This window comes from Silurus aristotelis (assembly GCF_946808225.1).
Source record: "Silurus aristotelis genome assembly, chromosome: 26".
In the NCBI taxonomy this organism is placed as follows: domain Eukaryota; kingdom Metazoa; phylum Chordata; class Actinopteri; order Siluriformes; family Siluridae; genus Silurus; species Silurus aristotelis.
The window spans coordinates 7,927,075-8,071,253 of NC_139599.1; the positions used below are offsets into that span (position 1 = coordinate 7,927,075).

The 144,179-nt window shown below is 39.7% G+C and overlaps 4 protein-coding genes and 1 pseudogene across 7 annotated transcripts in view; 2 read left to right on the forward strand and 3 right to left on the reverse strand.

Annotated features, from left to right (window-relative positions):
• The window catches only part of ftr83 (finTRIM family, member 83), a 5,470-nt gene extending 3,357 nt beyond the window's left edge, over positions 1–2,113 (reverse strand). Inside the window, exons 1-4 of the mRNA XM_083531215.1 lie at positions 1,434–2,113; positions 829–924; positions 181–414; positions 1–13 (exon numbers count right to left, since the gene is read on the reverse strand). The exon at positions 1–13 is cut by the window's left edge and continues 147 nt beyond it. Of these exons, the coding sequence (XP_083387341.1) occupies positions 1–13; positions 181–414; positions 829–924; positions 1,434–2,003 (913 nt within the window). The 5' untranslated portion in view covers positions 2,004–2,113. The remainder of the gene's footprint in view (positions 14–180; positions 415–828; positions 925–1,433) is intronic.
• A 9,538-nt stretch (positions 2,114–11,651) lies between these two features.
• On the forward strand, positions 11,652–17,360 carry ftr82 (finTRIM family, member 82). The gene is made up of 7 exons (XM_083531902.1): positions 11,652–12,600; positions 14,387–14,482; positions 14,884–15,117; positions 15,457–15,616; positions 16,035–16,094; positions 16,199–16,267; positions 16,457–17,360. The coding sequence occupies exons 1-7, from the start codon at positions 11,995–11,997 to the stop codon at positions 16,975–16,977; spliced, it is 1,746 nt and encodes a 581-aa protein (XP_083388028.1). The 5' UTR covers positions 11,652–11,994; the 3' UTR covers positions 16,978–17,360.
• A 3,027-nt stretch (positions 17,361–20,387) lies between these two features.
• Positions 20,388–25,818, forward strand: ift22 (intraflagellar transport 22 homolog (Chlamydomonas)). The gene is made up of 4 exons (XM_083531439.1): positions 20,388–20,704; positions 20,801–20,876; positions 24,576–24,782; positions 24,880–25,818. The coding sequence occupies exons 1-4, from the start codon at positions 20,651–20,653 to the stop codon at positions 25,026–25,028; spliced, it is 486 nt and encodes a 161-aa protein (XP_083387565.1). The 5' UTR covers positions 20,388–20,650; the 3' UTR covers positions 25,029–25,818.
• Positions 25,819–25,946: 128 nt separating this feature from the next.
• Positions 25,947–39,180, reverse strand: LOC310720663 (putative PDZ domain-containing protein PDZK1P1; annotated as a pseudogene). The gene is made up of 7 exons (XR_014538292.1): positions 39,152–39,180; positions 38,932–39,069; positions 38,141–38,357; positions 37,604–37,816; positions 32,256–32,380; positions 31,614–31,811; positions 25,947–25,995 (listed from the first exon to the last, which is right to left on the reverse strand). The product of XR_014538292.1 is annotated as a putative PDZ domain-containing protein PDZK1P1 (transcript).
• Positions 39,181–55,321: 16,141 nt separating this feature from the next.
• LOC310720793 (ATP-binding cassette sub-family G member 4-like) lies at positions 55,322–97,990 on the reverse strand. 3 transcript variants are annotated; one of them, XM_083531863.1, is made up of 16 exons: positions 97,916–97,990; positions 94,521–94,725; positions 86,827–86,944; positions 86,147–86,279; positions 85,985–86,035; positions 85,677–85,822; positions 85,033–85,156; positions 84,590–84,704; positions 83,134–83,279; positions 82,942–83,040; positions 82,682–82,850; positions 82,436–82,536; positions 71,282–71,440; positions 71,052–71,170; positions 70,074–70,288; positions 55,322–55,597 (listed from the first exon to the last, which is right to left on the reverse strand). In XM_083531863.1, exons 1-16 carry the CDS (start codon positions 97,973–97,975, stop codon positions 55,587–55,589), a joined length of 1,971 nt encoding a protein of 656 aa, XP_083387989.1. In that variant the 5' UTR covers positions 97,976–97,990; the 3' UTR covers positions 55,322–55,586. The 3 variants fall into 3 exon arrangements, with proteins under 3 accessions (XP_083387989.1, XP_083387987.1, XP_083387988.1); XM_083531861.1 differs by lacking the exons at positions 70,074–70,288; positions 71,052–71,170; positions 71,282–71,440; ... (2 more) ...; positions 82,942–83,040; positions 83,134–83,279 and adding exons at positions 56,609–56,727; positions 56,839–56,997; positions 57,848–57,948; ... (1 more) ...; positions 58,376–58,474; positions 58,568–58,713 and having other exon boundaries at positions 55,322–55,796; XM_083531862.1 differs by lacking the exon at positions 55,322–55,597 and having other exon boundaries at positions 69,953–70,288.
• Between the last annotated feature and the right edge of the window lie 46,189 nt (positions 97,991–144,179).

Genomic DNA, 144,179 nt, shown 5'->3' on the forward strand with positions numbered 1-144,179 from the left:
GCATGTGGTAACTCTTAAAAAAAAAGCCACAAATAAAACTGTAAGTATAAAACATCTGTCTTGCTATGATATTTATTTCATAAAGAAGCCAGAAATGATTCGCTTGCTGGAATGAACCTGAGATCTTTTAAAGCTGAAACATCTAATCACATTAACGTTTCTCAAGGAATTTTCTTGTACCTGGATGAAGTGGATGTGGTCCTCAGTGCGCGACAGCTGCGAAAGCTCGTTGTCTCTCCTCTTCAGGTCAGCAATTTCCTGCCCCAAACGATCCATGTGGCCCTCTGCTGTGTTGAGCGCCGCTTTTTTATTAGATGAAATCAGCTTGATCATTTCCTGTTGCATCCTTTCGATGGTTCGAAGCATGTCTCCAAATAGCTTCTCACTCTCCTGCAATGCCCGCTGAGCCGAGCTCTGTGGGAAAAAAAAACGATTTTGTTTTCATTTGTTCTTTTTGACGTGTACATATTTATAAGCACTGAAAGTCTATTAAAATGAACACTCAGTAAAGAGTGTTAACAGAAAGGCAGATCTACTTTTTGGAGCTGTTGGAGCTATTGTTTGTAGCCAAATATCAGTTAATACAATAATATTCATGATATGTGGTTCACTTCCCTGAAATACTAGCAACTGACCTATATAAAGGTGACATGAACACTTTTGGCTAAGATGTCATTATATACTCGGACTAAATTCAGTTTCCGAGGTCTTTTTTTAAAGGATTTCTACTAAACAAACAAAAAAAAACTTTTGGCAGGAAACACTTGTTTGTAGCATTCTTTAAAAGGCCCCTCAGAAGTGGATTGAAAACATTTTATCAGTACACACCTTTAGTGCATCCACAGCTTGTTTCAACTCTTCCATCTGCTTCACTCGGTCATGGATCTTCTCTTGGATCTCAGCTTGTGTTGCACCCAGACGTTGCTACAGTAACACATGGACAAACATTACAAATATGATGATAAAATTACAGTGTTCAGCTTGCATTATAACATTCTTTCTTTCACTGAACATTACATGTACATTGTTTAATAACATTAAATACTAAAGCAAAGACATGTTGGTCTGTTATGTTGGTAACTATAGTAAGCAGTTCCCTATTTTGATTAGGGAACAATAGAGGAATTTTGCCATTGCACACAGCAGTATCATTCCCACACCAGCAATACTAGACAGACGGCTTCTTTATTCTAATCCGGGTGGAGATCTCTCCAAGCTTTATATGTTTGTATTAGTTGTTTGGCAAGGAGCAGTTGACACTGTCCATTCACATCCTTTTTGATAACAAGTTGAATGTAGGTCAGATTGACTTCAATTCAAAAACGTTACTTCCTTGAATCAACCCGAATGTGCAGTAGTGGGACAAGCAGGAGTAATCATTTGTAATGTGAATGATACAACACTTTCTTCATATCCTAAATAGTTGGACTGACCTGCATTTCACTTCGCTCCTGTTCGGCTGCTACCATGTCATGGCCCTTGTGTTCCTTCACTGTGCACAGCACACAGATACACATCTGGTCAGTGCGGCAGTAAAGCTCCAGGCCTTTCTGGTGTTGTGGGCAGATCTGCCTATCCAGGTGCCCAATCTCATCCACTAACTTGTGCCTCTTGAACGTTGCCGACTCATAGTGAGGTTTCAGGTGCTTCTCGCAGTATGATGCCAGGCACATCAGGCATGACTTAACAGCTTTGAGCTTCTTTCCGATGCAAATGTCGCATGCCACATCCCTTGGGCCTGCGTAGTTGTAATCTGGAGCTGGAGGAGCTGGAGGGGAGGACTCTGAAAGCCTCTGACCTGAAGAGTTTTTAGAGGACGTCACGCGACGTGGAGCTGGCCTCTTGCTGTAGTTGACTCGACATTGCGGACACAAGTACTGGCCTGTGTGTTCAGCATGATCCCAGTAGGTCTTGAGGCAGATGGAACAGAAGAGATGACCACAAGGAATGGACACAGGGTCCCTCAGTTCCTCTTTGCAGAGGTAGCAGATGTCCTGCGACATGGATTCAGTAAAAGGAGCAGACTGTGACCTGAATATGGGAGTGTGTCTAAGTGAAGGCAAAGGCAAAATGAGAATGTGGCACCACAACACTGTTATATACAGTCAACATTCAGGCAGCGAGGGAGGACAAACTGGTTGAGCAGAAACTAGTTAAATGTGTAGGGGAGTGGCTGAGACACAGGTGAGGAACAGGAACACGAGAGAGAAAGAGACCAGTAATCAATCAAAATACTATGAAGGGAATGTGAGGAGAATGAATGAAATCTTAAAACACACTTTTGTTCTCTCAACTTAAGTTGAACACGATATGTATGTGTTTCTATTTGCAGTGCATTTTTCAAATAATCTCTAGGCACTGGGTTTGCATAATGCATGCAAGAGCTTTATAAACAAGCTATGCTAAGAGCAATGAACATTAGCTAAAACACAAACATCATGTGACACTGGTGCAGCTAAAAATACATCAGCATGTTAATACATAAGAATAGGATCTTTACTATAATTTATTTAACCCCTTAAAATCTGAAGTTAGTATTCAATCATTTATTTTAAAGCCAGCTAATCAGTAACTACTATGAGTTATTCAGCAACTACGGGCAAACGAACAGGAAAAAGGCAGCTTTATGAGAGCGAGGAATGTAAGTCCGTGTCTGTCAACGGTCCTAGAATTGTGAGGGGTGAAGTTATGCAACACTACTTTATTCAGGCCTTCTTTTGCACAGTCTAAATTATTAAACTAAGGTGTGCTTGCCAGTTTCCAGTCTTCATTTGAACCTTGCATCCTAAAACCTCCATAAACATATTTATACTCATGAAAAATATATAGTGGAAGATGTCATATTCCTTCATAAGTTTACACCCTGTGATAATAAACATGGCATGTTAGCAGTACTTTAATTGTCATTATGGCAGCCATAACAAAATTTATTCCCCAGCTGTCATAAAACACTTGTTTATCATTGGTTGAAGATTAATACCATTAAAATAAAAAATAAAAGTTAGGGCAATACAGCTTCAGTTCCTTTTTTTATCCCGTTTTGATTTACTGTTTGTGGAGTTTAGCACATACCTCTTGTGTGACCTTTATTTTTACTTTTTATTTATTTATTTAGTTAATTTAACCCAGCCATTAGGGGGGCACAAGCCAGTGTACTCTTAGTGCCGGTCCCAAGCCCGGGTAAATGGGGAGGGTTGCGTTAGGAAGGGGATCCAGCGTAAAACATGTGCCAAATCAAATATGCGGATCACAAATGAGAATTTCATACCGGATCGGTCGAGGCCCGGGTTAACAACGACCGCCACAGGTATCGTTAGCCGACAGGGTACCGGTGGAAATTGGGCTACTGTTGGCCGAAGGAGGAGAAGGAGAGGAGGAAGGCGTCTACAGAGACGGCAGGAAAAGGAGCAGTGTAGGAGAGTAGAGGTTCGGGTTGGTACTTTAAATGTTGGTACTATGACGGGTAAAGGGAGAGAGATAGCTGATATGATGGAGAGGAGAAAGGTAGATGTGTTGTGTGTTCAGGAGACCAAGTGGAAAGGGAGTAAGGCCAGGAACATTGGAGGTGGGTTTAAACTGTTTTATCATGGTGTGGATGGGAAGAGAAATGGTGTAGGGGTGATTCTGAAGGAAGCGTACAGTAAGAGTGTAGTGGAGGTGAAGAGAGTTTCTGATAGGGTGATGATCGTGAAGGTGGAAGTTGAAGGGATGATGATAAATGTCATCAGTGCCTATGCTCCACAAGTTGGCTGTGAGATGGAGGAGAAAGAAAGATTCTGGAGTGAATTAGATGAAGTGGTAGATGGTGTACCTAGGAAAGAACGATTGGTGATTGGGGCAGACTTTAATGGGCATGTAGGTGAAGGGAACAGAGGTGATGAGGAGGTGATGGGTAGGTATGGTTTTAAGGAGAGGAATGTGGAAGGGCAGATGGTGGTAGATTTTGCTAAAAGGATGGAAATGGCAGTGGTGAACACGTATTTTAAGAAGAAGGAGGATCATAGGGTGACGTATAAGAGTGGAGGAAGGTGCACACAGGTGGATTATCTTCTGTGTAGGAGATGCAACCTGAAGGAGATTGGAGACTGTAAGGTATTGGCGGGGGACAGTGTAGCTAGACAGCATCGGATGGTGGTCTGTAGGATGGTTTTGGAGGCGAAGAAGAAGAGGAGGAAAGTAAGGTTTGAAAGAAGAATAAGATGGTGGAAACTGAAGGAGGAAGAGTGTAGTGTGAGGTTCAGGGAAGAGGTCAGACAGGGGCTTGGTGGTGGTGAAGAGGTGCCGGATGATTGGGCAACTACTGCAGGAGTGATGAGGGAGGCAGCTAGAAAAGTACTTGGTGTGACATCTGGAAATAGAAAGCAAGACAAGGAGACGTGGTGGTGGAATGAGGAAGTGCAGGAGAGCATTAGGGGAAAGAGGTTGGCAAAACAGAAGTGGGATCGACAGAGTGATGAGAAAAGTAGGCAGGAGTACAAGGAGATGCGGCAGCAGGTTAAAAGGGATGTGGCGAAAGCCAAGGAAAAGGCATATGAGGAACTGTATAAGAGGTTGGACACTAAGGAAGGAGAAAAGGATTTATACCGATTGGCCAAGCAGAGGGACCGAGCTGGGAAGGATGTACTGCAAGTTAGAGCAATAAAGGATGGAGAGGGAAATGTGTTGACTAGTGAGGAGAGTGTGTTGAGAAGATGGAGGGAGTATTTTGAGCAGCTGATGAATGAGGAAAATCAGAGAGAGAGAAGGTTGGAGGATGTGGAGTTGGTGAAGCAGGATGTAGATAGGATTAGTAAGGAGGAAGTGAGAGCAGCGATTAAGAGGATGAAGAATGGAAAGTCGGTTGGACCAGATGACATACCGGTAGAAGCGTGGAGATGTTTAGGAGAGATGGCAGTGGAGTTTTTAACCAGATTGTTTAACAGGATTCTGGAAGGGGAGAGGATGCCTGAGGAATGAAGAAGAAGTGTGCTGGTACCGATCTTTAAGCATAAGGGAGATGTGCAGACCTGCAGTAACTACAGGGGAATTAAGTTGATCAGTCACACCATGAAGTTATGGGAAAGAGTAGTGGAAGCCAGGTTGAGAGAAGAGGTGACCATCTGTGAGCAACAGTATGGTTTCATGCCGAGGAAGAGCACCACAGATGCCTTATTTGCTTTAAGGATGTTGATGGAGAAGTATAGAGAAGGACAGAAGGAGCTGCATTGTGTATTTGTGGATTTAGAGAAAGCGTACGACAGGGTGCCGAGAGAGGAGTTGTGGTATTGTATGAGGAAGTCAGGTGTGTCAGAGAAGTATGTGAGGGTGGTGCAGGACATGTATGAGGACAGTGTGACGGCAGTAAAGTGTGCAGTAGGTACGACAGACTGGTTCAGGGTGAAGGTTGGACTGCATCAAGGATCGGCCCTGAGCCCTTTTCTGTTTGCAGTGGTGATGGACAGGTTGACGGACGAGGTCAGACAGGAGTCTCCCTGGACTATGATGTTTGCAGATGATATTGTGATTTGTGGTGAGAGTAGAGAGCAGGTTGAGAAGAGCCTGGAGAGGTGGAGATATGCGCTGGAGAGAAGGGGAATGAAAGTCAGTAGGAGTAAGACAGAGTACATGTGTGTGAATGAGAGGGAGGGCAGTGGAGTGATGCGGTTGCAGGGAGAAGAGGTGGAGAAGGTGGAGGAGTTCAGGTACCTGGGGTCAACAGTGCAAAGTAATGGAGAGTGTGTTAGGGAAGTAAAGAAAAGAGTGCAGGCAGGGTGGAGTGGGTGGAGAAGAGTGACAGGAGTGATTTGTGATAGAAGAGTATCTGCAAGAATGAAAGGGAAAGTGTATAGGACTGTGGTGAGACCTGCGATGTTGTATGGATTAGAGACAGTGGCATTGAGTAAAAGACAGGAGGTGGAGCTGGAGGTAGCAGAGCTGAAGATGTTGAGGTTTTCGTTGGGAGTGACGAGGATGGACAAGATTAGAAATGAGTTTATTAGAGGGACAGCACATGTAGGATGTTTTGGTGACAAGGTGAGGGAGGCGAGATTGAGATGGTTTGGACATGTGCAGAGAAGGGACATGAATTATATTGGTAGAAAAATGCTGAAGATGGAGCCACCAGGTAGGAGGAAAAGAGGAAGGCCAAGGAGGAGGTTCATGGATGTGGTGAGGGAAGACATGCAGGTAGTTGGTGTAAAAGAGGCAGATATAGAGGACAGGGTGGTATGGAGACGGATGATCCGCTGTGGCGACCCCTAATGGGAGCAGCCGAAAGAAGAAGAAGAAGATTTATTTAGTTAATTTATTGTATTTTTTTTTGGGGGGGGGGGGGGCAGGCATGGCAATAAGTGTGGGCAATTTCAGTGGTCCCTAGGTGTGAACTTAATGTCTTAATCCATGGTATTACAGAGTACATCAATGGTTACCATCTGACAATTTAAGACATGTTATCAAAGCCTGAGAGTAACCTGCATGAAAAAAATAATCTGGAGTCAAACTGCATAAGTTCAAACAACAAAAGACCAAAGATATTATGTTCTAGTAGAGCTTAAATAGTGTGAATAACATGCAGTAATAGCTTGAACCTTTAACATTTAGTGTTAATTGTTAACTCTCCTGAATGGATTTTCATATTATGAGATAACCTTTCCAAATACGACTAATGGAAATTACAATCTTTTTTGTCTCTCTCTCAAATGTCAGTCTACTGTTGACAGCAAAGTTTTGAGGCTGTTATGTATCAGAAAGTACCTCAAAGTTATCTTTCAACCAGAAGCCAAGATGGCCATCTGCACTTGAGTTTCAGTGCAGGTTGCAAAGAAGTGTCAGAAAGAATGTGTCCCAGCCTGATAAGACAGATAGGGTCAGTGAAGAGAGGTAAAAGTTGGAAAGTCAGATGACTTTTTTAAGCTATTTGTAGCTTGGGAAAGTATAAAGCACACCCAAACCTGCAGGTCATCTACATGGTATGTCATTCACTCCACTTCCACTAATAGAGTGGAAATTATACTAGCGTGTCTTAAAGGCAGAGATTCCAGTTGAGTTATTTCTACACTGCAGAACTCCATGATCTATAAAAAGCTGAAATGTGAAAGAGATGTAGAATTAATTTTACAACTCAGTAACAGTTTTATGGCCTGTGTTGTAACATGGACAGTAGAGATTTTAATAGCCCTTGTCAAATATTTATCCCTGCATGCATAGGCTGTCTGATTTATTGTTGCCTACACCTTCATCTCAAACACTAACTGATAAAAAAAAAAAGCAGTCCTGCTGAGATAACGCATTCACGTTTACTTAAAGACAAGTAACAAGATACATATTCAGTAATTCCATTACTGCAAATAAAATGTCAACAAAAATTATTTTACTCTTCACTGTAGGTGTATCATTGGTCTATTTTCAGCATGAACAGTAAATGAAGTGTGTGAGTTAATAAAAAATGACCCCCTATTGTCTCCCCTGATTGCACTGTAACTGGAGCTGCTTCTCGTTCAACTGTGACACCTTCAGACAACAGTAAAGGTGACTGCACCGAGAGAACAGACGGATGGACCCTACCATTTATCTTTATCTCACATCTCTACTAAGCCTATAAAGGCCATTGGACTGTATAGCACACAGTATATTTTTATAGGCATACAGTGTCACTTGAAACAGTTTACAAGTTACTAGAAAGGTAGTAAGAAATGAATAATTAATAATATATATATTTTTTATAGCAGGGATTCCATTTGTAAGTGCGATTTTATAATGTCTGCAATTGTCTGCAAATCCATTTGAAAAGGGTGTAAACACAAATTTACCCATCAGGAAAAAAACAGATTTATTTTCTTTAAAAATCTCTGGATTTTGCTTTTAACTTTTAATCAGAAAAAGAAAAATTTACTCTCTATTTTACAACCAAAAAAATCCAAAATGTTAAAAATAAAATGGTGCATATGTTTACCTGACAAAAATATTATACAATAAGACAATGATTTCAAATATAAGAAAAAAATAATTAAAACTCAACTAAAAGAAGTCAATCGTAATATATATAAAAAGGAATTGAGAATCCAAGTTATTGGTTTAAATATTGCAGTCTAAATGGTCACAATATATGAGACTAATTTCGCTATTTAAATGCTTACACATTAAATATAACATTGCTATTGATGTCTTCTTCTTGTTATTTTAAGAGCTCGGCTGTGTCTGTAAGACATGGAAAGGAAAATGCACAAACCACATTTTTATTCTATTATGTATTTAGCAATACATTCTTTTTTTTTCTTTTTTTTTATAGTCATGTACAATATGCAATTTTGAAAATTGCCCTATTTTATCTCCTCGGTTTATCTTTTATCTTATTAAACATTTCTTACTTGTAGATTTTTCATGAACAACATGACAATGTATACATGGCATACATTGCATCATTATTAGTTAAACTGCACAGTTTTAAAATAGTTTACATAGTTACTTACATAATTCATGATTGGCACATTAGTAAGTCTAATTTCACAGGCACGGTTATATTTGGTGTTGGAGCTAGCATCTGTCTGAATGGTTTAAAGATTCAAGTGTGTACAGAATTACAGCAGAGTGTAAAGCTGCAAAAATCAAAACATTTATTGTTTAATTAAAGAATTCACTGCTGCTGTTATTTTTTTTGTACATTAAGTTGCCATTCAATTAAATACACATGCAACGTCATGCAACTTTTTAAAATAAATTTGAACCATCTTTAGTGAACAGGTGATGTTTTTATTTGTTTTTTGGTTTTTTTATCTGCTTCAGATGCATCTGTCTTTCCATGACCTCAAGACACATAAAAAGGGCTCCATAAAATAAGCAGATATATGTGTGTGTCTTATAGGCTCTTTCTCCCCATTTTTTTCCCTGCTGGATGTCTCCACAACCTGTTAACTTGGCCTTTTTCCAAACATCTAGCAACACACACCCTACATCTTGGGTTAAACCGACAAAGGTAACCATTGTTCAAGGGAAGCACTTGTAAATACCTCGTCTCCATGCACTGACGAAACGAATGGACAGAGGCAAACCCTTAATTTCTACGTTATTAACAAGCATGATATACAAGTACATCCTCTTTGTAAACTTGGTCAGTTTATGTTATACACACACACACACACACGGATGCACAAACATGCAGACACACATTTACCCACACTTTCCCACAACCACTTCCACACCAACTCCTATACACCACTAAACCAACTGAAACATGATTGCTGAGTTGTAATGCACACAAGGAAATACAAAGCTTCCTGACTGAAACGTGCCTTAGAGGGGCAAAGCCGAGGCTCCTAAAGTATTGCAAACTCTCTGAGGTTGCACAGGTGTTATAAACGTGCAAACTAATGTGATCTTAATTGCAACAGTACAGCTTTATTTAATCAATTACATCCAAACTTTGCAGAAGACTGTCGCTGTGAACATGTATATATATATATATATATATATATATATATATATATATATATATATATATATATATATATATATATATATATATATATATATATATATATAGTTATAAAAAACCACCTGGTAAAAGATTTCTTAAATTATTAAAGATATTAGTTTGCAAGTTTCAGAGCTGAAGAGAACAGCCTCCACCCTTTGAAGGTTTAGGACCAAGATCCGTGTTGGTTATTTCGTGGTCACACAGAGACAATCGCAGGAAAAGCTCTGTACAACAGCCTTTCCTGGAATCTGATCAACTCTGGAAAAAAGAGGAAGGAAAGAGAAACTGGCTTATCAGAAAGCACACCAAATAAGGAGTGAGGTGAAACCATCTGCAGAATGATGTCAGCTAGGCATCGGAGGTGGGGCTGATGAATCTGGTCCTGTGCAACCAGTCAACGTTTAACAAGTGTCACTATCTGTGTCACTACGTGCGCACCTGGAACTAGTTTTAAGAATGCAACAGTACATTTTGACACAACTTTTTGAATCTAGTGCATGAACCTTTGCATTAACATGCACTAAGGAAAGCAAAAGTTTAGATACAGTACTCAAAAGAGTGTATTTTAAAATGCAGGTTTAAACACACAGCAAAGTGCACCCAATAGTGCCCCAACGCTCTGCAACGACAACACAGTTGTTATGTCTATGCAAATGTGAGGTGAAACACTAAAACCAATGTGCTCAGCCGTTGTTCTACAGCAGAGAAGGAGTACTCAAACACTGAAAAGTGGTATCAATTGTCCTCTAAAAAGGAAGTGTTGGGTGGAGTTTAGAGGCTCGTACTGCAAGGCGAGGGCGACATCTATGAGTTGGCAACTATCAAGCCCGAAACTCAAAAAAAAAAAAAGAAAAGAACTGGTCCATCAAAACTGCATACACATTTACACATTCAAACGATTTCACAACGACAGCGTTATCTTGATGTTCACGTGCAGTTTGTGGTCATGCAACGCAAACAGGGACTGCCGAACGTGACAGGAATTTGTGCCCATGACATGCAAGGAATGTTCTGTGTGATGCTGCAATGTGATTTAAGATTGATGGCGTGGTTACAAACATTTGAATATCTCTCTTTACCAACATGGCTTGTTCTTTTTCTGATAATACAAAACATATTTATTATATGGTCCTAGACCCAAAATATGTTTTTACACCAAACACTCTTAAACCCTTAATCTATTTTGTTTTTTTTCCCCTCAAAACTAACAGAACAAAATGTATTACATATATTTAATAGTAAAAGTATGGGGCTATAACAGAATGCCATTTTATAGTTTATATCACATATTTTCCACAATATATCAATATTACTTTTCAAACTAAAATATTTGAAGAAACAACAGGTATAAGTTCAGCAGACTAGTCCGGTTTCTAATTCTTATCAAAATGATGACATTTAAATCCTAATAGATCACACAATATATTATAAAAAATATTATATATTATACAGAATACTAAAAATAAGAGGAAAAGAATGTCGAGTGGTGTTTAGTCACAGAAGGTTCCGACCATTTGGAATAATCATCACCAAACCTGGAACTTGGGGAGCAGAGGCAGACATAATCAGTGGAGACAAAAAAAGGTTTGGCAAACAGACGGAAACTATTTAATGACACACACACACGTATAGAAAGTAAACAATAAGACTAGTTTGACCAGATTTACTTTAACCTATGACTCAAATCCTCAAATGCTGAATACTCTTTATGTACAGTCACACCTACTCCACCTGTATCGATCAAATTAATTTATTTATTTAATTTGATAATGATTATGTTCTAATGTAGCTATGTGCTATGAATGTTTTATACCAATTGGCTATGAAGCTTAAGGTGTAGGCAATATTTATGTCATGAAGTCAATAAGGATTTAAAATTGATGTATTTATTCATGTTTTTTTAGTAGCTGCATTACAGAATTATGAAATAATGTATTACAGTGAATCTAAGTGGAATGATATGTGGTTGTAAGAGTAAGGGGATAAACAGCAATATAAACATTTAACCAAGTGCAATTACTTTGTAAATATTGTTTTGGCTCCCAATTTAATATTAAGTGCATAGAGAACAATCAAATCTTGGGTGTTTCTGTCTTTACTAAACAACTCTCAGTTCCATCTTGGGACACTCCAGACTACAATTCAGTCATTCTTAATAGCCCTGCCCTATTTTTTGTTGACTCCACCCTCTACGCTCGCAGGCTCTCTCTCTCTCTTAAGGCTCTGACACTCCTTACTTGACGTGCTTGTCTAAGGTAGGCTGTGCTCTATCTATCACTTTCTATTACTTGCTCTCTTTCCCACTGTGTCTCTTTCTGTAAGGAGGGGAGGGCTTTACCTGCTTTCAATCAATAACTTGTGGAATTCAACAATACAAGTGGGTTGTGTATGCAGCTGCTGGTTTCACAGCCACACCGATTGCAAGGCTCCAGACTTCTGACTTCGTCTCCTCTGCGTGCATACTCGCCCTCTATTGTGTTAACGGACACTCCCTGTTTACTTTACCAGGTGCTTGGACGTAGCTTGTGTGTAAGCGTCTGTACATGTGTGAGGTGAACATGGCTGAGCCTGTGTCCCCAGATTATTTCACCTGCCACCTGTGTGCTAGTCTCCTGAGGGACCCTGTGGCCATCCCATGTGGCCACAGCTTCTGTATGGACTGCATTAGTGGTTACTGGAATGAGGCTGACTACACCGGGATTTACATATGTCCTCAGTGCAAGATCACGTTTACCCAGAGACCCGTGCTCAGACCCAATGCAACCCTCTCCAAAGTGGCCGAGAAGATCAAGAAGACCGGCTTGAACCTCAACCTTGTGCCTCCAACCAATGGAAGCTTTGCCGGACCGGCCGACGTTCCTTGTGACTTCTGCTCGGGAAAGAAGTTTAAAGCTGTCAAGTCCTGCCTAAACTGCCTGGCCTCTTATTGCGAGAAACATCTGAAGCCCCATTATGAGTCCGCTACCTTCAAGAGGCACAAACTGGTGGACGTGCTTGGGAACCTAGACAGAAAGATCTGCCCACAGCACCAGAAAAGCCTGGAGCTATTTTGCCGTACTGACCAGATGTGTATCTGTGCTATCTGCACCGTCAGCGAGCACAAGGGTCATGATATTGTCTCAGCAGAGGCAGAGAGAAGTGAGAAGCAGGTAAGGAGTAATTTTACTTGAAATAAAACTTTGTGCTTCTAATAAAAGCAAAGAATGAGATGTTCAGTGGTATATGACTAAGACTCTCAGTTAGCTGTGCAGACTGTTAATCTATCCTTTCATCACTGAGTAGTAATTATGCTTACCTAAGTTTATCTCACTTTTACTATTATCTTATATCTATTAGTCAAATTAGTTTTGTGTCTAAATCAATCTATAAGCTATTACTGACAGTTCAAGAAAATGTTGAGAGAGCATAAATTGGCTAAACATTAAACCAGATGTGTGTAAGGGACACAGAACTAGTAGAACAAAAGTCAAAGACAAATAAAGTTATCACTTCCAGGCGGTCAAGCTGAAACCACACAGGGAGTGTTTCTAGAGTAGATTAGCCAAAGGTGAGTAAAAAAATGTTCTGAGTGGGCTTTATTCTGGAAACAGTGTGCATTTTCTTCCAAAGCAAAAATTTATTTATATCCTTGGGGCTCTGAGAGAAAAGGTGGGAAAGGGTTGGGTCAAGCAAAATCCCACAGATAAAGGTATGTGAGTGTAAGATCAGGCCATAAAGCTTATGACCCAACCATCCCCCAACCTCTTACATTATCAGTAAAAGAAATTGAAAGAGACCTCCTGCTAAAACACTAAAGACATCACCCAGCCAGAAAATAGACACATGTGATTGAGAGAATGTGCAGATGTCTACCTTCCTCTAACCCCCATTTGGAATTTCATCTCTATGAAATTTTTAAACCTTCCAACTGCCTTACAGCATTATCTCTCCTTTGGCTGTATGAATGTTTAAAACAGGCAGTACCTGTGGGAAAGTGGAAAGACGAGATTAAAAACTATAAATAGCTATCCTTCAAATGTTTCCCCTTTCTCTTGAACAACTGACAACAGGGAATGTTCAAATAAAAGCAGCATTTGTTAAATTTTTGTTTATCTCCTTAATAACATTATCAAAACTTGGCAATAAGTTCAGTGATGGTGTTGTTAAACTGTGTGATCTGCTGCCAGAGCGGGAACCAGCAGGTACTAACTGAGAACGATTTGTTTACTCTGCTGAAACCAGAAGGACCTTATCACAGATTGAAGCCCCCCTTATTTTTCATCAGCCTCTCAGTCTCTCACACAAACAGAGACACACACCACACACTCCCTTTATTCACCCCCTTCCCAGATTCCCCACATTCCATCAAGCTTATCTTGAAGAATGATCTTGTGGGCTCACTGAAATGCTGCACCAAAAGCCCCCTTTTCTCCAAAGGGCCAGGACATGAGCACCTTGAAATGCTTTTACACAAGGTGGGAGCGGCTAGTTTTACATTCCTGGCGTGGCTGGCATTCCCGAACTCCCTTTTATTTCCCCTGTCTCCTAAAACAGAGCACACATTAAGCATATATCTCCATGTAAAGCCACTTAATAATGAGCTACAATGGCCTTTCACCTCGCCAAATATACAAAAGAAACTTTCACGGATGTCACAAATGATATAAACAGTGGATACTCAGTCCTAATTATATTAGGTACCTATTAGTAGATTGTTATACTTTAAAAACTGGGAGTTTACATGCACTTAAGTACTCTTTTAACGTTTCTCAGGTAACGTTTTTAGAGATTTCCTACTTAAGGTTCTAAGTAGGACCATACAGGATATTTTTCTATAAGAAAATACCTCAAGCAGAATCCTAGAAGGAAGATTTTTGTATTTATTTTGATCCTTTGTGGTTGTCAGTGTGTGTAGTCTTTTAGCTTTGATCTTTTTATGTGTTCCTTTTCTTACAGAAACTTCTTGGAGTATCCCAAGCTGATATCAAACAAAAATGCCAGCAGAGGACCAAAGAACTGGAGGAATTAAAAACGGCTGTTGATTCACTGAAGGTGGGTAACAGTTTCAGTGCATTCCCCTTCCAAATGGGCCATTTTTACAATCAAAAGCAACATGTAACACAATCAGTGCAGCCTACAAAGAAGAAGGCCATATTATGTGGCTGCGAGTGACACTGACCCCGGGGTAGAACCCTTATCTTATTAGTAACTCTATAACAACCTCATGCAGTGGAACACAAATAAACCTTGAGGCCTGGGTGTATTTGCCCTTTTTTTCTGATAAAGTGGAAACCAGCTGTTGACACAGTTTGTCTTTTGTTCTGGTGTGTTAGGCCATGAAGGTCAAAACAAGGAAAGCTTCAACGAAGTTGTCGTGAAGACTGAAATGAAGTGATTAGCAAAGTGATTCGGTGGCTGAATGTGTTTGCTAAACTGTTTTAATTATGCCACAGAGCTCGGCTCAAAGGGCTATGACCGAGAGCAAGAAAATGTTTGATGAGATGATCACTGCCATCGAGAGGATGAGGTCGGAGGTCACCAAGCTGATCAACATTAATGAGAAAGCTGCCTTCAGCCAGGCAGAAGGACTGATGGAGCGTTTGGAGCAGGAGATTGATGAACTTAAGAAAAAGGAGACTGGCTTGAAGCAACTCTATAGTACTGAGGACCACATCCACTTTTTACAGGTACAGAATTCAGTCGTGGTATTCTATTAAATGTCTAGTTGGTGATTTCAAAAGTTAAACCTAGTTAAAGCTAAAACTAAATACTTTGAAACTCAACATTGAAACAAATACCACCCCGTCCAAAAGTAGAGTTTTTTAATTGAACAGTAGTATGGCTACCCTTGAAATAACCTTACCTCCTGTACTTTTGTGCCAAATCTACACAATAATTTCATTATGCAGCCATTAATTTTGTGCCAGTGTACCCCTGAGAGCAGTTTCTCTGCTAAACAGATTTATTTATTGAAACTTTTGAGAGCTTTTTATTTAAACAGCAGTGTTTTCCTCTTTTCCTTACAGAATTTCAACTATCTTTGCACACCAACTGACGATGGCTTTATTCCCAAAGTATCTCTGAACCCAGATTTCTCATTCAGTGCTGTAAGGAAAGCTGTTGCAGAAATCAAAGAAAAACTTGAAGAACTGGGCAGAGAGGAACTGCTGAAGATCTCAAAATCAGGTATGAATCCTCTTTTAAATACAACCATTTAAAGACATTTTCACTGTTGGATATATTGTACATAAGTATTTCCTGCTTTATAGCACTGAATTGTTTACTTTTTCTACTGAAATAAACACTTAGCATGGGGAGGAATTAATCCAGTCAGATGGGGCACATGATCATGAACTGACACAAACTGCATAAAGCAGAATCATGTGACTGGGTTGAAAAAGTAAATAGTACTTTGAATCATGACTAGTGTGGTACACAAAAGGAACAGCCCTGATTGGGTGATTAACGTCCTTTTGTGTTTTCAGGATGTGTTATGTAATGACACAAGGCTCCTGATTACAAGGCTTTGTGGGCATAACTTTGTAATGATGTTTTACAAACAAATGGATTGTTTTTTAAGTGCACTTTTTCTGATGCCTTGCAGTAAATGAAGTACCTGTTTACACACTGGAGAACCGTAGTGTTCGAGAGAAAAGCAGCCGAGGTAAGGCATTAGAAGACTATTTGAAGACGTAATGTTCAAGAGCGACATGAGAAATGTGCTGAATGAAACATACTGTATGCTTTCTTTTTTCTTTCTTTATCTAGTCAAAGATGTCCAAACTGTGGACAGTGCACCTCCTTCACAGCCGAGGAGCAGGTCTGAGTTCTTAAAATGTAAGTAGCATATCTAATATTTCAGCGGTCACTTGTTCCTTGATTTTGTAACTTTTTACATAACACATTCTTTGAGACCTCTTGCTTAGTTTCTTCTGAGAATAATACTTTTTTAAGGCTTTCGTGGTATAGACATTGATGTTCTCTGAGCTACTAGAGGTAAATAAATGCCCTTCTCCTTGCCTTTAGACTTCTGTCAGCTCCGCCTGGACCCTGCTACTGCCTATAAAGAGCTCTACCTGTCAGAAGGGAACAAGAAGGTGACTCGAACCCGCAACTTGCAGCCCTACTCTGATAATCCGGAGAGGTTTGACACCTTCGCCCAGGTGCTATGCCGTGAGGCTCTGACTGGTGGCCGCTACTACTGGGAGATTGAATGGAATGGTGAATTCTCAGTTGGAGTGGCCTACCGGGGCATCAGCCGCAAAGGCAAGGGTCCACTCTGCTTGCTGGGTTACAACGATAAATCCTGGAGTCTCCTCTGCTCTGACACGGGCTATTCTGCCTGGCATAACCGGGTGGACAAAGTCATCAATGCGCCACATTCTCCAAGAATAGGGGTCTACCTAGACTACAACGCAGGAGTGCTGGCTTTTTACAGCATCGGCGAGACCATGACGTGTCTCCATCGCTTTGAGACCACCTTCACTGAACCCCTCCATCCTGGATTTGGGGTTGGAACATCGGTTAAAATTTGCCAGCTAAAATGAAGACTTTGACAATGAATTTTTATTTTTATAGAGAGTACTTTTTTTTTTACATCATGTGTTTTATGTCAGTTCCAGTTAACACTAACACTTGCAATTTATTTTACACTACAAAAAAAGGCAAATTGAACAACGAAAAAGACACACCCTGAATTTGATTTGCAAATTGCAGCATTTCATTTAGACCTTTCCCCCAAATAACAAAATATTATTCCATCATGCCATTTGTTTTTCTTTTTTCAAATTAATAACATTTTTGAATACTAAACCTTATATTTATCCAAGTACCAAGTGCCATTCTTCATATTGTGATAAAAAAAGAGCTTGATTATTTCCTCAAAAATGATCTCTTTATATTCCAAATAAAGTTTTTATTAACAGACAAATGTGTGTTTGGACAAATTTGATGGACAGTAAAAATCTCAGGGCTTTTTTTCTCTCAGAATTTTTATTCCAGTATTCCATTAGCTAAGAAAAAACAACAGCTGTATATCTCACACTCTAAAAAAAATACAAATAATAATAAATGAAAGATTTGTAGGACAGAATCATGCTCAGTTGTTTGATGTGCTATACGTTAAAAAAAATAAGTAAATAAGAAAAATATATAAAACTCCTCTAAATCTGGCTCTTTGCCATTGGCTGTTCATGCATTTGCAGCTGCAGGGGCAAACTTAAGGAAGGAAACACACTCCCAACCCCTTCCTTTAGTGTTTCAGAAAATCAGTACCAGTTTGACGAACCTTTCAAGCTAAATGATGTTTGCTGGACAATTCCTGCAGCTGAAGCTTTTCTCAGTGACTCAGTCTATGGGTTTGCACCACTTGTGCACACTTGCATAATTTTAAACAATTTATGAATTAATTATTAATTATTAATAATTTGCCAATCAGTAGGGTCAAGTAAAGAAAACATAAAAGTTTATGCAAAAGAACAGCTCAGGTATGTCACAATATTTACAATCTGGTTTTTGGAGAGCTTGTTCAGACTGGCTGTTCTGATTCTAACCTGGATTTAATTTTCTGTCTGTTCTGAAATGTTTGAGCAAAGAAATTGTTGGAACTAAATATGAGAAACAGCAGTCATAAAACTGTAAGCCTGGAAACTCCTGTATTTGGGTGGGAATGCAAAAATAGTTCACAGTAATCATGGACACTCTAAAAAGTTTGCTGTTGCGCCCTCTGTTGGTGAACAACAACAGTTTACAGCAGGAGTATACACCGATCAGGCATACATTTATGACCACATGCCTAATATTGTGTTGGTTCTTCTTTTGCTGTCAACAGTCCTGACCTGTGGAGCATTAACACCAGTAACTTTAGCAATTTGAGCTACAGTAGCTCGTCTGTTGGATTGGACACACGTATCAGCCTTTGCTCTCCACGTGCACCAATGACCCATGGACGTCCATTACTTTGTCGCAGGCTCACCAATGTTCCTTCCTTGGACCACTTTTGATAGATACTAACCACTGCAGACTGGAAAAAAACCAAGACCTGCAGTTTTGGAGATGCAATAACTCAGTCGTCTAGCCATCACAATTTGGCCCTTGTGAAACTCACTCAAATCCTTACGCTCGCCCATTTTTCCTGCTTCTAACACAAATTTTGTGGGCAAAATGACACTTGCTGCCTAATAGATCCCACCCACTGACAGATGCCATGATGTAGAGAAAATCAGTGTTATTCACTCACCAATTACAATTTTAGAATGTCAAAATGCTATGCCTGGTCGGTTTAGATTCACAGCTCCTACTACTGGGGAGGGCCTCCCTTTGCTTTAAAAAAAGACTAATTTTTCTGTGGCATACATTTCAAAAGATTTCGGGACTATTTCTGGTATGTGCTGACATGACATACAATTTCTTCACATTCTTCAGATGCGCTTTCATAGAAATCTCCCATTCTACCACAGGTATTTTTCTGGATTTAGATAATTCAGTGATTGAAAAAAATCACTTAAGAACATCCTCATTGCCATGTTTATTAAGCCAGTTAGAAATGACTGTTGTATTATCATACTAGAAGATAGTCAATTGTAGTTATGAAGGATTTAACATGGCCATTAACAATAATTACTGATTGGTATAAGGTTAATTAGGTCCATGGATTCATGCTCTTGGTTCCAAATTCTGACCTGACCATCTGTGTGCCTCAGCAGAAATCAAGATTTGTCAGACCAGGCTTTGAGCTTGTGCCCACTGTAGACTCAACTTTCTGTTCTTGGCTGACAGAAGTGCAATCTGAACATTGTATTCTGAAGTCATAACCCATCCATCTCAGGGTTTGGTGTTTCTGCAAGGTTTTCTGCTCATCACATTCTACAAAGAGGTTTTTTGAGTTACCAAAGCTTTCCTGTCAGCTCAAACTCAGTCTAGCCCCTCATTGGTGACCTCTCAAATCAACAAGGCATTTCCATCTGCTGAACTGTCACTCACTGAATGTGCGTGAAAATCTTGAGAGATCATCATAAATTCTTAAACCAGTTTAGGCACCAACACCCATGCTACTATCAATCTCACTGACATTGCATGCTTTTCTTTATTTTGATGTGTCAATATAAACATTAGCAAAAGGTTCTGTATTTGCATGAGATTATGAATTGCACTGCAGCCACACAATTGGCTGATAAAATAATAGAACAACTGGTACAATTATTGGTAGGCATGGTAGATGTAAAAGTGTTCTTAACAAAGTGCTTATTGAGTGTAAAACCATGCTGCCTAAGATCTTCTAGCACTGCTCGACTAGTCCCACCATCTCTCAGGGGAAGAGGTAAGTATACTTCAAGGCTCTTCTCTGTTCTGGCACTGAGGTGGTGGAATGAACTTCCCCTAGATGTCCGAACAGCTGAGTCACTGCTCTTAGTAGCTCTTCATGAAACATTTCAAGAGTTTTATGATGAACTTAAGTTTGTAATGTAGAGAACCAGTTTTGATTTATTCATTGATAGAGATTCAAAGCACTTTTGTATGTCGCTCTGGATAAGTGTGTCTGCTGAATGCCGTAAATGTAAATGTTAAATCTGTATATTTTACACACGTTTTACCACTAATATACAGTTGTTTAATCCAAAGATATTTTTATTCTTAGCTCTGTATATAGTTAGAACTTCATCAAGTCATGCTGTTTGGATAATGCACATATGCTAAAAACTATATATAGTATAAATGTTGTACATTGTAGGTAAAAACCATGACCACGGTATAAATAAATACAGCATTATTTTTGAAAGTCTGTGGTGTGAATGCCACATTACTAATTTACATAAAGAAGGAAAAAATATTATGAAAATAGGCTTTGAATATTAGGCTACAATATTGATGAAAATGTGTATTAAACATTTTAATACTGTTCTCCTGTGACACCAAAATAACAAACCCAGGTGTAAGACCTGTATACTCGCGAATCGGCGAATGCGAACAGTAAGATTCACTTCCTGCAACACCATGACAACAAGATGTTTATGCCAGATCCCTTCTGCGTTTCTCTCTCTGATGCCAGTTATGTGGTTTTATATATCAATATATTGAATTATATAGGATAAAATAAGAACTTAATTATAACACTAAGTCAATGAAGTGTTGTTTATTTCAGTTAAAGAAGTTAGCTAGGATTTTAGCCGGTTGCCTCTCGTACTGTAGCTCTGCCTAGTTGTGATCCTAAAGTCTTGGAAAATGCTGAAAGTTAAAAATACAGAGGTGAAAATCCTTGTAATTGGACCAAGTGAGGTGAGATCTTACCATCTCTAGTTTTTTGGATGTTACAAACCTCTTTCAAAACCTGATAATATTATTGTAATATTATTGCATGTGTATTATTGGCAGTGTGGGAAGACAATATTGGCGAATTTTCTCTCGGACACAGTGGAGACAATCGGATCAGAATACAGCCAGACACAGGGTATATGGAGATTTAAAGTGAGTGTCCCTTAATACTACCTACTTCTACCTGGAAGTATTTCGAAGGTTGAAAAAAACCTTCTTGCTTTATTTTCTGTCGCAAGTCAAATTTCAGGACTGCAGATTTGTTCTTGCTGTCACATATGCTTTGGATGAATGTGCTTTCGAAATCCAGTGAGGTTTTATTAAATTTTAGACACACAGACACACCTATAACTGTCTATTTTTAATATTATACCAAAGTGACAGCTCTGTGAATCAGACTGATGTTCACTACAGGTTTGATACTGACCTCCTCTTTGTAAGCATGTGTATTTATTTTTTAAATATATGGCTGAACCTTTGTGCACACCCTACCATCACACATAAAGGGGAACATATATTCCTATAGGCTGCTGTTGAGCGATTACAATATAGCGATGTGTGTTTATTTTGCCACAAGAGCATTAGTGTATGGAAAAACCTGGGGTGCAGTCGGGTGTCAGTGGGGTTGAGGTCAAAGCTGAGGAGTTATTCCACAATAGTCTTGCTCAGACATGCCTTTATGGAGCTCATTTTGTGTATAAAGACATTGCCATGTGCTTGAAAGTTTGTGGCAATAGCTTGGCATGGATATTCTGACCAGTTGTCCATATATTTTTGGCCAGGTAGTGTACTGTCTTGAATTAAAAGTGACTATGATGTTCAACATCTGACTCGGGCAGTTTAAAAATCCAAATATACAGTATGATCACATTTGCTTTTTTTGTGCAAAAAAATGATTTTTTAGAGATCATTGGTACTGTTTCATTATGAGACATCACACTTCAAATACGTAGTTGTCTTTTATCATTAGAACACACAGCAGTCATTCACATTTATTTATCTTTCATACACTATGTGGACAAAAGTATAGGTGGTATCAAAAAGATTCGAGACTAGTTTTTTAACACGCCAACAGATGGCAGCACATGGCACAGTCACAGAGAGCACTGACCTTCAGAAGTCAGCGTGCCAAAATACATCGTCCTGTGTATTTCGGGAATTGTGCAACTGGTGCTATTCTGACCACGTGCGTTACCACATCTGCTATTCTGACCAGCTCTCCTCACACGTGAGATTTTCACCAGAAACAACATGATCTCACTTGTGGCCCAACCCACTTTCCAGATTTGGTTCCTGCAAACTTTGCTGTTTTACTGAAGATGAAGATCCACTCAAAAGTTGTCTTTTTTGGCACTAAAGTGCAAATAGCAGCATTTGTATTACTGTGCAAGGGAACTATTCTGAAGGTTAATGTGGGTAAAAGTTGATAAATAATGTATTATATTGTAAACAGAGCTAAAACTTTTTGATACCACCTTGTATAGGGACACGTGACTCTTCCAGCGATATGAGGTTCTTTCACAAACTGTTACCACAATGTTGGAGGTGCACAATTATATAAGATGTCTTGGGATGCAGTAGCATTCAATTTTCCCTTCACATGAACTAGGAGACCCAAACCTGTTCTAGCATGATAATGCTCCTGAGAACTCAACGAACATATGGCTTGCATGGGTTGGAGTATGAAATCTTGAGTGGCCTATTATATAGATCTAAACTCAACCTTATTGATTACATTCAGGATTGCACTCACATTGGTGTGTGCAGGTGCATCATGCACTGTGCAAAATACAGTCAGAAGTCATGTATGGAGCTGCCTATGTGGTTAAACACCATGGCTATGCGGAGAAAACAGAGAGACTGCATAATGTCTTGACGCATCTTGCATAATAGGGTGCATAAAATTCACCCATGTAATTTGGCTTAGGTCAGCTTCAGCTATTAGTAGTGAATCTAGTATTATATAATATAATTTACCAATATGCTTCAGATAACATATAACATCGCTTATATTAGTTTAAATCTAAGCTTAATACATATAACAATTATTCAGCATTAATATAGTATAATACTCAGCTTTGCTAAGAACTCGGTGTATAAAAAGAGTTAACGTAATTCAATAATCATGCTTTAGAGTAAAGTTTATCATACATAAAGTTAGCATACATTATATAATCAAAATGCTTGTAAATGTAATACACGTTATAAAGGCAAGTGAGCAGATACGGCTGATGGATTAGGTTAGGGATTCGAAAAACCGGCAGTTTTAGAAAAATAAGGGGAAAAATGTAGAGACGCCATGAGTATGAACCGGAAGAGATATTCGAGGTGGAAAATAGAGACGCATATGAGGACCAATAGTCACTCCAGAAAACAGATATATGCCATGGCCAGTAGAAAGTGGAAATCACGCACACAGGCAAAGGCCGTCGGCCCGGAAGGAAAAGATAGGAAAATATAACGTAAAATAAGCAAACTATACTCAAACAGCATATGCACATATATTCAAAGCACAAGTAGTACAAATTAAGTGGAAAAATCATAAAAAATATATATATAAAAATAAAAAGAGTAATAGGCACAACACATTGTCAGATAATAAAGAACGTCGGAGAATAGTTGCAAGAAATTTTATAAGAGATCCAATGTCCAAAACACACAGGAAGTAAGATGTTTCGTTTAGAGCATGAGCTTAAGATGCAGGCAGGATGAGACTAAGACAGGAAATTTTATATAAAGAATTATTATGGCATAAGAAATATATTTTAAGAAGAAGTTAAAGACGAGAGCTATGAAAAACAGGAAAAGCATTTGGAGAAAAATGCTGGTGTGTTAAAGCCCTGGTTTGTAAAACTTTAAAAAAAAAACTAATACATTTCTATACAAAGTAAACAAAACAAAGGATGATTTGCAGACATAGGAAAAAACCCAAAAGAGATTATAAGAAAAAGTGTGAATATCGCAGTGGATGATCTGTTGCATTATGTGCAAAAGTGCACGATCAGGGGATTTTTTTTAAGAAAAGGTCACCATCAAGAGATCTTTTTTGTACATGTAAATTAGAATTGTATGGAGGTGAATGAGTCATCCAGGAAATGGGTGGAATTTTTACTAAGAATAGGTATAAACTTACCAGAAAACACGTAAGCAAAAGGTGGGATATGCAAAGCCTCATAAAATTCTGTAATGTATGTGTATGTAAATTGTTAGGGATAAGATATTAAACAATATCTGTAAATTTAACTAGGTGTGAGATATAAAAAGTAAGGATTGTCTATATTAATTTTGCACTCGCATGTGAAAGCTGACGGGTGCCATTGCTGTTAAGATGGTTCTCTCCAGAGAGCTCCATGGGACGGCCTGAATTGACTGCAATAAAGCTGATTTGCTCCTTCTAATTCGTGACTGGAAGATGTCTTTATTTGGTTTGTTTATGTATTATTTGAAGTTTTGAAACTTATTGGTAATTGATTAGTGAATAGCTAAAACCAATTTGAGTATTGCGCCACTTAACTGCTATGTCTACTCGGACATGGGGCCTAAGTTACGACACTCCTCACCCGACATCACTACCCGACTTTATTAACACCCTGGTTGCTGAAAAAGCACAAATCTCCACAAGCACCCTCCAAAATCTAGTGGAACTTCTACAAAGAGTGGAGGTTATTATAATAGAAAATGTGAACTAAATGTGGAATAGGATGTTCAAAAGCACAAAATCTTATGGTCTGGTGTCCCCAAATATTTGTCTATATAGTGTAATCTTAGCTTGCAAGTAGTATTTAGTTAATAAGTTTGGTTTGGATCTGTCTCTGATCTTATTTCTCTCCTCATTATAGGTTTGAAGCATGCTGGCTAGCTTTAATGAAAGACTCTAATGGAGTAGTCATTGTTTTTAACCCTGACATTCCAAGTCACCTTAAGGAAGTCGAGACCTGGCACTTGACATTTATCTCGTCTCAAAGCCTACAGGCAGGACAGTGTCTGCTCATAGCACACCACAAGCCTGGTAGTGGAGCGGATATGTCACGCGCTCAATTAGGTAACATAGAAAAGTAATCAGATCACATATTTATCTATTATTGCAATGGCATCAATGTGAGAAATCTGTAATTTTTTTTTCTCCCTCCTCTGTGCAGCTCCTCAATTGAACAAGCTGCCTCTTATTCATTCCAACCTAGAGGAAGATCCTGAAGGGGTGCGTCAGGAGTTCTGTACATATCTAGGCAACGTTGTGCAGAGCTTGTCAGAAAGTTGGGAGCGTGTGGAAATGTCCATTATAGCGTAAACATCACTTTTAGTAACATGAACTAGAATTTATCAAATAAATTGGATTTTTTTTTTAATCCTGATCTGTCTGCTGCAGAAAACTTATTGGCATGTGATCAAATTCTTTAAGGGTAGCTGTTTGAATACACAGATAAAGATTGAATTTGTGACTATATGGCATTAATTCATAAATACAGCCATTAAGAAAGCCCATAAGGTGAGAAATGTGCAAAAGATTAAGGTGTTTTTTAAGTGGTATTTTATCCAACCTTCCAACCCTGGAGCAGTACTGTAGAAAATCTATCCAGTTACTCAAACTTTCCACTTTTAGTATTTTCTTTTTTTTTTTCCGAAAATTAACACTAAATTAAAATTCAAAGACTTGTTAGGAAGTTTTAATGGGCAAAAGTGTCTACTGCATTTTTTTTTCCCCAGTACAGGTAATGAATCTGAAATTCTATTCAGTAGTAATGACACTATAGATACAGCAGACAGAGATTAGGTTGACCTACATTTTGAAAGTATGTCTGTCTGTCTGTCTGTCCGTCCAATAGCCATTTATTCTACAGCTCTCATGGTACAGTTACATTTGCTTCTACACTATATAAGGAAGCTTTGTGTTGATACCAAAAGGAGAACGTCATGTACACCTTTCAGCATAATCAGCTTTAAAGTACTTTTCAAATTCATTGCAACAAACAAGGTAGTTTTATAAAAAAAAAAAAAAAGTATGGTTATATGTTATTATATGTTAAATGTACAAGTTATTTTTTATTGGACTAAATAAAAGTATATATTATGCAAACCCACCATCCATCACTGTACTGAGCATATACGCTTCTTTGAACAATACATATTTATTTACTTCCTGGATTCCAAGAAGTTCAAAGCGGAAACAAAGAGCTTGGACAAGAAGGAAGCAAGCAACAGTCCACATTTACACATTATATCCCACAATGCCTCCTTTTCCGATGATCTCAGAGCGCCTGTGGAAACAAATGTGAGAGTTAAAAACCTTTTGACTGGCAAATTATTATTTATTTCCACAGTAACATGCACATGACTTTCTCAGAGTCTTTATTCCAAGAGAAACATTAGTCAAGCAGAATACAGTTTAACCATAGATTACTAATGAAATAATTAAACAAAAAATTCTAAATACAATCTGATCCTGTTGAATTTATTCAAAACAGATTACATTATAGCTCACTACATTGTGATGCTCGGATGTATTAGATAATTTTGTCACTCTTGCTATATAAGGAATGGAAAGCAAATTCCGATTGAATAATAAACAGGATGGGGTAAAAATATTCATATTGCAATTTGCCAACAACTGGATAAGGGCTTCTCTCACTCTTACTACTCTTATTATAGGGGTTGTCATATTTTCATGTACAACAATCACAAACCGATACATATATTTACGTATGGTACAAAAATGATGCAACCTGTACTCTGATTGGACATCTTTTTACCGTACCTAATTTTACCTATTTACCGTGGGTAAATACTTATGGTAACTATAATTTATATTACCGGTATTATATTATATTATATTATATTGCTATAATTATTATTATAGTATATTCATATAAATATTTATTTATTAATATAATATATTAATATCGATATTAATATTTTATAATTCAATACATCAACATTGTGTGTTGCAACAGAACGATGGAACTACCGTAAATTCTGGCTGAGGATTTTAACTAGGGCTTATTTTTGTGGAAACACAGTAGGTAATAGTCTATTGTAAAAAAAAAAAAAAAAATTTATAAAATATTACAATAAAAAAAAAAACAGGTATTTTCTGGTTTAGGGAATATAATGCGTGGTTTTGTGTACATCTGATTTTCACTGGACTACACTTGTACTAATTACACTGGTACATCCTTGAGTACACATTTGTACAAATACGCCTACTGAAAAATTTGATGAGAGAGAAAAAAAAAAAAATTCTGACAAAAATTGTTAAGGCCAGAAAGCACAGACAATGTTTGATGCAGTGCTTCTTGTTTTGGAATTAATAACTTCAGTGACTGCTAGTTCGATACATAAATTTTCTAGGTAAAGTCTGAAAACTTGCTAGCTAAAACAATTTTATTTACATGTTTGAACAGTTTCTTGTATAAGTGTTTCTTCTCAAAATGATCAAGAATACATTTTAAACTGGTTTGACAAAGTTGCTTCTTAACTTGAGTAATTTGGACTGCTTGACCTCCATATGTGTGTCCTGAACATAATCTCAGGAAATGTTTGTCAAAAATCATTGAGTCATACAGTGATATTTTTTTGTTTGTTTTTTGCTTAACACACAATTAAACAGGCCTATGTCAGCAATTCAGTATGTATGTTATTCAGAGTGCAAAAGAATGCCTCAAAACCCTGATTTGCATAAAAATATTCTGTTTAGTGTAGCACCAGGGTTCCGGAGGAACGTTGTCTCGTTTTTACTGTGTACTGTGTACCACTGTGTATAGTAGAAATGGCAATAAAAGCCTCTTGACTTGAAACCACTAGGTTCTGTATTCAGGCTTGAACCAGAAACAAGTACAACCTAAAACAACGGTGTTACTTTAAAAAAATTAATGCCATTAAATACAAAAGCTACTATCACTATGTCAGCTCAGAAAGAAGTGCACTTGGCAAAATCATACTAAGTCCTACAGTACAGCTGTGCAATGCTGGGAAGCAGTGCTGCTGCTGGTCCAAACAAAGTCCTTTAACAAAAGAAGATTAAAGAGATGACTACAAAGGTGCCTGATCTAAATCCTCAAAGTGCATACAAAATAATTATAACTGTTAGGAATATTATTTACTTTTTGCATTAAATAAAACAATACATATTTAAACTGATTTAAACAACAGAATAAATTGTGGATTACATTTTTTATTTTAAATCCACAATTTATTCTGTTGTTTAAATCAGTTTAAATATGTATTGTTTTATTTTGTTTAAAGCTTTGATGTGTTAATGTAGATATTCTATTACAATGTGAACACAAGGGATATATTCAAAGGCATCCTTTATTTTATTTCTTTTTTAAGTATGGATAATTTGTATTTCTTTCTTTCTTTCTTTTATTACATAATTGATAATATTGATAGTATTGCCGAAGGAGAGGAGGAAGACGTCTACAGAGATGGCAGGGAAAGGAGCGATGTAGGAGAGTAGACACTATGGCACTATGACTGGTAAAGGGAGAGAAATAGCTGATATGATGGAGAGGAAAAAAGTAGAAATGTTGTGTGTTCAGGAGACTAAGTGAAAAGGAAGTAAGGCCAGGAACATTGGAGGTGGGTTTGAACTGTTCTATCATGGTGTGGATGGAAAGAGAAATGTTGTAGGGGTGATTCTGAAAGAAGAGAACAGTAAGAGTGAAGTGGAGGTGAAGAGAGTTTCTAATAGGGTGATGATCATAAAGGTGAAAGTTGAAGGGATGATGATAAATGTCATCAGTGCCTATGCTCCACAAGTCGGCTGTGAGATGGAGGAGAAGGAAAGATTCTGGTGTAAATTAGATGAAGTGGTACATGGTGTACCTAGAAATGAACGATTGGGGATTGGGGCAGACTTTAATGGACATGTAGGTGAAGGGAACAGAGGTGATGAGGAGGTTATGGGTAAGTATGGCCTAAAGGAGAGGAATGTGGAAGGGCACATGGTGGTAGATTTTGCTAAAAGGATGGAAATGGCAGTGGTGAATACGTATTTTAAGAAGAAGGAGGATCATAGGGTGATGTATAAGAGTGGAGGAAGGTGCACACAGGTGGATTATGTTCTATGTTGGAGATGCAACCTGAAGGAGATTGGAGACTGTAAGATGTTGGCAGGGGACAGTGTAGATAGACAACATCAGATGGTGGTCTGTAGGATGGTTTTGGAGGCGAAGAAGAGGAGAAGGAGAGTAAGGACTGAATAAAGAATAAGATGGTGGAAACTGGAGGAGGAAGACTGTAGTGTGAGATTCAGGGAAGAGGTCAGACAGAGGCTCTGTGGTGGTGAAGAGGTGCCGGATGATTAGGCAAATACTGCAGAAATGATGAGGGAGGCAGCTAGAAAGGTACTTGGTGTGACATCTGGAAATAGAAAGAAAGAGAAAGAGACGTGGTGGTGGAATGAGGAAGTGCAGGAGAGAATAAGGGAAAAGAGGTTAACAAAACAGAAGTGGGATCGACAGAGTGATGAGAAAAGTAGGCAGGAGTACAAGGAGATGCGGCAGCAGGTAAAAAAGGGTTTTGTGGCGAAAGCCAAGGAAAAGGCATATGAAGAGCTGTATGAGAAGTTGAACACTAGAGAAGAAGAAAAGGATTTGTACCGATTGGCCAGGCAGAGAGATCGAGCTGGGACGGATGTGTTGCAAGTAAGAGCAATAAAGGATGGAGATGGAAATGTGTTGACTAGAGAGGAGAGTGTGTTGAGAAGGTGGAGGGAGTATTTTGAGCAGCTGATGAACGAGGAAAATGAGAGAGAGAGAAGGTTGGATGATGTGGAGTTGGTGAAGCAGAAAGTGGATAGGATTAGTAAGGAGGAAGTGAGAGCAGCGATTAAGAGGATGAAGAGTGGAAAGTCGGTTGGACCAGATGACATGGATGCATGGAGATGTTTAGGAGAGATGGCAGTGGAGTTTTTAACCAGATTGTTTAACAAGATTCTGGAAGGTGAGAGGATGCCTGAGGAATGGAGAAGGAGTGTGCTGGTAACGATCTTTAAGCATAAGGGTGATGTGCAGACTTGCAGTAACTACAGGGGGATTAAGTTGATCATTCACACCATGAAGTTATGGGAAAGAGTAGTGGAAGCCAGGCTGAGAGAAGAGGTGACCATCTGTGAGCAGCAGTATGGTTTCGTGCCGAGGAAGAGCACCACAGATGCATTATTTGCTTTGAGAATGTTGATGGAGAAGTATAGAGAAGGACAGAAGGAATTGCATTGTGTGTTTGTGGATTTAGAGAAAGTGTACGACAGGGTGCCAAGAGAGGAGTTGTGGTATTGTATGAGGAAGTCAGGTGTGTCAGAGAAGTATGTGAGGGTGGTGCAGGACATGTATGAGGTGACAGCAGTGAAGTGTGCAGTAGGAACGACAGACTGGTTCAAGGTGAAGGTTGGACTGCATCAAGGATCGGCCCTGAGCCCTTTCCTGTTTGCAGTGGTGATGGACAGGTTGACGGAAGAGGTCAGACAGGAGTCTCCCTGGACTATGATGTTTGCGGATGATATTGTGATTTGTGGTGAGAGTAGTGAGCAGGTTGAGAAGAGCCTGGAGAGGTGGAGGTACGGGCTGGAGAGAAGGGGAATGAAAGTCAGTAGGAGTAAGACAGAGTACATGTGCATAAATGAGAGGGAGGGCAGTGGAATGGTGCGGTTGCAGGGAGAAAAGGTGGATAAGGTGTTGGAATTCAGGTACATGGGGGCAGGGTGGAGTGGGTGGAGAAGAGTGACAGGAGTGATTTGTGATAGTAGGGTATCTGCAAGAATGAAAGGTAAAGTTTATAGGTCTGTGGTGAGACCTGCAATGTTGTATGGATTAGAGACAGTGGCATTGAGTAAAAGGCAGGAGGCGGAGCTGGAGGTAGCAGAGCTGAAGATGTTGAGGTTTTCGTTAGGAGTGACGAGGATGGACAAGATTAGAAATGAGTTCATCAGAGGGACAGTGCATGTTGAATGTTTTCATGACAAGGTGAGGGAGGCGAGATTGAGATGGTTTGGACATGTGCAGAGGAGGGACATGAGTTATATTGGTAGGAGAATGCTGAGGATGGAGCCACCAGGAAGGAGGAAAAGAGGAAGACCAAGGAGGAGGTTCATGGATGTGATGAGGAAAAACATGCAGGTAGTTGGTGTGAAAGAGGCAGATGTAGAGGACAGGGTGGTATGGAGACGGATGATCCGCTGTGGCTACCCCTAATGGGAGCAGCCGAAAGAAAAAGAAGTATTGTAGTTGAAAAACAGATTCATACTCAGTAACACACAAGGAACATAGAACATTATTTTACAAAAATGACTCAAAAAACATGGAAGATGTGCACTAAAGATTTTTTAAACTGGATTTTATCCCAGGATCTTGATGAGAAAGCAGTCCATCCCAAAGTGCTATGCACTCACACATTTACATTTAGTCACACTTTAGCATAGCCAACCCACTGATTTATTTTAGTTGGTGGTATGAAAGAATGCATTAGTTGGATATGTCTTGTGTATTTTGACAGATAGTTTTAAGAGTTATAATGTGGTTTCCATTAACAATTGTTGCATTGTACATGCATTATTTAAATAGCAGCAGCAAAAGAACAGCTTATAGGCACTGCTCTAACAAAAAGATCCATGATTTATTTATTAACAGTCTTCTTAAATTCCAATCCAGTGATGTTATATGTTTCCCATCATTGTTGTTCTGTAGATCCAAATACGTTTCACAATTCCTCAGGAAGGAACTTGCATTACTCGTCAGGATCTGACAGCTGTGTGGGAGATGAGCTCTCATGGTTATGTACCTGCAAAACTTAAGTTGATTCCTGTATAATATCTGAGTATGGCTTTTTTTTTTCCTCTTAAAAACATTATTAATCTTATTTCCTGAGAGGCCTGTGTTACCTTTTTTTAGCTGTCATCTGCAATCCAGTCTTTTTCATCCACTCATAACCTGTCCATTACTAGCAAGCAGAGAGAGTTGCCTCCATTCTTCATGAGTAAAATCACATCTTCTAGACACTCCTTCTCTACATTCTGTCTATTCACTAGTACATCACCTTGCAGGAGGCCAGCACTTTCTCCTGGACCTCCAGGGGCCACCTGCATGGAATGAAATAAATCAGAAGCAAGAACTAAAACACAATAGGGAGTACTGTTCTAAAAAAAAAAAAATAAGGGTGCTGTGATACATTAGAACTACAATGTTGTTTCTTTTCATTGAATACAGAACAATCGTGTGTTTTATCCAATTCCTAATAAATAGAGAGCAGAATTTACTTATTATGGGCATTTTTTTTTTTTTTTTTTTTATAAACCTTGCAGCTAGAATGCTGCCTTATGTTTTAGATCATTAAGGAGGGTATAAATAAAGTATATAAAAAATTAATAATTAATATAATAATTATAATATTAATCTATTTTCTATCAATTATCTGTTCCTGTGATTATTCTACAATCTATGTCCTAAAAACTGCTGATTAAATCTTCTTCCTATGTCTGGCCAAAGAAAAGCACCTAATAAAGGGACAGAAGAGTGCTCTATCCCCGGTTGATAAATGTGCCAGGTTTCTGTTGGACCTAACCCAAATGGAAGCCAAATCCCACGGGGCTTCTCTGTAGCACACATAGTCTTGGTTTGGGCTCGACATCCTGCTCTTCCTGGGCGTCAACTGAGCTGAGAAAAGTTAAAGAAGACAGAAATTGATCAAAGCTTAATATCTAGAGTGTACCCAAATTTGAGAGCACATTCACGGAATTTTGTATAATCATTCAATAAATTGAATGAGCTATGAGCTATGACAAATTTAAAAAGATAACAAATTATGTGTTTATAGTTGAATAACTAATACCTTGTATGAAACATGCATGGGTTGATATCACTATTTTTGTTTTAAAAAGTAATTACAGTTGAACCCACTTATCTCGACCTCGGTTAAGTCGACGTTTTTGAAGTGAAACCGCCACATTCAACCGCCGCATTGAAAATGCTAAGACAAAGCGAGAATGTGGCGGTTTCACTTCAAAAACGTCGACTTAACCGAGGTCGAGATAAGTGGGTTCAACTGTAATTACTTTTTAAAACAAAAATAGTGATATCAACCCATGCATGTTTCATACAAGGTATGAATCGGTTATGTCGATTTTGTTATGTTGCCGAACCCTAATATCTCGAGCACAAGGGGGGGCAAATTTGCCACTTAACGTCGGTTATGTCAGGAATCCCCCGTCACGCCCCCTTCGGCGGCGGCATTCCCGGAAGCAATCAAATCAAATCAAATTTTATTCATCACATACACATACATACAGGGTACGACATGCAGTGAAATGCTTTTATACGACAGTCCGGCAAGAGGGGAATAGGGTGGGGAGAAATAAAAAAAAATAAAAAATAAAATAAAAAGGAGATAAATAAAGTATGAAAACAATATAGAATAAAATATAAGGTATAAAGGATATATAAAGATATGTATGTAAACAAAGAGAAAAATTTATATACAAAGAAAATCCTTATGGCAGTAGACAGTGAAACAGTAAACAATGTGTACCAAAGTGTAAACAATAGACAATTTTAGTGATGGGTTGTCCATAATGTGTCCGTGTGCAGTATGGTGTGGTGTAAGGGTCCGTAAGTGTCCGTGTGCGGTATGGTGTGGTGTAAGGGTCCGTAAGTGTCCGTGTGCAGTATAGAGTGTCCATAAAGTGTCCGTGTGCAGAATGGTGTGGTATAAAATAAATAAATATAAAGTGCACTTTGCTGTGCAAGTCCAGAGTTTAAAGTGTCGCGGTGCGAAAGGTGAGATCTGTACAGAGAAGAAGTGTGATGATGGAGAGAGTGGACCAGCTTTTAGATCCTGGGTGTTTCCTGGTTTAAACACCGACTGGCCTGCGGGAAGAAGCTCCCCCTCATTCTCTTTGTGTTCGCTTTCAGGGAGCGGAAGCATTTCCCTGAATGCAACAAATAGAAGAGTCCATTGTTGGGATGGCTGAGGTCCTTCACAATCTTCCTGGCTCTGGTCCTGCACCGCGTGCTGTAGATGTCCTGCAGGTCAGGGAGCTCGGTGTGGATGGTACGTTCAGCTGAACGCACCACCCTCTGGAGGGCTTGTCTGTCCTGCATGGTGCTGTTCCCAAACCAGGAAGTGATGATACCCGTCAGAACGCTCTCAATGGTGCAGGTGTAGAAAGTCTTAAGCACCTGAGAGGGCAGTTTAAAGTCCCTTAAGCGTCTCAGATGGTACAGACGCTGCCGGGCCTTCTTCACCAGGGTGTTAGTGTGACAGGACTAAGACAGATCCTGTGTGATGTGAACACCCAAATACCGGAAACTGTCCACTCTTCCCACTGGAGTTCCGCAGATGTTTAGCGGTTGGTATGACCGCTCCCGCTTTGTGCTGAAGTCCACGATCAACTCCTTAGTTTTGCTGACGTTCAGGAGAAGGTTGTACTCCTGGCACCATCTCTCCAGGTTTTTAACCTTCTGTAGGTAGGCCGTCTCGTCATTGTTGTTGATCAGGCCCACCACAACAGTGTCGTCAGCAAACTTGGTGATGGTGGTGGAGTTGGATGTGGCCACACAGTCATATGTGTACAGCGAGTACAGCAGGGGGCTCAGAACACAACCTTGGGGGGCTCCAGTGCTGAGGGTGAGGGTGCATGAGGTGTGTTTTCCCCCCCGTACGGCTTGTGGTCTGTCTGTCAGAAAGTTAGAGATCCATTGACACAGCGGCTGGCTGAGTCCCAGGACCTATAACTTAGAGGTGAGTGTGGAGGGAATTATGGTGTTAAACGCTAAACTGTAGTCCACGTACAACATCTTTGCATAATTCCCGTTTCTTTGGTCCAAATGGCTCATTGTGGTGTGGAGGAGACGAGCAATGGCGTCCTCAGTAGAGCGGTTCTGACGGTACGCAAACTGTAATGGGTCCAGTGTCTCTGGTAGTGATGCATTGATGAAGTCTCTGACCAGTCTCTCGAAGCACTTCATCACTACTGAGGTCAAAGCTACAGTTTCTTCGGGACAGAACAATGGTGGACTGTTTAAAACATGAGGGGACAACAGACTGTTCCAGAGAGAGGTTGAATATCTCGGTGAACACCGGTGCTGGCTGGCCAACGCAGGCTTTCAGAACCCAACCTGTGATGCCATCTGGTCCTGCTGCCTTCCTGGTATTCACTCTTTTGAATGCCCTCCTCACATCATGCTCTGAGATGGTGAATGTGTTTACCTCTCCGGCTCTCTCGGCGTGCATGCTGGTTGTGCCTCTAGCGCCGCAAGCGTGGTTAGCTGCAGCCTCGAAACAAGCGTAAAAGGTGTTTAGCTCGTCTGCCAGAGTAGTGTCCGCATTCACCATTCTAAAGGATGGTGTTTTATAGTCCGTTATTGTCCTTAGTCCCTGCCACAGGCTCCTAGAGCCACCATGTTGAAACTGTGACTCTAGTTTCCTCCCGTAGCACCGCTTTGCATCCTTCACCGCTCTGCGAACACTGTAAGACGCAGCCTTGTACTCTTCCATGTCACCGGTGGCGAGCCCCGTGTTGTAGGCAGCGGAGCGGGATCTCAGAGCGTCGCGGATGGTTTTATCCACCCACGGGTTCTGGTTGGGAAACGTTCTGATGGTGGTTTTCTGCACCGTATCATCCGCTAGTTTCCAGATGAATCCCACAACCGCTTCAGGCATGAGGAAGATGGCGGCATGGTCCGATTTCCCAAACGGTGGACGTGGTTGTGCCTTGTAGCTGTTCTTGAATGTTGTATAGCAGTGGTCCAGTGTTCTTTCGCCCCTGGTGGGGCAGGTGATTTGCTGATGAAAGTTCGGAAGTGCGCGCTTGAGGTTGGCACTGTTGAAATCTCCGACCACAATGAGCGCAGCGTCCCGATGCTGTGTTTGGTGTTGCGTTAGTGACTCATGTAAGTCCCATACTGCAGTGTCCGTGTCCGCTTAAGGTGGAATATAAACGGCACTGACTATGACCAAACTGAATTCCCGAGGTAGATAAAAGGGCCGACATTTGATGGTCAGTAGTTCCAGGTTTGGTGTGCAGGAGCGTGAAAGAGGAACAGTGCTCGCGCTGTCGCACCAGTGGTTGTTCACCATCAGACATACTTCACCTCCTCTTGACTTTCCCGACTCCAGTGTTCTGTCCATGCGGTAAACCGAGTTTATCCGTTGCTGCCCCGCGCTGCGCTTTCCATAGTGCAGATCTGTGGATTCTCTACACGAACTGTCTCTGCTTTCACAGAACTTCGTGGACCATGCTCCTGGAGCCCACCACTGGATATTACTGCTTCGCTACAAGTATTGGTGGATTATCTCCTGAGTACTCTCAATAAACTTTGTTTGCGTTTACTTTGGCTTCCGCCTTCTTATCCACATTACCAATCAAACAAATCGCGGCAACGCTGTTGTGTAAAAAAAAACCAAAAACACGTGCATGCACATTCTCATTTAATAACGCACATCATGTACATAAAGAAATTTCAAGCACGTCAATATATTGCCGCCATATTGGTTTTCGTTTATCTCGATTATCGGTTATCTTGACGCTTTTTGGCGTCCACTAGGCCGGCGACATAACCGGGTTCCACTGTAGTACTTTTTATTTACTGAACATGCACGGTATAAACTTAAATTGAATTTAAATATTAATTACAAATTTATTTTAATATTAATTATAGGGCATTATGTTCTATTTGTAGTAGTCTTTAAGTTACATCTTTAAATCTGAATTATTTTCAATTAGTTGTGGAAATCTTGTGAATAGAGTTTCTTTTATCTTGTACTTTACAACAGCTATAAACAATAATTTCCTAACAATCCAAATGTTTTACCGACAGCTGTATTACTGTATGACAGATTTTAAAAATTATGTAATAAATCATATAATAATATTGTTATTATACAGTATCACACGAAAGTAAAATATCACCCCTCACATTTTAGCAACCATTTTAGTATAACTTCACAAGGGAAAATACAATAGAAATGAAACTATATATTTTAGAGTAGTCAGTGTGTAGCTTGTATAGCAGTGTATATTTACTGTCCTCTGAAAATAACTCAATATACATCCATTATTGTGAAAATAGCGGGCAACAAAAGAGGCAGCTAAATGAACATGAACAAAATTGTTCCCAAAGTGTCAATATTTAGTGTGAGCACCGTTGTTATCCAGCACTGCCTTAATCCTGGGCATAGAATTTACCAGAGCTGCACAGGTTCTTCCTGGGATCCTCTTCCATTTATCCAGTTGTTGGATGTTAGACCCATTTTCTTGATATTCCTGGACACCAATTGAGCCAAACAAGTTTATCTTAGTCTCATCAGACCACAGGACATGGTTCCAGTAATTGAACGAGTCATCTTCAGCAAACTGTTTGCTTGCTTTCTTGTGAGCCAGCTTTAGTGGAGAGCAACAATGCAGTGGAGAGCAACAATTCTAATTCTCAAATCCTTGAGAGAGTCTTTGCCATGATGTGCCATGCTGAACATACAGTGGTCAGTATGGGGGAATTGTACTCAAAGCACAAAATTTTAACTGCTCTATTAAAATATTTGTATGATCAAACAAATTTGTATGATTCTGACAAGCAGACAAAAACATGAACATGATGAATAGGACATGTGGTTTTGCATGGTTACACGACGTACAGCTGGTATCACTTAGGGTGTACTCACTTTTGTTGTCAGCTATTTTGACAATAATGGCTGTATGTTGAGTTATTTTCAGAGGACAGTAAATCTGTACTGCTATATAAACTGCACATTGACTACTCTAAAATATATATCCAAATTTAATTTCTATAGTATTGTCCCTTGAGAAGAAATACTAAATGGTTGCTCAAATGTGAGGGTGTGCCCATTTTTTTGAGATACTGTATATGTAGTGTATACTTGAGTATATAAATAAATTTGATCTTTCAAACGCACCCACCTTAGTGTAGAAATCTTGGCCCTCTTGGGTCATAGTAGTAAAGCTGACTTGCTGCCCACTCTCCCTGACTTTGCTGACAACTTCTTCATGAGGCAGATGATCAACAGACTTCCCATCCTTAATGTCTGCGAATTCTGTAAGACTGCCTGCATCAACCTCCTGCACCATATGAACTAGATGCATACAAGCAGCATACAGAATGAAATATTATGACCGACCATAACTGGACACTAATGATGCGCACTATCCCTGTGTTTAACCTGCCGATTTCAAAGTCACATCTTACTGACCACTTCAAATTGACTTGTCAATTAAACCAATTATTCAGAAATTTATGTTAAATACTGCAATGCATATTGTGCCCAGTAAAATTGCTTTTATGATATGTTTGCCATAATGCCAGCACTCTTGCACTACAGAGCTATGGCAAATGAAGCATGCTGTAACAATGATCACAATACCAATCGCACATGCATGCTAGAGTGATTAACTGGTACCTTTGCATCCTGTTGACATTTTTTCATGCCTTAGCAAGAAGCCATATCCATCTGGACCCTGTATCAGGTGTACTCTTTTGGGTTTGTATGGCATAATGTGGGCATCAGCCATGGCTGGTAGAATGGCCATCTTTCCTGTGGATGTAGCTCTTTTCACTCGTGCTGTCTATCACCAACACATTTATGTGATTGTTGCATTTCTTCACCCAATTATAGACTGTAGTTCTAATGTTTGGACAATTAAATTGTTGATAGCTTTGTCCAAAGGTCAAAGATTTAAGTACAAAGATTTTTGAAATACTAAATAATAAGTCCTCCAAGAAGAATTGCTTAAACAGCATTTGCATTTGTCAGGCACCCTTAACCAAAACAGCTTACAATTATCTTACTCATACACCTGATCCGGTGAGGGTTTGCTCAAGGACCCAGGAGCAGCAACTTGGTTGTACTGGGAATAGAGCTCATGACCTTTTGCCCCCAAGTCCAACCAGAAGTCCAATCTTAACTACTAACCTACCACTTTCCAACAAAGCTGTCATGTGTACTCTAAATAACAAATAACTCAAGTTGGGCAAATCCATTGAAGCAAATTTCTTAAACTGAGATTTTCTGAGATTAGTTGTAAGTGTAATTAAGTTGTAAATAAATAATTATTCAAATGAGTATTTGTACAATAATGCATTGTACTTTTAAGTTAATCTCAATGTCAATTGCTCGAACACCCCAATTTTAAGCTCTCTGCAAGTAAAAAATTGCAGTTATTTTATCAAATAAGCTCAAAGATATGCCACCCATCTTGTTCATAGCAGAATGCGTGAGTTCACAAGCCATGGCACCGTTGATCCAAACCAGGCGGTCTCCTTTTCTCAGTCCTGCTTTCTCAGCAGGGTCTCCTGCTATTGGATTTATATAGAACTTCCCTTTCTCACCTAAAGAGGGCACACATTGCACACCCCACATATTACACCAACAGTTCTCTATATGTACAGCTGAGGACAGAAGTTTACACACCTCGGCTCATGATATTTAATCTTGAGTTTTCGCAAATCTACACATTTCGTCCTAACATTTTTTTGGTTAAGTCATATGGTATTTTAGAACAATTGATTAGAGACAGAATCATTAACCCAGCCATTAGGGTTGCACAAGCCAGTGCACTGTTAGTGCCGGCATGGGCGTAAATCCCGGGGGGGGGGAACAGAGGGGACATGTCCCCCCCCCCACCCGAGGGTTGTCCCCACCCCATCCAAAGATTGTCCCCCCCAACAAAAAAAAATATGTAAAAAAATATCGCACTCTGTATTGTGAAAAATATATGTATGTATACCTAAATAATTGTGTAAGTAGGAAAACCCCCTGCAAAAACTGCATTTAGAAACAGTTGAGTCCCCCCCCCCCCCTTCCTCACAGTGGTTTGACCCACTGCCTGCTTTCCCAGTTCATCTCACCTACTCTGCACACACGAGTCAGGTGTGTGGCTGTATACGGTTCTGCGAGTAAAACGTTATTTAAAAAGCTTGAGGTAATGCAAAATCAGGCTTTGCGAATTTGTTGTGGTGCATTTAGGTCATTCCCGATAACCTCATAACAAGTGGAAATGGGAGAATTGCCCCTTAAACTGCGCAGGGTCCATCTCAGATTAAGGTCCTGGTATGGTGTAAAGGGCCATTTGGACAATCATCCAGTTAGATTAATTTTGAGGGAATGTTGGGAATATGAGTACAGGGAAATAACATGCTTTGGTTGGATAGTGAGGAAGGAGGTGAATAAGTTGGAGCTGAAAAAATCATGAAATTGCTCCATCTCAAGTCAAGTCAAGTCAAGAGGCTTTTATTGTCATTTCTACTATACACAGTCGTACACAGTACACAGTAAAAACGAGACAACGTTCCTCCGGAACCCTGGTGCTACACTAAACAACAACAAACAAAACAACATAGAGCTACAACACAAGCTACATAAAGTGCATCGAGTGCAACCTAGTGCAAACAGTGCAGACAGACGACACAAGACAAGACACAAAACCCAATATAGCGCCGACCAGTAAACCTACTGTATACTTGATCATACAGTATTGTACGAGAAGACTGTAAAACCTATACAAACTAAAAACTATACCCCAGAAGTGAGTATAAACAGAACAATGTAGTGCAAAAATGCAGCAGCAGTCAAAGGTGCAAAAAAACAGCATGTAAACAGTATAATACAGTGATAAATGATAAATGTGCAAAAAACAGCAGTTAAGAGTGTGGTACAGTTGAGAATAATAAATAATAAATAAATGAATGGGTTCCTTACGAGGGAAATATCAAGGTCCGTGACGTCGGCGTGACGTGGGGCCGCCTTACCGTGGGCTCACCACCTGCAGGAGGGACCGTAAGGGACGGTGCTGTAAGGATTGGGCAGCAGTCGAAGGCGGGGGCCTGCTTAGACTGCTGCCCCCGCGACCCGAATAACGGATAAGCGGGAGAAAATGAATGAATAAATGAATGGTGGTGGAATGGATTGAGATGAGTGATGAGTGTGTGTTAAGTGTTAAGTCCTGTTCTGTTCTTTTGCTTTACCAGCAATGCCACTGTGGCGTTTCATAACCCTGTAATAGATCTACAAGTTAAGAAAATATTGAGTAATCCGGGGATGAATATGCCAATTGAATTAATAGTTCAGCAGTACATTACTCGAGAGTATTATGATGCACTGCAGGTATTTATGGACGGTTCTAAAGATCCAGAATCTGAGAGGACTGCAGCAGCGGTGTATATCCCTCCTTTTCAGACTAAGATTGCAAAAAGACTTTCAGATCAGGTGTCTGTTTTTGCCTCCAAACTATTAGCAATCATTCTAGCCCTACAATGGATAGAAGAAGTCCAACCAGAAAGAACGTGATTTGTAGTGACTCAATGGTAGCCCTCTCTAGTCTAAAAAGTGGAAAATCCGATTCGAGTCAAGACTTAGTATTAGAAATTTTACAACGTCTGTTTAGAATTAGGCAGCTGAGGGTGAAGGTTAATTTTCTTTGGGTACCTGCTCATGTTGGTGTGGATGGAAATGAAACGGTGGACATGCTAGCAAAGAAAGCACTGAATCATTCACGGATAGGCAGTGATTTCATCTGAAGTATGTAAAAGATGGCAGGAAATATGGAATAGTGGGACTAGTGGAAGACATCTCTTCCTGATTCAGGAGAATGTTGGAAAAGAGAGGAAAAGATTGGGAAATAGAAAGAAGGGTGTCATCATCACAAGGCTAAGAATTGTACAGGCTGCCTTAAACCATAATCTCTTTAGAATTGGTAAGCATGAATCGGGTGAATGTGGCAAGTGTGGGGAACTGGAAACAGTGAGACACATTCTTTATAAGTGTCCTGCATATGAAAGGGACAGGTTCCAGTTAATTCAGGAATTAGGGATGATAGGAGTGGGTGAAATTTCTCTAAAGGTACTGTTGGGATGCGAGTATGGGCAATCGAGGACTCTAGAACTGTTATTCAAATACCTTAAAAAGACAGGAACTATAGGCAGAATTTAGGTTCTTAATTTCCTTTTTTTTTTTTTCTTTTTTTTTTTTTTGTCCTCCCCTTATTGTGTTCGCTCCACACTCCAGATCAGTAGGTGGCGGTAATGCACCTTTTCATTGGTCTGCCAAACCGCCAAAAAAAAACCACGAGAAGAAGAAGATTCAAAGGTACTGTTGGGATGCGAGTATGGGCAATCGAGGACTCTAGAACTGTTATTGAAATACCTTAAAAAGACAGGAACTATAGACAGAATTTAGGTTCTTAATTTCCTGTTTTTTTTTTTTTTTTTGGTTTTTTGTTCTCCCCTTATTCTGTGTTCGCTCCACACTCCAGATCAGTAGGTGGCGGTAATGCACCTTTTCATTGGTCTGCCAAACCGCCATAAAACACCACGAGAAGAAGAAGAAGACGATTCTCTTTAATGTAGTTGATGCAGATTCATTCATAAATTAGTTGTGGCAAAAATGCTGATTAGCGATGTAATTTTCCATGAATCTACTATATTAGCGATTAAAATATGACTTATCTAGTGAACGTTAGCTTGTTTACAATAGCTTGTAGCATAGTGCACTGCAGCTAACACACCAAAGCCGTTTCCCATGCAGTGTTTTATTTGGGGCGACTTGGTATAACGTTAACTTAACATTAACGGCCACAATTAGACTATTGTTTAGCTGTGCATTTACTAAATGAGCACTGTGCTACATCCGATCTGACCCCACTGTATTTTTATAATCAATTTCTATTCTGTTTTTAGGTGTCTTAATTAATTTTAAATAAAATGTTGAACCTTTTTTTAATTCCTTGTTTTGCTTTGTCATTGAACCTGAGAAAAGGTTTTTCACTGTGGGGACATATCTTTATAAGTACAATTTGACTGTATAATTTGTGTCCCTCTTCAAAAATTGCCCATGAGAATAAGAGTGGAGGAAGGTGCACACAGGTGGACTATGTTCTATGTAGGACGTGCAACCTGAAAGAGATTGGAGACTGTAAGGTGTTGGCAGGGGACAGTGTAGCTAGACAGCGCCAGCTGGTGGTTTTTAGGAAAGCTTTGGAGGTGAAGAAGAAGAGGAAGAGAGTGAGGACTGAAAGAAGTATAAGATGGTGGAAACTGAAGGAGGAAGACTGTGAGGTTCAGGGAAGAGGTCAGACAGGGGCTCGGTGGTGGTGAAGAGGTGCTGGATGATTGGGCAACTACTGCAGAAGTGATAAGCGAGACAGCTAGAAAGGTACTTGGTGTGACATCTGGAAATAGAAAGAAAGAGAAAGAGATGTGGTGGAATGAGGAAGTGCAGGAGAGCATAAGGAGAAAGAGGTTGGAGAAACAGAATTGGGATCGGCAGAGGGAACAAGCTGGGAGGGATGTGCTGCAAGTAGGAGCAATAACAGATGCAGGAAATGTGTTGACTAATGAGGAGAGTGTGTTGAGAAGATGGAGGGAGTATTTTGAGCAGCTGATGAATAAAGAAAATGAGAGGAGATTTTTACAAAATACAAATTAATGGAGATTGTGTTAGAGAAGTGAAGAAAAGAGTGCAGGCAGGGTGGAGTGGGTGAAGAGTGGCAGGAGTGATTTGTGATAGAAATGTATATGCAAATGTGACAGGGAAAGTTAATAGGACTGTGGTAAGTCCTCCGATGTTGTATGATTTAGAGACAGTGGCAATGACTAAAAGACAGGAGATGGAGCTGGAGGTAGCAGAGTTGATGATGTTGAGGTTTTCATTGGGAGTGACGAGGATGGACAAGATTAGAAACTTATTCATCAGAGGGGCAGCGCATGTAGGTCGTTTTGGAGACAAAGTGAGAGAGGCCCGATTTGAGATGGTTTGAACATGTGCAGAGGAGGGACATGGGGTATATTGGTGAAGAATGCTGAAGATGGAGCCACCAGGAAGGAGGAAAAGAGGAAGGCCAAAAAGGAGGTTTATGGATTTGGTGCTGAAAGAAGAAGATTAGAGACAGAATCATTGCGGCTTAAATTCACTCTATTCAAATTCCAGTCGGTTGAAAAAAAAAATTACATACATCAATTTGCATGTGATTCCATCAGATAATAATTAGAAGAAAATTGGAACATGTATGGCCTTAAAGGTACCCACCTTTAGTGACTTTTTACAACTGATACCATGCGAATTTCAAGTCTTTTGTAAGATTATTATTATATAGAGCAAATCTCTGCTCTTGCTTGCTTATAGTCAACTGACATCCTTTAGAGCAGTGGGCCCCAATTTTTTTTTCGGACCGGATTAATGTCCGACAATATTTTCACGGACGGGCCTTTAGGGTGTGGCAGATAAATACATCAGAATAAAATGATACGACCATAAAAACTGGCATTTTCTAAATATAATAATAAACGTGAATCCATGGTGGTGTTTTTTGTTCATTTTGCTCGCTTAGGGTTTGAATTTAGCGGTATTGTATTATGTGTTAGCAGCCGGAGCAGCTCCTTTAAGAAGGTAGCGGATGTAGGTAAGACATGTGACCGAGGCAAGCATCTTGTCTTGCATCAAGAGTGAGTCATAGACAGATGTGGTGGAGAGAATCCGGTAATTTTCCGAAATAAAACATCGTTCAGAATCAGATAATAAATTAAACAGAAATAATGTAAGTTATGTATTCTATAATAACTGTGTGAAAGCTTTACCTAAACCCAACTGATGCACACACACAAACACAAAGATTTTAAATCAAAGAGTGGAAGAGATCAGGTAACAAAGTAAAGGACCAGCAAAAAAAACCCAGGAAACTAGGTTGAAATTATATGGTGATGACTGATCTTTTCTTTGCATGTCATACTGTGTATGGTTATGTATGTGACTAATAAAACTTAATTTGATATGTTGACTGGTCAGACAAATCAAAATCAGTGGTATGCAGAGAGGGAAAGAAGGTGAGCCAAAAACAAAAAGGGCCAAAAATCTAAATTGACTGAGGGCAAGGGGCCAAAAGTAAATGAACACTTAGATTGCAATGGTTCCCCTTATTTATAATTTCATAATATTTAAAAATAAATAAATAATTATCTAATGCATGGGTATTTCCAAATATGTCTTGTTCATTGAAGCTTATAGCACACTAAAAATAGAAGCAATCTTATTTATAACATATAAGAGGTTTGTGTTTAATACAACAATTCAAACTATAAGCAATACAGCCATATGTTTAGAATATAAATATTTTTTGTAAAAGTTTTTCTGAATTCACTTATATCTTCACATTTTTTCTGTTCTCATATATGGCATGGCTGGCCAAATCTAAGGTTGCCACAAGGCCAGCTATGGCACATGGGCCTTAGTATGTGCATCTCTGATCTAGAAATACCAAAACCTCAAACCAACTTGCAACAGGGTTTTCTAGCAGAACAATGAGTATTGGAGTGGCTATCACAAAGTTCTGACTCTTAAAATCTTAAGGCAGATTTGTGGACTGAAATATAAATGCCTGTCTGAGCAAGACAGCCTATATCAGTTCTGTCAAATAAATGTGTAAAAAATATATATTTAATGGTTAATCTCTCTCTCTAAAAAATTAAACACTGCTCAACACTGAATAGAGTTACTACCATTTAACAATAAAGGAAATTAACTCTGATTTGTGTTCCCAAAATTTCACACTGAGGGTAAATTAACACCAGTTAGTGTTAATATTTCACTTTTGTAGAGTTTCTTTACATTTTAATTAGTGAAAAAAATCCCACTCAGTGAGTACAATTTTAAATCCAGGTTGGGGATCAAATAACTCTAGTAATTGTCAATATTTCACTCTGTGGTTTGACAAATTATTATTATTATTATTATTTTATTTTACATGGAATAGAACAGAACAGAAAACATCAAATTGCCATTTAAAACTATTTAAAACAATGCAAGGCTAAAATACATGCACAAAAAAACGTATCTTCATAAAACGGCAATAGGGCACTATATGCAGTGCAGATTCTGTTGCACGATTTTTTATTTTAACATCAAATTGTTTGAAATAAGAGATCGTTAACATTCACTACCTTTAAAACTCGGCCTGGATGCAGACAGACTATAAATGCATAGCAATGGTCATCAAAACAGAGTGTTTCCATTAGTGTTCCATATAACAGTAGATTCTTTCACATCAATAGTCTTGAGCTTACAAAACACTGGCATCTCACATGCTTCTTCTGTACAGATAATAAAGTCAGGGCGATACCCTGTACCATGATGTTTGATTCACTTTACAGGATAGACAAATTCTGTTGGCTTTTAGACTAGGAGTGGAAATATGTCAATGCCACCTTGAAGTCCACGGAGTTCCACCATCTTCTCTGGTACCAAGAGACAACATGGTGCTTCTCTGCTTGAGGCACCTTTCATTATCTTTTCTGGCCTTGGGCAGAAGGTGGGATCAGATGCAACAGGAGTATTATAGAAGAGAGGTCATTATCCCAACCTGTATAAACACATGAATAAAAATGTATGGGGACTATATCTTTCACCCTTAAAGAATTTCACATCCAGAACAAAATTTTACAGATAATTTACTCACCTTTTTGTCATCCAAGATCTTCATGTCTTTCTTTCTTCAGTCGTAAAGAAAATGTTTATTAAGGAAAACATTTTAGGATTTCTGTCCAGATAGTGGAAATCAAATTTATGTTCATTTTTAAAAGTTGATTTATGAGTTAACAGACCTGACTTTCTTTTTTTTTTGTTACTTGATGGATGTCTAGTAATTTTGTATTAGATTTATATATATATATATATATATATATATATATATATATATATATATATATATATATATATAAATAAAAAATCTAATACAAAATTACTAGACATCCATCAAGTAACAAAAAATGAAAAATAAAATAGAGAATTTAAAACAGCGACAATAATAATACGTTAATTGTGCAATATATGTGCTATGCCATGCAATATATGTAAAGCACATTTTCGTTATTTTTTAATAAACAGCGTTTAAACACCATCACTCCTTACAAACAGGTTGAAGTTTAAACACCTACTTATACTAGCACTAATACTTACCGCTCTGCTCATGTCAGCTAAATGTGTGTCTAACAGCAGGAACATAAAACTATAATACTGATAACACTAAGAAAAATAAAAATGAAAAATATAGCGGGTGTTTTTTTTTTCCTTCGTTGGGCAGCGTTGAACCGTCGCTAAGCACAAAGTTACCTTTTCGGAATTTCCTAAATTAAATACACGAATTGCATCAAAATACAACCCATGCAGTATTATTAGCACATTTATTCACATTAAATATTAAAATTGTGTTTTATTATGTTACTTAAAAGACCTCACCTACTGGTTAAAGTTGAATAAAATGGCGACCAGAGAACTCCTGTCCTGCTTAGAATCTCCGCAGGGGGTAGATTAAGGAGGCGGAGCTTAACAGAGTAAAGTTAACAATGCAGAATTTAATCAATTAATTAATTCATTAACCAATTAATTAATTAATTACATTTAATTAAATTGAATAGCTTTCACCAACACTAGGGGGTATCTTTCACTATTTGCTGTTGAGTTAACACCTTAAGTGTAAATATAGAATAACACTGCTTGATTAACACTGCTGATTTTACTGTGTAGTGCAGATTATAACACTTAAAACAGCATTGCTTGTATGCAGAGATTGAATGCTTCATTCAGTAATTTTCAGGACTCCACAGGATCACTGATTACAGAAAGTTGTAAATGTAATATGTAAAACAATGGGAGCTCAGTTCAGCTTCCCATGTATTTGTCATCCTTCAGCGTGTATCCCTCATACAGGCAGCATTCGCACAAATGCACTATTTACTATATTATTATGAAATAGTTTTTTTTTGTGTGTATGTGGAAAGATTATCTCAGTTTACATGATTTCATATGGAAAATTTCACTTTCCATTGCGGATTTTCCCAATGTAAATGTTACTTTAAGACACATTAAAAAAATATTTTGTCTTCATGCTCTATGATGAGTATGATTTTACTAATAATAATCATACATTTGCATACATCATTCATATTTGTCCATGCCTATGTTGATTTTGCATTTCGATATTGCAGTGGTCAGCAGAATCTATTTATCTGACTGAAGATACATTGTTTACTGTTGCCATGGCATGCACATTGCATCTGAGAAAAAAAGAAAAATAAATGTTCAGGACTATGATGTGGTGTTGCTGCAGCAAAGAACAGGAACAAATGTGTCATTATGAACAATGTATCTCTTCAGACATATATAATATGATTGACACAGGAGAAAATAGGATTTGCCATATAGGCATCTCTTTTTATGATCCTGTTATTAGCCATGTGTGTGTTTGTATCTGTGACCTTGCAGAAATTGAAATACAATGTTAACATGTAGAAATGGCAGACAATCACCGTAAATTCCATTATATATCAGAGAAGAGGATAGAACACGCACTAGGCACAGAACAATACTATTGCTATTAGAATCAGGTTTGACCCAACTCTCTATTATACAGAGAGATTAAGACTAAAGCATAGGGATGAGAATAAGCTGAGTACTGATGTTACAGACACCAGGTTGCTATTACATCTTTTTAAGGAGTGATCTCATTTCTAAATCATCATTTTCAGTCAGACCTGGCTATACTCAGTCAACACTATATGACAAAAAAATGGCAACCCTAATCTTGCATGTGTACATTATCCAAGTCCCCCCCTCACAATGTTATTGCACCCAGTTCAAAGCAGCAGCATGTAGAGATTGTACAAGGACAAGAGCAATCATCACTGTACAGTACCAGTAATTAATAGGTGATAGTTCAACAGAACTTAGTGTTAATAGTAATGATGATGATGTCACATTCCTGATTTTTTTTTACTTGTCAAATTTTTTTTTCACACCACATTAGTGTATCGAATTTTGTAATGGAAAAGAAAAGATCAAGGATAAGAGTCTGGGTGTTGTCCTTGCTAGTGCATTTTTCTTATGAAAAGCATGTGAACAATATTACTCAGTCTGCACACTTCCATCTATGGAACATCAGTCTACTTCATCCGTCTCCCACATCCAATTCCACAGCTATTCTCACAGCTATTCTCTAGCTCAGGGGTGTCAAACTCAAATTCACAGTGGGCCAAAATTAAAAACTGCTCAGATATGTGCTGCCGATTATAGTGTTTGAGCAGCTTGGCGGGCCAGCTCTAATACACGTTTGATTTGATCTTGCGGGCCTGAGTTTGACACACCTGCTCTAGCTCATGCTCTAGTTACCTCATGCATTGATTATTGCAACTATATTCTGTTTGGGTTACCTGACAACCTTCTTCAAAAAACTCCAATTGGTTCAGAACTATCAAATATCGAATAGAGTAAAAGATTCTGCTTCTCACTTTCAATACTTTTCATAATCTTGCTTCCTCATATCTCTCTGACTTGCTTCATACTTACACCCCAAAGCGTACTTTCAGATCTTCTTCATCTGTTTACTATATTGTACCTTTGGTTCTATTAGTCATAATGGGGTCTAGGACAGTGGTCCCCAACCTTTTTTGCGCCACGGACCGGATTAATGTCAGACAATATTTTCACGGACCGGCCTTTAAGGTGTGGCGGATAAATACAACAAAATAAAATGATATGACCGGCATAAAAATAGCTATTTTCCAAATATAAGAGAAGCTGTGCTGCTTTGTGTCTCCAAAGAAAGAACATAAAGGAAATGACAAGGACGTGCTCATCAGTATGCTGATTCAACCTTTTCAGACCAAGGACAATACAGTCATACTGCAGAACAGAGGTCACCAACGTGGTGCCCGCAAGGACCACATGAGTCACCCGCGGACCTTTTCTAAAAATAGCTCACCATAGCGCCACCTACCAGTGATCTGTCCATTTACATTAATTTACTGTAAAAGTATAGTTTTCCTCATGTACAATAACGATGAAATAAATCCAGAAAGCACATATTTGAAAAAGGTTTGTACATTTAATCTCTGTAAATTAAAAAGGCATTTACTGTATAAATACAGATAATAATAATAATAATGCATTTTATTTTATGGCGCCTTTCAAAACACCCAAGGTCACCTTACAGACAATATACAGGTCATTGCATAAAATGGAACACACAACAGAGAAACAGCATATGGATGTAAAATTCATTTAAATCTTAATAAAACATTTCATAAAAAGGCCTGTATAAAAAGATATGTTTTAAGACGCTTTTTAAAAGTCAACAAGCACTCACAATTGCGAACATCAAGGGGAAGAGAGTTCCATAGGCGGGGGGCAGCATAACTTAAAGATCTGGCACCCATGGTAAATATATCATTAGATAGTAGATATCATTAATTACAATAATCAAGAAATGTTGTATAAAAATATTCTCAATTTATAATACAGAGACAAATGTCTGTAGATACCTCTTAAAATTTCATTTTCCATACATATTATAGTTTAACATTTTTGGACAGTAGAGCAATGAGCTCTACTGTATATTCTGTACTTATAAAAGGAACCTGCACATTCACAGTATTAATAATTGAACAGAAGCACTGTATGTCAAGTAAAATAAACAATCCAATTATAGAAAATAAGTTAAGTCAAAAATACCTACATTAAATGGCAATTGCTGTATATCTTTATACATTTACAATGACATTTTATCCAAAGCAACATACCGAATCCAAGTTAGTCTAACACAGTAGACATAGCAGTATATGTAAAAAATAAAAAAAAGTGACGTGCACTCTTTAGCTTGTTGAAGATCAGTCTCAGTGATATAGGCTGGATTAGCTGCAGAGGCTTGGTAGTAGATGCTGGAAAGTCTGCTAAGAGAGCAATACAACAGTCCAGTTTGGAGAGAACAAGAGTTTGGACAGGGAGTTCTGTAGCATGGCCCAAAAGAAAGAGTCTGATTTTCATAATGTTGTACAGGGCAAATCTGCTGGATCGGGCCACTGCAATTTATATATGCCTCAACGATAAGACCAAAGTTAGGTCAGCTGAAAACATGAGCAGTTCTCTCTTGGCAGGGGTGAGTTGATGATCATTTAACATACAGCAAGATATTTCTGTCCAGGAGGCAAAGACGAGAGCAGCACCTGTCGGGGCTTTCAGCTGAAATGAGAAACTGAAATGCTCCAGAAGGAAACAATGCATTAAGAGCTGGGGGGTGAAAACTTTTTGAATTTGTAGATCGAGGTTAATTGTTCTTAATTTGCCTGCTGGGAAATATGCAAGTATCTTCTGTTCTGAAGGGCAGTACTAAATTGAAAAGAGATACATTTTAATAAAACAAGAAAACTCTTGACATTTTTCATCGCTTGTAATTCATCATGTTTCTTTCTGTAGCATCAGTGAATGTTTGCACCTTCTTACAGTTGCGTACGGGTCACTTAATTGTCCTCAATGTGAAAAGATTGATCTTAAAATCATACAGTCACTGCTGGAAAGTGTTTAAAATATGCAAAAGTTGCTGGAAAATTGTTTCTGAAGAACAGTGCTCAGTTTAAAGGGATAGGTTACCCAAAAATAAAAATTGTCATTAATTACTCACTTTCATGTCATTCCAAACACATAAAACCTTCGGTTATCTTTGCAACACAAATGAAGGTATTTTTGATGATATCAGAGAGCCATCTGACGCTCCATAGACAGCAACACAACTGAAACGATCCAGATCCAGGAACAATAAAACATTGGATCAACTTCAGTATTGTGACGTTACGAGAACACTTTTTTTTCGCAAAGAAAACAAAAATAACAATTTACTCAACTATTCTTCTTCCGTGACTTATGTTTTCTGCCAGTTTCACTGAGTATGCATATGCTTTCCTCGGACAGTATGGAAAACCCAAATAAAAAAAAAGAAAGTAGTGATTTCTAAATTTACTTTGACTTGTATTTCATTGCAGACAATATGAACACAAAATATTTCATGTTTTGTTTGGTCAACTTCAGGTCATTTGTAAATATGTATATTTACAAATGACCTGAAGTTGACCAAACAAAACATGAAATATGTTCATTTACATACATCCCATTATTCAGACCTGCAACACATTCCAAAGATAGGAAGATATTTGGATATTTCACCTTCAACAGTGCAATAACATAATTAAAAGATTTAAGGAATCTGGAGGAATTTCAGTGCGTAAAGGACAAGGGCGCAAGCCTAAGCTGAACAACCGTGATCTCCGATCCCTCAGGCGGCACTGCATCAAGAATCGTCATTCATCTATATGCGATATCACCGCATGGGTTCAGGACTACTTTGGCAATCCTTTGCCAAGTACCACAATACGTAGTTACATCCACAAATACCAGTTAAAACTGTACTGTGCCAAAAGGAAGCCCTATGTTAACAGTGTCCAGAAGCGCCGTCGACTTCTCTGGGCTCGGAGGCATCTGGGGCGCAAAGCGGGAGCGGTCATACCAACCGCTAAACATCTGCGGGACTCCAGTGGAAAGAGTGGACAGTTTCCGGTACTTGGGTGTTCACATCACACAGGATCTGTCTTGGTTGTGTCACACTAACACCCTGGTGAAGAAGGCCCGGCAGCGTCTGTACCATCTGAGACGCTTAAGGGACTTTAAACTACCCTCCCACCATTGAGAGCGTTCTGACGGGTAGCATCACTTCCTGGTTTGGGAACAGCACCATGCAGGACAGACGAGCCCTCCATCCACACCGAGCTCCCTGACCTGCAGGACATCTACAGCACACGGTGCCGGACCAGAGCCAGGAAAATTGTGAAGGACCTCAGCCATCCCAACAATGGACTCTTCTCTTTGTTGCATTCAGGGAAATGCTTCCGCTCCCTGAAAGCGAACACAGAGAGAATGAGGAGGAGCTTCTTTCCGCAGGCCAGTCGGTGTTTAAACCAGGAAACACCCAGGATCTAAAAGCTGGGCCACTCTCTCCATCATCACACTTCTTCTCTGTACAGATCTCACCTCTCGCACCACGTCACATTAAACTCTGGACTTGCACAGCAAAGCGCACTTTATATTTATTTATTTTATACCACACCATTCTGCACACGGACACTTTTTGGACACTCTATACCGCACCCGGACACTTACGGACCACTTTACACCACACCATACTGAACACGGACACTTTATGGACACTTTACACCACACCATACTGAACACGGACACTTTATGGACACTTTACACCACACCATACTGCACACGGACACTTTATGGACAACCCACCACTAAAATTGTCTATTGTTTACACTTTGGTACACATTGTTTACTGTTTCACTGTCTACTGCCATAAGGATTTTCTTTGTATATAAATTTTTCTCTTTGTTTACATACATATCTTTATATATGCTTTATACCTTATATTTTATTCTATATAGTTTTTATACTTTATTTATCAGCTTTTTTTCTTTCTCTCCACCGTATTCCCCTCTTGCCGGACCGTCGTATAAAGCATTTCACTGCATGTCGTACCCTGTATGTATGTGTATGTGATGAATAAAATTTTATTTGACGATCAAGTCAAAGTACGACTCTGTGTGTGCTGCACTGTTTCCATGTTTCTCCCCGACACACTGCACCACTCAGGAGTCTCACTGATGAACATCTTTACTCAATCCTGAGTATTTCCTCAGTTCAGAGCCTAAACCCAGACATGATGCACTTGTATCTGAGAAGAGATGCAGGAATCTGACTTTAACCAATCAGAGTAAATTAGAGTGTAAAAACTGAGCTCGAATGAATGTTGTCTTTATGCACTTTTTCTACTTTAAGGCATGAACTGTTAATGGTTGAATGATTGCTTTTTTAATTGAAGGAAATTATTATTATTTTTGGTTGTTTTGTTGTTGACCTGTGAAAAAATAAATTAGAAAGTCTAGAGAGAGAGAGAGAGAGAGAGAGAGAGAGAGAGCGAGAGAGAGAGAGAGAGAGAGAGAGAAAGTGAGACATAATAAGAAACGAATACCACTGATGTGTGTTTTATTTCCAAATTTAATTTCTCATGTGTCTATTAAACTTTGGTTGTTCCAGATTCAATGTTTATGCAAAACTAAAGTTTGTTTCCATATGAAAAGGTTAAACATTACAGATCTGGAGAGACGGAAAACATGCACAATTTCCATAAATATTGAGTTTGGCCCACGACTTCATCCCAGTTTTTAATTTTGGCCCACTGTGAATTTGAGTTTGACACCCCTGTTATATAACATATTGTAACATCTAAGCTTCTAGCACATTTTCACAATCCAAACGATTCAATATGTAATGATAGTTAACTTATCCAGCCAAGATCTACCTCATTCAGTGTTTTGCCCTGCAGCTGTCGTCATGTGACTGTACAAAATACTGCACGATTTAACTTCAAAACTACATTTAACAACATAAATGCACAGTCACTAGAAAATGTGCTTCACATGTTTGAAACACGTACTTTAGCATGATGTTTTCTGTAGTATCCTCAGATTCTTGTAGTTTGCGATGTTTAGTGAAAAAGTGCGTTATTATCTTAAACATTTCCCAGAGGAACAGCCTGAAACTAATTCAAACCGTTGTAGGCGGAGCTAATTCAGCGGCAATTTTGAAGTTGTGTCAGTATGCGCACGCGCGGAGCATAAACTAAATGCAGGTTTTAGTTGGTAAGTTGCTTATTGTCACTTTGCTTTCTTCTGTTACATTATTGTACATAACTGAAAAATAAACACGTAGTGTAGACACTGTACAAGTGGCACAAGCCAATTTTTTTAAATATATTATTAAATATAGGATATTGTACTTTCTACAGTGTAATTTATATAAATGAAACGATTACATGTTAAATATTGACATGTTATGTAATCTATATAAAATGTGCACTATTATTTATCATCATTATTACTTTTGTAAATTGCAACAGCTATCAAAGATCCTTAACACAAACACTTTGGATTTGATGACTTGAGTTCTTTACTGTTTATTACTGTTTAAAAATGTTAACATGTATGTTTTTTTTTGGGTTTTATTTCAGTTAAAAAAAATATTAAAAAATGGGAACTTTCCATACTGGACCAATGCCTTTGTAGTATTTCAGATTTGAGTTCTGTGTAATTGTTTAAACATTATATTGTATTAGATTTTATTAGATTTTTGGCTATTGTAGGCATTGTTACTGAAAAAATATAAACCACAAAAACCTAAATTATTGACTTTTTGTTTACTGGGAAATACCACATTTTAATTTATAATAATTTAGGGTGAAAAACATACATCATGTCTTTATGAATGATATATGTAGTAAGAACATATGGGAAAATAATAGAATGCCAAATAATGGTTAATAAGAGCATTTATTTGCAAGACAGGTTAAAAGAGTAGTAAAAGAAACAATGCATAATTTTACTTTATGTCAAAAAATACTATTATTTGACATTAATAACTTTAACTTTCATATGATTAACTGACTTCAATGGTAATAAAAACACTGGCTTATTGATTACAAGAATAATTTGTAAATATTAGATATTTTATGTAAAAATACAAATTACTCAGTGAAAATACAGCAAATTTCTTTTAAAAAACAGAAAACTTCTATAATATCAAAATACAATCAATTTTTGATCTATTTAATGACGACATTAAAATACAGAAAATATGTAAAACAGGCATTTTGTTGTAAATTGAAAAAGAAAAAAGTAACATTTCTATGAAAAAAACTGTAAAACAAAAAACTAACAGTGTACTCTATTTATTAGTATCTGATTATTATTAGGTTAATTATACATGGAGTAAATAGATTCGAAGGTTTGATTAACATAAAGGCTAAATAGGTTTAATTAAGCTAATTCTATTGTATCTTATAGGTTCTATACTAATTATAAAATCAATTTGTTGGATTAATATTAGTTTGATTAAAAACACACTAAATAAGGTTGATTAGAGTATTTTTCTTGACACACAATATAATTGTTATCTGAAACATAATGCCATGTGTGCCCTAACGTTCAGACTTGACTTTGCCAAAAACGAGCCAAAAACGAGGAAGAAAACCCCTAACACAATGAAGTCCACATAGAGCTTTGCCTCTTCTACGTCCAGCAGCTGCAACACCTCTTCTGGCTTCTGGAACATGCAGATAATGCCTGGGCACTCCAAGTCTGCTCGGTTCAAGCCATAAATTGAGAGGATCACACCCTCGAAGCCATACCTGTAAAAGTATAAGTGAAAATATATTAGATTGTAGTTTGACTGGAAGTCTTGATTAGATTAGATTAGATTCAACTTTATTGTCATTACACATATACAAGTACAAGGCAACAAAATGCAGTTTGGGTCTAACCAGAGTGCAGGATATACAGTGTTTACATGAGTTACATAAATTAAATTAAATGTTATTATAGGACTATAAACAGTAATTTACAGATGTGTATGTACTATGAACATAATATACAGATGAATATATATGTACTATGAACATAACATACAGATGGCTATTCCTATAAACAGGGTTCAGTACTTTGCTGGACATTCAACAACAGTAAATGTAGTTATGTTTGTTTACATAGAAATCACATCATTTCATGACATAAGATAAAATAATTACAGTTGACATGATTAAATAAGCAGAAGCATAAAGTGTTGGCAAGCTTGCACTGTTTTCCAATAAGACACACTGTGAAAGGGCAGTAGACAAAGAACAAAAACATATGAATCAAACATTTAATTTTAGATTTATATTCGATATTTACATTCATATATTTATATTTAAAAAGTGTCACCTCAATAGTCACAATCATAAAATTTCTTTATATCAAAACGTATGGATTTGTGGCTGCAATGGTATAATCGAGAACTTATTTTGCAGCATATATAAAACATTTGTTTTATTGTCTCCAGATATATGGATTCAATATAACTCACAAGTCACCAGCTCTAAAATACTAAATGGTGATGAGTGGGTTGTACAAATTAGTCCTGTGCCAAAACTGATTCATTATAATTATGAAAGCTGCCACTGACCTGACAAAAGAAAGATAGGAGATCCAATGTAGGTATATTGGCATGGTGTCAAAGTTAATAAAGAATCCAGAGAAAAGCAAGACTGGAATGGCTGTCACCAGTGCTACAAATGTAGCTACCTGCAATGAGAAATAGTGAGCTCGGAAAATATTATCGAAAGTTCAAGCTTATTCATGTAATGGTACGTGTATCAGTATTTATGTATGTGTATCTGTGATGTATTGAGCCACCTGCAGGGAAGTGGAAGCAGATCCAATGAGGAGGCCCAGAGACTGAGCCACCAGGGCAGTCAAGGTGGACAGAGCCGTGAATAGAAGAAATCTGATCGCTTCTGGAGGCTGACCTGTCATCCAGTACACTATACTACAGTACATTACGGGACATATGACCTGTGTGTGTGGAGGCAGGTGGAAAGAGAGAAAAAGAAATTCAACAGAGAGATTTTTTAGTGTGGTTATTTTGACCGTGAGAAATGAGTTGTTACAAGCCCCCTGTTGCCTGTAAGGTGCAATAAAAACAGTGGCCAGCCTTTATCCTTCTGTCACTGGAAATTCTGTTGAAACAGACTAGAAATGTATTAAGAGATGCCTGCTAGATAATGTGCAATCTGCATTTGGAACTGGAAATAAACTAGAATGTGACATTTCCTAAAGAAAATGTGAGTAGTGCTTGAGGGTGCAAAAGTCGACACCAGGCTTATTGTTGTTAGTGCCAACCACGAGACGCGATCGTACTTGGACAGACCAGCGTTTCGATACCTTGCACGCTTGTTTTCGCCCTCGTTTTCCGAGGGGGCGGGGCTGCCGTTCGACTCCACTCGCCGTGACGAGTGTTAAGATGCGTCACATGTGCATGTCGCAGGAGTTTTGCCGTTTCGTGTTTTTTTACACGTTCCCACCCACGTGATGTAACGGACAAAACCGATTTGGCACTCCATTGGAGATTCGCGGTACCACACGTCGTGTCGTATCGGGTTTGGCGACACGGTAAGCTAATAGGTTTGTGCGGTGGCCGTGGCCTATGACGTTACGTGACGTTACGTCAAATTCACCCAGGGTGCACCTCCCCCCACCGTCTCAAGTGTTTTGACATATCGCACGCCAGTTTCCAAACGCGTTTGGTTTTTAGCCTATATATTTTATCTGAGAATGTGCATCCTGTCTTACATATATTGATATATAGAGAATATAGTTAGATAGAGTATATAATACAAGTTAAAAAAAAGATTCAACACCATACCTGGAATGGAATGTCAGCCATGGTCTTTGCTAGGTAGTACGCCTCTACACTGTACCTGTTGTTGAATTGCTTCCTCATAAAGACTGACATCTCCAGAGGAACTGCAAAAGTAGCACAAAGTTAGCCAATTAAACGAAAAAATTAAACATTATAACTAATATAGTCACTATAACCCATCAATATTAATAATGACCCTTCAAAAAAAAATAAAGGACAGACAGAAAAAGAGGCACAACCCAGTAGTTACATTTAAGGACAGTGGGCATTAATGCAGCAAACATGAGAAAGAGCATGGAGAAAAAGAGGAATCCAGTGTTGCTGATCACTTTGCTGGCATCATTGCCAATGTTCAGGTACAGCAGACCGATCAGAAGTCCCATAAACAAATGTGACATCACCCTCGTGCTGTTCAACATCTGGACACACAAAAAGAGATCCCATACCATGAAAATGAAAATATGAAAATATTGTCACATTTTCAAAAATATCAAACTATTTAACATGTTGTAAAGGTAAAAAAAATCTTACCATGTCTCTGGATGTAGTTATTAAGGTTCGTTTGAAAAGAATGCAGAACTGTGTGAGTGTACTGGTGGCAAAGGTATGTTTTTCAATTTGTCCTGACTCCTGTCCAAACAGAAGAGAACATGTGTGAGGAAGAGAGGCACAATGGACAGGGATGACAATGTTTGTTCACCAGTGAGTGCATGTGCCACTTACATTGTTACACTGTGATGGATGGGAGGTTGTGGGATCACTGTTGTCACTAGAGTTCATGTTTTCACCCTCTGAACACATGCCAGTCTGCACTGCCTCCAAGAGCATGGGCTTTAAATCACCATACTCTCCTGCTGCCACCTCAATTACTGTAGAAGAACACATGAAAGCACAGAGTTTGTAGGAAAGATGTAGAGGATTTCTACTGTCTACAAACTATTTAGAGAGTAGATAAAACAGATGTAATTTATGATAATACTGCTCATAAAAACTAAATGGCAAAAAGTTTTCGGACACAATCATCCCACTTCCAGATTTAATCAACCCATTGCCCCTGTTGTAAAGCTTAAATGCAGTATATCATATGTACACTATATGTACATAGGGAAAATTACATACACAAAATACTTTGCTCAAAAAGTTTGTAAAGTACCGTAATAACACTAGAAAATGAATATAAATTGACATCCAGTCTATGGTTAGCATATATATATATATATATATATATATATATATATATATATATATATATATATATATATATATATATACAGTGAGGAAAATAAGTATTTGAACACTCTGCTATTTTGCAAGTTCTCCCACTTAAAAATCATGCAGGGGTCTGAAATTGTCATCGTAGGTGCATGTCCACTGTGAGAGACATAATCTAAAAAAAAAATCCAGAAATCACAATGTATGATTTTTTTTACTATTTATTTGTATGATGCAAATAAGTATTTGAACACCTGAGAAAGTCATTGTTAATATTTGTTTGTTTGCAATTACAGAGGTCAAACGTTTCCTGTAGTTTTTCACCAGGTTTGCACACACTGCAGGAGGGATTTTGGCCCACTCCTCCACACAGATCTTCTCCAGATCAGTCAGGTTTCTGGCCTGTCACTGAGAAACACGGAGTTTGAGCTCCCTTCAAAGATTCTCTATTGGGTTTAGGTCTGGAGACTGGCTAGGCCACACCAGAACCTTGATATGCTTCTTACAGAGCCACTCCCTGGTTATCCTGGCTGTGTGCTTCGGGTCATTGTCATGTTGGAAGACCCAGCCTCGACCCATCTTCAATGCTTTAAATGAGGGAAGGAGGTTGTTCCCCAAAATCTCGCAATACATGGCCCTGGTCATCCTCTCCTTAATACAGTGCAGTCGCCCTGTCCCATGTGCAGAAAAACACCCCCAAAGCATGATGCTACCACCCCCATGCTTCACAGTAGGGATGGTGTTCTTGGAAAGGTACTCATCAGTCTTCTTCCTTCAAACACGTTTAGTGGAATTATGACCCAAAAGTTCTATTTTGGTCTCATCTGACCACATGACTTTCTCCCATGACTTCTCTGGATCATCCAAATGGTCATTGGCAAACTTAAGACGTGCCTGGACATGTGCTGGTTTTAACAGGGAACCTTCCGTGCCATGCATGATTTCAAACCATGACGTCTTAGTGTATTACCAACAGTAACCTTGAAACGGTGGTCCCAGCTCTTTTCAGGTCATTGACCAGCTCCTCCCGTGTAGTTCTGGGCTGAATTCTCACTTTCCTTAGAATCATTGAGACCCCACGAGGTGAGATCTTGCATGGAGCCCCAGTCCGAGGGAGATTGACAGTCATGTTTAGCTTCTTCCATTTTCTAATGATTGCTCCAACAGTGGACCTTTTTTCACCAAGCTGCTTGGCAATTTCCCCGTAGCCCTTTCCAGCCTTGTGGAGGTGTACAATTTTGTCTCTAGTGTCTTTGGACAGCTCTTTGGTCTTGGCCATATTAGTAGTTGGATTCTTACTGATTGTATGGGGTGGACAGGTGTCTTTATGCAGCTAACAACCTCAAACAGGTGCATCTAATTTAGGATAATAAATGTAGTGGAGGTGGACATTTTAAAGGCAGACTAACAGGTCTTTGAGGGTCAGAATTCTAGCTGATAGACAGGTGTTCAAATACTTATTTGCAGCTGTATCATACAAATAAATTGTTAAAAAATCATACATTGTGATTTCTGGATTTTTTTTTTTAGATTATGTCTCTCACAGTGGACATGCACCTACGATGACAATTTCAGACCCCTCCATGATTTCTAAGTGGGAGAACTTGCAAAATAGCAGGGTGTTCAAATACTTATTTTCCTCACTGTATATATATATATGTATATATTTATATATATATATATATATAAAGGTACTGTGTGACCTTTTTAAAACAAACTCAATTTGCTTATCCATAATGATTTTTCTAACAGATAATTTATGACTCAATAATCATTTGTCAATGCTTCACACATTGTAGCACATAACACACGAGGAACCATGAAATGTGACATGCTGACAAGTAGGTGAACATACTATTGCATAGCCTGCAGTACAGCATGATGTAGTAAACAAATTAAAGAACAAAATATTTCTTCCCTGAAATAATGGGTGTATGTCTGAAAGCAGTCCTTTAAGCTGTAGAATGAAAGCATAAGTAAAAAGGTAGAAGAATAATAGAGCATGGAGATGCACAGTAAATCATCAGTATCGATCTCAAGTGTGGAAATGAAAACAATGCATCTGCTATGTGTCACTATGAAGAAATGCTGTTTAGCTGTTTTCACCTACTTGTACAGTGTAAGCTGACAAGTCATTTATTGCCAGTTGAATTAGAGGTATTGTATTTTTGTAAAAAAGAATTGCACTGATAAACCTGAACCGAAGCGCAAAACAAAGTGGAAACATAACCTTTTTTTCTTTATTTAATCTTTCTTTCTTGCTAAAACAAAAAACAAACAAAAAACAGCATATAAAGGGAAAAAAGCACACCTTTTAAGATTGTCACGCTGATGACGCGGAAGCGTAAATAACTCAATCATAGTCTTTTTTCACCCAAAACAAAAACACAAGTCATGCAAAATCCACAAACCAAAAGTATCCGCTCGGGACGAGTAATCCTCAATAGAAGGAGATGTCTGTTAAAATATGTTTATAATGTCCTCAGTTGTATGTAATACAACGGAATGTATAGTTCTTCTGTGTTGTGCATAAGAGTGAGCCACTAGGGGGCACTACGATAACGAGGCAGCGTGACTGCTACCGAGGGTGGATGAAGTACACCATTTCTCTACTGAATTATTCAGATCCAATGCTTCAATATTACCCCAGTAAAATTGCTCCTTTTTGAGTAAATAAAAAAAAAATAGTTGCTATTTCAAGTACTCCAGTAATAAAAGTAAAGGCACTGATCTATGAGAAGTATATCTTAATAATTAATGAAATTCAATGGACCATCATACCTTTTAAAGGAGATGGATTTCTTTTTAATAAATATTTATCATATTAATGTTGTAGGCAAATCACACAATTTCACAGAATCTTAGAATTCAACTGCTTCCAAATGCTAACCATCTAATCAAACAATGTTGCCAACACACAACCACATCAACTGGCAAATTATAAATAATATGATCTAGATCAATTAATATTTTAATTGTAAACTCTGTAAAATCTATGCATTCTAACCTATAAACTAAGTACCTTTCTTCCTCCAGCATGGACCCTCATTAACAGTGTACAAAAGGTCTGTGAACTCTAGGTCTACAGCCGAGTGACGTGGTAGGTGTGAGAACCTCTGCGCCATTGTGATGGGGTTCAACATGGCTGCGACCAGAGCGGCTTCTCTTGTCTGTTCCAATTGGATGGAGACCATCCCTTGCTCTCTCATTTCAGCCATAGCAGCAATCTGTAAAGACTACATTATATAGCAAAACTAATTAATAATTGAATGTGACTTTCGAGCACAACATCCTGTACCAGAACAAATTTTGTGGGGTTTTCAAAGGGTGAGAGTTTTACACTTTTATATTTGGAATTGTATTACATATAATTGGAGTAAACATTTATGCACACCACTTTATCTATTTTTGTATGTGCTTTGCAAGGTTCTCATTTTATAATCAGTTAGCAGTTAATTAGGGTTACCCGTGCTCCCAGATTTTAAAAAATATTACCCATTATAGAATTACCCATTCCCAGAACCGGGATATGTGACTTTTTCAGTGACAAATTTGGATTTTCATTTGAACTAGACACCAACCTGTTCCAGTAGTGGAGCTTTTTTCAAAAAGCACATACCAATCTTATGGCCAGGTGTCCACAAACGATATTAAAGTAGCTAAGCCATTTTCCTTAAAAAACTTAAATCGTTTTGCTGGCTATATGCATGAATTTGTTGTTCCTTTGTTGCCAAACTTATCTTTTAGTTCCCAGTTTTTATCTAGTTCATAATCGCAAACAAATTATAGAGCAGAAATTATATGATTATAATGTTCCATTTGTGAAAGGAAACAAGTTTTTTTTAAAAATTCAATTAAATTTTGAATTGATGGCTGCAACACGTCCCAAAAAAGTAGGAATGGTGGCAACAAAAGTGTTACTAAAAATAAACATTCGGAGGAACATTTTTCAACTAATGTTGCAGTCTTTAAATTTAAATTAACTTTTTTTTTTCCTAAAAATGGTCCTTTTCCCCAGTTAAATAGAAATAACAGTTTAGTAGAAATATAACATGCTACCGTTCATTAAAAAAAGTGCAATATTGAGCTTAATTCACCTTGAAGCTCAAGCTTCAACACGCATTTAGACTGGTTAGTAAAACGGATATTTGCATTCATTATTTTGCTGAGACAAGAGTGTTAGATGTTATTCCAGTTCTTTCAGTAGGAGAAGTTCTTGAAGGTAAAGCTTGCCAGAAGATCTGCCTCAAAGTCTCGAAGTTCTGGGAGGATCAATACCTTTAAAGGTCCCTGAGCCACACCCATCTTTGGCGGAATGACCAATGCCAAGCATGAACGTTTCTGTGTGTGTTAGAGCACAGTTAGGCAGATGGGTCAAAGCAGAGAGAGACAGACAGTTATGGACCTGAGTGCAGTGAGACAGACAGTTTAAAGCCCAGTGAGATAGATTGGTCAGAGCACAGTGAGAAAGACAGTTTAAAGCCCGGTGAGACAGGGGTTTTAGATCGGAAAGTGAGAGAGACAGGTTAAAGATTGTCAAGAAAAATATTCGAATCCAAATAATTTACAGTGAGGAAAATAAGTATTTGAACACCCTGCTATTTTGCAAGTTCTCCCACTTAGAAATAATGGAGGGGTCTGAAATTGTCATCGTACACACAGAAAAATCAAGGTACAGTAATGTACCTGAAAGAGTACAAATGCTTTGTTGCCCCAGCTGTACCCTAGCAGGGTACAGAAATGTACCTCTAAACACTGGTTTATTTTTGTACCTTCTTGTTTGTACCTCTAAAAGAACAGTTTTGCACCCCAAGTGATTGAAATGTACCTTTATGTTACGGTTTAAAATTACATCCTGGTATTCTCCCAGGGCCCTTCACTAATATCCAGCTGAACTGAATTGTCCTTAAAAAAAAAAATAAGACACTTGCATGGGTGGGAAAAGACTCAATTCTAATTCCTTCAGAAGCAATAGGCTTTAAACATTTTGTTACATGATTAAATACAAAACAGAGGCAGTGCATTTTTCACATTTTTTTTTTATTACAAAAGTAACAAATTTCTTAGTATAAAAGTACAGAACGTTCTCAATTCAGTTTTAGAACTCATACTGAATATTCTATACTACACATTAACCCTCTGGACTCTGAGGGTGTTTTTGACCCCTTGAGAGATTTTGACATACTCTTACATTTGGTTCTTTTTAGTTGCTTTTAAAATATATTATTGACAAAAGGCGTATTACACTGTATTCAGCACAAACTGGGTTACCATAATATGTAAACAACTTATATGTGTTTGTTTGTATTTTTGACAAAATAAGGTTTATGTGTGAAAAAAAAAAAAACTCACTGAAATAAGGCCACAAAACCGATAGTAAACATGTTTCCCCAAGACTTTTTGAGAACAGATCTTCTAATGTAGGTTTTTTTTTTTTATAATAATGTGAAAATCATCCTGCCTGGTCATTCACATTAAACAATACTTTGATTTAAAATTTAAAAGACACTTTCTACTTTGAAAGGCCATATGCGAAAAGGCGTCGACATGCTGTGACTGACAGCTTCGAAGCTGTCATATATTTACATATATTTTCATATATTCTATGTAGTTTATAAATTTTATTTATTTACCTTTTTTTGTTTTTGTTTTATTTTTATCCTCAAATCTATTTCTTTTTATGCTTAGATGCTGAATAGTAGTACAAAGCATTTCACTGCATGTCGTACTCTGTATGTATGTGTATGTAACAAATAAAATTATATTTGATTTTGATTTAACATACACACACCAGCCATGCCCACTCACCACCAATTAAACACACCCATCATGCTCAGTCATTACTTCTGACACACACACACACACACACACACACACCAGGCACACCCACTTATCACCTCTTATACATACCCCAACCATGGAAACTCATCTCTCTAATTAACATGATTAGACACACCTCTTTCCCCTATTTAATATACACCTCACAGCAAGACTCACCACATTTAAGCCACACCCTTCGGCCAAACAAATATCTGTAATAAAGTATTTAGACAGAGTGCATGTGTTTATTTTATTTGTGTGAATGAACAAAAAGCAGAACAATTCACTACAGAAAGTGTTTTTATTAGTATTTATGAACATATTAGTAAATAAAATATAAATTTCACACACAAAATACCAATAAAAAAATACAATATGAAAATATAAAATTTAAAGTGTGAAAAAACATAGTGAATGTGTGAAAATGTAAAATAGAAAAATACATGCTTCAGTGAAATTAATATAAAATCACAAAATGTAAATAAAATGTAATGAAAATATCAGCATTACAAAAACACACACACACACATACACATACTTCCTCCTGATCTACACACAAAAACACACCACACAAACAAACACACATATACACACATATACACACATATACACACATATACACACACACACACACACACACACACACACACACACACACACACACACACAGTTCCTCTGATCCACACACAACACTCCCACACACACATTATCTGCTTGAATTCCAGGTGCAGCTCCTGGGCTGTTTAAGCCACTGTTCTACAATTACACCAGATACACCAGATTTTGAGCTCAATCCCAAGTTTCCTGTGGGATATCTGTTCGAGGAAGGAGCGCTGGGAGCTCCAGCACCACCATCTCAAATCCACAAGAACCACAGTATGTCGTGTACATGAGTTACTGTCAGAGCAGTAGATGAGATTAAACATACATTACAACAAAATAACTTACTTACTTTTTAGTTAAAACAGAACAGTTAAGATATTTATAAAAGCTAAACGTAGATGATAATGTGGAATTTAAATCAGACAATGAGGTGACACAACTGTTCACTCAGAACATTAAGTGTTTACCTTCAGTTCCATATACAAGTGTATGGAAGCCTGTTTCTCCCACATAAAAAAGTTTACATAATTCTGACATTTTACTTGCAACTTTTTTTCTCGCAATTTCGACTGGAATGGAGTGGATTTTAATTTAAAGGCCTTAGACGACGCTAATATAACAGCTGTGGTCCAAATTATGTTTAGCATGTGGATGGGTATGACAAACTGAAACCCTATGGAATATGTATCATGGCTTCTCCAGAATTTTTTTTTAAAGCATTCAAAACCAACAATGACCCCAAGTATTTGTATAATATTTTATAACTGCTGTCACAAATAATAACACAGTCACAGTCTTAAAAGATTGACATGGGCATCATTGTTGAACATGCTAAATGCTACAATATAATCAAACAAAGTAGGACATACAATTTCTCCTAAATTGTCAAGGTTATTCTCATTTTACCGGCGTGTAATCTGGTGAATGTACCCAAAAGTAACATAAGAAGAGCTGAAATTGCATGTAGCGACAAAAGTACCAAGCTTATAAATGCTATCTCTGTAAAGCTCAACACACTATGTAACATAGTCAGTTGGAAAGTATGAATGACGTATGACCTAGATACTAACATGACTAAGCAGAACAATACAGTTAAGCTTAGATAAATAAAAAATCCAAGTAAAACGATTATAGCTTGATTAAATGACAGTAGAATAGTAAACAGCATTATAAAATAGAATAACAGCAGAACACTTATGCCTTGCAGATGCAGAAAGACAAAATAGGCCGCAAAATGGTTGTTCACGCACAAAGTCTGAGAACAGAATGAAGCTGTACCTGAGGGGGTAAAGGTTTTATTCAAAAGCTATTTTTTTTTTTTTTATAATAACAGAGAAAGGTTGAAAATAAGGGTAACTGAGGAGAACAGGAAACCCAAATATGGGATCACAGGATGGGGTGGAGAACCGAGGTTCGGAGATAAGGGGAATTGGACAAAACACGAAAAAAAGAATGTGATATCAAAAAATAAGGGAAATTTGCTAAAATTAAGAAATTTTAAAAATAAAGGTGTTGTGTAACACCAGGGTATAAATATGAGTATGTGTAAAGTGTGTGTGTGCTTGATCATTATTATGTGATTATGAAGTTTTGCTTTTATTCATCCAAGACTGAAGATCTTTCATTGGCTTTTGAGGCCTATTCATTTTGTTTTATTATTATTGGGAGTTATATTGGGAATCAACTGCAACAAAGAATCCACTCGTGATGTGTCTGCTCAGGGACAGGTTCTGAGTTCTGACACCTGCTACTATGTAATGGACACAATCAAATATAGGGGACTTCTAACATGTGGGGTTTCTGTCCTTTTATTAACCTGAGAAATAAGACAGAATATTACAAGGTAATTTTGCAGTTTTACAATTAACAATACTGAATGTAACAAGAAAATATTTTTGTATTGTAGCTACAAATGATCCTCATACTAATGCCACTTTTTATGTTTTGTTCTTTTTGTACAACAGGAAAAAGCTAAATTCCAGCGTATAACAACTATTCCTCTTAAGGCAACCTTCATGTAACAGTTGGATTATTATTTACCTCAGTTGACATCTGTATTCCTGTAAGTGATGTAACTGTAAACTATAAAATAGCAGCTGTCCTCAGGGCACTTTGTGTCTACCTTGGTGAAGAACAGTCCCTGACAGCAGGCAGGGTTAAATGTCATAATTTGTGACATTTGAATTTTGGATCTCTAACACACCAGGCAAGGGAAACCCAGTGCATAACTTCTTCGCAACACATGGTCCATGCACAATGTGCTTTTTTTTACCCTCTTGCACAAGATAGCTTACAGGACCCTTTTGCTTGATTACCATTGCACTTAACCATTTCTCCTGTCCTCCTCTAACATTTTGGGCTCGTACTGGTTCTTCACGAAGGATCTTAGAATTTGTCTTCTTCAGTCATGCTGTTTCTTTGGTTCCTGCTGTTTTTATTTAACAGTCTTAGCTAGATCAGGCTGTGTGATAAGCTGGGATTATGTATGTTTTATTCCATTTCTCTTCAGGAAATCAATGAATTAAGCAGATAGAAGCTGTGGCTCATTATCTGAGAGCACCCCCTTTGGTAACCCATAAGCTGCAAACAGTCCTCGGAGTGCACTAATGGTGAGTGAGGAGGTAATTGAGGACATTGGTACAACTTCTAGCAATTTTGAATGGCTGTTGAACACAACCAAAAAAAACTGGTTGTCTTTGGGGTGAAGACCCTCTTTATTAATGCTTTGCTCCAAATACTCAACGCTCAACTGACACTTGAAAAGTTTTACTCTGTGAGAGAGAGAGAGAGAGAGAGAGAGAGAGAGAGAGAGAGAGAGAGAGAGAGAGCGCAGACAGATGGTCAGAACAATTTTTACTAAGATAATAAAACGAGAACTTTTCATTATTTACTGAAATCTAACTCTCTCTCTCTCTCTCTCTCTCTCTCTCTCTCTCTCTCTCTCTCTCTCTCTCTCTCTCTCTCTCTCTCTCTCACAGAGTAAAACTTTTCAAGTGTCAGTTGAGCGTTGAGTATTTGGAGCAAAGCATTAATAAAGAGGGTCTTCACCCCAAAGACAACCAGTTTTTTTTGGTTGTGTTCAACAGCCATTCAAAATTGCTAGAAGTTGTACCAATGTCCTCAATTACCTCCTCACTCACCATTAGTGCACTCCGAGGACTGTTTGCAGCTTATGGGTTACCAAAGGGGGTGCTCTCAGATAATGAGCCACAGCTTCTATCTGCTTAATTCATTGATTTCCTGAAGAGAAATGGAATAAAACATACATAATCCCAGCTTATCACACAGCCTGATCTAGCTAAGACTGTTAAATAAAAACAGCAGGAAAACAGCAGCTCTCTCTCTCTATCTATCTCCCCATCTCCCCAGTGTCCAACTGCTTTGTGTATCAGTCACCTCACAACTATAGGAAAGATTTGCCACTAATCTCCTTCCTTTCTTAATTCAATCTCTCAGTTAGTTTCTACTCAGTCAGGGTGAAACATGGGGCTGTTTAGATGAAGACAACACTGATTTCCTGCCAGGAATTGAGGAAAGACACACGGTTACTCAGACCACATCTTTGTTATGCTAATTCCAGCATACAGACCGCTCGTCACACGCTCTAAACCGATTCTGAAACAGGTGAAATCCTGGCCAGCAGGAGGCGCCTCTGCTCTTTTGTACTATTTTAAATGCACTGACTGGGACAAGTGCGTTGATGATGTGATCATCTCCAAGACCATCATTACACGCTTCAACCGATTATAATTTTGTTCAGCATTTATATAGTAATTTATATAGTATATATTATTCTCCAAAAAATAGGATAGCTATTATATAATTTTAAATATAAAATATACAGAATATAGAATAGAAACAACGATTGCATTCATTTGAATTTTATTGCTTTCTTAATTATTCATGATTCACTGAGAACTCGATCATTTTTATTAACAAATATAAAATTTATATCAGATATTGGTCGGTGACGCTCACAGATGGTCACTCCACCTTGAACCAGTGTGTCGTTCCAACTGCACGACCGACTGGTTCAAGGTGGAGGTTGGACTGCATCAAGGATCAGCTCTGAACCCTTTCCTTTTTCCAGTGTTGATGGACAGGTTGACGGACGAGGTCAGACATGATTCTCCGTGGACTATGATGTTTGCAGATGATATTGTGATTTGTGTTGAGAGCAGGGAGCAGGTGGAGAAGAGCCTGGATGTAAAATATTTTATAATATTGCATAGATATTACACTGTTAATGATGCATTTTTGTAAAGGGGAACAGAATTCACAGAACTAGAATGTGACATTTCTTGAAGAAAATTTGAATAGTGCTTGCCAGTGCAAAAGACCACACCGGGCTTATCATTTTTAGTGCAGACCTTTTAATTATTATCTAATTGAAAGAAACTGAAGTAATAAAAAAACTTAAATCCATCATTATGCAAAAAAAAATATTTTTATTCTCTTTAACGGAATAAAAAATTTGGTGAACATTGCACAGTTTTGGCTCCACAATATAATTGTTATCTAAAACATAATGCCATGTGTGGGTTTGTACAAAGTAAAACAAGCATAAAAGCTGATGACATGCCCTAACGTTCACACTTGACTTTGTATCGCAGCACTAGGTAAGTGGCGAACCGAAGAATGAGGAAGAAAACCCCTAAGACTATGAAGTCCACATAGAGCTTTGAGTCTTCTACGTCCATGAGCTGCAACACCTCTTCTGGCTTCTGGAACTTGCAGACAATGCCTGGGCACTCCAAGTCTGTTCGGTTCATGCTATAAATGGAGACGATCACACCCTCGAAGCCATACCTGTAAAAGTATAAGTGAAAATATATAAGATTGTAGCTTGACTGAAAGTCTTGATTCAGGTTAGACAAAAGGTTTTAATGAATTTTCTGTAAGGACATTTTTCTAAATTAATTTTCTAAGGAGTTCCAAGCTCTTTGAAGTTTTCTAATACTGGAAAGACTTCAGGATGAGAGTTTCTCTTTAATTGATTGACATGATTAAATAAGCAGAAGCATAAAGTGTTGGCAAGCTTGCACTGTTTTCCAATTAAACACTGTGAAAGGGCAGTAGACAAAATAAAACAAACATATGAATCAAACATTTAATTTTAGATTTATATTCGATATTTAAATTCATATATCTTCCCGTGGGTTTACCACCTGCAGGAGGGACCGTAAGGGACGGTGCTGTGAGGATTGGGCAGCAGTCGAAGGCGGGGCGAAGGCCTGCTTAGACTGCTGCCCCCGCGACCCGAATTACGGATAAGCGAGAGAAAATGAATGAATGAATGAAATTCATATATTTATATTTAAAAAGTGTCACCTCAATAGTCACGATCATAAAATTTCTTTATATCAAAATGTACGGATTTGTGGCTGCAATGGTATAATCAAGGACTTATTTTGCAGCATATATAAAACATTTGTTTTATTGTCTCCAGATATATGGATTCAATGTAACTCACAAGTCACCAGCTCTAAAATACTAAATGGTGATGAGTGGGTTGTACAAATTAGTCCTGTGCCAAAACTGATTCATTATAATTATGAAAGCTGCCACTGACCTGACATAAGATAGATAGGTGGTCCAATGTAGGTATATTGGCATGGTGTCAAAGTTAATAAAGAATCCAGAGAAAAGCAAGACTGGAATGGCTGTCACCGGTGCTACAAATGTAGCTACCTGCAATGAGAAATAGAGAGCTCGGAAAATATTATCGAAAGTTTAAGCTTATTCATGTAATGGTACGTGTATCAGTATTTATGTATGTGTATCTGTGATGTATTGCCCCACCTGCAGGGAAGTGGAAGCAGATCCAATGAGGAGGCCCAGAGACTGAGCCACCAGGGCAGTCAAGGTGGACAGAGCCGTGAAAAGAAGAAATCTGATCGCTTCTGGAGGCTGACCTGTCATCCAGTACACTATACTACAGTACATTATGGGACATATGACCTGTGTGTGTGGAGGCAGGTGGAGAGAGCAAAAAAGAAATTCAACAGGAGAGAGATTTATATTGTGTGGTTATTTTGACCGTGAGAAATGAGTTGTTACAAGCCCCTGTTGCCTGTAAGGTTCAATAAAAACAGTGGCCAGTTTTGCCGTTTTGTGTTTTTTACGCGTTCCCACCCACGTGACGTCACGGACAAAACCGATTTGGCACTCCATTAGTGATTCAAGACGCCACACGTCCGGGTCGCAGCGGGTTTAGCGACATGGTAAGCTAATAGGTTTGCACGGTGGCCGTGGCCTATAACCTCACGTGCAACTCCCCCCACCGTCCCAAGTGTTTTGACATATCGCACGCCAGCTTCCGAGCGCGGTTATTTTTTAGCCTATTTGGACTAATTGTGTGGGTGTGGCTTAAGGTGACGCCACGTAACGTCACTATATCACCCACAGCGCAACTCTCTATGCTGGGCCGTTGATATGTCACATGTCCCCTTTCTGTATATTTTTTGCCATATGTGCGTGTCGGATTCTCAAGGGCCGAGCTGTGGCGCGCAACTTTATTTCCCCATTCGTTTTCTATGGGACATTAATTGCCCCATACCTATTGTTCCCTGACCTAAAAATTGTCGAAAATAACATTAATAAATTATGGGTGCATCCGGGATGACCGTGGATATGTCGTACTGGCGTTTCGGGTGAACGGGGGGGCCTTAAAATGACAAAAAACAGAATAAAATACTTGTATCTTAGAAAAAAAAGGAGGTTTTGCCCCTTTTGCCCCTACTTGCCAGGGGTATTTAACAGGGGTGATATGATTGCAATCTGCCCCGCACCCCGGACGAGTCGATACATTGAAATGGTGTGTTGGGCGATTTCCGGATGAACGGCGGCGTGCCAAAATTTCCCCATTTATTCCCTATGGGGGTAGGAATGTCGCAGAAATTGTTGCAGGAATTCCGAACGGGTCCGGGGTTCGGGGGGCATATAGTTGCGAGCCGCTCCGGACGACCTCGTACGAGTCGGTATGCCATATGTGCATGTGCATATGCGATAGGCGCTTGAGGGACAAGATATTTATTTTCTATAGGAAACAATTTGCCCTTTTTTGTCATGTGATCGAAAACGGCAGGAGTCTGGGGCAAAAACTGCGGGACGAGTTACGCGCTGAAATCTTAGGAACAGAAGAATAAAATGTTCTATAATAATAAGTATGCAGGATTGTAATAGTAGCACTACTAACAATGCCTGATCTAATGCACGGTGAACCGTGCTTGCATTTTACCCTCCGCCAGAAACTCAGAGGCCAATGAACAACTTACAGCATTGAATATGTGCCAGGGACAATTTCAGAGTAAGGAATAAATAGAGCAGGGGTGGCCAACCAGTCAGAGGCCCAGAGCCACATCATACACACACGGGCACACATGAACATCACCCATCCCTTCCTCACACACACACACACACACACGGGCACACATGAACATCACCCATCCCTTCCTCACACACACACACACGGGCACACATGAACATCACCCATCCCTTCCTCACACACACACACACACGGGCACACATGAACATCACCCATCCCTTCCTCACACACACACACACGGGCACACATGAACATCACCCATCCCTTCCTCACACACACACACACGGGCACACATGAACATCACCCATCCCTTCCTCACACACACACACACGGGCACACATGAACATCACCCATCCCTTCCTCACACACACACACACGGGCACACATGAACATCACCCATCCCTTCCTCACACACACACACACGGGCACACATGAACATCACCCATCCCTTCCTCACACACACACACACGGGCACACATGAACATCACCCATCCCTTCCTCACACACACACACACGGGCACACATGAACATCACCCATCCCTTCCTCACACACACACACACACGGGCACACATGAACATCACCCATCCCTTCCTCACACACACACACACACGGGCACACATGAACATCACCCATCCCTTCCTCACACACACACACACGGGCACACATGAACATCACCCATCCCTTCCTCACACACACACACACGGGCACACATGAACATCACCCATCCCTTCCTCACACACACACACACACGGGCACACATGAACATCACCCATCCCTTCCTCACACACACACACACGGGCACACATGAACATCACCCATCCCTTCCTCACACACACACACACGGGCACACATGAACATCACCCATCCCTTCCTCACACACACACACACGGGCACACATGAACATCACCCATCCCTTCCTCACACACACACACACGGGCACACATGAACATCACCCATCCCTTCCTCACACACACACACACGGGCACACATGAACATCACCCATCCCTTCCTCACACACACACACACGGGCACACATGAACATCACCCATCCCTTCCTCACACACACACACACGGGCACACATGAACATCACCCATCCCTTCCTCACACACACACACACGGGCACACATGAACATCACCCATCCCTTCCTCACACACACACACACGGGCACACATGAACATCACCCATCCCTTCCTCACACACACACACACACACGGGCACACATGAACATCACCCATCCCTTCCTCACACACACACACACACGGGCACACATGAACATCACCCATCCCTTCCTCACACACACACACACGGGCACACATGAACATCACCCATCCCTTCCTCACACACACACACACGGGCACACATGAACATCACCCATCCCTTCCTCACACACACACACACGGGCACACATGAACATCACCCATCCCTTCCTCACACACACACACACGGGCACACATGAACATCACCCATCCCTTCCTCACACACACACACACGGGCACACATGAACATCACCCATCCCTTCCTCACACACACACACACACGGGCACACATGAACATCACCCATCCCTTCCTCACACACACACACACGGGCACACATGAACATCACCCATCCCTTCCTCACACACACACACACGGGCACACATGAACATCACCCATCCCTTCCTCACACACACACACACGGGCACACATGAACATCACCCATCCCTTCCTCACACACACACACACACACACGGGCACACATGAACATCACCCATCCCTTCCTCACACACACACACACACACGGGCACACATGAACATCACCCATCCCTTCCTCACACACACACACACACACACGGGCACACATGAACATCACCCATCCCTTCCTCACACACACACACACGGGCACACATGAACATCACCCATCCCTTCCTCACACACACACACACGGGCACACATGAACATCACCCATCCCTTCCTCACACACACACACACGGGCACACATGAACATCACCCATCCCTTCCTCACACACACACACACGGGCACACATGAACATCACCCATCCCTTCCTCACACACACACACACGGGCACACATGAACATCACCCATCCCTTCCTCACACACACACACACGGGCACACATGAACATCACCCATCCCTTCCTCACACACACACACACGGGCACACATGAACATCACCCATCCCTTCCTCACACACACACACACGGGCACACATGAACATCACCCATCCCTTCCTCACACACACACACACGGGCACACATGAACATCACCCATCCCTTCCTCACACACACACACACGGGCACACATGAACATCACCCATCCCTTCCTCACACACACACACACGGGCACACATGAACATCACCCATCCCTTCCTCACACACACACACACGGGCACACATGAACATCACCCATCCCTTCCTCACACACACACACACGGGCACACATGAACATCACCCATCCCTTCCTCACACACACACACACGGGCACACATGAACATCACCCATCCCTTCCTCACACACACACACACGGGCACACATGAACATCACCCATCCCTTCCTCACACACACACACACGGGCACACATGAACATCACCCATCCCTTCCTCACACACACACACACACACGGGCACACATGAACATCACCCATCCCTTCCTCACACACACACACACGGGCACACATGAACATCACCCATCCCTTCCTCACACACACACACACGGGCACACATGAACATCACCCATCCCTTCCTCACACACACACACACGGGCACACATGAACATCACCCATCCCTTCCTCACACACACACACACGGGCACACATGAACATCACCCATCCCTTCCTCACACACACACACACGGGCACACATGAACATCACCCAACCCTTCCTCACACACACACACACACGGGCACACATGAACATCACCCATCCCTTCCTCACACACACACACACGGGCACACATGAACATCACCCATCCCTTCCTCACACACACACACACGGGCACACATGAACATCACCCATCCCTTCCTCACACACACACACACACGGGCACACATGAACATCACCCATCCCTTCCTCACACACACACACACGGGCACACATGAACATCACCCATCCCTTCCTCACACACACACACACGGGCACACATGAACATCACCCATCCCTTCCTCACACACACACACACGGGCACACATGAACATCACCCATCCCTTCCTCACACACACACACACGGGCACACATGAACATCACCCATCCCTTCCTCACACACACACACACGGGCACACATGAACATCACCCATCCCTTCCTCACACACACACACACACGGGCACACATGAACATCACCCATCCCTTCCTCACACACACACACACGGGCACACATGAACATCACCCATCCCTTCCTCACACACACACACACACGGGCACACATGAACATCACCCATCCCTTCCTCACACACACACACACGGGCACACATGAACATCACCCATCCCTTCCTCACACACACACACACACACGGGCACACATGAACATCACCCATCCCTTCCTCACACACACACACACACACACGGGCACACATGAACATCACCCATCCCTTCCTCACACACACACACACGGGCACACATGAACATCACCCATCCCTTCCTCACACACACACACACGGGCACACATGAACATCACCCATCCCTTCCTCACACACACACACACACGGGCACACATGAACATCACCCATCCCTTCCTCACACACACACACACGGGCACACATGAACATCACCCATCCCTTCCTCACACACACACACACGGGCACACATGAACATCACCCATCCCTTCCTCACACACACGGGCACACATGAACATCACCCATTCCTTCCTCACACACACGGGCACACATGAACATCACCCATCCCTTCCTCACACACACACACACGGGCACACATGAACATCACCCATCCCTTCCTCACACACACACACACGGGCACACATTAACATCACCCATCCCTTCCTCACACACACACACACGGGCACACATGAACATCACCCATCCCTTCCTCACACACACACACACACGGGCACACATGAACATCACCCATCCCTTCCTCACACACACACACACACGGGCACACATGAACATCACCCATCCCTTCCTCACACACACACACACGGGCACACATGAACATCACCCATCCCTTCCTCACACACACACACACACGGGCACACATGAACATCACCCATCCCTTCCTCACACACACACACACGGGCACACATGAACATCACCCATCCCTTCCTCACACACACACACACGGGCACACATGAACATCACCCATCCCTTCCTCACACACACACACACGGGCACACATGAACATCACCCATCCCTTCCTCACACACACGGGCACACATGAACATCACCCATCCCTTCCTCACACACACACACACGGGCACACATGAACATCACCCATCCCTTCCTCACACACACACACACGGGCACACATGAACATCACCCATCCCTTCCTCACACACACACACACGGGCACACATGAACATCACCCATCCCTTCCTCACACACACACACGGGCACACATGAACATCACCCATCCCTTCCTCACACACACACACACACGGGCACACATGAACATCACCCATCCCTTCCTCACACACACACACACGGGCACACATGAACATCACCCATCCCTTCCTCACACACACACACGGGCACACATGAACATCACCCATCCCTTCCTCACACACACACACGGGCACACATGAACATCACCCATCCCTTCCTCACACACACACACGGGCACACATGAACATCACCCATCCCTTCCTCACACACACAAACGGGCACACATGAACATCACCCATCCCTTCCTCACACACACACACGGGCACACATGAACATCACCCATCCCTTCCTCACACACACACACGGGCACACATGAACATCACCCATCCCTTCCTCACACACACACACGGGCACACATGAACATCACCCATCCCTTCCTCACACACACACACGGGCACACATGAACATCACCCATCCCTTCCTCACACACACACACGGGCACACATGAACATCACCCATCCCTTCCTCACACACACACACGGGCACACATGAACATCACCCATCCCTTCCTCACACACACACACGGGCACACATGAACATCACCCATCCCTTCCTCACACACACACACGGGCACACATGAACATCACCCATCCCTTCCTCACACACACACACGGGCACACATGAACATCACCCATCCCTTCCTCACACACACACACGGGCACACATGAACATCACCCATCCCTTCCTCACACACACACACACACGGGCACACATGAACATCACCCATCCCTTCCTCACACACACACACACACGGGCACACATGAACATCACCCATCCCTTCCTCACACACACACACGGGCACACATGAACATCACCCATCCCTTCCTCACACACACACACGGGCACACATGAACATCACCCATCCCTTCCTCACACACACACACAGGCACACATGAACATCACCCATCCCTTCCTCACACACACACACGGGCACACATGAACATCACCCATCCCTTCCTCACACACACACACGGGCACACATGAACATCACCCATCCCTTCCTCACACACACACACGGGCACACATGAACATCACCCATCCCTTCCTCACACACACACACGGGCACACATGAACATCACCCATCCCTTCCTCACACACACACACACACACACGGGCACACATGAACATCACCCATCCCTTCCTCACACACACACACACACACACACACACGGGCACACATGAACATCACCCATCCCTTCCTCACACACACACACACACACGGGCACACATGAACATCACCCATCCCTTCCTCACACACACACACACACACGGGCACACATGAACATCACCCATCCCTTCCTCACACACACACACACACACGGGCACACATGAACATCACCCATCCCTTCCTCACACACACACACACACACGGGCACACATGAACATCACCCATCCCTTCCTCACACACACACACGGGCACACGGGCACACATGAACATCACCCATCCCTTCCTCACACACACACACACACACGGGCACACATGAACATCACCCATCCCTTCCTCACACACACACACACACACGGGCACACATGAACATCACCCATCCCTTCCTCACACACACACACACACACACACGGGCACACATGAACATCACCCATCCCTTCCTCACACACACACACACACACACACACGGGCACACATGAACATCACCCATCCCTTCCTCACACACACACACACACGAACATCACCCATCCCTTCCTCACACACACACACACACACACGAACATCACCCATCCCTTCCTCACACACACACACACACACGGGCACACACACACACGAACATCTCCCTTCCACACACACGGGCACACACACACACGAACATCTCCCTTCCACACACACGGGCACACACACACACACGAACATCTCCCTTCCACACACACACACACACACACACAAACATCTCCCTTCCACACACACACACACACACACACACACGAACATCTCCCTTCCACACACACACACACACACACACACACACACACACACACACACACACACACACACACACCTGCTCAGCCAAATTTATTGTAAATGTCACACACCAACATAATGTAAGAAATTGACTCCTACAGTTCTAAGACCAACTTAACAACTAACATTGTGTGCACTGTCTCACACACACAAACTCTGTTTAACCAAGTCCACAAACAAAAATATAATAATTTACAATAGCGTTTTTCTTTTACTATGTATGTTACTTAGTGGGAATTTTGGCATTCCTTGCCTTGAACAATCCCCTTCAAATCTGCCTCGTATTCCGTTGTTGCCACTCGTGTGTCAGTCAGAACAGCTCGATGCTTTGATTTCACGTGTTTCAGGGTAGAAAACAAGGACTTTGTGGGGTTTTTTTTTATGTGCGTGTTCACTTCGCTTGAGTTTAATACGGTATTTTCGTCAAATGCGCATGTGCGTGAGATGAATACACCGCAGGGGTGAGCAATTAATTTTTACAAGGGGCCACATGAGAAACCTGAATTGTGTCAGAGGGCCACACCAACGATAATATTTCAGGGATGCACCGAAATGAAAATTCAATTGGCAATGAAATCCATATTTTTTTGTGTTATGCCTGTTGCCTTGGCACCATCACTGGAAAACTTTCCTGCCTTTTCAAAAACGTCCACTACAGACGGAGTGCGCATGCTCGGATTGACTTTACTTTTCTGCGCCGCGTTCTTCCCATATTTAGAATGGCAATCGGGATGTTTGGATTTCAGGTGATAAATTGAACCGACTTGGAGAAGCTCTTTGCAGATACACCCCCTCTTGAAAATGTTTTGCAAATCGCTATCCGCACACATGTTGCTCTTATCCCGGTAACCGTGTGCTGGCTGCGCTTTTTTATTGCGTCATTACAATTGTGTTTCTGCCGTGTTGTCTCGGTGATTTAGGTATTTCCGAAAATTCTCTCTGCATCGCTGTAATTTATGATTGGCCTCATGCCAAGGTCTGATATACCACAAAGTTTCCCAGTAGGGGCAAGCTCATTTAAGTCTTAAAAATATCGTATTGAAATTAAGCAAAGCGAACACGCACATTAAAAATCAAACACAAAAATCTATATGAACGTAAGAGCATTGCATTCCGAACGTAAGAGCATGCATTCCGCATGAAACCAGCCAAAGAGCCGCATGCGGCTCGCGAGCCGTGGGTTGGCCACCCCTTAAATAGAGTACGATGAAGAAGATTGTAAATTTCTATATAGCAACAGACCCAAGCTTTGAGTCGCATGCCTTCAGTGCCAACAAGGGAAACACAGTCAGCAGTGTCAAACACATTCATTTAACCCTGTGAAGTCTAAATTACAAACCCAAGTCAATCAGTAGGATTAAGAGAAAATAATAGTTTTCAGAATATAAAACGAGAACAGCCAAACATATTGGCTAGACAGCGTTCTCAAATTGCCATGACTCAACAGTGGTTTGGCCACCAAAAGACATTATCTACCACTATAAAGCATTGAAATGCACATCCATGAAGAATAGGGGTGGCCAGTAAGATGCAAACCAATTTCATCAAGTAGCCACTCTGGTGCAAGAAAAGCAGTGGCCTTGGTAAACCCCATGGTCAGAACATTATGTTCCATTCCAGGTTGTTCTAAAGGACAATGGTCCTTGTCCAGTTCTTTAGAATCTATTATTTAATTACAACTACGAGCAAGTTATGTCTGTCTGTTAATATAGCTAGATATGTGAACCATTCGTGCCATCATCACTGTGGAACAGATGTTTTTAGAGGGTTAGCTTTTCAAAAACAGGCATTCCAATATTCCACAACTGACCTCATGGCCTACTCTATGCATTCTCACGTCCTCCAATGATGCATCAATCAAAACTCCACTCGAGATCCCTGAAACAGGGCAGCAGTTGATGCCCTGTCACACACTGACATAAAACATGAATGGGGAGGTATGACACCTCTGGCCAGGCCATCATGGAATGGTGTACAGACTGATTGCTATGTCATTAACAGCTCAGGAAATGATCATGAACGCTATAAACCTAGCACAAATGGCTTTGCATTCTGGACACTATATGCAGTAACTCTGTAAGCAGTTAGGATGGCTCCCTACAGATATAGGCTCACACCTTGTCTAAGAGTCCCTTAGAGCCTTTTTGGATAAACCCATACTGGATTCTGGTTTCAAACTGGCAACATTAAAACAGCCCATTTGCATTGGCTGGTAATCTAACAGATCAACAAATTTTTTTTTAACAAGGTTTAACCATCGCAAGGTTACATGTTAAAACATTTTTAACAAGGCAAATGACTTGTAGGACTCTAAATTTAAGTCGAGTACATTGTCGAGTACATTCCTTACATTAGAATGTAACTGTCATCCAGTCTTTCTGTAACTGTCATCCAGATCTGTCATCCGAACTTTAGAATGTGTCATTACAAGATTTGTAGTACTACTTGAGCTGCATGAAATTCACTCAACAAAATAGTTATTTATCTACATTTGCATTTATGGCTTTTTAAGACCCGCTTTTCCAGGACGACTTACCATCGAGCATGGTGAAAGTTAAAGGTCTTGCTCAAGGGCCCAGCAGTGGCAGCTTGATGGTGCTGGGATTTTAAATTGTGACCTTTTAATCCAGTGTCCAATGCCTTAACCACTGAGCTAACCTCTATAATAAAGTCACACAGTGCTCCCTTGTCTAAGCAGAGTCTGGCCTAGTGAATGGCAGTCCATCATTACAGTCTATGAACAATCTAGAAGCCCAGACATACTGTGGCACTTCATTCAGCAGCACTACAGCTACCTGGCCCTCACCATGTACCTTTTTCAGATCCTATTAAATTAACATAACCCCACCTATTAAGGTTAGTGTGGTGATTATATCTGAGCACCCTTTTTACTGAACTCCATTTAGGTCTTCAAAAAATCTTATATAATTTGGTATATTATATATTTTATCAGAGTGTGCATCCTGTCTTACATATATTGATATATAGAGAATATTAGTTAGATAGAGTATATAATACAAGTTAAAAAAAAAGATTAATGCCATACCTGGAATGGAATGTCAGCCATGGTCTTTGCTAGGTAGTAAGCCTTTAAACTGTACCAGTAGTTCAGATGCTCTCTCATAAAGACTGACATCTCCAGAGGAACTGCAAAAGTAGCACAAAGTTAGCCAATTGAACAAAAAAATTGCACATTATAACTAATATAGTCACTATAACCTATTAATATTAATAATGACCCTTCAAAAAAAAATAAAGGACAGACAGAAAAAAAAATCAACACAGTAATTACATGTAAGGACAGTGGGCATTAATGCAGCAAACATGAGGAAGAGCATGGAGAAAAAGAGGAATCCAGTGTTGCTGATCACTTTGCTGGCATCATTGCCAATGTTCAGGTACAGCAGACCGATCAGAACTCCGATAGACAGATGTGACATCACCCTCAGGTGAGTCAACACCTGGACACACAAAAGCAAATCCCATACCACGAAAAGTCAAATTTAAAAAAATAAACTAACAAGTTGTAAAGGTTAAAAAAAAATATCTTACCATGTCTCTGTATATAGTTATAAAGGTTCGTTTAAAAAGAATGCAGAACTGTGTGAGTGTACTGGTGGCAAAGGTACGTTTTTCAATTTGTCCGGACTCCTGTCCAAACAGAAGAGAACATGTGTGAGGAAGAGAGGCACAATAGACAAAGATGACAATGTTTGTTCACCAGTGAGTGCATGTGCCACTTACATTGTTACACTGTGATGGACAGGAGGTTGTGGGATCACTGTTGTCACTAGAGTTCTTTTTTTCACCCTCTGAACACATGCCAGTCTGCACTGCCTCGAAGAGCATGGGATTTAAATCACCATACTCTCCTGATGCCACTTCGATTACTGTAGAACACATGAAAGCAGAGTTTGTAGAAAAGATGTAGAGGATTTCTACTGTCTACAAAATTTAGAGAGTAGATAAAACAGAACATGTAATTTATGATAATACTGCTCATAAAAACTAAATGGCTAAACGTTTCCGGACACAATCATCCCACTTTCAGATTTAATCCACACATTGCCAGTGTTGTAAAGCTTAAATGCAGTATATCATATGTACACTATATGTACATAGGGAAAAGTTATATACACAAAATACTTTGCTCAAAAAAAGTTTGTAAAGTACCGTAATAACACTAGAAAATGAATATAAATTGACATCCAGTCTATTGGTGTCAGGCTGATGACGCGGAAGCAGAAATAACTCAATCTTTGTCTTTATTAAGCAGTTCAACCAAAAACACTCATAAGCCGTGACGAAAAGCAAACAAAGAATATCCGCTCGGGACGAGTAATCCACAACGAGAGTAAATGTCCAACGGAAATCAAAACCTGAAACGAAAGTAACTCTAACGGCAACGTGTAACCCACACGGGAACTGAGTCTGGAGACAGAACCAGCGGGAGGGCTGGCGGTCGCGGAACCACGGAATGATCAGCAAGACATCCAAAAACCGACAACCTGTGACGCGAGAACGTGAGTTTATATAGTCTATTCCTTAACGAGCCACAGCTGTCGGGGATCAAGCCGGCGCAGCATAGCGGAGGCAGCGTGACTGCGACCGAGGGGGGCGTGGCAGGGGGATCCCTGACAGCCACCGAGGGGGCGTGGCAGGGGAAACCCTAACAATTGGTTAGCATACAGGTTGTCTGTAAATAATCATACACAAAGAGTACATTTGCGAGACATGGAATCTGTTTGTATTTTAAATGAATCCAAGCTTTCCTCGGTTACTGTGTCAAGACGATATCCTGTATGGCTGGGAGAGGGTTGCTTTTGATGTTGTGTTCTGCTATTCTAACCGATGTCTAGAGAGACATACAGTTGTTGACAAATCTACAACTATACCCTAGAAAGACCAATCAGTATGATTTCTGTGGTAGAGCAGGAGGGAGTTGCTAAGAATATAAACTTAGTGCGCTTCTCCAGAAAGTAGAGTCTCTGGCTGAACAGTTTTGGTGTAGATTGACAAGGTGGGGTCATCAGTGATGTGTAAGGAGTTTGCTACTATATGAAACTAACTTACTACTACTGTATATCACATTGCTGCACACACACTCACTCACTCACACACACACACACACACACACACACACACACACACACACACACACACACACACACACACACACACACACACACATTGTACATACTGAAGTCTGCAGGATTGTGGTAAGTAGGGCAATGAAGACCCAGGTTCGTCAGATAGGGGATGAGATTTGGGACTGTGCCCTTGTATATGCACTGGCCCTGACTCAGAATGTACAGCTGCAACACAGAGCACAACAAAAGCAGGATGCAGATTAGACACTACCAATATTATATAATTAATACATAAAAACTATCACTATCCCTAGTTTATTTTTAATTGTAGTATTGACAAATATTGATGTAGCATTCTGGGGTACATCCCTGCATAATTATTTAGAATTAGAACTGCTAGTCAATCTGTATGAAAAATACCACAGCCCAGACTTATGCTTACTATTTAGAGTTTTTATTTTCAGTGTAGCTGCTACAAACATAAAACATTCTTTCTAATTATAATTATTAAGTGTACATTGTGTTACTTTTTTATTTAAATAGTGTCTAGTACCTTGTGGAACATCTCAAAAACTTTAGCACTGGGCTGGTGAATGGTACAGATGATGGTTCTTCCACCCAGAGCAAGTGACCTCATTAGAGAAACCACCTGGTAACAGGATGCACTGTCTAGACCACTAACACACACACACACACACACACACACACACACACACACACACACACACACACACACACACACACACACACACGCACACACACACAAATAGATGCAAATACAGTAGTGTTAATGCTAGGTAAAAACATTAAATAATGCCTTTTAAAATATATAGTTGGTTACAAAACATCATATTTGCCTACAATTCAGTCATTGTTATGTACACATACTGGCCACTTTGTTAGCACTTTTGTATGTCGCTCTGGATAAGGGCGTCTGCTAAATGCCGCAAATGTAAATATAAATGTGAATGTAAATGTAAAATCTTAATAACGCTACAAACAACAATGCCATGATCAAAGTCAATGGGATACAATTTTTTCTCATTCTGATGTCATCATAAACCTTTGATCTGTATACATGTATGTATGGATTTATGGATGTCGCATAACTGGCTGATTAGATGTGCAGTGCAGGTCTTGATAATAAAATGATCAGTGATTAAAAATGGACATCACACATAAAAATGGTAAATGCACCTAGTTGGTTCATCAAAGAACATGACAGGGGGGTTGTTGACCAGCTCCTGTGCAATAGCCAGCCGTTTTCGTTGACCTCCGGATAAAGAGTGTGTACGAGTGTGTGCACTCTCCTGCAGGCCTAGAGCAGTGAGGATCTCATTCACCTGTCACAAAGGTCAAATCAAATGTTTTTGTAAATTCAACTCTGTGAAGTTTGCAACACAAACATAGACATATAACAAAATATATTTATTTTTTCTAGTGTGGTTGCTGTACTTCAATTCAGATTAGATGGTGCAAGCATAAACCATGGCTGTTTCACTCACCAATTCTTTCTTTACTTCCATTTTCTCATTTAGCTTAAGGTTGGCTGAAACCTGCAAGACATAATTGAGAGTGAGAATGTGAATAGTGCATCAGAGGAGACTGAAGAAATGTGTGAGATAAGGAAAGATGGTTTTTTTTCTTTTTCCAATGAGCCGTTTTACCATCATGGCCTCCCGTGTGGTGAGGTGTGGCAAAAGCATGTCATCCTGCATAATGTAACAGGACATCTTCCTGAAGGTGCGAAGGTCACGCAGCTTCACGTTTACCAGGATTTGACCCTCCATACCAGTCTCTCTAAACAATTAAGAGAGAGAGACAGAGATAGATAGATAGATAGATAGATAGATAGATAGATAGATAGATAGATAGATAGATAGATAGATAGATAGATAGATAGATAGATAGATAGATAGATAGAGAGAGAGAGAGAGAGAGAGAGAAAAAGAGAGAGAGTGAGAGAGAGAGAGAGAGAGAGAAAGACAATACAACTTCTAGTACACACTTAAATTGATATAAGAATTAAATTGTATAAATTATAAAGAAATGGGGAAAAGTGTAGTGAGCAAATATAGGAAAAAAAGAAGAAAATTTAAAGTAAACAGTTGACATATGGAAAGACCAGCTGTATTGAACTGATAATGGTTATTAAGCAGCTATGGGGGCAACTGGGGTAAAGTAAACAGGTGCAGGACCACTGGGAAATATAGCACTGAATAAATGTATTAAAATATGCATTACTTTTTTTCATTTAAATGGATGATGTGCTACCAAAACGAAAAAAAAAAAAGACAGACAACTAGATATGAATGTCAGAATATTTCTTTCTTTTACCCTCACTCACCTGTATCCAGCAAGAATATTCATGAGGGTGGACTTGCCAGACCCAGAAGGCCCCATAATTCCAATGAGCTCTCCATTGCAAAACTTCCCTGACAAACACTTCAGAATCACCTTGCAAACTGAAAACATCAGACACGCATCAGTTTAGGTCATTATACTCACCCAGTCCTTACCATCTTAGAGTGAATAATTTCTAATTCGTTGTAAAATGTAACAGTTATCTATACATGAATAGATAATGTTCTTATTGATTGACAGTAAATGTGATATTGAAAACGCTTCACACTCGGAAAATTACACTTAGCTAGCAAGATTTTCCACATCTTTATGCAGACTGAACATGAAACATTTGCATCAACCCCTAATTCTGTAATTCCCTTGAACTTGATAAGACATAAAAATGCAGCTTGTTGTGTTGTAAACTACAAAACCCTTTTTGTGTGCACATCAGCTTTGGTTTAACTAGCTCAGTGTTCACTAATGAATCCAGATACTCTTTAAGTTAGAATGCCTTCTTTATTGTACCCAAGCAATAAATAGATAAATAAATAAGTATACAAACAAACAAACAAATATGAATATAGAAAATGCAGTAAAGAAACACTGCACCTCTTCTACCTATTGTTGCCCATGATTACGAGTCGCTTGCTTGCCTGTCCTGTTCTTAGGGGACCAATACTCATACCATATTCATGTAAACAATACACATGTATTATAAATGGGTTTATTAAATGTAAACATGTAAAAATGCAAAACACCATTTAAAAGGGCAATCGTGAATAATATTTAACTTAACAACCATCTAAACTTTGCACAAAAACACCTTAATATATACTCCAAAAAAGGTCTTAAATCCTAGAGGTAAAAATGCTGACACTGAGAATACTTTAAACACTGGAAAACTTTCCAATGAATGTAAAGAAAACTTTATTAGTTCACACTTCTTTGCTGGCTATACAAGTCTTTTTTTTTCTATAAAAATTATAATGTACTTGTTTATAACTCATATGATACTGACCTGCTTTAGCTGAAACTTCTTCGAGAATGCAACAGAGTTGCAATGCTTTTTGGAATAACTGGAGTCAAAATTGCTAAATTTTAATAGATAGCTATGTGCATTCCCTCCTGCATTTTGCAATAAATATCTATCAGAATATCTACTATTGTCAATAATTATCAAAACAACTAAAGCTATATCACAAATATGTTAAGGAATTTCTACAGAATAAAAATTGAATATGGTAATATTTCAACCAGAATGATTGTTGTTATCTGCTTTAAACCAGGCACCCACCCCTCTGCATATAAAGCCTTTCTCTTATCCCCACTGCATCCTCATGAACAATCTCATTTTGGTTTTGATTTATGAAGTGTTATGTGGAAATATTACAAAGGTTATTTACAGTGTAATTTCTTGTACCGTGTGACCTTTTTAAAAAAAAACTTAAATTGCTTATCCGTAATGATTTAAACAGATAATTTATGACTCAATAATCATTTGTCAATGCTTCACACATTGTAGCACATAACACACATGGAACCATGAAATGTGACATGCTGACAAGTAGCTGAACATACTATTGCATACCCTGCAGTACAGCATGATTGTCAGGCTGCAGACGCGGAAGCAGATAAAGTCCAATCATGTTCTTTATTGAGGTGCAAAAAACAAAACACTCATACACCAATGAAAACAAAAGCAAACCCAGACATCCGCTCGTAACGAAGTATCCACTATGAGCGCGAATGTCAAACGCCTAATCCCAATGCAAGTAAAGCTTTCGGCAATGAGTACTTCAATAAGGAAATGGAGTTCGGAGAAATAGCCAGCGGTGAATCCCGGCGTTTGAGAAGCCACGCGATTTACCTGCATGACAATACAACGACCGACAGCCTGTGACTCAAGAACGTGAGTTTATGTAGTCTGATCTTTCATGAGCCACAGCTGTCGGTAATCTTGGGAAGCAGCGTGACTGCTATCGAGGGGGGCGTGGCAGGGTGGATCTCTGACAGCCACAGACGGGGGCGTGGCAGGGTGAATCCCAGACAGCTACAGAGGGGGGCGTGGCAGGGTGAATCCCTGACAGTACCCCCCCATCCAGGGGCGACACCTGACGCCCCAAAACCCACCTATGCCAGGCGGGCCAGGGCACTCCGAGGAAGGCCTCCTTAGACGCCTGGGAGCAACGGAGGCCTGGTGAGCATCCTCTGCTGAGAGCCGGCATGGAACACCTTGCAGAAGGATCCGGAACGGAGCCACACCCTCGGTGCTGACGGGAGGCTGAGTAAAGCCCCTGGCGGGGATTGAAGCCGGAGCGATCTCCATGGCGGGGAACCGGAACTGGACGCCAACCATGACAATGACCGGGGAGTGGAGGATGTCCCGGGCGGAGACCAGGAACGTCGTACCACCCTCTGAGGGACCTGGAGGACCGACGTCGCCGTCGGAGGGACCTGGAGGACCGACGTCGCCGTCGGAGGGACCTGGAGGACCGACGTCGCCGTCGGAGGGACCTGGAGGACCGACGTCGCCGTCGGAGGGACCTGGAGGACCGACGTCGCCGTGCGGGGATCCTGTGGGCGATCCGTCGTCCTGAAGAGGACCCGGGGGCGAGACGTCGCCCTGCGTGGAGCCTGGATGCGATCCTTCGCCCTGAAGAGGACCCGGGGGCGAGACGTCGCCTTCTGTGGAGCCCGGGGGCGAGACGTCGCCTTCTGTGGAGCCGGGGGGCGAGACGTCGCCTTCTGTGGAGCCCGGGGGCGAGACGTCGCCTTCTGTGGAGCCCGGGGGCGAGCCGTCGCCTTCTGTGGAGCCCGGGGGCGAGCCGTCGCCTTCTGTGGAGCCCGGGGGCGAGCCGTCGCCTTCTGCGGGCGCTGGAGACGAGCCGTCGCCTTCTGCGGGCGCTGGAGACGAGCCGTCGCCTTCTGCGGGCGCTGGAGACGAGCCGTCGCCTTCTGCGGGACTGTGGGGTGAGCCGTCGCCGTCGGTGGAACCCGGGGGCAGCGGTTCAACTTCCCTTTTGCAGTCCTGGAGCTGGGGTGAGTGCACAAGGAAACCCCTGGGCGTAGGGGCGCTCCTTGGGACCCTTAGGAGCAGATCGGAGCCCACTGAGCAGCCTGGAAATGAGGTGAAGCCTGCCTGGAGATCCACGAGCGGAGAAGGGCTCGCCTGGAGGTCCACGACATCAGTGGAGCTCTCTTTGGGACACTGAAGCGGAGACGAGCTCGTGGGGTCGCTCGGAGGCGGAGACGAGCTCGTGGGGTCGCTCGGAGGCGGAGACGAGCTCGTGGGGTCGCTCGGAGGCGGAGACGAGCTCGTGGGGTCGCTCGGAGGCGGAGACGAGCTCGTGGGGTCGCTCGGAGGCGGAGACGAGCTCGTGGGGTCGCTCGGAGGCGGAGACGAGCTCGTGGGGTCGCTCGGAGGCGGAGTCGTGCCCTCTGGAGGAGCCAGGAGCTGGGCGGAGCTCTCTGGAGGAGCCAGGAGCTGGGCGGAGCTCTCTGGAGGGACCTGGAGCTGGGCGGAGCTCTCTGGAGGGACCTGGAGCTGGGCGGAGCTCTCTGGAGGGACCTGGAGCTGGGCGGAGCTCTCTGGAGGGACCTGGAGCTGGGCGGAGCTCTCTGGAGGGACCTGGAGCTGGGCGGAGCTCTCTTGGAGATCCTGAGGCGGAGCCGAGCTTTTCGTGGGCATGTCGCCTTGGAAGGGGCTCTGGGATGTGGCGTCGTCTGGAGAGGGACTCGGAGGAGTCACTTCGCCTTCTGTGACCGGAGGTGGCGGCGCGGCCCTCTCGTGAAGACTCTGTGGCGGCGCGGCGCTCTCGTGAAGACTCTGTGGCGGCGCGGCGCTCTCGTGAAGACTCTGTGGCGACCACCTCTATCCCCAACTTCCCCAGAAGCAGCCCGCTGAATTCGGCGAGTGAGCCGAATTTGCCCCCTTTGGCGCTCCATAGTGAGCTGGCTTTGGCAAGAACTTCACCAGACAGGAGGGAAATACAGAGGGCAATCTTGGCTCGTTCGGAAGGAAACCGGGAAATGTTAACAGCCACATACTCGCCGATGCCTTGCAGAAATCCGCCTAATTCGTCTTTTTTCCCCGAGTAACGAGCCGGTAATCCCCTCGCGCTCTCTGAGGGGCGTGGCGCAGCCGCGCTCTCATGATCCGGCTTCTGTGGATCTGATCCGCGAGGAGCGGCACTGAGCTTCCGGAGGAAATCCGAAGCCGGGTTCAGCTGCCGATCCGTCGCGGTCGGAATCGCGGAATGGCGAATCCGCGTTCGGTATAGGTCGGTCGTTCTGTCAGGCTGCAGACGCGGAAGCAGATAAAGTCCAATCATGTTCTTTATTGAGGTGCAAAAAACAAAACACTCATACACCAATGAAAACAAAAGCAAACCCAGACATCCGCTCGTAACGAAGTATCCACTATGAGCGCGAATGTCAAACGCCTAATCCCAATGCAAGTAAAGCTTTCGGCAATGAGTACTTCAATAAGGAAATGGAGTTCAGAGAAATAGCCAGCGGTGAATCCCGGCGTTTGAGCAGCCACGCGATTTACCTGCATGACAATACAACGACCGACAGCCTGTGACTCAAGAACGTGAGTTTATGTAGTCTGAACTTTCATGAGCCACAGCTGTCGGTAATCTTGGGAAGCAGCGTGACTGCTATCGAGGGGGGCGTGGCAGGGTGGATCTCTGACAGCCACAGACGGGGGCGTGGCAGGGTGAATCCCTGACAGCTACAGAGGGGGGCGTGGCAGGGTGAATCCCTGACAATGATGTAGTAAACAAATTAAAGAACAAAATATTTCTTCCCTGAAACTCTCTTTCCTCCATTGGTAAAGTATAAATCACATCTGAACCACATTCAACAGCATTTAATATACAGTAAGTGTGTGCACACTAAAACATAATGTAGACATTATGTACAAGTAGCTGTATTTGATAAATGCTTTTATTGTGCAAACCCAATCAGCTGAGGATGCCTGAATACAACCCACTTTGCCCCCAACATTAAAAAAAAATTTCAAATCCTAATGCAGACTTGGTCTTTAAAAACCATTAATTTTGTCTACATTTGGTTTATTTTAAATACTTGTTTAAGCTTATTCTCTTGAGGAAAACCCCATCATGCAGAAGCAACTTATCTTTGGGCTGAAATATAATAACGCTTGAAAGAATTCCTGATCAATCCTTACCAGGTCCCCTGGCAAACAGCCTCAGAAAATCAATGATACAGCAACCTATTCAACAGTATTTATCACTTGCAGTACCACTATATAGCTCCCAGTTTTTCCCACTTGTTGCTGTGCACCATTGTTCTATTTTTCACTTTTGTCTATTTTTACTATTTTATAATGGCTGTTATTGCAAGGATCTCCATTAGCTTGGGGTTTGTCAGGGATCCACCCGCCACACCCCCTTTTGTGGCTTTCATGCCTCCGCTCTCCCTGGAGCTCCAGGCTTAACCACACCTGGAGCTCGTTGTCACTCGTGCCTCCGCTCTCTCTGGAGCTCCAGACTTAACTGCGCACACACGGGGGATTAACATCACTTTACCCCACTTCTGCATAAGCTCCTCACTCTCACTTCCTCCCTTGTTTGTTATTGAATGTGTTAGGTGTTACGTACTGCTGTATGGTTTCACTGTTGCATGCAGTACTCTGTGCTGTCCGTTCTATTCAGACTCTACTATCCGGTACCTGCTGCGCTTCTCCTCCCCGCGCATCTCGGATCAGCTACACTTCTCCCCAAGCGCACCTTGGATTCTTTCAACCTAAGGACTGCTGTGTGTGTGTGTGTGTGTGTGTGTGTGTGTGTGTGTGTGCATGCGTGTGTGAGTGTGTGTGCTCGTGTGTGTCTCTCTCCCTCAATCTTATCATTAAACCTAAACGAGCTGTTTTCCGGCATACGCCTCAATACTGAGCAAAACCTGATATGATATTTTGCTGTTGTAGGCCCTGGGTTTTACGGCTTAATATGACAATTCATGGTTATTGGCACAGTTGTTTGTGCCAATAACCATGAATTGTCATATTAAGCCTAAAAACACAGGGCCTACAACAGCACAATATCACATCAGGTTTTGCTCCTACCAGATTAGAGCAACAAAACCAAGGCCATGCAAAGCACACTGGATATTTTTTAAGTGCACCATTCTGGGTAAACTGGGTAAATCCCAAATGTTCAGCTATTCCAAAAAACATAACCTAGCCTGTGTGACACAAAAAATATGTTTAAAGCATGGTAAAAAAAAAAATTTTGATGTTATATTCTGATATAAACATTTGACTGCAGATCTTGTGAAATATGTTATATATTATTACATGCAATACATTGCTGCCACACTGGTTGATACATGTATGAATGAGCAGGGGTTCACATGTTTTTATTATACTGCAAAAAAGAAGTGGTCACTAAATAGTTAAGGCTCCATTTGCTCTGACCCTCAGCACAGCTAGATGGTCATTTAAAGCTATTAATATACAAAAATACAAAACAGAACAAATAAACCAAAAGAATTTAGGTGGAATAAATAGAACAATATAATGCGTGACTGGAAAAGGAGAGCTGTGGCTGTAATCTAAATTAATCCAAATAATTTCTTTTAAGATGCTTTGCAGTTCCCACAGAGATTTTGTATCAATTTAAATAATGGCATTTCGTACTTATGATTTTGTAGTTACATGTTTTGGAAAAAAAAGTTACTGGTTACTTATCACCAGTGTTGGCCAGTAACGCGTTACCTTTTACAGTAACTAATACTGTAACTGTTACTTTTAAAAATAATGTAACTTCGTTACCGTTACCGTATGATGCGTTACCTTTTTTTAATGAATTAATTTCGGCTAAAGTGTAGACTACAGTTTAACCTGCTTACAGCAGCGACGCATTGTGGGATTGGTTTTCACCTACTTGTACAGTGTAAGCTGACAAGTCATTTATTGCCAGTTGAATCAGAGGTATTGTATTTTTGTAAAAAAGAATTGCACTGATAAACCTGAACTAAAGCGCAAAACAAAGTGGAAACATAACCTTTTTATCTTTCTTTCTGCTTAAAAAGAATTACCAGCATACAAAGAGAAAAAGCACACCTTTTAACATACCATAAATTTGGATATTTTTTAAAAGAATTTAGCTAACTATTATTTACTTTATTAAACACTTGGCTGTTACCTGTTTAAGGGTGGGAAATGAATGGTGTGAAAAAAGTTCTGTTTATTCTGCTAAATGCATTTATCCTGAAATGTGAAGTGGTGGATAAAGTACACCATTTCTCTACTGGATTATTCAGATCCAATGCTTCAATATTACCCCAGTAACAGTAAAATTGCTCATTTTTGAGTAAATTTTAAATAATAGTTGCTTTTTCAAGTACTCCAGTAATAAAAGTAAAGGCACTGATCTATGAGAAGTATATCTTAATAATTAATGAAATTCAATGGACCATCATACCTTTTAAAGGAGATGGATTTCTTTTTAATAAACAATATTTATCATATTAATGTTGTAGGCAAGTCAAACAATTTCACTGAATCTTAGAATTCAACTGCTTCCAAATGCTAACCATCTAATCAAACAATGTTGCCAACACACAACCACATCAACTGGCAAATTATAAATAATATGATCTAGATCAATTATTATTTTAATTGTAAACTCTGTAAAATCTATGTATTCTAAACTATAAACTAAGTACCTTTCTTCCTCCAGCATGGACCCTCATTAACAATGTAGGAAAGATCGGTGAACTCCAGGTCTACAGTCGAGCGCCGTGGTAGGTGTGAGAACCTCTGCGCCATTGTGATGTGGTTCAACATGACTGCGTCCAGAGGGGCTTCTCCTGTCTCTTCCATTTGGATGGAGACCGTCCCTTGCTCTGTACTTTCAGCCATAGCAGCAATCTGTAAAGCGGAGACACTGTGAGAATGTGTTGACTGCATTACATTGCCACACAGGACTCCTGTATTTATACAGTTTCTAACTTCCTGACTTGTTTTCCAGAATATTGTTTGTTTGGTTTAGTCTGGTCTACTTAGTCCCCAAGCACTTTGTTTATATATACACGCACAATGTTTTTTAATAAGTATTCACCCCATTACCTTTTACAGATTATTTAGTGGACCTGAACTGAATTTAAGTAGGATTATATGTCATTAATTATAAGGAAACAGACCATAATAATAACACACGGGACATCAATATAGTTTGCAAAACTAATTAATAATTGAATGTGACTTTCGAGCACAACGTCCTGTACCAGAACACATTTTGTGGGGTTTTCAATGGGTGAATACTTATGCAATCAGAGTTTTACTCTTTTATATTTGGAATTATATTACATATAAGTGGAGTAAACATTTATGCACACCACTTTATCTATTTTTTCTATGTGCTTTGCAAGGTTAGCAGTTAATTAGGGTTACCCGTGCTCCCAGATTAAAAATAAATTACCCATTATAGAATTACTTATTCCCAGAACCGGGATATCTGACTTTTTCAGTCACAGATTTGGATTTGGATTTGAACTAGGAGACACCAACCTGTTCCAGTAGTCGAGATTTTCAAAAAGCACATACCAATCTTATGGTCAGGTGTCTACAAACGTTTGGCCATATATTGTGTTTTCATGTTTGGCCATGTTTATTAATATTTAGTTCCCAGTTTCTTGTGCATCTAGTTCCTAGTCTCATTTTAAATTATGAACCAGAGACAATATGATAATGCCAAACTCACTCTGGGTAAATGTTTAATTATTATAAATAAACAGACTGTACAAAGGATAATATCTGAAACAGATGACTTGGTGATTATGTGATGACACTAAATACTGAAATAGAAACAATACAGTGCTTTGAAGCATAACAAGTTGTTCTGCATTTTCAGTTCTACAGCTGTGATGTCATGAAGATTTAAAGACAAAAAAAGCATAAAGAGGAGTCTAACGAGAGCTGGGATTTTCATTATCTGTAATGAAGCCTGATTCTGATGTGTTTAAATTGATCCTAAATGCAACTCAATTACTAGTGCAATTCTTCTGAATGAAAGTTCTCAACCAGAGTGATCGTCAACACCTGTCCCTCGTTACCATTCCCCTTTATAAGTTCCCGTTCCAACCTCACACGCTGTCGGGTCTACTTGGTCATGCTAGTGATCTCCTGGATTCAAGACCGCCAGCATGCCCCACTGGTTTAAGCTCCCTGTTCCTATCCTACGGATTAAACCCGCATTACGGTTTATAACTCTCCCTGAATCTTTCATGGATACTAAACGTTCAATAAACATGATCGAGTTACTCCCCTTTCCTATGTGTGTTTACTGTCCTGACACAGAGAAAGACTATCCTTATTGGTCTTGGATTTTAGGTAGTTCAGAACTTCCTTATACCAATCAAAACCACTTATTATTACACAATTAAATTATTATAATTGTTACCAACACAATAGTTGTTGGCATTCAAATTGCTGATGTTTGGGATACAGAATTGGTGCAAGGTGAGATGTAAGTAATCTGACCATAGAGAAGGATAGTAAGAGTTGCTTGAGACTTACAGTACTCTTAATATAAATATAAAGAGTGTGCTTGTCTCTGTGATTCTGACGCTACCTGTTTTTTGGTCTCGTGCAATCCAGCTCTGTTATAGTCTCAGTCTTTTTTTTATTTTTATATTTTTATAATGTTTTATATTTAAGCAGAATCAAAGTCAAAAGTAAACAGTACAAATAATTGTCATTGTTTATAAATCATAAGGTAAATTGCATAACTTTGGATAAACCAAATAGAATTGACAATTTTTCTTAACACAGCCCATTTTTATCTCCGACACCAATTAAAGTTCAAACGTAAAGAGCCCTAGAAACATAAAATAATAATTAATATTAAAAGAAAAGGCAAAAGTGGAAAAATGTCCTGCCTCATAAGAGTGGTGTGCATTTCATCTTCCATTAGCTGAGGCATTTGTTTACAGCTCTCAGCTATGCTTAGACAGTGCGGCCAGTCCTTTACACATAAACCAACACTTCCTTTGGTGTAATTAAATGTACAGTATTTATCTTAATTTGTGGGTTTGTGTTGGATCACTTTCTGTATTTTTATTTTTTATATTCTTCAATTGCAATAATATCAAATATTTCTTAATGGCATGCTCAGACCATGACTTACTAACCTAGTATATAGGATGTGTTTTTACAAAGACACTACAAAGCTCTCCATGCATACATTTACACACATCCAGGAGTAAGATATTACAATATTACCCCCAAAAAAATTTGTCTTAATAATACCTTATTTCACAGTGTATGGTGCCAAACTCTTACTCAATTAAAAATATTATAAAATTATGTTAAAATTAGGTAAATTGAAATTATATAAAAATTTATGAAATGAATGTCATTTTATTTATGTGTACATTTTAATACTTATCTTAATTTGTTATGATATTAAAGTAGCTAAGCCATTTTGCCTGAAAAACTCAAATCGTTTTGCTGGCTATATGCATGAATTTGTTGTTCCTTTGTTGCCAAGCTTATTAGCTTTAAGTTCCCATTTTTTATCTAGTTCATAATCGCAAACAAATTATAGAGCAGAGATCATATGATTATAATGTTCCATTTGTGAAAGAAAACAAGGTTTTTGTAATTTAATTGCATTTTTAATTTGATGGCTGCAACACGTCTCAAAAAAGTAGGAATGGTGGCAACAAAAGGCTTTAAAAGTAAGTGTTACTAAAAAGAAATATTTGGAGGAACATTTTTCAACTAATTTTAGAGTCATCAAATTCAAGTTTACTTGATTTTTTCCTTTAAAAAAGTGTCAATTTCCTCACTTTAAACATTTGACATGTTTTCTATGTTCTATTGGGAATAAGATTTGGGGTTATAGGATTTGGAAATCACCGCATTCTGTTTTTTTTTATTATTATTACATAGTTTATTGTACAGTATTTCTTTGGTAGAAGTAAAACTTTTTACAGTTTTAGAAATTGGCTAACTAAAGTTTCATAGGACAAATAAAAATACATACCTGTGTTGTCGAAAAATAAACGCTTGAACGTGGTAACGAATGCATTGGTTATAATTATGTGAGGTAGCTTACTGTTTGTGACGTAGATTCCTGTTGATTGGTTGCCGGTGTTACACCAGGTTTTGTGACCATCTTATGTTGCAACCCTAGAGGGCGCTGTTGCGAAAAAGACAGCTTAAAATATATCTTCTACAGAAGTTCGCTACGCAAACAACGTAAATGCAAACTTCGGCGTCCACAGTTCATTAAATGTTGTTGCGAGAACGCGCCTATCGCCGTGCACGTTACCTTGAACGCGCGTGGAGAACAGTGCCGTCGTGCTGCAAAGAAACAGTTGCATCCTCCATGAACTAAAGCAGGGGTGTCAAAATCAAATTCACAGTGGGACAAAATTAAAATCAATCAATCAATCAATCAATCAATCAATCAATCAATCTATCTATCTATCTATCTATCTATCTATCTATCTATCTATCTATCTATCTATCTATCTATCTATCTATCTATTTATCTATCTATCTATCTATCTATCTATCTATCTATCTATCTATCTATCTATCTATCTATCTATCTATCTATCTATCTATCTATCTATCTATCTATCTAGTGAGACTCCTGAGTGGTGTTTTGTTCATCTTTATTTAAGAGAACAGTTGCTCATAAAGATATGTGCTGCCTAACATAGAGCGTGTTTGAGCAGCTTGGACACGGAGTTGTGCAGTGTGTCGGGGAGGAAACATGGAAACTGTGCAGCACACACAGAGTCGTACTTTGACTTGAGCGTGTCTCTACACTGGAGTTCAATCTGCTCCATTTAGAGGTTGGTTAGTGCGCTTTCCACGTTAACCACAAAAGGATTACTGAGCAGTTCAAATCTGCATTTCTGGGCTTCAAAGTTGGCAAATCGCCGGATAAATTCAGCGCTGAGTACGCAGTTTTTCAGCGCGGAGTTTTTCAGCGGTCTCGACTGACGCGTCAACGCACTAACAAAGCATTCTGGGATTTGTAGTATTAGCGGTGTATGCGCTATATAGTTGCGGGCAGCTCTAATACACATTTGATATGATCTCGTGGGCAAATATAATTACACCGCGGGCCAGAGTTTGACACCCCTGCTTTAGACTGTTAATTGTGTGTGTGTGTGTGTGTGTGTGTGTGTGTGTGTGTGTGTGTGTGTGTGTGTGTGTGTGTGTGTGTATTTTTTTTAATTCATTACGTTAACATTGTGAATAAAAGTGTGTGACATATATATATATATATATATATATATATATATATATATATATATATATATATATATATATATATATATATATATATATATGTTTTTTCATGTTGATTCTAGTGATGCCTAACCCTCTCTCCCTCTTATATCCTGAGAAGTGAACCGTAACAGACTTACCGCAGGGTCACCAAATTTGATAAGGCACTATTACAGGTTATCGAAATCCGTTTCCTCCCTCTATTTCCATGCAACGACTTCAATATTATCCACATAACCATTAAAATAATGACCATACTGCTATGTGGTTAATAATGTCTAACACACCAGTCTGATTATTTCAATCTGATTAAGTGTCCACAAGTGTCTCATGAATGTAACCACTAATTTTAACCACAAATGTAAAACATACATCCCATTTAATACTGTTGTATAGTGTAATATACATGTAATAAATCAAAGAAAGTTTTTAATATTTCTAATTTGTGCTAAAAATAATAATCATAAAAAATAAATTTTTTTACAACTTATTTGTTTTAATGGTAACTTTAATACTCAAATATTAATAGTAAATAATAACAGGGGAAGGGAGGAGAATCTTAAAATGTGCACGCCGCACAGCTGTAGGACTTGATGGGATCGGGCTCCTGAACAGACTGTGTATGAATCCAACGGTCACACACATCACACTAAATCTGTAACAACAAAGGAAACATTTCAAGTAAATATCTGAAACATCTGAGCTGGGATCCACATACAACATATTCTATTTTAAGTCAAGAGGTTCAGAAAGGTCAGAACACTGTCATTAACTGCCCTATTTAAACAGCATTTTACCCAAGTAGATGATAGCAGTTGTTTATTTTCTTTCCTCACTGTTTTCTGCCCATTGCTCTTCTCCCCACAGCTGTGGCACAGCTCAGTTAGGTCATCTGGTCACCATTAAAAGCAATACAACTTGTCAATATTTGCATGCATTTGTTAATCATTTAAATAATGTATTACATAAGTTAAAACCATAGAATTAAACAAAAGTACCAGTCTCGTTTAGCAGGGTCGTTGCAATCTTCCTGCAGCAGTGTTGTTAGCAAATGTCAGAGGCTCCTCTGGCAGTAGTTTCACTGCATACTAACATGGCAAATTTATAACTGATCTATCATTGTTTAGAAGATAATTAAAATATAGACCACCAAGCTGTTAATACAATAGAAACCAAATCATTTTGTGACATCAAAACATTGTTTAAATAATAATAAAGTAGACATAGAATTGCTGAAATGACAAAAACATAAACTTACTTTCAGGACAAATATTCTCATATGAGGTGGCATTTTTCTGACAACAGTGTGCATCTTTGCTGGATGCCCACCTGGATATATGGCAGCCTTGTTTTCTGATGAAGGCCCTAAAAGGTATAAGAAAAGTAAAACTATGCCAATTACATGTTTACACATATTGGTCCCCCTTTTGCTGCTAAAACAGTTGTGACCCATCGAGCATAAACAGCATGAACTTCTTCAGCAATTTGAGCTACAGTAGCTCGTCTGCTGAATCGGACCACACAGGCCAGTCTTTAATCAAGGAGCCAACAAGCCTCGGCCACCCCTAAACCTGTCTTAAGTTCACCACTGTTCTTTTGTTGGACCACTTTGGATAGATACTGACCACTGCAGACCAGGAAACCCCACAAGATCTATAGTTTTGGAGATGCTCTGAACTAGTCGTCTAACCATCACAATTTGGCACTTTTAACCCAACAACTTTGTGGACAAAATGTCCAATTCCTGCCTAATAAAGTATATCCCACCCACAAACAAGTGCCATGATGAAGAGCTATTCAGTGCAGTCCATTCACCAATGACACTGTTACAATGTCAATGTTATGGCTGGTCTGTGTATATGGATTCGGTGGTTACCTTGTGGACTGCAAACACTGTTGGAGTTTTTTTAAATAATTTCCCAGGGGATCCAAAATAAGGCTTCTTCTTTCCATAGGAAAGATTGCCTATAGAAATTGTTATTACTCATATATTCTTTGAAGTGCTTTCTTTTCTCGTCTCTGATTATTGTTTTTTTACAGTGTGGGCCATGTATGCATTGATCACCCGAGGCAGGTAAATAATGAGTACATAAATATTAATAAGCTAAGGATAGCATTACCTTAGATAAAACTTAGATACAGCACAAGTATACAATTCTGTCATTAAAATCAGCTCACCTCAGCTCTTGATTGGGAGCAGTTCTGGCAATGTCCCAAAAAAAAAGTTTATATGGCCCTATTTTGGACAGGAGCACATGCGACTTGTTGCCTCCCCATGCATCTTGTATGCCTTTGTGTGATAAAAAATATCAATTTAAATAACTTTTATGTAGTTTATCAAAATGTGGGTTATTTTTTTATTTACACTGTATAGACAAAAGTATTGGGACACCGGACTTGCCCAGCCATTCTGTTAACGCAAAGCCGAAGGCACACAATTGTATAGGATGTCTTTGGATGCAGTAGCATGACATTTTTCCTTCACTGGAACTAGTAGACCCAAACCTGTTCCAGCACAACAATTCCCCTGTGCACAATGCCAGCTCCATGAAGATATGCTTAGCATGAGTTGGAGTGAAAGCCAAACCTACAGAACAACTTTGGGGTGAATGTGAACGCTGACTGCACCCCAGGCCTCCTCACCTTACCTACCTATCTGACATTACTAACACCCTTGTGTCCAGAGGTGGGAAGTAGATTTTTTTTGTATCAGTACTTTACTTCACTATTTATTTTTCAGACTTTTTACTTTCACTCTTTATATTTTTACACAAATATCTGTAATTTCTACTTCTTACATTTTCAAAACTGGCTCGTTACTTTAGTTTTACTAAAGCACTCTCACACGTTCACTCAGGTTTATTGAAAGTAGTGTTTTGGGTCGTCTCTTATCTCAGAGATCCCCCATGTCGGTGTTACCTTCTGGTTCTCCCTTTTAGCTATGCTGCCATAGCGGAGTCCAAAATGCACAGTGACATTAACTTTCATACAACAATATGGACACATAATAATCCATATCCTTCTCTTCTTGTCCAGGCCTGCCTCTGGATAGTGTTCTCTTCATTTGAAGGCCACTCTGTGCAGCTGGGGACGGTTTCTCATCAACGCCTTCGGTGGTTCCATGAAATTCCGGAGTAAGAACGGGAGCTTTGAGGATGGATTTGGACTGTAGTTAATGTCAACAGTCTGCTACATTGACTCAGGACTACAGTTTGCTTCTGATCACCATCACTGTACCAACATAGTATATCTGCAATAAATGGACATCCGGTGCAGCCCAGATGAGGATGGGTTCCCTCTTGAGTCTGGTTCCTCTCAAGGTTTCTTCCTTATGCCATCTCAGGGAGTTTTTCCTCACCACAGTCGCCACCGTCTCACTCACCAGGGACAAACGTACTTAGGCAATTTACAAGAAAGGGCAGAGCAGACTCTTTCTGCTGAGGAGACTAAGGTCTTTTGGAGTGCAGGGAGAGCTACTGAAGACCTTTTTTGACTCTGTAGTGGCCTCAGCCATATTCTATGGAGTGGTCTGCTGGGGCAGCAGCATCTCTACTGCAGATAGGAAGAGACTAGACAAGCTGATTAGGAAGGCCAGCTCATAAATTCCAGGATTCCCCTGGACACTGTACAGGAGGTGGGAGAAAGGAGGATGGTAGCAAAACTATCATCATTGCTGGAGAACACCTCTCACCCCCTGTATGTAACCGTTACATCGTTGAGCAGCTTCTTCAGTGACAGACTGTTACATCCTAAGTGTCTGAAGAAGCGTTATAGAGGGTCTTTTCTCCCTGCTGCTATTAGACTTCACAATTGAAGCTGCTCCCAGTAAAACCAGTCACCAAAATACAACACTGTTATTACTTTTTAGCTGTGCAATAACATTACCTGTGTGCAATATTACATGCAACATGTGCAATATTACCTGCAATATGTGCAATAATTACCTGCAATACGTGCAATACCACCTGTGTGAAAGACTACCTGCAATGCATACTTTTTTCTTCCCTTATTGTTTTTATACATTGTACTGTGTATATACTGTATATTATAGTATGTGTATATTCTTTTTATATATTTGCATTTATTATTATTATTATTATTATTATTATTATTATTATTATTATTATTATTATTATTATTATTATTATTTCTTTCCTTCACTGCTGTGACAAAGACATTTCCCCACTGTGGGACGAATAAAGGTATATCGTATCGTATCTTATCTTATCTTATCTTATCTTATCTTATCTTATCTTATCTTATCTTATCTTATCTTATCCTATAAAGAACATATACATTTTTTATCACCACATTATCCGTGTAATGCTGCTTTGAGACAATGTTCATTTTTAAAAGCGCTATACAAATAAAAATGAATTGAATAGAATAGAATAGAATAGGTAGAAACCATGACCACGGTATAAATAAATACAGCATTATTTTTCATTATTTTGTGGTGTGAATGCCACATTACCTATTTACATAAAAAAATAAAATATATTATGAAAATAGGCTTTGGATATTAGCCAAAAATATAGATGAAAAGGTGTATTTAAACATTTTAATACTGTTTTTAATATTCTCGTGTGACCCCAAAATAACAGACTGCTCTTACCCAGGTGTAAGACGAATCGGCGAATGCGAACAGTAAGATTCACTTCCTGCAACACCATGACAACAAGATGTTTATGCCAGATCCTTTCTGCGTTTCTCTCTCTGATGCCAGTTATGTCATTTTAAATGTAATTATATTAAATTATATAGGATAAAATAAGAACGTCGTTATAACACTAAGTCAATGAAGTGTTGTTTATTTCAGTTAAAGAAGTTAGCTAGTATTTTAGCCGGTTGCCTCTCGTACTGTAGCTCTGCCTAGTTGTGATCCTAAAGTCTTGGAAAATGCTGAAAGTTAAAAATACAAAGGTGAAAATCCTTGTAATTGGACCAAGTGATGTGAGATCTTACCATCTCTAGTCTTCTGGATGTTACAATCCTCTTTCAAAACCTGATAATATTATTGTAATATTAATGCATGTGAATTATTGGCAGTGTGGGAAGACAATATTGGCGAATTTTCTCTCGGACACAGTAGAGACAATCGGATCAGAATACAGCCCGACACAGGGAGTCAGGTCAGTCATCTGGAACCCAGGTTTAACATTACATAAGGAAAAGTGTATGTTTTTTCTACCTATTTTTACCTGGAAGTATTTCGAGGTTGAAAAAAACCTTCTTGCTTTATTTTCTGTCGCAAGTCAAATTTCAGGACTGCATATTTGTTCATGCTGTCACATATGCTTTGGATGAATGTGCCTGTGAAATCCAGTGAGGTTTTATTAAATTTTAGACACACAGACACACCTATAACTGTCTCAATTTTAGACACACAGACACACCTATAATTTTTAATATTATACCCAAGTGACAGCTCTGTGAATCAGACTGATGTTTACTACAGGTTTGATACTGACCTCCTCTTTGTAAGCATGTGTATTTCTTTTTAAAATATATGGCTGAACCTTTGTGCACACCCTACCATCACACATAAAGGGGAACATATATTCCTTTAGGCTGCTGTTGAGTGATTACAATATAGCGATGTGTGTTTATTTTGCCACAAGAGCATTAGTGTATGAAAAACCTGGGGTGCAGTCGGGTGTCAGTGGGGTTGAGGTCAAAGCTGAGGAGTTATTCCACAATAGTCTTGCTCAGACATGCCTTTATGGAGCTCATTTTGTGTATGAAGACATTGCCATGTGCTTAAAAGTTTGTGGCAATAGCTTGGCATGGATATTCTGACCAGGTGTCCATATATTTTTGGCCAGGTAGTGTACTGTCTTGAATTAAAAGTGACTATGATGTTCAACATTTGACTTTTGAGTTTAAAAATCCAAATATACAGTATGATTACATTTGATTTGCTTTTTTTGTGCAATTCTTAGAGATCATTGGTACTGTTTCATTATGAGACATCACACTTTAAATACGTAGTTGTCTTGTATCATTAGAACACACAACAGTCATTCATATTTATTTATCATTCATACACTATGTGGACAAAAGTATAGGCGGTATAAAAAAGTTTCGAGACTAGTTTTGTAACACGCCAACAGATGGCAGCACATGGCAGTGCACGCACAGTCACAGAGTATCATAAATACAGCCATTACAAAAGGCCATAGGGTGAGAAATGTGCAAAAGATTAAGGTGTTTTTTAATGGTATTTTATACAACCTTCCAACCCTGGAGCAGTACTGTAGAAAATCTATCCAGTTACTTAAACTTTCCACTTTTCTAATTATTATTATTATATTTTTTTACAAAAATGAACACTAAATTTAAATTCAAAGACTCATGTTAAGAAGTTTTAATGTGCATTTATTCTACAGCTCAGCTCTTATGGTATACTTACATTTGCTTCTACACTATATAAGGAAGCTTTGTGTTGATACCAAAAGGAGAACGTCATGTACACCTTTCAGCATAATCACCCTTAAAGTACTGTTCAAATTTATTGCAACAAACAAGGTAGTTTTATAAAAAAAAATTATGTTTATATGTTAATATACGTTAAATGTACTAGTTATTTTTTTCTGGACTAAATAAAAGTTTATATTATGCAAACCCACCATCCATCACTGTACTGAGCATATACGCTTCTTTGAACAATACATATTTATTCACTTCCTGGATTCCAAGATGTTCAGAGCAGAAACAAAGAGCTTGGACAAGAAGGAAGCAAGCAACAGTTCACATTTACACGTTATATCCCACAATGCCTCCTTTTCCGATGATCTCGCCGATGTAGAACCACATTAGAACTTCTGTGGCGACAAGACCATTCCTCAGAGCGTCCTGTGGAAACAAATGTGAGAGTTAAAAACATTTTGACTGGCAAATTATTATTTATTTCCACAGTAACATGCACATGACTTTCTCAGAGTATTTTTTCCAAGTGAAACATTACTCAAGCAGAATACAGTTCAACCATAGATTACTAATTAAATGATTAAAAAAAAAAATTCTAAATACAATGTGATCCTGTTGAATTTATTCAAAACAGACGACCATTATAGCTCACTACATTGTGATGCTCGGATGTATTAGATAATTTTGTCACTCTTGCTAAATAAGGATTGGAAGGCAAATTCCGATTGAATAATAAACAGGATGGGGTAAAAATATTCATAATGCACTTTGCCAACAACTGGATAAGGGCTTCTCTCACTCTTATTACCGTGTTTCCTCGAAAATAAGATAGGGGATGTCATATTTTTATGTACAACAATCACAAACCGAAAAAATTATGCAACCTGTACTCTGATTGGCCATCTTTTTACCGTACCTAGTTTTACCTATTTACCGTGGGTAAATACTTATGGTAATTATAATTTATATTACCAGTATTATATTAAATTATATTGCTCTAATTATTATTATAGTATATTAGTATATATATTTTTTTATTAATATAATATATTAATATCAATATTTAAATTTTTAATTCAATACATCAACATTGTGTGTTGCAACAGAACTACCGTAAATGCAGGCTGAGGATCTTAACTAGGGCTTATTTTTGTGGAAACACGGTAGGTAATAGTCTATTGTAAAAAAAATATTAAGAAAATATTACAATAAAAAATGTTATTTAAAAAAAAACAGGTATTTTCTGGTTTAGGGAATATAATGCGTGGTTTTGTGTACATCTGATTTTCACTTGACTGCACATTAAATGTACTAATTACACTGGTACACATTTGTACAAATACTCCTACACACTGGAAAATTTTATGAGAGAAAAAAAGAAAAATAATTTCAGACAAAAAGTGTTAAAAAGGCCAGAAAGCACAGACAATGTTTAATGCAGTGCTTCTTGTTTTGGAATTAATAACTTCAGTGACTGCTAGTTTCTTGTATAAGTGTTTCTTCTCAAAATGATCAAGAATACATTTTAAACTGGTTTGACAAAGTTGCTTCTTAACTTGAGTAATTTTGACTGCTTGACCTCCATATGTGTGTCCTGAACATAATCCCAGGAAATGTTTTTTATGTCAAAAATCATTGAGTCATACAGTGATTTTTTTTGTTTTGTTCTTTGCTTAACACACAATTAAACAGGCCTATGTCAGCAATTCAGTATGTATGTTATTCAGAGTGCAAAACAATGCCTCAAAACCCTGATTTGCACAAAAAAACCACTAGGTTCTGTATTCAGGCTTGAACCAGAAACAAGTACAACCTGAAACAATGGTGTTACTTTAAAAAAAGATTAATGCCATTAAATACAAAAGCTATTAGTATGTCAGCTCAGAAAAATGTGCACTTTGCAAAATCATACTAAGTCCTACAGTACAGCTGTGCAATGCTGGGAAGCAGTGCTGCTGCTGGTCCAAACAAAGTCCTTTAACAAAAGAAGATTAAAGAGATGACTACAGAGGTGCCTGATCTAAATCCTCAAAGTGCGTACAAAATAATTATAACTGTTAGAAATATTATTTACTTTTTGCATTAAATAAAACAATACATATTTAAACTGATTTATAATTCAACTTTTTTTTATTGTTCAACAGTCCAAACATCAAAGTACATCAACACTGCATTCAGTAATCATCTTCGCCATTATACATTCAGCCACTAGTCACTATCAGTGAAATACAATTATGATTAATTACAATTACAATTATAAGCACATGGAAATTAAACAGTTGTTGATCATTCCCACTTATTCAAACCATTTTTATATGTTGCCAGAAATGATCCCACGTTTTCTTCATGCCTTCCTCACCATGCAAAATCTCCCCAACATGCTCTCGTACAAAGCAATTTTAATCATCCCATCAATCTAATCTTTCAAGTCTGGGGTTTTGGTGCATTTCCAATTGCGTAAGATCATCCTGGCAATCTTAAATAGAGTAAACACATTCTTTGTTATGTTGGGTACCACCGATTTATCTCCCAGAAGGCATAGTCGTGGTTCCACAGGTATATTAGATCCCATCCACTCTTGCATTACTCCCAGAATTTTACACCAAAATGGGTGAACTAAGGAACATTCCCAAATCATATGCAAATAAGTACCCTCTTCTTCCTTACATTTCCAGCACAGATTATTTCCAGCTATACCCATCCTGTAAAGCAGGGGTCCTCAAACTACGGCCGCACACGGCCCGCCTCCACAGTTGACCCGGCCCCCCTGAACAATACCAGAGACCTCACTTTGCCCCAGCACGTTTTTACACTTATGGCCACCCATACCCCAGTCATAGAACGTGAACGTGAAAGGCACTACGACTGGGGAGGATATTTTCGACAAAATATGTCAAACCATGCAACAGTTGGATCTGGACTGGGCAAAGCTTGCCAGCATCACGACTGATGGGGCCCCTAGTATGGTGGGCGCGTCTCGGGGTTTAATAGGACGCATGAACCGGGAGATGGAAGAACGGGGTCTCACCGGCCCGCTACAAGTACACTGCCTAATTCACCAGCAAGCGCTGTGCTGCAAAGTGTTGAAGTGGGATTCTGTCATTAAGGTTGTGGTATCGTGCATAAACTTCATCAAAGCAAATGGACTTAAACACAGGCAGTTCAAACAATTCCTGTCTGAACTGGAGTCTGCGTACGGAGATGTGCTGTACTACACAGAGATCCGATGGTTGAGCCGCGGCAAAGTTTTGAGGCGTTTTTACGAGCTGCTACCTGAAATTAACGCATTTCTTCGGTCAAAAGGCAAAACGGTCCCAGAGCTGATAGACCCAGCATGGAAATGGCACCTCGCATTTTTAACAGACGTGACAGAAATGCTGAACGGCCTTAACTTGCAGCTACAAGGGAAGGGGAAACTCATTTGCGACATGTATTCCCACATAAAAGCATTTGAGGTGAAACTAGCGCTAGTTTTGGAACTAGAAATGAAAAATGAAGAACCCAGAGAGGGTTATTTGATTTCAGAAAGGGTTATTAATATTTGGATATGTGTGGTGTGCTGGAGTGTCAGCATGTTTTCTGGAAAACAATAAATGATTACATTTAGGGGCCCCTGCGATTGTCACACTTTTTCTGTTAGAAACTGACCCTGGCCCCCATCAGAGAAGGGAAAAGTTATGTGGCCCTCACTGGAAAAAGTTTGGGGACCCGTGCTGTAAAGCCTGGATGGCGTATAATAATATCTATGTACTACTTTGTAATGAATGAATCTCCCCCTAGCTTCCCTTATGTTCTTACCCACATTAGATATGATGTACAGCCAAACATTTTAATGGATATCTATCCCCAAGTCCTTTTGCCAAACAGTCCTCAGGTTCTCACAGGTATCCGCATTTACATTAAGCATTGATTTGTAACACATAGAAGCAGTCTGAACTACCTGCGGCAACTGAAGATAGGTATAAACAGGGTTATCACTCGTATTAAATTTGCCCTTGACACAGTGTCTGATCTGCAGATACTTCCAAAAATTCCCTTGACCCCCAATATTATATCTTCCCACCAATTCAGAGTATGACATAAAAACCCCATTTTCATACAAATCACTAATTACAGTTACCCCTTTAAGATGCCATTGTTCCCAAAACACACTTGCCTTACCTATGCAAATTTCAGGATTCCTCCATAGTGATGCATACGACTGCCTATAATTGCTTGTCAAGTTTATGAATTTTGTTCCAAACATGTCTTGAGTGTATTGTCACTGGATTTGAGTCCCATTTAGCTCCAGAGCATTGTGAAAGAATGTAGATGGGATGAAATGGTGAGGCCAGTTTCTGTTCTATCTCGATCCAGTCCAGTTTAGAATCTGTCTTGTCCCAATTCTTAGCCAGCTTGGCCATTTCAAAGGAAAGATTATACAACCTCACATCAGGTAATCCAAGGCCCCCCTTGTCCCTTGGGGAAGTCAAGTTACTCATTTTAATCCTCGGTCTTTTTCCATCCCATAAAAAGTCCTTGATAATTTTGTCATATCTTTTCAAGATAGGGTCTGGAATGTTTACAGGTATCATCATCGATATATAATTGAACTGTGGAGCGATAACCATCTTGACAACATTGACTTTACCCCACAGAGAAAGTTTCAGATGTTCCCACTTGTCCACATTGTGCTTCATCTTTGACAGCAGCGGCTCTTAATTTAACCCCATTATATCCTCCAAGTTCTGTGTTAGTTTAACCCCAAGGTATGTCATACCATTTGGAATCCATTTAAAACCGAATTGGGTCACTGTATGGGAGTGACATGTTCTAGATATTGCCATAGCCTCAGACTTCTCCCAATTTATTTTGTATCCCGACACTCTTGAATATAATTGTATAACACTCATTAATGAAGGTAGAGATTTGAGAGGATCACGAGATAACAACAAAATATCATCCACATATAACATCAACTTGTGTTCCAACCCCTCCCCTACCCCCCTTACTCCCAAAATTTTTGGGTCTGCCCTGATCATAATCGCCAGAGGTTCCAGAACCATCGTGAATAACGGGGACAGTGGGCATCCCTTACGAGTACCTCTTAAAATTGTAAAAAACGAGGAAGTCACGCCATTTGTCATCACTGCTGCGCTAGGATTCTCATATAATAAACTAATCCAGGACCTATATATACGACCAACCCAAAATTTGACAGGGCTGCGGCCAAAAAGCCCCATTCCACCCTGTCAAAAGCCTTTTCGCCATCCAAGGATATAGCTGCGATCTGGGCGCTCTCTGAAGAATTTAGCCACATCAGATGAATTAGCCTACTCATATTATCGGCTGATGACCTTCCCTTAATGTAGCCCACTTGGTATTTTTAGATTATACTTGGAAGAACCTTCTCTAACCGTGACGCCAAAATTCTCACCAACACCTTGCAGTCCACATTGATAAGATTCACTGGCCTTAAATTAGCCGGGTCAGTTAATTTCCTATCTTCCTTAGGTATCAGTGTTATCAATGCCTCCATGAAAGTACCAGGCCATTCTCCAGTCTCAAACGCCTCTATATAGACTTCTTTTAGAATCAGAGCCACTATATCAACATACTTCCTATAATATTCAGCTGGAAACCCGTCCGCCCCTGGCGATTTACCAGATTTCATAGAGGTGATTGCCGCTTTGACCCCCTCTTCTGTAATTGGAAGGTCTAGAGACTCAGATTGCAATGTATCTAACTTAGGTAACTCTATATTAGAAAAAAACTGTTCCAGTTCTTCTCCATCTAGACCACCTGAAGATAATATATGTATATAAATGTTCATTAAACTTATGAAAGACCTCATTTATTTATTTCGTCAATGATACCATAGTATCTCCTTTCTTAATTGCCGGAATAACGTTAGCAGCATTTTGTTGTTTTAATTGTCTGGACAGGAGCTTGCCGGCTTTCTTACTGCCTTCATGAAACCTGGTCCGCAGCCTAAATAGTGCATACTCGGCATTCCTATTAAATATATTGTGTAGCTGAAATTTATATCTACAATTATCCTGATATAAATCATTAGAGTAGTGTCTAGCCAGTTCCTTCTCCAATGTACAAATTGTTGCTTCCAAGTACTTAACCAAGTCTCTTCCCTCCTTCTTCTGTCTAGCTGCCTGTGCAATCAGTTTCCCTCTAATATATGCCTTTGAGGCCTCCCATACAGATGCCAACCTATCAGTACTTCCCACATTTAATTAAAAAAAGGATTGTAATAATGCAGCATTCAATTGCCATCTCCCCTTCCTACCAGCTTCTGTATTTAGAGCTATATCCAGTTCCACAGCTGCATGGTCTGACAATACTATTGCTCCAATCTTACAATTTGCTACCTGATCAGTAATAGAATTTGAAAGTAGGAAGAAATCTATCCTAGAGTGAGATTTATGGCAATGAGAATAGAAAGTATATTCTCTTTCTGTTGGATTGACCAGACGCCAAATATCAATCAATCCAATATCCTCCGTTAGCATATGAAGGGCAGCCCTATCTCTTTTCATAGAAGATCCCTGATCCCTGATAACCCCATCCATAACCTGAATAAAGTCCCCAGCCAAAATTATTTGCCCCTCTTTTTCACCAAGAATCCTGTTTACTTTATGAACAAAACCCGGATCTGCCTTATTGGGGGCATATACATTGCATAAAATCACTTTTACTCCATTAATGAGGGTTTCTATACAGATAATCCTGCCCGCATCGTCTTAAGTTTCTGTTAACATCACGAAATTCAGCCTCTTATGTATTAGGATCATTACCCCATTTTGTTTGCTTGTAAATGATTAATAAAATACATGCCCCACCCAGTCTCGTTTGAATTTGAGCGCTTCGTTATCTGTTACATGACTCTCTTGCACAAAAGCAACATCTACACGTTTATGTTTAAGATACGACAGAACCTTTTTTCTTTTAATTGGACTTCCACACCCGTTAATATTCCACGTTATAAACCTGATGTGACTACCTATGCACGATACAAATTAATCGCACGTTTCCGTGCGCGTAACCAAATATGTTGGATGACTGCCCCCTGTTGGGGAATGGTATACTAAACCGTGATGTACATTCACTCGAACTTAACAAACGACAATGAACATTTCAAACACCGAGGCGACGTCTTCCATATTAGAGATGCGGCCCTCCGCTTCATCCAGCCTTTTTTCGGATCGCATGCACCGAGTTTTTGAGGTCAGTAACAACCTCTTTGATTGACAACACATCCGTCGCTACTCCTTGCAAAGTAGAGCTCATTTTGCTTATTTCGGATAATAGGCTTTCCATCTTTGAACCTTGTTCAATCGGCTGGGGTGATGGCGACTCGTGTGCCGGCGAGGTCTGCCTGGTTGTCATGCGGCTCGTCGTTGCTCCCTTGAAATATTTAGATGTGGACGTCGACATTTGCGGTCCAAACCACTTTTTCTTTATTCACAAGTGTTTATTCACCAGGGACACTAACTTTGAGAAATACACGTGGAGTAAATACGCTCGAATAAATTGAAAATATGGGTGGGCCTAGGGAGCTACACAACTATGCTGCCATCTTCCTTGGCGGTCCCACGTGACACCATAAACTGATTTAAACAACAGAATAAATTGTGATTTAAATTTTTTATTTCAAATTCACAATTTATTCTGTTGTTTAAATCAGTTTAAATATATATTGGTTTATTTTTCTTAAAGCTTCGAAGTGTTAATGTAGATATTCAATTACAATGTGAACACAAGGGATATATTTAAAGGCATCCTTTATTTTATTTCTTTTTTTAAGTATGGATAATTTATATTTCTTTCTTTCTTTTATTACATAATTGATAATATTGTATTTATTTATAAAAAAAAAAAAAATACAAGAATACCAGGGGTATGCAAGAAAGACATTATCTATATATAAAAGCTGAAATACCACTGACTGACTCACTCACTCATCACGAAATCTCAAAAACCACTGAACGGATTGCAATGAAATTTGGAACATACCTTCCTCTTGGGTCTTAGGTGCTCACTAACAAAGGGTTTTGAAAAATTCGCCCTGGATCGCAGCTAACTCGCGAAAAACTCGATTTCTCACGCATTGTAAATTCTTCTAAATAACATTACGGATCCTAATGAAACTTAGTACATTGTTTCTTATTAGCTGTTAGAGGCACGTTACAAAATTATTTTCAAAGTAGTTTGCCCTGTATCGGTACTACAAAGGGGTAGTACGTTATTTGTTGACGTTACGTTCTGATCTCTGATCATCCAGTCCTGCTCAGTGCTTACTGCTTATTGCCATATTGCTTAGCGTTCTGCCTTCCGTAGCGAAGCACGGGTACTTTCAGCTAGTAGCTACATATATTTTACATCAAAAAATATCCAAAATAATTTTTGATAACCAAATAGAACTTCTTTTTAAGATCAGGAGATCCAAAGGTCCAAAAACCCTTAAAGACCAAAGCCGTATGTGCACATTCTTAGAAGATATGAAAAACAGATTCATACTCAGTAACACACAAGGAACATAAAAGATAAAAAAATAAAAACAAAGCTTGGCAGGATAGTACAGATGAAGTATTTTATAAGATACATCCTCAATCTTATTGGTAACTCAATATTTAGAAGACAGAGTCGACACTTTTTTTCCATTGAATGTTATCAAAGCGGCCATTCCAGTAGGACAGCATACGGGGAAGAAACAATCTTGTTCTGAAATAGTCGTCTCATTGTTCTGTTACAATCAGAAGGAGGAGATAAAAAAGAGATAGTCCTGAGTCTCAAAGAAATTATATCTCCTGTTATAATCACATTTATGAGGGTTACAAAAAGATTTGTCAAAAAAGAGTAAACTCACTGCAAATTCTCAGTTTCATGATTAACAGCAGATCAACCCAGATGTAAATGCACAAATGTATTAGAATTATTCTGTGATTGCTGTTCTCCTTTACAAAAATGCATGCAGCACACACATCTAAAAATGTATCATTAACAGTGTAATATTTATGCAATATTAAAATATATTTCACTTTGGAAAAATACTTATGGAGTATCCAGATTGAGTTCTTACTTGGTTGGATGGACAAAAGGTTCAGACTGAGTTTCTGTGATATAAATTCTTTTTTTCAGTTTTTTATATTTTAGTCCCGTTAACAATTATTAAAAAAAGATATTATTAAAAATTATTATTAAAAAATTATTATTATTATAATACAATTATTAAAAAAATGAATTTTTCTTTTACAAAAATGACTCAAAAAACATGGCAGATGTGCACAAAAGATTTATGAAACTGGATTTTATCCCAGGATCTTGATGAGAAAGCAGTCCATCCTAAAGTACTATGCAGTCACACATTTACACTTAGTCACACTTTAGCAGTGTTGGGGCTAACGCGTTACAAGTAACGTGCGTTACGTAATGATATTACTTTTCTGGAGTAACGAGTAAAGTAGCAGATACTTTATAAATTTACCTATTAATATCTGAGTTACTTTTTTAAAAAAGTAATGCGAGTTATTTTTCAGTTCAATTATTTTGCATTAAAATGAATGTAATCTCGTAGAAATGCGCACCCCTACGTGCGAGCCGTGGGAACAGAAGCTGGTTAGAAGCGGAGATGGCAGGCCAGAGCATTACATTATTGCGATGGAAGTATTCACATTATTTTGAAATAGTCGAGGAAAAGGAGAAGGGAATAATCGTTAAGTGTAAATTATGTGTTGGTGAAAAGCTTTTGTGAACGGCAAAAATTCCACTTCAAATTTAAAAAAACATCTGCAAGCAAAGCACAGCATTACAAATTTGGAAGAGAGAGAGCTGAATGAAACCTGCACCCCACCTCAAGCTAAACAACAAAGGCTTGATTTCAGTAAATTAATATTTAGTAAATAGATTTTCAGTAGATTTTCAGATACTAACCCTAACCCGAGCCACATCATACACATGGGCACACATGAACATCACCCATCCCTTCCTCTCTCACACACACACACACACACACACACACACACACACACACACACACACACTCTGCTCAGCCAGATTTATTGTAAATGTCACACACCAACATAATGACAGAAAACACAGACTTTGTTTGTGTTGGGTTTTTTTTATGTCTGCTTGAGTTCAATACGGCATTTTCGTCAAATGCGCATGTGCGTGAGATGAATATACCGCAAAGTTTCCCAGTAGGGGCGAGATCATTTAAGTCTTAAAAATACCATATTGAACTCAAGCGTAGCGAACACGCACATTAAAAACAAACAAACACAAACTTCGATATGAACGTAAGAGCCGCATGAAACCATCCATTAAACGCTGCATGCGGCTCGCGAGCCGCGGGTTGGCGACCCGTGCATTACTGCATTAAACACTAGTACAAGAACTTCTCACCTGTTACACCTGTAAGGCCTGAAAGAGATCAAGCCTTAGCCAGGAAAATAAAAGTAACGCAAAAGTAATATAACGCATTACTTTCCATAAAAAGTAACTAAGTAACGCAATTAGTTACTTTTTTGGGGAGTAACTCAATATTGTAATGCATTACTTTTAAAAGTAACGTTCCCCAACACTGCACTTTAACATAGCCAACCCACTCATTTATTTTGGTTGGTGGTATGAAAGAATGCATTGGTTGGATATGATTTGTGTATTTTGACAGATAGTTTTAAGAGTTATAATGTGGTTTCCATTAACAATTGTTGCATTGAACATGCATTATTTAAATAGCAGCAGCAAAAGAACAGGTAATAAGCACTGCTCTAACAAAAAGAGCCATGATTTATTTATCAACAGTCTTCTTAAATTCCAATCCAGTGATGTTATATGTTTCCCATCATTGTTGTTCTGTAGATCCAAATACGTTTCACAATTCCTCAGGAAGGAACTTGCGTTACTCGTCAGGATTTGGCAGCTGTGTGAGACATGAACTCTCATGGTTATGTACCTGCAAAAATTAAGTTGATTCCTGTATAATATCTAAATATGGCTTTTTTTTTTGTTTGTTTGATTAAATGTAAAAAAATTATTATCAATCTTACTTACTGAGAGGCCTGTGGTCCTTTTTTTTTTTAGCTGTCATCGGCATTCCAGTCTTTTTCATCCACTCATAACCTGTCTATCACTAGCAAGGAGAGAGAGTTGCCTCCATTCTTCATAAGTATAATCACATCTTCTAGACACTCCTTCTCTACATTCTGTCTATTCACTAATACATCACCTTGCAGGAGGCCAGCACTTTCTCCTGGACCTCCAGGGGCCACCTGCATGGAATAAAATAAATCAGAAGCAAGAACTAAAACACAATAGGGAGTACTGTTCTGAAAAAAAATAATGAAGGGTGCTGTGATACATTAGAACTACAATGTTGTTTATTTTCATTGAATACAGAACAATTGTGTGTTTTATCCAATACCTTATTTATAAAGAGCAGAATTTACTTATTATTAGCATTTATAAACTTTGCAGCTAGAATGCTTGCCTTATGTTTTAGATCATTGAGGAGGGTATAAATAAAGTATATAAAAATTAATAATCAATATAATATTAATCTATTATCTATTAATTATCTGTTCCTGTGATTATTCTACAATCTATGTCCTAAAATCTGCTGATTAAATCTTCTTTCTATGTCTGGCCAAAGAAAAGCACCTAATAAAGGGACAGAAGAGTGCTCTATACCCAGTTGATAAATGTGCAAGGTTTCTGTTGGACCTAACGCAAATGGAAGCCAAATCCCACAGGGCTTCTCTGTAGAACACATAGTCTTGGTTTGGGCTCGGCATCCTGCTCTTACTGGGCGTCAACTAAGGACACTAACATTTTTGGTGTTGCTGAACTCTGTTTCTGTGACTTCTCCTGCTGCTCCTTCCCAGAATAATGATCTTCACAACAGCAAGGGAGACAGACCCAGCTGAGAAAAGTTAAAGAAGACAGAAATTGATCAAAGCTTAATATCTAGAGTGTACCCAAATTTGAGAGCACATTCATGGAATTTTGGATATTCATTCAATAAATTGAATGAGCTATGAGCTATGACAAATTTAAAGAGATAACAAATTATGTGTCTATAGTTGAATAACTAATACCTTGTATGAAACATGCAAGGGTTGATATCACTACTTTTGTTTTAAAAAGTAATTAGTACTTTTTATTTACTGTACATGCACGGTATATACTTCAATTTAATTAAAAAATTAATAAAAAATTTAATTTAATATTAATTATAGGGCATTGTGTTCTATTTGTATTAGTCTTTAAGTTACGTCTTCAAATCTGAATTATTTTCAATTAGTTGTGGAAATCTTGTGAATGGAGTTTCTTTTATCTTGTACTTTACAACAGCTATAAACAATCATTTCCTAACAATCCAAAAGTTTTACCTACAGCTGTATTACTGTATGAAAGACTTTTAAAATTATGTAATCAATCATATAATAATATTGTTATTATACACTATCGCACGAAAGTGAGTTCACCCCTCACATTTCAGCAACCATTTTAGTATAACTTCACAAGGGACAATTCAATAGAAATGAATATATTTTAGAGTAGTCAGTGTGTAGCTTGTATAGCAGTGTATATTTACTGTCCTCTAAAAATAACTCAATATACAGTGAGAAAAATAAGTATTTGAACACCCTGCTATTTTGCAAGTTCTCCCACTTAGAAATCATGGAGGGGTCTGAAATTGTCATCGTAGGTGCATGTCCACTGTGAGAGACATTATCTAAAAAAAAAAAAAAATCCAGAAATCACAATATATGATTTTTAAACTATTTATTTGTATGATACAGCTGCAAATAAGTATTTGAACACCTGCCTATCAGCTAGAATTCTGACCCTCAAAGACCTGTTAGTCTGCCTTTAAAATGTCCACCTCCACTACATTTATTATCCTAAATGAGATGCACCTGTTTGAGGTCGTTAGCTGCATAAAGACACCTGTCCACCCCATACAATCAGTAAGAATCCAACTACTAACATGGCCAAGACCAAAGAGCTGTCCAAAGACACTAGAGACAAAATTGTACACCTCCACAAGGCTGGAAAGGGCTACGGGGAAATTGCCAAGCAGCTTGGTGAAAAAAGGTCCACTGTTGGAGCAATCATTAGAAAATGGAAGAAGCTAAACATGACTGTCAATCTCCCTCGGACTGGGGCTCCATGCAAGATCTCACCTCGTGGGGTCTCAATGATCCTAAGGAAGGTGAGAAATCAGCCCAGAACTACACGGGAGGAGCTGGTCAATGACCTGAAAAGAGCTGGGACCACTGTTTCCAAGGTTACTGTTGGTAATACACTAAGACGTCATGGTTTGAAATCATGCATGGCACGGAAGGTTCCCCTGCTTAAACCAGCACATGTCCAGGCACGTCTTAAGTTTGCCAATGACCATTTGGATGATCCAGAGGAGTCATGGGAGAAAGTCATGTGGTCAGATGAGACCAAAATAGAACTTTTGGGTCATAATTCCACTAAACGTGTTTGGAGGAAGAAGAATAATGAGTACCATCCCAAGAACACCATCCCTACTGTGAAGCATGGGGGTGGTAGCATCATGCTTTGGGGGTGTTTTTCTGCACATGGGACAGGGCGACTGCACTGTATTAAGGAGAGGATCACCAGGGCCATGTATTGCGAGATTTTGGGGAACAACCTCCTTCCCTCAGTTAGAGCATTGAAGATGGGTCGAGGCTGGGTCTTCCAAGATGACAATGACCCGAGCACACAGCCAGGATAACCAAGGAGTGGCTCTGTAAGAAGCATATCAAGGTTCTGGCATGGCCTAGCCAGTCTCCAGACCTAAACCCAATAGAGAATCTTTGGAGGGAGCTCAAACTCCGTGTTTCTCAGCGACAGGCCAGAAACCTGACTGATCTAGAGAAGATCTGTGTGGAGGAGTGGGCCAAAATCCCCCCTGCAGTGTGTGCAAACCTGGTGAAAAACTACAGGAAACGTTTGACCTCCGTAATTGCAAACAAAGGCTACTGTACCAAATATTAACATTGACTTTCTCAGGTGTTCAAATACTTATTTGCAGCTGTATCATACAAATAAATAGTTAAAGAATCATACATTGTGATTTCTGGATTTTTTTTTTAGATTATGTCTCTCACAGTGGATATGCACCTACGATGACAATTTCAGACCTCTCCATGATTTCTAAGTGGGAGAACTTGCAAAATAGCAGGGTGTTCAAATACTTATTTTCCTCACTGTACATCCATTATTGTGAAAATAGCGGGCAACAAAAGAGGCAGCTAAATGAACATGAACAAAATTGTGCCCAAAGTGTCAATATTTTGTGTGAGCACCGTTGTTATCCAGCACTGCCATAATCCTGGGCATAGAATTTACCAGAGCTGCACAGGTTCTTCCTGGGATCCTCTTCCACTCATCCAGCTGCTGGATGTTAGGCCCATTTTCTTGGTATTCCTAGACACCCATTGAGGCAAACAAGTTTATCTTAGTCTCATCAGACCACAGGACATGGTTCCAGTAATTGGACAGGTCGTCTTCAGCAAACTGTTTGCTTGCTTTCTTGTGAGCCAGCTTTAGTGGAGAGCAACAATGCAGTGGAGAGCAACAATTCTAATTCTCAAATCCTTGAGAGAGTCTTTGCCATGATGTGCCATGCTGAACATACAGTGGTCAGTATGGGGGAATTGTACTCAAAGCACAAAATTTTAACTGCTCTATTAAAAGATTTGTATGATCAAACAAATTTGTATATTCCTCACAAGCAGACGAAAACATGAACATGATAAATAGGACATGTGGTTTTGCATGGTTACACGACGTACAGCTGGTATCACTTAGGGTGAACTCACTTTTGTTGTCAGCTATTTTGACAATAATGGCTGTATGTTGAGTTATTTCAGAGGACAGTAAATCTGTACTGCTATATAAACTGCACATTGACTACTCTAAAATATATCCAAATTTCATCTCTATAGTATTGTCCCTTGAGGAGAAATACTAAAATGGTTGCTTAAATGTGAGGGTGTGCCCATTTTTTTGAGATACTGTATATGTAGTGTATACTTGAGTATATAAATATATTTGATCTTTCAAACGCACCCACCTTAGTGTAGAAATCTTGGCCTTCTAGTGTCATAGTAGTAAAGCTGACTTGCTGCCCACTCTCCCTGACTTTGCTGACAACTTCCTCATGAGGCAGATGATCAACAGACTTCCCATCCTTAATGTCTGCAAATTCTGTAAGACTGCCTGCATCAACCTCCTGCACCATATGAACTAGATGCATACAAGCAGCATACAGAATGAAATATGACCAACCATAACTGGACACTAATGATGCGCACAATTCCTGTGATTAACCTGGCGATTTTAAAGTCACATCTTACTGACCACTTCGAATTGACTTGTCAATTAAACCAATTATTCAGAAATTAATATTAAATACTGCAATGCATATTGTGCCTAGTAAAATTGTTTTTATGATATGTTTGCCATCATGCCAGCACTCTTGCACTACAGAGCTATGGCAAATGAAGCATGCTGTAACAATGATCACAATAACAATAGCACATGCATGCTAGAGTGATTGTCAGGTACCTTTGCATCCTGTTGACATTTTTTCATGCCTTAGCAAGAAGCCATATCCATCTGGACCCTGTATCAGGTGTACTCTTTTGGGTTTGTATAGCATAATGTGGGCATCAGCCATGGCTGGTAGAATGGCCATCTTTCCTATGGATGTAGCTCTTTTCACTCGTGCTGTCTATCACCAACACATTTATGTGATTGTTGCATTTCTTCACCTAAAGAGAAAAGATATTAAGATCAAAATCAGCCATTATAGACTGTAGTTCTGTGCTAATGTTTGGACAATTAAATTGTTGATAGTTTTGTCCAAAGTTCAAAGATTTAAGTACAAAGATATCTGAAATACTATATAATAAGTCCTCCAAGAATAATTGCTTAAACAGCATTTGCATTTGTCAGGCACCCTTAACCAAAACAGCTTACAATTATCTTACTTATACACCTGATCCGGTGAGGGTTTGCTCAAGGACCCAGGAGCAGCAACTTGGTTGTACTGGGAATAGAGCTCATGACCTTTTGCTACAAAGTCCAACCAGAAGTCCAATCTTAACTACTAACCTACCACTTTCCAACAAAGCTGTTAGAGCAATAACGGATGCAGATGGATTATTTTGAGCAGCTGATGAATGAAGAAAATGAGAGAAAGAGAAGGTTGGATGATGTGGAGATGGTGTAGCAGAAAGTGGATGGGATTAGTAAGGAAAAACTGAGAGCAGCGATTAAGAGGATGAAGAGTGGAAAGTTGGTAGGACCAGATGACATACCAGTGGAAGCGTGGAGATGTTTAGGAGAGATGGCAGTAAAGTTTTTGACCAGATTGTATAACACGATTTTGGAAGGTGAGAGGATGCCTGAGGAATGGAGGAGGAGTGTGCTTGTAACGATCTTTAAGCATAAGGGAGATGTGCAGACCTGCAGTAACTACAGGGAGAAAAACTTGATCAGTCACACCATGAAGTTATGGAAAAGAGTAGTGGAAGCCAGGCTGAGAGAAGAGGTGACCATCTGTGAGCAACAGTATGGTTTTATGCAGAGGAAGAGCACAACAGACGCATTTTTTTTTTGCTTTGAGAATGTTGATGGAGAAGTATAGAGAAGGTCAGAAGGACTTGCATTGTGTGTTTGTGGATTTAGAGAAAGCATGCGACAAGGTGCCGAGAGAGGAGTTGTGGTATTGTATGAGAAAGTCAGGTGTGTCAGAGAAGTATGTGAGGGTGGTGCAGGACATGTATGAGGACAGTGTGACAGCAGTGAAGTGTGCAATTGGACCGACAGACTGGTTTAAGGTCGGATTGCATAAAGGATTGTCTCTAAGCCCTTTCCTGTTTATAGTGGTGATGGACAGGTTGACGGACAAGGTCAGACAGGAGTCTCCATTGACTATGATGTTTGCAGATGATATTGTGATTTGTGGTGAGAGTAGAGAGCAGGTTGAGATAAGTTTTAATAACCTGGGGTCAACAATGCAAATTAATGGAGATTGTGTTAGAGAAGTGAAGAAAAGAGTGCAGGCAGGGTGGAGTGGGTGAAGAGTGGCAGGAGTGATTTGTGATAGAAATTTATATGCAAATGTGACAGGGAAAGTTAATAGGACTGTGGTAAGACCTGCGATGTTGTATTATTTGGAGACAGTGGCAAAGACGAAAAGACAGGAGATAAAGCTCGAGGTAGCGGAGTTGATGATGTTGAGGTTTTCATTGGGAGTGACGAGGATGGACAAGATTAGAAACTTATTCATTAGAGGGGCAGCGCATGTAGGTCGTTTTGCAGACAAAGTGAGAGAAGCCCGTTTGAGATGGTTTGGACATGTGCAGAGGAGGGACATGGGGTATGTTGGTGGAGAATGCTGAAGATGGAGCCACCAGGAAGGAGGAAAAGAGGAAGGCCAAAAAGGAGGTTCATGGATTTGGTGATGGAAGACATGCAGGTAATTGGTTTGAAAAAGGGCAGATGTAGAGGACAGAGTAGTATGGAGACAGATGATCTGTTGTGGTGACCCATAATGGGAGCAGCTGAAAGAAGAAGATTAAAGACAGAATCATTGCGGCTTAAGTTCACTCTATTCAAATTCCAGTGGGTTGGAAAAAATTACATACACCAATTTGCATGTGATTCTATCAGATAATAATTAGAAGAAATTTGGAACATGTATGGCCTTAAAGGTACCCACCTTGAGTGACTTTTTACAACTGATACCATGCGAATTTCAAGTCTTTTGTAAGATTATTATTATATAGAGCAAATCTCTGCTCTTGCTTGCTTACAGTCAACTGACATCCTTTAGAGCAGTGGTCCCCAACCTTTTTTGCGGACCGGATTAATGTCCGACAATATTTTCACGGAAATATGTCAATGCCACCTTTAAGTCCACTGAGTTCCACCATCTTCTCTGGACCAAGAGACAACACGGTGCTTCTCTGCTTGAGGCACCTTTCATGATCTTTTCTGGCCTTGGGCAGAAGGTGGGATCAGATGCAACAGGAGTATTATAGAAGAGAGGTCATTATCCCAACCTGTATAAACACATGAATAAAAATGTATGGGGACTATATAAAATCTGATACAAAATTACTAGACATCCATCAAGTAACAAAAAATGTAAATAAAATAGAGAATTTAAAACAGCAACAATAATAATACGTTAATTGTGCAATATATGTGCTATGCCATGCAATATATGTAAAGCACATTTTCGTTATTTTCTAATAAACAGCGTTTAAACACCATCACTCCTTACAAACAGGTTAAAGTTCAAACACCTACTTATACTAGCACTAATACTTACCGCTCTGCTCATGTCAGCTAAGTGTGTGTCTAACAGCAGGAACATAAAACTATAATACTGATAACACTAAGAAAAATAAAAATGAAAAATATAGCTGGTGTTTTTTTTTTCCTTCGTTGGGCAGCGTTAATCCGCCGCTAAGCACAAAGTTACCTTTTCGGAATTTCCTAAATTAAATACACGAATTGCATCAAAATACAACCCATGCAGTATTATTAGCACATTTATTCACATTAAATATTAAAATTGTGTTTTATTATGTTACTTAAACGACCTCACCTATTGGTTAAAGGTGAATAAAATGGCGACCAGAGAACTCCTGTCCTGCTTAGAATCTCCGCAGGGGGTAGATTGAGAGGCGGAGCTTAACAGAGTAAAGTTAACAATGCAGAATTAGTTTCAACGGAAATAATGTAAGTGTAACAGACTTTATCATAAGTTATGTATTTTTGAAGATCAGTCTCAGTGCCATAGGCTGGATTAGCTGCAGAGGCTTGGTAGTAGATGCTGGAAAGTCTGCTAAGAGAGCAATACAAGAGAGAGAGAGAGAGAGAGAGAGAGAGAGATGTTATTTCAATAGCGGTAATATGAAAAGCCATGTTTCTAAATAACAGACCCATTGTCATGACTCACAAATGTTTGGGAATCCCTAGCAGAACCTGCAAAAATGTGAATAATTTTAACCAAAGAGGTATCATACAATATGCATGTTATTTTATATTTAGTATTGTCCTGACTAAGATATTTAACATTAACGATGTTTCCATATGGTCCACAAGTCAAATCATGTCTAAAATAAATAAAATAACTACCTTTATAAACCTAAATGGTTTATAAAGGTCTGAATGGTTATAAATGGTTATATAGATGATCTACGATTGTTCTTTTGTTTTGTGACGGTTGTTCACGAGTCCCTTTTCTGTTCTGAATAGTAAACTTGAGCACTTTTTTTCATCCTACAATCTTACAGGTAGCCTACCGCAGAGTCTTCAGTTTTCCAGCATCTTTTGCATATTTGAACCCTTTCCAGCAGTGACTGATTTTGAGATCCATCTTTTCCACACAAAGAAGAACTGAGGAACTCCAACACAACTATTTTGAAAGGTGCAAACATTTAATGCTCCAATGCATTAAGAGCTGGGGGCGAAAACTTTTTGAATTTGAAGATCGAGGTAAATTGTACTAAATTTGCCTTCCGGGAAATATGCAAGTATCTTCTGTTCTGAAGGGCAGTACTAAATTGAAAAGAAATACATTTTAATAAAACAAAAAAACTCTTGACATCATGTTTCATCGCTTGTAATTCATCATGTTTCTTTCTGTAGCATCAGTGAATGTTTGCACCTTCTTACAGTTGCGTTTGAGTCACTTAATTGTCCTCAATGTGAAAAGATTGATCTTAAAATCATACAGTCACTGCTGGAAAGTGTTTAAAATATGCAAAAGTTGCTGGAAAATTGTTTCTGTAGAACAGTGCTCAGTTTAAAGGGATAGTTCACCCAAAAATAAAAATTCTGTCATTAATTACTCACTTTCATGTCAACCTTCGGTTATCTTTGCAACACAAATGAAGGTATTTTTGGTGATATCAGAGAGCTATCTGACGATCCATAGACAGCAACACAACTGTAACGATCCAGATCCAGGAACAGTAAAAACATTGGATCAACTTCAGTATTGTGACGTTACGAGAACACGTTTTCTGCCAGTTTTACTGAGTATGCATACACTTTCCTCTAGGCGTAAACAACCGTAGATTACGTACATGCACATGCTTTCACAAGGCTATAAACAAGGTCTAACAAGACCTTGAATGGAAGACAAGAATTGATTTCTAAATTTACTTTGACTTGTATTTCATTGCAGACAATATGAACACAAAATATTTTTCATGTACAAACTTCAGGTCATTTGTAAATATACATCCTTTTCTGTCATTCAGACCTGCAACACATTCCAAAAAAGTTGGGACAGGAGCAATTTAGGGCTAGTAATGAGGTAAATTGGTTAAATAATCATGTGATTTTAAACAGATGATGTCAACAGGTAATTGTTATGATTTGGTACAAAAGCAGCATCCAAGAAAGATCTAGTCCTTTAGGAGCAAAGATGGGCCGAGGATCGCCAGTTTGCCAACAAATACGTGAGAAAATTATTTAAATGTTTAAAAACAATGTTCCTCAAAGAAAGATAGGAAGAGATTTGGATATTTCATACTCAAATTATCACAACAATAAAAACAAGGCATTAAAAAAAGGTTTATTTTATTGACAAATTAATTAAGACATTTAAGAACAGAATAGAAATTGATTATACAAAAAAATACAGTGGGGTCAGTTCGGATGTAGCACAGTGTTCATTTAGTAAATGCACAGCCAAACAATATACTAATTGTGGCCGTTAATGTTCAGTTAACATTATGCCAAGTCGTCCCAAATAAAACACTGCATGGGAAACGGCTTTGGTGTGTTAGTGTCAGTGCACTCTGCAACAAGCTATTGTAAACAAGCTAACCTTAACTAGATAAGTCATATTTTAATCGCTAACATAACAGATTAATGGAAAATTACATTGGTAATTAGCATTTCTGCCATAAGTAATTTATGAATGAGTCTGCATCAACTACATTAAAGAGAATCGCTTTATTTAAAGTAAATAAAATACCCTACTTAATAGAGTTGAACATTAATTGAGCCGCAGCCACACACCTGACTCGTGTGTTTACACTGAAAACCCTAATTCAGTTCAATGAACTCAACCTATTGAGTAAACTCGTTCCCTCAATTGAATTGAGTAATGGATTTTCTAAAACTTGTTTATTTAAGTTCACTTAACTTGGTGTTTATATATTGGTATAATTTTATTATAATTAATAATATTCAAAATTAATGTTAATAATAAAACCAGCCTAAACCAGCAAATACGGATAGGTTAGTTAGACAATTAGTTATTGATGATAAATGTAAAGATGGACTGCGGAAGAACACTTTTTTCTTCCTAAAAACACACGATTAACTAATGTATAAAGAATTTACATTTGACAAGTCAAATTCAGTTTCTCAATATGATTTCTAAAATAATGTTCACAAAATTGATAGCGATGTTAGCAAAGTCTGAACGGGAAACACAACATGTCTGAAAGATTTGTAATGATGACTGGGAGGTTCTTTGTTATATAAATGTAAAATTAAGCTTTAAACAAACATATTTGACAATTAAAATGATATTTTCAAATTCATTTCTGCATAATAACTTTACTTACAGAGTAAAGTGTTAGCCTTTCTGCATAATAACTTTACTTACCGAGTAAAGTGTTAGCCTTCGACACAGATTTTGGGACTCTGAAATGCCCTACTTAACTTTAAATGTTAACAGTTCCTGATAAAAGTGGGCTACATACACAACTTAAATATCTCTAAAAAGAAGACACTTTGAGCTTTACTGTCCATTATTCACTGTTGATATATATATAAATTGAAAGAGGGAACGGGGAGCGTTTTCGCCGTGCTTACCTGAGAATGGAAGCCCAACCCACACCTCTTCTGACCCGGTTCAGGACCTCGTCGCCGCTCTCCGAGCAGCGTTTCCAGCCGCCGCTGCTCGTCCCACGCCCCCCGTGAACACCGGCAGTCCCATGGCACTTCCAGCGGCGTTTTCAGGCGAAACATCTGAATGACGTGGCTTTTTGCTGCAGGTGGATCTGTACAAAAAGATGCAGCCGCAGGGTTTTTCCACCGAACGAGCAAATGTAGCGTTTCTTATCTCTCTCCTTTCCGGTAGAGTGCTGGCTTGGGCGCAATCGCTGTGGGAAGCCGCCAGCCCCGTGATGGGCACGTACGCGCGTTTACCGCGCACTTCCTAGAAGTCTTTAGCGTCGCCTCTGGGGCTCTCTCTACTGCTGACCAGCTGCTCAACATACATCAGGGCAAGTACGACATCACCCAATACGGCCTCTGTTTCCGCACCCTGGCGGCATCTAGTGGCTGGAGCGAGAATGCACTCCTCAGTGTGTATCGGCTGGGTTTAGCTCATGAAATCAGACAGGCTATGGCCGTGCATGATGACATCGTGGGTTTGGAGCTGTTTATCTGGAAGTCGATTGGGCTTTCACAGCGTCTAGCGGCATGTCATTCACCACCACGGCACGTGAGTACACAACCTGGTGCTGCGGCGGATCCAGAAACTGAACCGATGCAATTAGGAGTACAACGGCTATCCCGCAGAGAGAGAAACAACCGCCTAGCCACCGGAAAGTGTCTGTACTGTGGCACCTTTGCCAGGTGTCCCACTCGTCCTGATCATGCAGCGGTGAGTACAGTGGACTTCCCTTCTGATATTTCACCTTTATCTAAACTCACCGTAACGCTGCTGACCTCCTCTCTCTCTCTTTCTGTACGCGCCCTGGTTGACTTGGGCTCGGCAGGCAACTTCATCTCCAAAGCCTGCCTCGACCGCCTACAGCTCCCCCGAGAGAGGGGCTCCTGGGACTTAGCAGTTCAGACCATCCAGGGGCGTCCGCTGGGTAAGGGCTGGGTGAAGTTCTGTGCCCCGGTGATCACCCTACAGGTGGGAATATTCCATCGGGAGAAGATCCGGTTCATGGTTCTCGACAGTTGTGTGATCCTAGGGAGGCCCTGGCTGCAACAACACTTTCCAAAATGCTCCTGGGATCCCTGCGACATCCTGCAATTAAGTCCTCACTGCCACGCCACATGCCTCACCCAGCTGCCGATACGGGTCCCCCAGGTCACAATAGGAGCAACCAAGGTGGAGGAGGCAACAAGAAAGACCCAGGGTGAAATCCTGCAGGAGGACCAGGATGTCTTCTGTGCCCAGGCGGCCACGCGTCTCCCCCTGCACAGGCCCTGGGATTGTTGCATCGACCTGCTCCCGGGAGCCAAGCTGCCTAAAGGCCGGATCTATCCTCTGTCCACACCCGAACACTGTGCTATGGAGGAATACATCCAGCAAGCACAAAGCCAGGGATTCATCGCCGCATCCTCCTCGCCGGCCGCTTCAAGCTTTTTCTTTGTGGGGAAAAAGGACGGAGGCCTACGTCCCTGCATTGACTACCGTCAGCTTAACGCCCAGATTGCTCCTCTCTCTTATCCCCTGCCGTTAGTATCAGCAGCACTGGAGGACCTGAGGGAGACAAGGGTGTTCTCCAATCTCGATCTCAGGAGTGCATACAACCTGGTACGCATCAGGAAAGGTGATGAATGAAAGACTGCCTTCGTTACACCTACTGGACATTATGAGTATCGGGTCATGCCGTACGGCCTCTCCATTGCGCCGGCGGTCTTCCAGGGGTTCATGAACGAGGTGCTCCGGCCCTACCTCCAGAGGTTTACATCGATGACATCCTTATCTACTCCCGGAACCTGGAGGAACACCACAGCCACGTGCGTGAAGTCCTGGGAGCACTTCGTGCACACAAGCTATACCTGAACCTTTCGAAGTGTGAGTTCCTTCGCCAGGATGTTCGCTTCCTGGGGTACGTGATTAGTGCACAAGGGATCCAGATAGACGAGGGAAAGGTGAGGGCTGTGAGGGACTGGCCCGTCCCGTGTACTATCAAGGAGCTCCAACGCATCCTGGGCTTTGCAAACTTCTACCGCAGGTTCATTCAGGGTTACAGCAGAATCACGGCTCCCCTCACCTCACTCCTCAGGGGAGAGGCCCATAACCTGAAGTGGACCCCAGGGGCTCAGGAGGCCTTCAATGAGCTCAGAAGGCGTTTCTGTTTTGCTCCCGTCCTGCATCACCCGGATCCTTGGCGACCCTTTGTAGTCGAGGTAGATGCCTCGTTAACCGGTGTTGGTGCAACCCTCTCTCAACTGTCTGGGGCCCCTCCACAGCTTCATCCCTGCGCCTACTTCTCCCACAAGCTCTCACAGGTGGAGCAGAACTATGACATCGGTAACAGGGAGCTCCTCGCCATCAAGATGGCCCTGGAGGAGTTGCGGCACTGGCTGGAGGGAGCAGAGCACCCTTTTACGGTAATCACCGACCACAAGAACCTCCAGTACCTGCGAGAGGCCCGGAGATTGAATCCCAGACAGACCCGCTGGGCCCTGTTCTTCACCAGGTTCAAGTTCCAGGTCACCTACCGAGCCGGAGCCCCCACCGGGAAGGCGGACGCACTCTCCCGGTTGTTCGGTCCCGAAGAACCCAGTGACCCCCCCGGATCCCATACTCCCTCGAGCACTCGTCGTGGGTCCCATCGATAGTGAGATCCGCAGGGCCTTCTTACGGGAAACCGCTCCCATCAGATGTCCCACGGGGCGTGTCTTTGTCCCTGCGTCGTGTCGGCAGAAACTCATCCAGTCAGTGCACGAGGTCCCAGGCAGGGGCCATCCGGGGGAGAAGCGGACAGTCCAGCTGGTCCAGGCACAGTACTGGTGGCCTAGGATGACCGAGGAAATCACACGCTATGTTCAGGGCTGTTCCGCCTGCGCCATGGCCAAGGTTCCACGTCACCTCGGTGGGCAAGCTGGTGCTGCTGCCCGTTCCTCAGCGCCCTTGGTCGCACCTGGGGATTGATTTTGTCACAGACCTACCCCAGTCCGGAGGCAACACGTGCGTTCTGGTGGTGGTGGAACGCTTCTCAAAGGCCTGCCGCTTTATTTCCCTGAAGGGGTTACCAACGGCCCTCGAGATGCGCTCCTCCCTCGAACAGATATCACACAGGAAACTTGGGATTGAGCTCAAAATCTGGTTTATCTGGTGTAAGTGTAGAACAGTGGCTTAAACAGCCCAGGAGCTGCACCTGGAATTCAAGTAGAGGTTGAACTGGAAATGGGTGTGTGGGTGTGTGGGTGTGTGGTGTGTGTGTGGTTGTGTGTGGATCAGTTGGAACTGTGTATGTGTGTGTAGATCAGAGGAACTGTGTGTGTGTGTGTGTGTGTGTTTTTGTGTTTAGATAAGGAGGAAGTATGTGTATGTGTGTGTTTTTGTAATGCTGATATTTTCATTACATTTTATTTACATTTTGTGATTTAATATTAATTTCACTGAAGCCTGTATTTTTCTATTTAAAATTTTCACACATTCATTATTATGTTTTTTTTTACACTTTCAATTTTATATTTTTATATTGTATTTTTTATTAATTTTATGTTGTGACTGAGTTGTTGTTGGTATTTTGTTTGTGAAATTTATATTTTATTTACTAATATGTTCATAAATACTAAAAAAAACACTTTGTTCTGCTTTTTGTTCATTCACACAAATAAAATAAACACATGCACTCTGTCCAAACTCTTTATTACAGATATCTGTGTGGCCGAAGGGTGTGGCTTAAATGTGGTGAGTCTGCGTTGCTGGGAGGTGTGTATTAGAGAGGGGAAGTGGGTGTGTCTAATCATGTTAATTAGAGAGGGGAGTGGCCATGGTTGGGGTATGTATAAGAGGTGATGAGTGGGTGTGCCTGGTGTGTGTGTGTTTCAGAGGTAATGAGTGGGCGTAATGGGTGTGTTTAATTGGTGGTGAGTGGGCATGGCTGGTGTGTGTATGTCAAATTAAATAACATTTTATTTGTTACATACACATACATACAGAGTACTACATGCAGTGAAATGCTTTGTACTAATATCCAGCATTTAAGCATAAAAAGAAATAGATTTGAGGATAAAAATAAAACAAAACAAAAAAAGGTAAATAAATAAAAAGTATAAAGCATATAGAATATATGAAAATATATGTATATACATGAATGAGTATGGCAGATATTGGAAGTACAAATAAAAGTGATTTAGTGATTGTCCTTAAAGTGTCCATGTGCAGTGACACTGTGCTTTTCAAGTCCACATTTAAAGTGTCATATAATAGTGCAAAAAAAGTTGTGCAAAAATGAGTGACGATGGAGAAAGAGGTCTAGATCCTGGGTGTTTCCTGGTTTAAACTCCGAATGGCCTTCGGGAAGAAGCTCACAGGAGCTGCACACAATGCAACTCCTTCTGACTTTCTCTATACGTCTCCATCGACATTCTCAAAGCAAATAATGCGTCTGTAGTGCTCTGCCTGGGCTCTGTCTTACTGGGCAACACAGTGGATTCACGTCCATTGTTATTTTTAGAAAAAGAAATTTTTTTGCCGGTCGTATCATTTTATTTTGTTGTATTTATCCGCCACGGCCCCTGGTGGTCTAGTGGTTAGGATGCGGCTCTCTCACCGCTGCGGCCCCGGGTTCGATCCCCGGTCAGGGAACCAACCCCAGGCACTCTTAGTGCCAGTCCCAAGCCCGGATAAATGGGGAGGGTTGCGTTAGGAAGGGCATCCAGCGTAAAAACATGTGCCAAATCAAACATGCGGATGATCCGCTGTGGCGACCCCTGATGGGAGAAGCCGAAAGAAAGTTTATCCGCCGCGCCTTAAAGGCCAGTCCTTGAAAAATATTGTCCGACATTAAACCGGTCCGTGAAAATACTTTCCGCCATTAATCCGGTCCGTGGTGCAAAAAAGGTTGGGGACCACTGCTCTAACCCATCTCTCAATGCATTCTAATCCGTGTTGCTGCGCTCTGACGTGACTATTTCACTGCCCTCTAATCCATCTTTCTCACTGTGCTCTGACCCAGTCTGTCTCATTGTGTTCTAACATTTCTGTTTCAGTGCACTCTAACCAGTCTCACTGCCCTCTAACCCGTCTCTCACTACATTCCGACCCATTTGTCACACTAAGCTTGTCGGAACTCAGATGGATTCTGCGTTGTAGTTAATTCCCCATGTAACACACTCACTAATAATAAAATTCAATAAAATAGACCTCAAAAACCAAAGAAGGATCTTCAGCCTTGGATGAGGAATAGCAAACTTCTTTATTGCAGTCACATAACAACAAGCTCATACAGTGCCTTGCGAAAGTATTCGGCCCCCTTGAACTTTGCGACCTTTTGCCACATTTCAGGCTTCAAACATAAAGATATAAAACTGTAATTTTTTGTGAAGAATCAACAACAAGTGGGACACAATCATGAAGTGGAACAAAATTTATTGGATATCTCCAATTTTTTACTTTTTTAACAAATAAAAAACTGAAAAATTGGGGGTGCAAAATTATTAAGCCCCCTTACTTTCAGTGCAGTAAACTCTCTCCAGAAGTTCAGTGAGGATCTCTGAATGATCCAATGTTGACCTAAATGACTATTGATGATAAATAGAATCCACCTGTGTGTAATCAAGTCTCGTTATAAATGCACCTGCACTGTGATAGTCTCAGAGGTCCGTTTAAAGCGCAGAGAGCATCATGAAGAACAAGGAACACACCAGGCAGGTCCGAGATACTGTTGTGGGGAAGTTTAAAGCCGGATTTGGATACAAAAAGATTTCCCAAGCTTTAAACATCCCAAGGAGCACTGTGCAAGCGATAATATTGAAATGGAAGGAGTATCAGACCACTGCAAATCTACCAAGACCTGGCCGTCCCTCTAAACTTTCAGCTCATACAAGGAGAAGACTGATCAGAGATGCAGCCAAGAGGCCCATGTTCACTCTAGATGAACTGCAGAGATCTACAGCTAAGGTGGGAGAATATGTCCATAGGACAACAATCAGTCGTATAGTGCACAAATCTGGCCTTTATGGAAGATTGGCAAGAAGAAAGCCATTACTTAAAGATATCCATAAAAAGTGTCGTTTAAAGTTTGCCACAAGCCACCTGGGAGACACACCAAACATGTGGAAGAAGGTGCTCTGGTCAGATAAAACCAAAATCGAACTTTTTGGCAACAAAGCAAAACGTTATTTTTGGCGTAAAAGCAACACAGCTCATCACCCTGAACACACCATTCCCACTGTGAAACATGGTGGTGGCAGCATCATGGTTTGGGCCTGCTTTTCTTCAGCAGGGACAGGGAAGATGGTTAAAATTGATGGGAAGATGGATGGAGCCAAATACAGGACCATTCTGGAAGAAAACCTGATGGAGTCTGCAAAAGACCTGAGACTGGGACAGAGATGTGTCTTCCAACAAGACAATGATCCAAAATAAAAAGCAAAATCTACAATGGAATGGTTCACAAATAAACATATCCAGGTGTTAGAATGGCCAAGTCAAAGTCCAGATCTGAATCCAATCGAGAATCTGTGAAAAGAACTGAAAACTGCTGTTCACAAATGCTCTCCATCCAACCTCACTGAGCTCGAGCTGTTTTGCAAGGAGGAATGGGCAAAGATTTCAGTCTCTCGATGTGCAAAACTGATAGAGACATACCCCAAGTGACTTACAGCTGTAATCGCAGCAAAAGGTGGCGCTACAAAGTATTAACTTAAGGGGGCTGAATAATTTTGCACGCCCAATTCTTCAGTTTTTTATTTGTTAAAAAAGTTTGAGATATCCAATAAATTTCGTTCCACTTCATGATTGTGTCCCACTTGTTGTTGATTCTTCACAAAAAATTACAGTTTTATATCTTTATGTTTGAAGCCTGAAATGTGGCAAAAGGTCGCAAAGTTCAAGGGGGCCGAATACTTTCGCAAGGCACTGTAGTTTTTGATCACTCGATCACATCAAGATGATCAAGCACACAGAATTTCTCTTTGTTCTCAAATCTATACTCTGCTGTCACATAGCACACCCTAACCCTATCCTTATTTTTTCCTTTCCTCAACAAATTCCCCTTATTTCTTAATTTTTTTTCAGAATCTTCTCTCTCCTCCTACATCTTTTATTTCTTATTATCTTCTGACACCTGGTTCTCCTCCCCTTCCTAAGATTCTATATTAGGGCTTCCTGTTGCCCCCAGCTGTCCTTATTTTAGGCCTAGTTCTGTTAGAAATGTAAAAAAAAATTGCATTTGAATAAAAACCCTCTTCTTCCTTAGGTTTTCCGCCATTTTATCCTCCGTGCTTGAACGATTGTTTTGCAGCCCTTATTTGCTCCTGCAATGTGTACGTTTCTGCTTTTATTCTCATTTTTATTGCTGTTTATGCATGAAATAGTATAGTTTGTTATGTGTGTGTTTGTGCGTGTAGACACGCCATTGTATATGTAAGGGGGCCCCAAATGAGACACAGATGTTGGGTAAACAAAGTATGGATGGAGAAATTTGATGTATGGACATGCATTTGTGGTCCAGGTATAAATAAAGTTGGACTGGGACTGAAGAGTCAGTAGCTCTGCAGACCAACCCCGGCTATTGTTAACTGATAATAAAGGCCACTATCTTCTGGATATAGATAGCTGAACATTTCGGATTTACCCAGTTTACGAATGGTGCACAAAACAAAAAATATCCAGTGTGCTTTGCATGGCCTTGGTTTTGTTGCTCTAATCTGGTAGGCGCAAAGCCTGATGTGATATTGAGCTGTTGTAGGCCCTGTGTTTTACGGCTTAACATGACAATTCATGGTTATTGGCACAAACAACTGAGTCAATATTTAAACTACTGAGAGTAAGCGCACTTATTAAAGTGGAGTGTAAAAGGCAAATTTATGGCCACTCGAAAAAATTCTTCTGGACACAGAGGTTGTTGTGGAAGGCAAATAAGAAAAGAAATTAGAACCTGCCTCTGCAACCCCAAGCTAATGGAGATCCTTGCTATAACAGCCATTATAAAATAGTAAAAATAGACAAAAGTGAAAAATAGAACAGTGGTGCCCAGCAACAAGTGGGAAAAACTGGGAGCTATATAGTGGTACTGCAAGTGATAACAACTGTGGAATAGGTTGCTGTATCATTGATTTTCTGAGGCTGTTTGCCAGGGGACCTTGTAAGGATTGATGCCATCAGGAATTCTTTCAAGCATTATTATATTTCAGCCCAAAGATAAGTTGCTTCTGCATGATGGGTTTTTTTCTCAAGAGAATAAGCTTAAACAAGTATTCAAAATAAACCAAATGTAGACAAAATTAATGGTTTATGAAGACCATGTATGCATTAGGATTTTAACCATATTGGGGGCAAAGTGGGTTGTATTCAGGCATCCTCAGCTGATTGGGTTTGCACAATAAAAGCATTTATCAAATACAGCAACTTGTACATAATGTCTACATTATGTTTTAGTGTGCACACACTTACTGTATATTAAATGCTGTTGGATGTGGTTCAGATGTGATTTATACTTTACCAATGGAGGAAAGAGAGTTTCAGGGAAGAAATATTTTGTTCTATAATTTGTTTACTACATCATGCTGTACTGCAGGCTATGCAATAGTATGTTCAGCTACTTGTCAGCATGTCACATTTCATGGTTCCTTGTGTGTTATGTGCTACAATGTGTGAAGCATTGACAAATGATTATTGAGTCATAAATCATCTGTTACAAAAATCATTATGGACAAGCAAATTAAGTTTTTTTTTAAATGTCACACGGTACAAGAAATTACACTGTAAATGACCTTTGTAATATTTCCACATAACACTTCATAAATCAAAACCAAAATGAGATTATTCATGAGGATGCAGTGGGGATAAGAGAAAGGCTTTATATGCAGAGGGGTGGGTGCCTGGTTTAAAGCAGATAACAACAATCATTCTGGTTGAAATATTACCATATTCAATTTTTATTCCGTAGAAATTCCTTACCATATTTTGTTATATAGCTTCAGTTGTTTTGATAATTATTGACAATAGTAAATATTCTGATAGATATTTATCGCAAAATGCAGGAAGGAATGCACATAGCTATCTATTAACATTTTGACTGATGGCTCAACTTCTGTCAAACTCCAGTTATTTCAAAAAGCATTGCAACTCTGTTGCATTCTCGAAGAAGTTTTAGCTAAAGCAGGTCAGTATCATATGAGTTATAAACAAGTACATTATCATTTCTATAAAAAAAAAAACTAATTTACAGAAACTTGTATAGCCAGCAAAGAAGTGTGTAACTGATAAAGTTTTCTTTACATTCATTTGAAAATTTTCCAGTGTTTAAAGAGTTCTCAGTGTCAGCATTTTTACCTCTAGGATTTAAGACCTTGTTTGCAGTGTATCTTAGGGTGTTTTTGTGCAAAGCAAAGATAGTTGTTAAGTTAAATATTATTCACGATTGCCCTAAAAAATGGTGTTTGCATTTTTACATGTTTACATTTAATAAACCCATTTATAATACATGTGTATTGTTTACATGAATATGGTATGAGTATTGGTCCCCTAAGAACAGGACAGGCAAGCAAGCGACTCGTAACAATAGGTAGAAGAGGTGCAGTGTTTCTTTAATGCATTTTCTATATTCAAATTTGTTTGTTTGTTTGTTTGTTTGTATACTTATTTATCTATTTATTGCTTGGGTACAATAAAGAAGGCATTCTAACTTAAAGAGTACCTGGATTCATTAGTGAACACTGAGCTAGTTAAACCAAAGCTAATGTGCACACAAAAAGGGTTTTGTTGTTTGCAACACAACAAGCTGCATTTTTACGTCTTAAGTTTAAGGGAATTACAGAATTAGGGGTTGACGCATATGTTTCATGTTCAGTCTGCATAAAGATGTGGAAAATCTTGCTAGCTAAGTGTCATTTTCCGAGTGTGAAGCGTTTTCAATATCACATTTACTGTCAGTCAATAAGAACATTATCTATTCATGTATAGATAACTGTTACATTTTACAACAAATTAGAAATTATTCACTCTAAGATGGTAAGGACTGGGTGAGTATAATGACCTAAACTGATATGTGTCTGATGTTTTCAGTTTGCAAGGAGATTCTGAAGTGTTTGTCAGGGAAGTTTTGCAACGGAGAGCTCATTGGAATTATGGGGCCTTCTGGGTCTGGCAAGTCCACCCTCATGAATATTCTTGCTGGATACAGGTAAATGAGGGTAAAAGAAAGAAATATTCTGACATTCAGATCTTGTTGTCTGTCTTTTTTTTGTTCGTTTTGGTAGCACATCATCCATTTAAATGAAAAAAAGTAATGCATATTTTAATACATTTATTCAGTGCTATATTTCCCAGTGGTCCCTGCACCTGTTTACTTTACCCCAGTTGCCCCCATAGCTGCTTAATAACCATTATCAGTTCAATACAGCTGGTCTTTCCATATGTCAACTGTTTACTTTAAATTTTCTTTTTTTTTTTCCTATATTTGCTCACTACACTTTTCCCCCATTTCTTTACAATTTATACAATTTAATTCTTATATCAATTTAAGTGTGTACTAGAAGTTGTATTGTCTTTCTCTCTCTCTCTCTCTCTCTCTCTCTCTCTCTCTCTCTCTCTCTCTCTCTCTCACTCTCTCTCTCTCTCTCTCTCTCTCTCTCTCTCTCTCTCTCTCTCTCTCTCTCTCTGTCTCTCTCTCTTAATTGTTTAGAGAGACTGGTATGGAGGGTCAAATCCTGGTAACATGAGACCGCGTGACCTTCGCACCTTCAGGAAGATGTCCTGTTACATTATGCAGGATGACATGCTTTTGCCACACCTCACCACACGGGAGGCCATGATGGTAAAACGGCTCATTGGGGGGAAAAAAAAAAAACATCGTTCCTTATCTCACATATTTCTTCAGTCTCCTCTGATGCACTATTCACATTCTCACTCTCAATTATGTCTTGCAGGTTTCAGCCAACCTTAAGCTAAATGAGCAAATGGAAGTAAAGAAAGAATTGGTGAGTGAAACAGCCATGGTTTATGCTTGCACCATCTAATCTGAATTGAAGTACAACAACCACACTAGAACAAAGAAATATATTTTGTTATATGTCTATGTTTGTGTTGCAAACTTCACAGAGTTGAATTTACAAAAACATTTGATTTGACCTTTGTGACAGGTAATTGAGATCCTCACTGCTCTAGGCCTGCAGGAGAGTGCACACACTCGTACACACTCTTTATCCGGAGGTCAACGAAAACGGCTGGCTATTGCACAGGAGCTGGTCAACAACCCCCCTGTCATGTTCTTTGATGAACCAATTAGGTGCATTTACCATTTTTATGTGTGATGTTCATATATAATCACTGATCATTTTATTATCAAGACCTGCACTGCACATCTAATCAGCCAGTTATGCGACATCCATAAATCCATACATACATGTATACAGATCAAAGGTTTATGTTGACATCAGAATTAGGAAAATGTTTTATCTCATTGACTTTGATCATAGCATTGTTGCTTGTGGCGTTATTAAGATTTTACATTCACATTTATATTTACATTTGCGGCATTTAGCAGACGCCCTTATCCAGAGCGACATACAAAAGTGCTAACAAAGTGGCCAGTATGTGTACATAACAATGACTGAATTGTAGGCAAATATGATGTTTTGTAACCAACTATATATTTTAAAAGGCATTATTTAATGTTTTTACCTAGCATTTACATGTGTGTGTGTGTGTGTGTGTGTGTGTGTGTGTGTGTGTGTGTGTGTGTGTGTGTGTGTTAGTGGTCTGGACAGTGCATCCTGTTACCAGGTGGTTTCTCTAATGAGGTCACTTGCTCTGGGTGGAAGAACCATCATCTGTACCCTTCACCAGCCCAGTGCTAAAGTTTGTGATGTTCGACAAGGTACTAGACACTATTTAAATAAAAGCACAATGTACACTTAATAATTATAATTATAAAGAATGATTTATGTTTGTAGCAGTTAGACTGAAAATAAAATGTGTAGATAGTAAGCATAAGTCTGGGCTGTGGTATTTTTCATACAGATTGACTAGCAATTCTAATTATAACACTAGTGATTAATTAATTATGCAGGGATGTACCCCAGAATGCTACATCAATATTTGTCAATACTTCAATTAAAAATAAACTAGGGATAGTCATCCCCTATCTGGCGAACCTGGGTCTTCATTGCCCTGCTTACCACAATCCTGCAGACTTCAGTATGTACAATGTGTGTGTGTGTGTATTTGTGTGTGTGTGTGTGTGTGTGACATACATTTTTTGTATGACAGATTGATTTATAATCTTTTACTTGGAAAGAAGTATTTTATATATATATATATATATATATATATATATATATATATATATATATATATATATATATATATATATATATATATACAGTGGGTACGGAAAGTATTCAGACCCCCTTAAATCTTTCACTTTTTGTTATATTGCAGCCATTTGCTAAAATCATTTAAGTTAATTTATTTTCCTCATGAATATACACACAGCTCCCCATATTGACAGAAAAACACAGAATTGTTTACCTTTTTGCAGATTTATTAAAAAAGAAAAACTGAAATATCACATGGTCCAAAGTATACAGACCCTTTGCTGTGACACTCATATATTTAACTCAGCTGCTATACATTTCTTCTGATCATCCTTGAGATGGTTCTACACCTTCATTTGAGTCCAGAAATTTTTGATTATACTGATTGGACTTGATTAGGAAAGCCACACACCTGTTTATATAAGACCTTCCAGATCACAATGCATGTCAGAGCAAATGAGAATCATTAAGGTCAAAGGAACTGCCTGAAGAGCTCAGAGACAGAATTGTGGCAAGGCACAGATCTGGCCAAGGTTCCAAAAAGATTTCTGCTGCACTTAAGGTTCCTAAGAGCACAGTGGCCTCCATAATCCTCAAATGGAAGACGTTTGGGACGACCAGAACCATTCCTAGAGCTGGCCGTCCGGCCAAACTGAGCTATCGGGGGAGAAGAGCCTTGGTAAGAGAGGTAAAGAAGAAACCAAAGATCACTGTGGCTGAGCTCCAGAGATGCAGTCAGGAGATGGGAGAAAGTTGTAGAAAGTCAACCATCACTGCAGCCCTCCACCAGTCGGGGCTTTATGGCAGAGTGGCCCGACGGAAGCCTCTCCTCAGTGTAGGACACATGAAAACCCGCATGGAGTTCTCCAAGATGGTGAGAAATAAGATTCTCTGGTCTGATGAGACCAAGATAGAACTTTTTGGCCTTAATTCTAAGCGGTATGTGTGGAGAAAACCAGTCACTGCTCATCACCTGTCCAATACAGTCTCAACAGTGAAGCATGGTGGTGGCAGCATCATGCTGTGGGGGTGTTTTTCAGCTGCAGGGACAGGACGACTGGTTGCAATCAAGGGAAAGATGAATGCGGCCAAGTACAGGGATATCCTGGACGAAAACCTTCTCCAGAGTGCTCTGGACCTCAGACTGGGCCGAAGGTTTACCTTCCAACAAGACAATGACCCTAAGCACACAGCTAAAATAACGAAGGAGTGGCTTCACAACAACTCCGTGACTGTTCTTGAATGGCCCAGCCAGAGCCCTGACTTAAAAAAACCTAAAAATGGCTGTCCACCAACGTTTACATCTAACCTGACAGAACTGGAGAGGATCTGCAAGGAGGAATGGCAGAGGATCCCTGAATCCAGGTGTGAAAGACTTGTTGCATCTTTCCCAAAAAGACTCCTGGCTGTATTAGATCAAAAGGGGGCTTCTACTAAATACTGAGCAAAGGGTCTGAATACTTAGGACCATGTGATATTTCAGTTTTTCTTTTTTAATAAATCTGCAACAATGTCAACAATTCTGTGTTTTTCTGTCAATATAGGGTGCTATGTGTACATTCATGAGGAAAATAAATGAACTTAAATGATTTTAGCAAATGGCTGCAAAATAAAAAAGAGTTAAAAATTTAAGGGGGTCTGAATACTTTCCGTACCCACTGTATATATATAAAATATATATCTGCTAACTAATAGACTAGATGTCAGTTTATATTCATTTTCTAGTGTTATTACGGTAATTTACAACCTTTTTTTGAGCAAAGTATTTTGTGTATGTATTTTTTCCTCTATGTACATATAGTGTACATATGATATACTGCATTTTTAAGCTTTACAACACAGGCAATGGGTTGATTAAATCTGGAAGTGGGATGATTGTGTCCGGAAACTTTTTGCCATTTAGTTTTTATGAGCAGTATTATCATAAATTACATGTTCTGTTTTATCTACTCTCTAAATAGTTTGTAGACAGTAGAAATCCTCTAAATCCTCTACATCTTTCCTACAAACTCTGTGTGCTTTCATGTGTTCTTCTACAGTAATTGAAGCGGCATCAGAAGCGTATGGTGATTTAAATCCCATGCTCTTGGAGGCAGTGCAGACTGGCATGTGTTCAGAGGGTGAAAACAAGAACTCTAGTGACAAGAGTGATCCCACAACCTCCTGTCCATCACAGTGTAACAATGTGAGTGGCACATGCACTCTCTGGTGAACAAACATCGTCATCCCTGTCCATTGTGCCTCTCTTCCTTACACATGTTCTCTTCTGTTTGGACAGGAGTCCAAAAACGTACCTTTGCCACCAGTACACTCACACAGTTCAGCATTCTTTCAAAACAAAACTTTATAACTATATACAGAGACATGGTAAGATTTTTTTAACCTTTACAACATGTTAAATAGTTAGATATTTTTGAAAATTTGACAATATTTTCATCTTCATGGTATGGGATTTGTTTTTGTGTGTCCAGGTGTTGACTCACCTGAGGGTGATGTCACATTTGTCTATTGGAGTTCTGATCGGTCTGCTGTACCTGAACATTGGCAATGATGCCAGCAAAGTGTTCAACAACACTGGATTCCTCTTTTTCTCCATGCTCTTCCTCATGTTTGCTGCATTAATGCCCACTGTCCTTACATGTAATTACTGGATTGTGCCTCTTTTTCTGTCTGTCCTTTTGTTTTGTTTTTTTGAAGGGTCATTATTAATATTAATGGGTTATAGTGACTATATTAGTTATAATGTGCAATTTTTTTGTTCAATTGGCTAACTTTGTGCTACTTTTGCAGTTCCTCTGGCGATGTCAGTCTTTATGATGGAGCATCTGAACTACTGGTACAGTTTAAAGGCTTACTACCTAGCAAAGACCATGGCTGACATTCCATTCCAGGTATGGCGTTAATCTTTTTTTTTAACTTGTATTATATATATATATATATATATATATATATCTAACTAATATTCTCTATATATCAATATATGTAAGACAGGATGCACACTCTCAGATAAAATATATAATATACCAAATTATATAAGATTTTTTTTACATCTGACTGGAGTTCAGTAAAATGGGTGCTCAGATATAATCACCACACTAACCTTAATAGGTGGGGTTATGTTGATTTAATAGGATCTGAAAAAGGTACATGGTGAGGGCCAGGTAGCTGTAGTGCTGCTAAATGATGTGCCACAGTATGTCTGGGCTTCTAGCTTGTTTATAGACTGTAATGATGGACTGCCATTCACTAGGCCAGACTCTGCTTAGACAAGGGAGCACTGTGTAACTTTATTATAGAGGTGTTAGCTCAGTGGTTAAGGCATTGGACACTGGATTAAAAGGTCACAAGTTCAAATCATAGCACTATCAAGCTGCCACTGCTGGGCCCTTGAGCAAGACCTTTAACTCTCACCATGCTCGATGGTAAGTCGCCCTGGAAAAGGGGGTCTTCTTAAAAAGCCATAAATGCAAATGTAGATAAATAACTAATTTGTTGATTGAATTTCATGCAGCTCAAGTAGTACTACAAATCTTGTAATGACACATTCTAAAGTTTGACTGGATGACAGTTACATTCTAATGTAAGGAATGTACTCGAAATTGTACTCGACTTGACTTGACTTAGAGTCCTACAAGTCATTTTTAAAAAATTGTTAAAACATTTTTTATCATGTAACCTTGGATTCAACAATAAGCTTGTTGTTGAACCGTTAGATTACCAGCCGATGCAAATGGGCTGTTTTAATGTTGCCAGTTCGAAACCAGAATCCAGTATGGGTTTATCCAAAAAGGTCTTAAGGGAGCTCTTAGACAAGGTGTGAGCCTATATCTGTAGGGAGCCATCCTAACTGCTTACAGAGTTACTGCATATAGAGTCCAGAATGCAAAGCCATTTCTGCTAGGTTTATAGCGTTCATGATCATTTCCTGAGCTGTTAATGACATAGCAATCAGTCTGTACACCATTCCATGATGGCCTGGCCAGAGGTGTCATACCTCCCCATTCATGTTTGATGTCAGTGTGTGACAGATCTTGAATAGAGTTTTGATTGATGCATCATTGGAGGACGTGAGAATGCATAGAGTAGGCCATGAGGTCAGTTGTGGAATATTGGAATGCCTGTTTTTGAAAAGCTAACCCTCTAAAAACATCTGTTCCACAGTGATGATGGCACGAATGGTTCACATATCTAGCTATATTAACAGACAGACATAACTTGCTCATAGTTGTAATTAAATAATAGATTCTAATAGAACTGGACAAGGACCATTGTCCTTTAGAACAATCTGGAATGGAACATAATGTTCTGATCATGGGGTTTACCAAGGCCACTGCTTTTCTTGCACCAGAGTGGCTACTTGATGAAATTGGTTTGCATCTTACCGGCCACCCCTATTCTTC

What these genes read in the sequence shown, in the direction of transcription:
- ftr82 (XM_083531902.1), top strand. Translation starts at nt 11,995, where the DNA reads ATGTGTGAGGTGAACATGGCTGAGCCTGTGTCCCCAGATTATTTCACC. An exon ending in ACCACATCCACTTTTTACAG is followed by an intron (nt 15,118 to 15,456) that starts GTACAGAATTCA and finishes TTTTCCTTACAG; the next exon opens with AATTTCAACTATCTTTGCAC. An exon ending in TCGAGAGAAAAGCAGCCGAG is followed by an intron (nt 16,095 to 16,198) that starts GTAAGGCATTAG and finishes TTCTTTATCTAG; the next exon opens with TCAAAGATGTCCAAACTGTG.
- ift22 (XM_083531439.1), top strand. Translation starts at nt 20,651, where the DNA reads ATGCTGAAAGTTAAAAATACAGAGGTGAAAATCCTTGTAATTGGACCA. An exon ending in TTGTAATTGGACCAAGTGAG is followed by an intron (nt 20,705 to 20,800) that starts GTGAGATCTTAC and finishes TATTATTGGCAG; the next exon opens with TGTGGGAAGACAATATTGGC. An exon ending in TATGTCACGCGCTCAATTAG is followed by an intron (nt 24,783 to 24,879) that starts GTAACATAGAAA and finishes TCCTCTGTGCAG; the next exon opens with CTCCTCAATTGAACAAGCTG.
- LOC310720793 (XM_083531861.1), bottom strand. Translation starts at nt 97,975, where the DNA reads ATGGTCACAAAACCTGGTGTAACACCGGCAACCAATCAACAGGAATCT. An exon ending in CCACACGGGAGGCCATGATG is followed by an intron (nt 86,036 to 86,146) that starts GTAAAACGGCTC and finishes TATGTCTTGCAG; the next exon opens with GTTTCAGCCAACCTTAAGCT. An exon ending in TTCTTTGATGAACCAACTAG is followed by an intron (nt 85,157 to 85,676) that starts GTGCATTTACCA and finishes TGTGTGTGTTAG; the next exon opens with TGGTCTAGACAGTGCATCCT.